The sequence below is a fragment of the Ictalurus furcatus genome, chromosome 2 (genome assembly GCF_023375685.1).
Source record: "Ictalurus furcatus strain D&B chromosome 2, Billie_1.0, whole genome shotgun sequence".
NCBI lineage: Eukaryota > Metazoa > Chordata > Actinopteri > Siluriformes > Ictaluridae > Ictalurus > Ictalurus furcatus.
Window position 1 is genome coordinate 4741527 of NC_071256.1, and position 118426 is coordinate 4859952.

The window sequence follows — 118426 nt, forward strand, 5'->3', positions numbered from 1 at the left end:
TAAATGTCAGCTATGACTGACTTCTAATAGACATGGCCTTGTCTATTCACTCGGCTAATAAATAGGCTACAGCTGTAGCGACGTAGCTAGCTAGCTAGCCTAAATGAACGAAGTGGGTTTATTCCCTCACCCCCGAAAAATTAATACAAGCAAACTCGTTTTGACACGCAACCGCGTTCAAACGTTTGTTTTTAGTTTGTTAGCTATGTAAAGGTAAATAATATCGCTCATATAAACCCGTCGGGCCTAGCTAGCAAGCAACAAACACATTAGCTTAGCTTAGCTTTTAGCTTAGCTAAAACCTCGAAGCTTGTTGGGATAAAAAAAAAAAAAAACGAATTGTAAGCCACTTACCCTCGACTAAAGAATATCCATTTTGTTTGGGACGAACATTTATAAAGCGGATATATCTTTTCCAGAAATAATAAATTGTAGAAATATTACCCAGTTAAATTTTTTTTAAGTTAATTAGCGCGTGAGGTGTGTGTTTTTTTTTTTTAATCGCTTTTGTATTGACACTGTCGCCTTGGTGCTCCGCCGGTGTCTGTCAGTGTGGAGAGGATGAGAATACCCGGATGTACGCGCACTTTACTCTAATTCCCACAATGCTTTGCTTCATCTGAACCGTCCTCAACACCTCCACAACTGCTTTCTAATCTTGTCTTTTAAAAACAAACTCTATCTAATCGTAAAGTCTTTATGCTCTGCGGTGCACGAGACATTATTTCACACATCAGTGCACGCGCACAAAAACTACCAACAACATAGTGTTATTTATTTATTTACTTTTTAATCCAAGAGCATTACACAGTCAGTAAAAACAACAACAACAAAAAAAAAAACAGTTGTTCATTATGATCAAACTCGAACAGTTTAATCCGAACGTCACACAGGGACCCGTCTGTGGATGTAAACTGCCTCGCCGTCCGTCCCGCACACTAAACACTGCCCGAGCACGTCCAGGCTGTTGACGGAGAGCGTCTGGCTGGGGAGCATGTGTGTGGTCTCCAGTCTGCCTTTGCTGGAGTCTCCGTTGAGCCAGGCGCTGATGAGGGACTGGTTTCCTCCAGCCGGAGCTGTAGCGCTGCGTGACATCATGCTGCTGTTGCGTCCTGACCGACAGAAAGAGCAAATCAACCTCACAGAAAAAATAAATATATAATAATTATTTTTTAAAAAAAGGCAGTTGGTGACGATGTGAACTTCTGATCTCAAAAAGGTCACGCTTTTTAAAGTCACAACAGTAATGGAAAACAGTGGAAAGAGACACAGAAGACTCTACACTTACTCCCAAATTCGAGCCTGCGAATGTGTAATATGTACAGCGAGGGGAAGTAAGTTTCGATTTTGTTACTTAATACTACTTCCAGTGCATATATCCATTAACACACATTGTCTTTTCCGTCCTCGAAGAGTTGCAAAACGACCCGAAAGCAGCAGAAACAGCTACAGAGAGAACGATAAGCGAGGAACATTGCGATCATCTCCATTCTTACACCTCATGCAGAAAAATAAATAAATACATGAAACAGAGAACTGCATCTAAAAGCAATTCGAGAAATCAGAATTCTTCTGAAACACTATCCTCTGGTCAGACAAATCAAAAATAGACCTCTCTGGCAGTAATTGAGCTTGTCACGTTTGGAGAAAGAAAGGGTTGTTTGTATGATCCTAAGAACACCGTTATCCACAGTGAAGCACGGTGGTGGGAGCATCATGATATGCGTCTGCTTCTCTGCAGATGGTACTGGGACATGGAAGGAAATGTGAATGGAGCGATGTACTGGGAAATATTAGAGGAGAAGTTCATCTCATCAGCCAAGAAACTGAATCTAGGGAGGAGATGGACATTTCAGCAAGACAGCATGTGTGACGTGTGCGTATAAATGTGTACCCTGGAGGCATATCAAATAAAAACAGAAGTGTCTGAAAGCTTATTTCCCCTCCATCACTGTAATTTGGAAGCCCAGGAAAACATTACAGACAGATTCCTCTCACCCTGCAGGAACAAGGGGGCGTCAGACCCCGAGGAGGTCTCCCAGTGCAGCAGAGAGCCGTCTTCCGAGCAGGTGAACAAGTGGTCTGGGTTTGTCGGGTGAAAACGCACCTCCCACACTATACAGAAAAACAACGCAATATCAGTGCCGAGTTCCAGCGTTACTGCCTGGAAATATATAAATCTCTGACACTTAAGACACTGGGACTGTGATATCTAGGTGTATTGAATTCACGGATAAGCAAACGAATTACGAGCACGGCTCACGGACGTACTTTCCGCAGAGTGAGCCTCCATGAGAGAGAAGGGCATGTTGCCCTGCCTCACGTCCCAAATACACAGCATGCCGTCCTGGCCTCCGGTGGCCACGATGTGCTGCTGGTTTGGGTGTCGGTCCACACAGTGCAAGGGAACCCTGTCGCCGGTGCTGCGGAGACAAACAGCGGTTACCGTCAACATTTTCGCAGCATGATACGAGTCTAAAAATACCGCAATTTGAAAAACAAGACAGTGGGGACAATAATTTATTACAAAATCAAATCCAAACGGTTGTTTCCATGGAATAAGATTTCCACACATGTCTATTATGTAAGGTTTTCTGAGCGCGTGTGTAGAAATTATTGGCACAGAACCAGCCATTTCTGCTTATGATATTTTCAGGTGTAAAATCTGGCTGAGCCAGTGTTGTGTCCGTAGAATCTTCTCATCGTTGCCTGTTGTGTTGCTTGGCAACTGTTTATAGATTTCATCACACGCACCCCTTGTGGCTTACTGCTTTAATAAAGTCACAGAGATGGGAGTGTCTTCAAGATGTGCACGTGGATGTCGGATACACGTACATCTCGCCGAAAGATGATGGAAAAGAGCACTTTTGGAGTGTATCTGGTAATATTATACTGCAATACTTAATATACACATGAACAAACAATGTTTTCACACTATGCCTTATTTTTAAGTGTGTAATACTACAGTAGAAAGAATTTTCCTATCGTCATTGCAAGGACTTTTAATGAAAATTGTATGCTTTTACCTCAAACATGTTTCTAATGCTAGGTGCTGTCGTTCTCTCAACACTAAGTGCCCGTGTGTGTGTGTGTGTGTGTGTGTGTGTGTGTGTGTGTGTGTGTGTGTCGTAGTCTTACAGCGCGAGGATCTGAGCAGGGTCGCTGCCCTGCTGCCTGAAGTCCCAGAGTTTCAGCTGTCCGATGGAGTTCACCGTCAGTACCTCGGTCGTGCGCAGAAACGTCACACCATGGATTGTGCTGCTGTCTGCGTTTTCTGTGCAAAGATTTGGAAAAACATATGGCAAATCATATACAGTATGTGTGTGTTTACACAGTCAAGTCCATAAGTATTTGGACAGCGACACACTTTTCAAAACCGTCTCTGTGGACTTGAAATGACGCAGTCAGCGGGTCATTGGAGTGTAGACTTTCAGCTTTAATTAATAATGACCCAAAACTAAGCACGACCGAAGAACATCTTAAAGCAAAGAAATTTGTAGAAACATTTCACGTCTTTATTTTGAGCCCATCTTTACTTCTGAAAGGCTTTGCCTCTCTAACAGACTCTTTTTATACCTGATCATGATTCTGACCTGTTGCCAATTAACCTCCAGCTGTTTATTTTTAGTAACACTAACTTTTCAAGCCTTCTGTTGCCCCCGTCTGAACTTTGAGACGTGTTGCGGCCATGAAATTCAAAATTACCTCATTTTTAATTTTTTTTTTAAATGGTCGATTTCCTCAGTTTAAACATTTGATATGTTTTCTATGTTCTATTGTGAATAACATATGGGTTTATGAGATTTGCAAAGCATTGCATTCTGGGTGTTTTTTTTTGCATTTATTTACATTTTACACAACGTCCCAACTTTTTTGGAATTAGGGTTGTAGTTTCAGAGTAGTTTCCTGTACATCGGGGGGCAAAAAAAAAAAATGTTGTGAAGATTGAATATACCGACCGATGACGCGCACGATGCCCCTCTGATCGGCTTTGTAGAGGACGACTCTCCCGTCCTCGCCCACTGAAACCAGCTCCGGACTGTTACACGCCACTCCAGTGCATGGAGCGTTAGCACTCTGATAATGATGTGCCCGATCCCACACGTGAGCCACAGACAGAGTCTGGATTGCACAGAAAGCACACAAGCAATTATTTTACCTACAGCACGCAGATATTAAGTAAGGAATAAAACACTCGACGAAGTGCTGTTGTAGGAAAATAATCAAAGACGGGGTGGTGTAATGTGGCCTGACGCAAAGCAGAGATACTGTTACTACCCCGCAGTTGACAATTTTCCTGTAACAGGAAGTCCTGAACTGTTTTATTCCTCTTACAGCACAAAGACTTGCCAATGATTACAACTCACCATACAAGTCTCTATATAAGAAACAGAAATCTATAGAAACCTGCAGCCTATACAGAATATAAGCTTTAACCAACATAAAAGTTTTAACGAATTCTAAGCACTATGTGGTTGTAATATGTAATTAAATAGTTAAAAAAGGAAGAGGTTTTAATACCTGGCTGTCAGGATGGAGTTTGTAGATGGTCACTGCTCCGGTCGACGATGCTGTAATTAGTCTGTCTTGATCTAAGAACTGAAATGGAAACAAAACACTGGCGTAAGCGCTCAATGGTACATTAAAAATGAGAAACAATTGACCCAATCTGGCAACCCTGAGTCTCATGCTCAGAAACTGAAAGAGACATGGAACATTATTTTCATCTCTCTTTTAGTTAAATTACACATAGGGTTGATTATGTTTGAATGAGATCATTGGGAGGTAAACAGTTCAACCAGTCAAAGGTTTCTCAAAGAAATTGGGCATTTTTGGCAATCCAGGCTCATTTTCAGGTAAAAATGGTCAAAGAAGAACAATCACTGATCAAATTATCAAACTTTTTCAAGTAATAAAAAAAAGCGAGCTGAAAGAATATACTTGTACTATTGAGCTGATTCACTCAAATGAGCAAAAATCATTGTCTTCTTGAGCAGACTGTCCTGCACTTGATACGGTCGCATAACAGCGGCTGGTTACGAGAGTTGAGAAAACAGGTTCGGTTGAGTCACCACCACTGTGCAAAACATGACTGAGCTGCTCTTGCATACGCATATGTTCCCAACAACCAATCACTGACCATCATTGTTTCCTAACAACCAATTATTGTTCTCAGCGACCAATCCCCGATCACAGTTGATACCGACGACCAATCCCGATCAACATTGATCCCCACAATCTCCAATCACCATTGTTCCCAGCAAGCAACCACTGGCCATCGTTATTCCCAGCAAGCAACCACTGGCCATCGTTATTCCCAGCAAGCAACCACTGGCCATCGTTATTCCCAGCAAGCAACCACTGGCCATCGTTATTCCCAGCAACCAATCACTGGCCATCGTTATTCCCAGCAACCAATCACTGGCCATCGTTATTCCCAGCAACCAATCACTGGCCATCGTTATTCCCAGCAACCAATCACTGGCCATCGTTATTCCCAGCAACCAATCACTGGCCATCGTTATTCCCAGCAACCAATCACTGATCATCGTTATTCCCAGCAACCAATCACTGATCATCGTTATTCCCAGCAACCAATCACAGATCATCGTTATTCCCAGCAACCAATCACAGATCATCGTTATTCCCAGCAACCAATCACAGATCGCCATTGTGCCCAGTGAACAACAATGTTGGGCAAGTCACTCAAAATAGTAATTCACTACAGATGACATTACTACTTTAAAATTATAATCTGATTACATTACTGATTACTGCATGTAAAAAGTTATCAGACTACTAATTACTTTACTTTCAAAAATCTATTAAACCTATAAAAATATACTACAAAGTGAAACTCAGTTCTTTCAGTAATTTTATGTTTTCAATGTATGATCAGAAAAAGTCGAATTTATCATAACACTTCCCTCGGGTGTTGTCCCTGTTTGTAGGACTACCAGACTTTCCTAACTAGGCTAGTTTGGTGTCGCTAGCGAAGAAAAGGCACAACTAAGCTATCACTGTATGGGTTTAGCTGCTACAGTGCCATGCAAAGTACATTATCTTTCCTTCTGCTCTGCTCAGATCATGTTCACATAAACTGGATCTCATATAGACATTTACACGCCTTGTTTTCCTTCTCAGAGGATGTTACAGAGGATCAGAGGATGTTATTGTTTCAGTTTCAACCCCTTTACTGGTTTAAAAAGAAAATTGGCATCTATCCATTTTTCCCCCTCACAGTGACTGTGAGCTAGCGTTTGGCAGAATTGAGAGCCGTCAGCCGATAAGACACGAGTGGTTCCACGTATTTTACTGTAAACCCTGTCTGATTCTGATTTTTTTAACAATAAATTTGTAACGCAAGTAACAATTGTATTGACATCAGAAACTAATCAAATTACATAAATTTTCATTGCAATGCGTTACATTACTGCGTTCTCAGAAAAAATCATTAGGTTACACTAACGCAGTACTTCCCATCACATCAAACCCACCTCTGTTAACCAATCACTAAGCACTATTGTCTGTTTTACCTGCACACTTCTTTGTACTTCATTTTAAAAACTCTCTTCTTTGCAAGTAATAAAATCGATTTATCAACCATTTCTTTTTGTTAATGCGCAATTATTTATTATTAATCTATTTTCTTAATCTAGTTTTAATCTGTTATTTTCTGCACTAATAAAACTATTATATAAAACATGTGTCTTCAGAAAATCTTCCTTCTTGGAAGATATTTTTCTACATGTAAATGATCATGACAATTCATTGAATATACAAGTTAGTCCATGACGTCAACTGGAGACGGTTTTTGAGCACGTGTTGTCTACATTCCCCTGAAAAGCTTTGGCAACGCTATTCACTTCCGGGTTTATTGACCAATCAGATGGCAACCCTGCGTGAGCTCCAAACCCACCTGGAGGTCCAGCACATCCCCGCCGTGTTCACATTCACACAGCAGCTGCGGCTCTCCCTCCTGTTCATCCTCCATGGTGTAGCCTTCATTCTCTCCCACACGCCAGAGACAGAGTTTATTATCCTGAAACACACAGAAGTCATTTTAGCCACATGCTGTTTCTCTGGTTTAAACCGGAAGTCGTGTCCATCACCTGCTAGCTAAGTTAGCTCGCGTGTCTAGACACTATTCACCTCATTGTCCCACGACCCCGTGGCGAACACTTCGGGCTGCTGTAACGCAGCTGCTAAAACGGGTCTCCACCGCGTCTTACTTATCTTCTGTGACACGTACTTCGCGTTAATGCAGTCCATTTCCACCCTGCTGACTCCTACTTTAATTTGGTTTATGCTAGTCGATATTTTTCCCGCCCATGTTTCCTCCTGCGCTGAGATTGGCTAGGATTTTGTGCTCTAACCAATCAGCAAGAGGGCGTTACAATAACGGCCAATCCTGGATTACGGAAGCGTGACCTTGTATAATTTTATTTATTTATTTTTCTTCCCCTCTAGCGCTTGGATATTTTATGTGTATTGTTTTCGTGATATAAGTCTTGTTTTTTTTATTGTTCCTGTTGTTATGATGAAATTAATAAAATAAAATCAAAAATACGGAGGCGTGGTTTTGTCCGAACGTCCTTTTGGTTTCCGCTTACTACGGTGGCTCTACGTAGACAAAAATGTGCGGTAATAAAAACAAACAAACACAAAAATACTGTCCCTGCTAACACGCCTTGATAATGTGAATATGTTTATGAACGATGTTTAACAGATCTTCACCATGCATCGCTGAGTGAAATCTAACCACGAACATATGCTAAAAAATGTAAACAAAAATAAATATTATATTAAGTAAAATTCAAGCATTACAAATAAGTCATATATCAAAATTTAATCAGAAGTTACTACTAAAAATAGAAATATTACCTTCAGAACGAACTGGGATTTAAAAAACTGATAAATTATTGAGGAAATTACTTAAACAGGTTTACGCAAGATGTATAATCATTGCTATGGTGACGTTTGTTTATGTTTTTATGTTTATTTTGGAAGGAGTCTCCAGTGTCAGTGCTTTGTAACAGTCAGAAATAATGCTGTACTGTTAGGTTTTCAGATTCTCTGTTACATGACAGCTTCAAGAGAGGCTGATGAAGGAATGACTGTTTATACTGTAACTTTTAAGTGACATCAGGATATCAGGATATAACTTTGTAAACTGTGGATTATATTGTATGTCATTTTCCGTTCCAATGCATACAAGCTATACTGTATAGCCAAAAGTTTCTGGACACCGGACCATCGCACCCCTGTGTGGTTCTTACTCAAACTGTTGCCATAAAGTTGGAAGCACAGAGCTGTCTACAATGTTTTTTGTATACTGTAGTACTACAAATTTCCCTTCACTGTAACTAAGAGACCCAAACCAGCATGAAAGTTTCATCATGCAAATGCCCATGGGTACAAAGTGACCACCACGAAGACGTGGTTTCCCAAGGTTGGACTGTAAGGACTCAAAGAGCCCCGACCCCAGTGAAAACATCTGGGATGAACTGGAACGTCTACAGCACCCCAGGCCTCCTCACCTGACCTCACTAATGCTCCTGTGGCTGAATGAGCACAAAAATCCTCACAGCCAACCTCACTCCAAAATCTAGTGGAAAGCATTCCCAGAAGAGTGGGAGGGGGTTATTATAAGCAAACAGCATAAGGGGGACTAAATCTGGAATTGTTCAAAATGCACATGTGATGATGGTGAAGTGTCCACAAACATTTCACCATTCCTCGTGGAGAACTCCACTGCCCACGATGCCACCAGGAGTGACGTCACCCCGCTCACTGTCTCCTCCTGTCGGTAGCGCGCGTCTGTGACACTCTCCCGCTCCAGCCTGTCCTCCATGATTTCTGCAAAATGAGCAATAAATCTCGGGAAAAACAGACGCGCTTGTTGTTTTAATCGCCGTCATGAACAGACACAACAGCATACTGACACAGCGGCTTAGAGATCTCCAAAGGCACCGGTGAGCGCGCGGGTGAGCATGCCCGGTGACGTAGCGGCCCCGTCCGTGTGGGAAGTGGTGAGCGTGCTGGGCAGAGCGTTGTGCGCAGGCGCGGCTCTTACAGCCGCTCTCTACCTGATCCGCAGAGTGTGTTTAATAATGGCCTGGAAATCAGGAGGAGCCAACCAAGCGGAGCTTGTCAACAACCTCCGCAGTGAGTCTTTTAAACCTCTCAGATAACATTTTTTTTCCTGCACTTGTCTCGTACATGAATTCGTTAATAACTCCATGACGTTTCCGTGGTCGTGTTGACAATTAGCTATAGCAACGGTGCGCGCGCGCATAAAATAAAAAAAAAACTGGGCTGCTTTCTGTCACAGTTAGCCACTTCATGCTAGCTAGCTTTATTGTTGTTGTTCGACGTTTAAATATTTTCTTTTTCTTTTTTTTAAAAAAAATAATTGCAAGTACTTTTAAAAAATGTATATTTTTTAAATGTGCGTCACTAACTTTTCTGTAGCAGCTAGGTCAGTGTATAACATAACACCAGACATGTCATGTCATGCTAACCGAGCTATTATTATTATTATTATTATTATTATTATTATTATTATTATTCATAGTAATAATAGAACACGACGACGTATTTAAACATATTTAAAATGTATTAAAGTGTGGACGTTTATCAGCCACCAAACATATTTTCGATATGGTTGTTTATCTGCCGAACTGCACGAGCTCACATTGACCTCAAATACACCCCCGACTCGTGTATTATATTATTTATATTATATTAATACCAAGATATTCGAGCTATCCTGATAAAAACTGCTTTACAATAATATTTTACTAATATAAATCCTGAGCCCTCGTGTGTTAGCTAGGTGGGCGTGGCGGTGCGGAGGGTCATGTGACTTGCGATTTGGTGCCTGTACTCGATATAGGGACTGATACGATATTACCGTTTGTGTTGAGATTGTACGATAGCTAGCAGTTTATTTTCGGTTTACATATTGTCTTAAAAAAATAATAAAAAGTGTAGGTATTACTTAGTAAGGCATTACACTGCAGCGGTTTTGCTGTCACAGGCGAAAATCCCACTTGGTTGGTTGCGAGTTCAGCCGTCTGAGAGTGCGTAAAATGATGACAAAGTTCTGGCAGTGTCCCAAAAAATCCACCCATCCATCCATTTTCCATACCATTTATCCTGCATAGGGTTGTGGGGGAGCCTGGAGCCTATCCCAGGGGTCTCGGGGGTACGAGGCGGGGAACACCCTGTCTGGACGAGGTGCCAACCCATCGCAGGGCACGATCACGCACACACACGCGTGCGCACACACACACACATGCACACGGACATGCGCTACGGACAATTTGGAAATGGCAAGCAGCCCTATAGCTCGTGTCTTTGGGCTGGGGGAGGAAACCGGAGGAAACCGGAGGAAACCTCCGAAGCAGGCAGGGCAGAGGCGGGATTCAAACTCCCAACCCCAGAGGTGTGAGGCAAACCTACTAACCACTTAACCACCGCACCCCAAATCTATTAATATCTCAGAGCGTGCGACAGCTGCAACGACGCTCATCTAAAAGCAATGGATTAAGAGGATGGCACCAAACCCGAAATGTTTCCGGGGGGGGGTGTGCAGACTTTTGCACTCAATGATGTGCCTTCAGTATTGTTTAAGTCTGAATGCCTTTTGTAACATGGTAATGTTTCCCGTGCATTAAAGGAAGAAAGGGTGTCAGTAAAAGTCTGATTAGACGACCTCGAGAAGTATTTATTTTAGCAGAGCAGATGTACACCTTATACATGGAAACGTTTCGATGCCAGAACCCACTTCCAACTCTCCAGCGTATGACGATGTTTCCTACAGCATTCGAACGCAATGTTACTTGATTTCCCTGTTGCTTTTCCCTACGACATTTTTTTTTTAACCGTACTTTTGGTGTAAATTACTCCAGCGTCCTTTATTTTTAAAATCTGCAGTATGTAAGCGCAATTCGATTCGACCTTTAGTCTGTGTTTGATCAAATACGTCTAATCAATGTTTAGTCTGCGCGGGCAGCGCGACACTTCCCGACGCGGTCGTTTCGATCGTGTTTCGATTAAAAGAAGGCATTTTATCTATAGAGCCTGCGCCTTTCGAGTATACGTCGGCTTACGAGCGCGTACATCACTTTTCTAATACAGTTCGGCGTTGTTTTAAACAGAACTTAAAATGACGTCTGGAACGCAAAAACGAAAAAGTCTTAACGAACGCAATTCACGTGCACAAAACGTCGCAGTCGTTTGAAAATGACGTGTTTTCTTCGGACACAGCGTGAAATCGATTTGATCTGTGATATTGCTGTTTGTGTGAACAGTAATAAGATATCCCGGTAATTAAAACGCGATTCCGTCTTGGCTACGGTTCACGTTACGATGTTCCCATTTGCGTTAGCGGGTGTGTGTACCGTAGCCTCGGTCTTGCCTTCAGTGCGTTTGTGGTCTCCGGTCTTGCAATTTGACACTCGTGTTTAGCGTCCTGGCTCTCGCCTCGGCTCTGCCACATACCTGCTGGAAATAGCCGGGCCTGCACACACTGCTCGCTTTTTGTGGTGCGATTAATCATCACAGTAGAATGTCAATTACATAACTACGTGCTTGTGTATGAGTATATACGAGTTTGATACTTTTTGTTTGTTTAATTGAAAGACTCAAATCTCTCAGAGCCACTCTGTCTGTGTGAAATGGAAAGAATGGTATGTGTGTGTGTGTGTGTGTGTGTGTGTGTGTGTGTGTGTTTGACCGCACAAACTGAACTCCTTGTTGGTGTGCGTCTCTCTTCCTTCAGAGAATGGCATCATCAAGTCGGACCGTGTGTACGAAGTCATGCTAAGCACAGACCGAGCCCATTTCTCCAGATGTAACCCTTATATGGACTCTCCACAGTCTATAGGTACGTACGACGTCATTCGGCACACGGACGTGTGACTGAACGTTATACCGTTTTTTGCTTTATCATCGTTGCACCATCGGTATAAGCTCTAACTAAAGTGCCGTCTCTCGTCACGTTCGAGATCGTAGATAAGGCTTGTGTTCGTGTTTTGATGAATCATGATGATCAGTAATTTGATTAAATAACGCAGAGCGAGCTTTAACTCTGCCAGATCCCGGGTCCACCGACGGAGGCGGAAACAACTTGGCGTTGCCGTTATAGTAAAATGTCATTTTAGATTAACAGAAAATCGTATTTTATTCCTCGTATACCACAGTAAACCATCAACGGTTAACATTTTTGTAATTTTTTTTACAGATTTTTAGTTACATTTAATCTCGCGATCATTCGCAAAACCAAGGTAGTTCTTGTTTTCACACACGCACACCGTATGGCCAAAAGTTTGTGGACACCTGACCACCACACCTGTACGTGTATGTCGAACATCCCTTTCTGGATTTAGACCGCCTTTGCTGTTCTAATACGTTCTGCTCTTCCGGGAAGGCTTTCCGCTAGATTTTACCGCGTGGTTGCGTGCGGCGGTTCGTGCTCGTTCAGTCGGCATGCTGGAGGAACATGTTTGGGCCTCTTCGCTCTGGTGAAGGGAAAATCTTAAATTCAATACATTTGTGTAGTTCCAGCTTTGTGTTTAGGGAAGCGCTACGTACAGGTGTGACGGTCAGGTGTCCACATACTTTTGGCTATATAGTGTTATGTAGTTACAGCAGCTATAGCCAGCCTCTCTTTTTAATTTCTTTTGACTTATAAGAGCAAAAAAAAAAACAAACCCCAAAACAAAACATATCTGGTCTGTTAGCAAAAATTCATAAAGCACAAAATTCTCAGTCCTAAACACAGAAAAGCTGTTGTTTGTTGTTATTATTATTACTACTACTATTCTTATCGGGCGTGGATTATGCGGAGCATCCGCCGTACGAGTCCCTGCGAATGAGCTGTCACTATAGAAACGATAACAGAACGAACGCATTAATACCGCGTACATACCCGTGATTTGAATCACAAGATGGGCACCACTGTCCGAGCCGCCGTGCTAGAAAATGAATCAACACCAGTCAGGTCTGTTTTCAGATGTATCGCGAGACGATGCAGCGTGCAGCAGTATAATAAGGTTGCTGTGTTTTAGCTGTTTTGTGTTACAGAGTAATGAATCTGTGTACGTCTTTTGAATTTCCACAGGATACCAGGCAACCATCAGTGCGCCACATATGGTATGTCCCAAGTCTCTCTTTGTTTTTTTTTGTTTTTTTGAGGTATTAGAAACCCTTCAGCTTTCATTGACAAATAAATCAGAATTCTGACAGAATAATAATGTCTTAAATGTACTTGTATATATGTGTATGTATGTATATGTGTGTGTGTGTATATATATATATATATATATATATGTATATATCTTCATAAATATGAAATAAAACGTCATCAGACTTTCACACAAGTCCTAAAAGTAGACAAAGAGAACCCAGTTAAACAAACTTACACTGTCATTTATTTATTTATTTATTTATTTATTTATTTATTTATTTATTGAGGACTATGACCCATTATTATATATCTGTGCATGGCGAAGGTATGTCGAGCTCCAGGCTGAGCATTTCATTTGAAGGTGAAATTTGATTGTTTTTTAATTTCTTTTTTAGGTCATATTCATGCCGCTCTACAGAAAATTCTACAGGGTTCGCAAACTTTCAAGCACCACTCTGTAGAACAAAGCCGTAAAGTCTTTCGAAAGACATTCGATATCTAGTCCCGCGGGACGCCGTAAAGCCACGGCTCGAGCGGAAGCGTGGCGGTGAGACGTAAGCAGACGTCACGGGCGAGCATTTTAAATTTGCAGAATTTTTCAGTCGTGCTCCTTTCCATCTCCTTTACCTTCTGTAAAGCTCGCGACGCTATTCGTTTCCCCAAACATTAGGTAGCTAGACGAACGTTAACCGAAACACCGAAGCTTGTAGCTAAACGTTAGTCCGCTAAAAGGATAATACGAAGCACGTGTTATGTAATTATGACCTAAATGCAAACGTCATCTCATTAATCATTTGAAAATATCTGTATATACTGTATGTGTTTTCAGACTTCGTTCATTCCTCAAGGTCGACTCTTGAAATTTCTTGCACCCCGTAGTGAGACTCTGCTCAAGACGCCCGCAGTTAGATAGAATCCAGCTGAAGAACAGTTGCTTGTTTTTTCCCCAGTAATTTTTTTAAAGGAAACAGCTGCTGGCCATATCGCCTCTAAAATGCTGCCAGTGCATAACCGGCACCAGACTTTGAACCCAAGCCGATCATTTGAATCCAAATAGCATACAGTTGGACTATTGCCATAAGAAATGTTGTTGATATCTCTGTGTTTTGTGTGTGTGTGTAGCATGCATATGCACTGGAGTTGTTACATGATCAGCTATATGAAGGTGCCAAAGCTCTGGATGTGGGATCAGGCAGCGGCATCCTGTCCGTCTGTTTCGCCAGAATGGTGAGTCACAAATCGGCTTCTTGCTGAAGTCAGTTCTTTAACGAGCTCTTAGGGGTGATAAGAACTTTGTGTCACATGTTTTGATGATTTACCCGTTCGTTAACTATTAAGCATTAAGTTGTTTGTGCAACAATAGAGCCATCGGTATTAAGAAAAACAAACCAAAAAAAAAAAAACGTGATGCATCAGCCAGGAACCTTGGGGTGATTCTCGGTGACAGCTTGACCTTTACAGACCACATTTCATCAACTGCATGGTCCTGTAGGTTCATTCTGTATAACATCAAGAAAATCAGACCGTATCTCACCGAACAGGCTACACAGATACTAGTCCAGACTCTTGTTATCTCAAAACTGGACTACTGCAACGCACTACTCTTGGGACTCCCAGGCAGCTCCGTCAAACCCCTTCAGATGATTCAGAATGCAGCAGCACGCCTCGTCTTCAACCAGCCCAAGAGAACCCATGTCACACCGCTCTTCATCTCCCTCCACTGGCTTCCTGTATCCGCCCGCATCAAATTCAAAGCCTTGATACTCGCATACAAGACCTTGTCTGGAACAGCACCCTCCTACTTCAACTCTTTCCTGAAGGCCTACGTTCCCTCATGCAATCTGCCATCGGTTAACGACCGACGCTTAGTAGCGCCTACTCAGTGTGGCTCAAGGTCCCTTTCCAGAACCTTCAAACTAACTGTCCCTCAGTGGTGGAATGAACTTCCAACCTCAATCCGGACCGCAGAATCTGTCACTATTTAAAAAAAAAAACAAACAGCTATCGACCTAGTTCTTCCATGAGCACTTAACTAACCCCTAAAACGCCAACCTCCATATTATTTAAAATTTTTATATATTTTTTTAACTCACACTGGCTTTTGCACCTCTTCTCTGCACACTTTGCTTCTCTAGACCTCAATTATACATCTTGTATGGTAGCACTACTTGTATTGTTCTCCGCTTGATATATCGCTTTGCTTGCATTTCCTCATTCTTAAGTCGCTTTGGATAAAAGCGTCTGCTACATGAATAGATGTAATTGTATTTGCCTCAAGTGTTGAGTTTTGCTTTATATGTTCTGAGTCGCAGGTGGGGCCAAAAGGAAAAGTCATCGGGATCGACCACATAAAGGAACTGGTGGACGACTCGATCAACAACGTTAAGAAGGATGATCCCACTCTGATATCATCAGGTCGCATCAAACTTCTCGGTAAGGTAAAGTTCCACGATTGCAGATTCTTAAAAGTGTCCTAGATACTTTCCCTGAAGCTTTCATCCACACGTAGATACTGGATTTTTGATTTCCACGAGCTGTAAACCGTAATCCTCAAGATTAAAACAAAAAAAAATAAAGGCTTGATATGTAATGAATCTAAAATATATGAAAGTTCTACTTTTTGAATTAAATTACGGGGGGAAAAAACGAACTTTTCCACAATATTCTCATTTTTCGAGATGCACCTGTATGTTTTGATTGGGCCTGAGAGCTTGAGGTGAATCAAAAATGATTGTGATCATTACACTTCAGTACATTTAGTAGTAAGGCAGAATCTACTGACTTATTTTCCTCAGGATTTACTTTCTTTCTTTATTTACTTCTTCTCAGCTCCGGCCTTGGTCGTTAAAGTGCTTAGATGACACATTGTCCACGTGCATTGTTGTGCTTTTTGAATCACTCTGCACAGCAACATCTTTGGCTTGCTCAATTGGGATAAATTCGCACATTTAAAATCTGTATGCCGTGTTTATAGGTTTCTGTAAAGCTGCTTTGAGACAATGTCTATTGTAAAAAGCGCCGTACAAATAAAATAAAATTGAATTGAATTGAACATCTGGAAAATGGCAACGTTTACGCCAGCCCTGAGATTTGAACTCTTAATCCAACAGACCGCCACGATAACGACTTTTGTTGGACGATATATTGTCCCAGAAATAATTGCGATAAACGATATTATTGTCGTTTTAGAGCATTTTATGCCACCGATATAATGATAATATAATACCATAATAATGCAAGTACACCCTTTCAAAGAGCAACGAACTTTTCATAATTGAGAACATTCAGACGTTGGGATTGGAATGATCAGAAAGAATTTAATATCCTAAATAAATGTAGCATAACTAAAATAAAACCACACAACCAAAACAATAAATAAAATGGACTCTTAATACAATATTGTTTTTCCTTTAGTTCTTCATCGTGCGTGTTTTAGTGCGTCGTTACGGAAAGGGCGTGTTCACACCGTGACCCGTTCTACCTAGCGCCTTACTTAAGTTCGAGTTCACTTGTGCATTCGTGTCATTTTGTGCAGAAGCAGGTTGTAACATTGTGTTTACGTTGTGTAAATGTCTGATTAATCTCATGGGAGTTCATTAACCCGTTAGTAAAGCGCTTCAGTTTACCGCCGTCCATTCGCTGTCCAGCTTAAGCGGCTCAATCCCCGAAATTACTGACTACGACTGGATTATTTCCAACACTAGGACTATTCTTTCTAGAGTTTTCTACTTCAAAAAACATTAACATCTTACATGTCGTTTTTTTTTCAACAGTACGTTTTAATTCAAGTCGATGCTAGTGTTTGGTACACGTCTTAGATTCGAACGCATTAGAACGTGCATTTTTATCTTAAATTCGACGAATATTCGAAGTTGACGAAAGGACAGGAGCAGCGTGAAGGTCTCAAATGTTGTAGACATTCATTCTTATGTAAACAAACATGCGTATGAACACAACGTGCGATATCGAGGTCACGTCCGTATATCGTACGATACGTCTAACACTTCCTTATTTCATTTCTCACAAATTTGTCTAAATGGATTCGTTTCTGTAGAGTTGCATCTGTCGAATGCTTAATGAATGTCTCTCTTGGGTTACATTCTTAGCTCCAGTTTGTCGATATGCTAAGAGCCCTTAGAGGTTCTGTTGTAAATGCGAAGGCACAGGTGCTAAATTATTCAGCAGTGCGTGTCTGAATCCTTGTCTTGACTCTATCGCACTCAAATAGCATCACAGCAAGGTTGGCATCGCTACGGCAGCCTGCCCATCTGTTCAGAGAAGAACTGGGCACTGAGGCTGCTTAGGTCATGGGACCTGATTGTGTGTGTGTGTGTGTGTGTGTGTGTTTGCAGTTGGAGATGGCAGGTTGGGCTATCCGGAGGAGGCTCCCTATGATGCGATACACGTAGGAGCCGCAGCTCCCTCTGTTCCACAGGCTGTAAGTTCCACCCTGAAGCTCAAGCGCAGCTCCAACGTCCATACGTTTACACACTGATGCACTGACACGTGCCGAAAAAGTTAATGCAATTGTTAACACGGACACCTGAAAATACGGTCACTCCTTCGCGGTTCTACATTCAAAGCAGCTCGAGGAGGACGACTGCATCCTAAATTGTCGCGGTCGAGTAAACTAAAAACGTGACTGGGGTTGTATTTTAGCAGTGCGGTATGTACGTAGACCGTCAATGTCCGAATCTCCCGCGCCTTGGTATCATTGAAGCAGAAAAGAATGCAATATAGACTTATACAGAGGTGACGGCGGACATGTTAAGTAGATTAGATTATAATCTGTAAATGTAGCGGCGCCTTTTAGTGGAACTGTATTGAGACGTTTAAATGCAGTTTTCTAATTGTTTCACCTTTTTTTTGGCGGTTAGCAGAACTTTTACTTACGATGGAGATCTGTCCGTGCAAAAGAGTTGCTTAGCAATAAAAATTACAATCGATCTGCTAGTTTAGGACTTTATAACTTGGATAAAACGATATTTTTTTAGAATCAAGACAGGATTTCCTTCTGTAATATGAATTTGTGTACTGTCTTGTATGGAGCTCAACCGATCGATCGGTTTTGCGGATTAATCAGCACCGATAACTGATTGCTGCAACTGTCGGTTATCTGCAAAGATCCACCCCGATAGTTGTTCCCGGTTGCATAAGGTGCGGGAGCGGCTGAGGAGGGTCCGCAGTCATTCTACAGTACGAAAGCGGCCTCTAGAGGCGAAATAAAAACTATCGCTGACAACTTTTGTTGTGTTATTCGAAGTGTTTTTTTTTTAAATTCATTTCAGACGTCTCTATTTTTATGTTATTTGGAGTGTTACTGTTGTAGTTGTAGTGTGTTGTAAGGTTGTTGCGTGTCTCCCGTAGTTACTGGACCAGCTGAAGCCTGGTGGGCGTCTCATCCTGCCAGTCGGACCAGCTGGAGGGAACCAGATGCTGGAGCAGCATGACAAGCTGGAGGACGGCAGCACCAAAATGAAGCCCCTCATGGGGGTGATTTACGTGCCTTTAACAGACAAAGACAAGCAGTGGTCCAGGTGGAAGTGACTTCCTGTTCCTCTCTTCCCCCTCCCTCCTTTCCCCAGGGAACAGGTGAAAATGGTGTGGAGCAAGACAAGGCTGCCTTTGCTGCAAGTCGCCTGGTTTTTGTTTTTGTTTTGTTTTTTGCGTGCCTTCTCCATACCATGACAAGTGTCTGCACATTTTTATTCCTTAACCTCTGCCTCTCATTTCTCTCTAAATGATAGAGGAAAAGAAATTTTGGATATATATTTTTTTAAATAACTTTTTTATTTTTTATTTATTTTTATTTTTTTACATTTGACTGCATAACAAGTTCCTTCATTGCATTTTGCGATGGCTTGACTTTAACTTGACTCACTCAATGCTTTAGAAAGAGCAGCATGTCTCCCATAAGCAGAGTGCTGGCTATGTTATACAGTTGCAATCGAAATGATTCAACCCCCATTGCAAATCAGGTTTATTGTCAAATTTGAGCCTTTCAGCTGTTTGCAATGAACAAATCAGACAAAAGCAATTGAAATAGTTCAACACAACGAATGCTTCAAGTGGTGAAAATGCAACTTACAATGATTCCTCCAGTGTCAAAATGATCTCGAGCATCTTTAGTACTTAGTAGAGCACCCTTTTGCTGTTATGACCTGCTGCAAACGAGATACATAGCTTCTGGCAGCGTTCCTGAGGAATCTTAGCCTGTTCCTCATGGGCAATGGCCTCCAGTTCAGTAATATTCTTGGGTTTGTGTGCTGCAACCACTTTCTTCAAATCCCACCAGAGATTTTCTATGGGGTTCAAGTCAGGTGACTGTGATGGCCCTGTAGAATCTTCCAGGACTTCTTCTACAACCAAGTCTTGGTGGAATTTGAGGTATGTTTGGGATCATTGTGCTGTTGGAAGGTCCAGTGACGCCCAAGCTTCAGCTTCCTCACAGACGGCATGACGTTTTCTCCTAGGATTTCCTGATACTTCAGTGAATCCATCTCGCCTTCCACACGCTGCAGGTTTCCAGTGCCGGAGGATGCAAAGCAGCCCCAGAGCATCACCGAGCCTCCACCATGCTCGACTGTGGACAGAGTGTTCTTTCTTCATTCTTCTTCCTCCAGACATAGCGCTGATCCATCGTGCAGAAAAGTTCCAGATATGTTTCATCGCTCCACAGAACAGATTCCCAAAACTTCTGTGGCTTATATGATTTTGAGCCGAATTTTCTTGTGCTTTTGGGTCAGTAGTGGTGTACAGCTTGGACTTCTGGCATGGAAACCTTCTGCGTTTAGTACGCGCCTTACTCTGCTCACTGAAACCTCAGTGCTTGTTATACCGAGTCTCGCTGCAGGTCTTTTGCAGTCACTCGAGGGTTTTCACAACCTGCCTTCCCAGAAATCTGCTTGTAGCCGTTGATGGCTTCCTTTTTCTGCCCCAAGCCAGTTCGGGTATTTCATGTGTTCCAGCTCAAGCACACCTGGTGCAACTAATGAAGCGCTTGATTAGAATATGCATAAGGTGTGCTTGAAACAACACCTGTTTTGCATATTTGTGCTGTTGTGAGAGATTCTATTCAGGGGGTTGAATAATTTTGAAACTGGAGAAATCATTATAAGTTGCATTTTCAGCTGAATTTGGGGAAACCACTTGAAGCATTCGTTGTGTCGATCTATTTCAGTTGCTTTTGTTTGATTTGTTCACTTCAAACAGCTGAAAGTCTGTACGGTTTGACAACAAAGCCTGATTTGCACTGGGGGTTGCAACTGTATATTCTCTACTCATGGCAGTTTTTTAAAAACCTTCACATGCATGTTAGATGCGATCTGAACCCACGTTCAGGTGGTGCTTTTTTGTGTGTGTGTGTGTGTGTGTGTTAACAAGTATTATACCACATCGCTGTTGAATTCTTAATTCTGATTGGTCAGAAGAAGGTGTTGATACATTTTCTAGAACAGCAGCACTGACGATAGTTCCAACTCTAAGTCAAAAGACGGGCTTACGTTGGCTTACGTTGTTACGGCATAACAACGTCCCGTCGTTGTTCTAGGTTATCGTTTCTATAGTAACAGCTCAGTCACAGGGTGCTCCACAGACTCTCAGCCTAAATAACACATTAAATCAAAAACAATTCTTTGTTCGAAATGTAATAGAGGGACGTTTTCTGTAAGGAGACGTTTATCTGAGTTGAAGTTTCGTGACCTCTTCCAGGACGGAGGATTTCGCCGTTTCCCAGTCACGTGACTGCCTTGTCTCATTCAATTCGAGAGAAAGTGAGCAAACAGCTGCTAAGTAATAATGGGAAAGCATTTGTTTCGCAGATGTTCCACACCATAAAAAAAAAAAGTATTATATTCGTTGCCAACCCTCTAAAAATCCTTATTAAACGGAACGTGGGAGTATTTCCCGTCATTCTGCTTTGAGGTATTAGTTAATTATGTCCCAAAAGTCTCCATACATGGGGGACTGTGTTTGCCAGCACCATGTCGGTTGTTCCTTCGTCAGTGGATGTTCGTGGACGTCCAGTTCTTCTCGGTCGGTCCACGACACTTCCCGTCTTTTTGAATCTGTTAATAAGTTTTCCGACAGTATGTTTCAGTGTTCATTTTGGACCGACAGCGCAGTTTGGGAACGGCTAATATTGCGCGTGCGCGAGTGTATTAAACGAAGGTGAAGATCTAAATGCAAGCATTCTCCGTACTGACGTTACACACGTACTGACCGGGATGGTCAATTTTTTTTTAATGTCGCCGTGTGTGTGTGTGTGTGTGTGCGTGTGTGTGTGTTTGCAAGAGAGATATTATTAACTCTTTTCTCTTTGTCTTTCGTAGGGATGAGCTCTAAAACAACAATCTGGCAATATTCACGATCATACATACACACACATACACACACACACACACACATACAGCATCCATCTGGACTTAACAACTAACGACAGGATGGTAAACGGACGACGAAGAAAAGCCACGCTCTCTGCACTCTCGCTCTCGGGACAGTCTGATCGCCGTGTGGCCAAAGAGCCATCAGGATGGATAAAACAGACGGCTTTAAAAAAAAACAAAAAAACAACAACAACAAAGGAAAATAAAAACTAAATGAGGGGCTTTGTCTTGACATTTTCATGCCTGCAGTTTGCTTTGGATTTATTTGTGAATTGTTCTCTTTGTTGATTTGCAGGTGCACTTTTTTTATGAGAACTACAGTATTGCAGCTGATTCTTTTTTTTTTTTTCTCCTTTTTTTTGTTTTTGTTTACATGCGTTTCAGCTTGTTTGGAGCTGGTGCTGTTTCTCATTTGGACTAAAGGAATGGGAGTGGTATTAAAGGAGAAGTCCACACTCTGTTCTTTGCTCATGTTAAAGGGGTGCTCCTGAAACCATGCTGAATGGTTTTGAGCTTTTTTTTTTTTTGGTTTTTTTTTTTTTTTTTTTTTTTGGGGACATGTCGAGATTGTAAAACGTTCTGGGAATTTTTAGAGCGTAGATTTCAATTTAAAAGCTTGGGGCTGCGACTGAGATTAGATCGATGAAGCGTTCTTTATCAGGGCTTTTCAGACTTTTCATTACCCCCTTTCAACGTCAAAATGATTTCCCATCTACTAATTAGCTAGAAAAATGACCCAGTCTTACGTTATCAGAATCTGGAGAAGAAGAAGAAGAAAAAAAAACCCCCCACTAATATAATCCATTTAAATCGAAAGATGATCTTAAAAGCAGTACTCTGAAAAGTATTCCATTTTCTTTGTGCATCGTTTCAGATTCATTTCTTAGGAACAGTTCTTACGTGTGAAGCTGCGTGTACAGTTCCCGAGCCTCTGCTCTAAATCCCCATTCGAACCCCCACGGCTGCTGCAGCAACAGTTTAGCGTAGATTTGCTCAGGCTGCTATGACACTATTTTAACCCTAGCTGATTAACAAACAGCTCCTTGCTAATGCCATCCTGGACCGACTGCTTCCATTCGCGCTGTCCGACACGCTCCAGAGGTTCACGCTGTGTGAAAACAAGCACACGCGTGCTAACACTCTTATCTCTCTCACACAGATGCGCACACATGCAGTGCTGAGCTTGTGTCCCCTTCCACTGTGGACATGCTGGCTGTCACCTTGCTGATTGTGACACACGCGTGGCGTTGTACAAATAAAACCCAACACCGTGCAAACCGTTCCGTCTCCCGCTTTCTTCTTTTCTTTTCACCATTACAGCCATCACACATCACGTGAAGGACGTGTTAATACAGTTCACCTGTTATAGTGTTATAGAGCCTAGAACTTTTCACGAGTCTGATATTATGTATAGCGCTTTTGAGGTTTGGATCAATCTGAGTGACCAGTTAAATATGCTAATAAATATACACCGATCAGCCATTATATTAAAACCACTGGCCTAATATTGTGTAGGTCCCTATTGTGGCGTCAAAACAGCCCTGAGCCGTCGAAGCACGGACTCCACAAGACCTCTGAAGGTGTGCTGTGGTATCTGGCACCAAGTCTTTAGCAGCAGATCCTTTAAATCCTCTAAGTTGTGAGGTGGGACCTCCATGGATTGGACGTGTGTGTCCAAAACATCCCACAAATGCTCGATCGGATTGAGATCTGGGGAATTTGTGAACACCCCACAAGACCTGTTGTCTTGGAGACGCTCTGACCCAGTCGTCTAGCCATCACAATTTGGCCCTTGTCAAAGCCAGTGGTTTTAATGTTATGGCTGATCGGTGTAAAAACTCTAATAACTTTGACAATAGAGGCTTGTGATTTCCACCACTATAACTAAATATAAAATATTAGAGTGTCAGACTCTCTGTATGTTTAAGGGTTATACCTCTTAGCACACTTGGAGGTGTGCTGTTCTAGGAAAATAGTCACAATCGGGTGTGTGATACAGCCGGACGTGTTAAACTAATGTTACCGTTACCACCACGAAGCCGATTATTTTCCAATAACAGCAAACACAACGCGTTTTATTTATCTTGTACCACGGTAATTTACCAGCTCTAACACTTGTTTTTATTTAAAGAAAGATACAACACTTTTTTTTTTTTTTATCCATTTAGAGTTACATTTAATGTTGTGGAACATCCATGATACAAGTTCCTGTTATCGCTTACTCTTTGTAAGTTTGACACGTCAGTCACGTTCATTACCAGTTCAATGATTGACAGTTGGTTGGCAGGAAGCCTCTTTGAGAGATCTTCCAGTCATACGGAGAAGCCGTGCAAAACTACGCAAAACCCTAAAGGTGCATGTACATACAGTATGATTTCCTCTCATTGCCCCATAATAAAAGTGAAACTGCTCATGGGGGAAAAAGAAAAAAAAAAAACATTTCAGAAAATTTTATATATATATATATATATATATATATATATATATATATATATATAAATCATAAATTTCAACAGGTAGTCGTACATAGTGTATTGTACATAAAGCATTACATTTACAGTACAGAGTAACTAGAGATGACACGGAAACGACTCGGGGATAAACACCGGGGCTTTGACTTTCATAAAGTAAGATCAGACGTCATACTGCATTTACTGATTTCATCAGAGGATTGTGGTTTTCATTCCAGAGACCAATTTCATGTTACCTTCTCGCACGTTTCGCTTGCTTCATGACAGTTGGCGAATAAGCAGGAAAAACACTTTAGCTAGACAAATTAGCTAGTTTGTTTCAAATGAGATGACAAGGTGGGCTTATTTCAGCCTTTCTTAGTCAAATATTATATAGAGTATTTGGAAACCCTGGAGGGTGAGATGAAAAACATGCCTCAAGTGGTTGAAGAGGAAGTTTTCCGTCTTGTCCAACCGAGATACGCTACGGTTTCTGTAGTCAAATTCTGTTTTCTTGTTATTTTCTTAATAAGATTCCGAAGACGAGCAAGGTGATGTAATGGACGTCGGCTTGTCGCTCCTCTTTCTCACAATACACAATGAATTATCTGGCGTTTTCTCTTCAGAACCTTCCAGAAACTAAACGTTTGGATGAAAACTTTGGAGAGAATGCGGTTTATTATCCGCTTAAGTCTGATAGCGACCTAATTGAATCATGAATCAGCAGAAGTCGGTTCGAAGGAAAACTACTATTTAAATCGTCATCCTTTCCAGCTGTGATGTGCGTTACAAGCTCATGAGTCAACAGTCTAGTTGGCAGAAAGGATTGTGTCGAGTCGCTGTGATGTCACAAGACCAATCCATACGATTCGGCGGCGATCGTATGTACACAAATGGTTCGATGATGTTAGTTCTGATTATATTTTTCGAGCTTGCAATGATCTTGTATATGATGCAACGTTCTCCTTTATCAGATCTCCAAGGTTTTAGTTTCCGATATCTCAGCACTGCAGATGAAACCAGTTTGAGCCAGTTTTAGAGTTCTCCTGCAGTCCAGTAACCTCATTTTACCCAGTCTTTACGACCCTTTTGTCAGAATATGAAGTATATAACGTTTGATTCAGTCTGCTACTTGAATTAGTCTTGTATCCGAATCACTGAGAGTATAGTCTCGCTCTTTCTTAAGGCATAATAAGGAACAGTTTTTATCGAGCTTCTGGAGGCAGAATGATTCTCTCTACTTTCCTTCTGGGGAATTTTTTCCTCACCAACGGATAATATTTACATCGAGGGTTCATTTTTATTATTCAATATACTTCCAGTGCATACCGTATATTCGCTTCAAATTTACACACACGACGTCTTCGTAAGCATTCAATCCCGTCTGTGAGTATCGGAACAGCAAGGCCGATTCGATTGTTTTCGCTATACGTTGAAGACATTTAGGTTTGAGATCGAAAGACGAATATGAGACGACAGATCAGAATTTCAGCTTTTATTTCCTCATATTTACAACTGTTTAAAGAATTAATAGCATTGAATGTCTACTCTTGGGTTAAGCCCTAGGTTTCGCCTGTGAAAACTGCATTTGTTGTTGAAAAGGATAAACCAACATGAAGACCAGAGAGCTGTCTATGGGAGAAAAGCGAGCCAAACGATAGAATTGGCGTCGCTGTTCTAATACTCTCAGACGGGACTGTATGTATTCATTCATATGTATTCAAACAAAGATAAGTTTAAAAACGAAAAATTAAATAGATAGAGGAGCGTGCAAAAGTTATCAGGGGACAACATTATTAAACAACACTCGAATGGAAGAAGTTATAGAACCATAGCAACAACCGATCATGTGTGTACAGTATGTATACACTAGACGTATACTAAATAACAAAAACAAGTGTCTGAATACCTATTTACCCCTCACTGTAGATCCATGAAAGGTTACTGAAAGTTATAAATGTAGGCTAAAATAGCATGTCAAAATAGGAAAAGGCAAGATTTTAAAATAATAACATTAAAAACCCAGAACACACACAATTACACAAGTAAAACGTTTAGGTCATAAGAAAAATTATGATGAAATGTTATAGATAAATATCTTCAAAATACAATCTTTTGCTGGTAGTGTGGAAATTTTTACTTTATTCAATTAAAAAAAACTTAAATTTTTGAGGATGAACTGAAACTGCAATGTCGGATCTTTTATGGCAAAAAATTTCAAAAAAATAGACACTTTCGGTATTTTTTGGAAAGACAAATTCGACCAAAAAAGTCCAGTTTAAAAAAAAAAAAAAAAAAGACGCTAGGTCTTATTGTAAGTCTCACAGATAAATGAACAGTCTGTAAATCGTTTTAAACTTATTGTATTTCTAATTTTTGTGGAGTCTTATTAAAAGGAATAACTTTAACAGTAATATAGTGTTGGTTGTTTACCTTGTATTTATTTAACTAGTATAACTAGTATGCAACAGCACTAATAGTAATAATAATAATAATAATAATAATAATAATAACAGTAAATATAGCTGCAAGCAGCGATTAAAGGGGCCAAGCACCAAAGGCGCCGCAAGCGCAATGTGGAGCCTGAAGACCACGAAGAGGAGAAACAGAATGTATATGAATGAATAAAAGATAGGTTCAGAAGCACAGCTGAGAATAAGACAGAACAGGGGCATTTATGTGCATGCCAAGAGGTTGAAAGTTTAGTGCAAAGCCGAGCCACAAAAGTCAGGAACCAAATGACACAAGATTACAGATACTTTAAAGAACTGAAACCAGACCCGTTAGAATTGAAGCTTGTCGTTTATCACGGTGCGCCACACAGAGAATGCAGGTTTTTTGGGGATCCTAAGGAGGGCTTCCAAGGTGAGAATGAGCACAGCAACGCATTAGTTACAATATTAACAGATACTGGATCACGACTTTCGAACAAATATGAATATCAAAATTCTGTTCAGTCAGTTTTGTCCGGCTCTGCCCAATGATCATCTGAGCCAATATTGGTGAGAATTGGACAAAATTTGAATGAGGAGTAACGAAACCATTTAAAATGGTGACTACTGTAATGGGTGGAGTCTTAATGTAAGATATGGATTGTGAACACCATGAGGAGAGTAATCTGATGAACTAAATTATTTTCTCTGGGACAAAGTGTTCAACAATTATAACCATTTGAAAAGTGAATATTTGAACTAGTGGTGGCGCTACAGAGTTGGTCATAGTGGGCCCATAATTGGTACAGATACTACTCATGGTCATATGTATGAGTGTGCCAAATTTCATCATTTTCCTGCTTATGGTTCATAGGGCTGGCATAGACTCCCAGTGGGGAAGAAGAAGACGCAGAATAATAACAATAAGCGGAAGAAAACTAATGGATACAATAGGTGCCTACGGACCTTTGGTGCTTGGCCCCAATAATAATAATAATAATATGGGACTTGTTTTTCTGTTTCGGCTGTAGTTTTCAGTCCAATGTGTCCTGAATTTCCATTTCGGTCATGAATTTTCATTTTGATACACAACTAATTAAGATAATTGCTTCAATTTGGAAACACAGGCCTCTGTTTCTCCTTCTTTTATCTCTTCGAAATATACCAGGAAAGGGTATCGGCCACTTGAACAGGATCTGCTGATAATCTTATGCGATTTCCACACACCACGGTTTCCAGAGATTGGCACCACGGTTACACGGAATGGCGCGGAAAACAAAAACACATCCAGTAAGCGTCAGTTCTGCAGGTGGAAACACCTGGCTGATGAGAGAGGTCAGACCTGAATGGCCAGAGTGGTTCGAGCTGACATGAAGGCTAACTCAAAGGCAAATGCTGTTGAGGCAGATGGCCTACAACAGCAGAAAAACCACATCAGGTTCCGCTCCAGTCAGTCAAGAACACGAATCTGAGACTACAGTGGGCACAGGCTCACCCAAACTAGCTAGCTGAACAGGACAAATATCACCTGATCTTCGACTGTCCCGCTTCAGACTCCTGTTCTTGACTCCTGTGTTTCTAGTATATATATATATATATATATATATTTTTTTTTTTCAATTATTGAATTAAATGACATATCATTCCTGCTATGACTCTTTTGACACATGTCTCATCCAGTGAAATTAAGACATCGAATATCAAAACCAAGTTGCTTCATATCAGAAGGGTTCGATGATGTATTCTCAATTCTCAGACTCAATGTAGCAGCTGATATTCTACATTATATAATATTTTTTAGTTATATTCATGGTTCTCCCCTCCAAATATACACATAAGTACACTCTGCTCTTTGTATATATGTGTGTGTGTGAGTATGATATACAGATGTTGCACTACAGGTACATGCCGTTGATGAGGTAATCGGATTCCTCGGTGGTGAGCGGCAGAGCTTTCTTCCTCCTGTGACGTCGCACACGCAGCCTGCAGCCCACCATCAGCAAGAGCAGAGCGCTAACAATCACCCCGAGAACCAGGGCGAGGATCGCGCCTACACACACACACACACACACGTCATTATTATTATTATTATTACTCATATACATATATACATTTTTTATTGAACTAGCTAATGTTTCGGCTCAGTGTGAAGCTAGCGCCAAGCTGGATTTGTTTATAAAAAAAAAACAAAAAACACACACACACAAACCTGACTCTGGTGGCGAGTGTCCGCTGAGTTCTGTATGAGCTTTAGTTACTGGCTGAGCATTCTGGGATAAAGATGCAGAATTCTTGGATTTGGATTCGGTACTGGAAGACCTGGCAGCTACACAAACACATACATAATAATGTTTGAATTCTCGATTCTGATTGGTCAGAAGGTGTTTCTATCACAGCGGCTCTGACACGTATACATGAATGTGTGATTACTGTCAGGGTGATGATTTCTGTAAGTCTACATTTATTTATAGAAATTATAATCATAAAATAAGCTGGATCAACTAACTTAAGGCAAGTAACAAACATTACACAGTGTCCTGATGTATTTTAAAGCATCTCAGGGTTTAACACACCTACTGCATCACAACTACCAGACAGGCCTCCAAGTAGAACCCCTTTAGTAAGGTTTAACTGTCCAAGAGCCGTTCGTTCGAAGAGTGTAGTAAAAGGACTATAAAATATCGAATCGAACATTAAACCCTTTCTCTGTGTAACGCACACTGGCGTTTCATTCCGAAATGGACTTATTGGACTTTTTTAACCAGTGTAAATGAATTATCTTGTCACCGCAAGTCTGGTATAAGATGAGTCAGGACACGGTTGGGTTTCTGTGTGTAGAGTATCGTGACTCTGTGTTTAGGTGCTGGTGAGCAGGGTCGATGTGAAAGAGGAGGGGTGTGAGCCCCCTGCTGGGCAAACAATTCACACCTCTCCACAATTTATTCTACAGCACGAACCTAATAAACCTAGTAGGCTAGGTTAAAAAAAAAGAAAGAAATACTTATGAAAAACTGCAAATTCTTAAAGCCCTGAGTGTCATAAACTACTACTGTGGAGTGTGACATCACGAATAAATTCGATGTCAAACAGATGGAAATTCCATTGTTTTGGTTGATATATGAGTGCAGAAGTGTAGTACCTGTGTTTGTGTGTGTTGTGGGAGGAGGCGCTGCAGTGGCCTGACGATCACCTGGAGCTGAAACACATTCACAGCGGGGGAAATGAATATGGAACGCGTCAACATTACTTTCATGAAATATATTTCCAATGAGGTTATCCACACGAAATTTTCACCAGACATCAGTATTAACTCAAGAAATCCGGAAATATAAAGAACTCACAACATTAAAGTCCGTAAATGAAGTTATGTGTGATAAAGTGGAATGACACGGGAAAAAAGTATTGAACACGCTAAGTGAAACGTCTTTAATACTTAATGGAGAAGCCTTCGTTTGTAACGACGGCATCAAGACGCTTCCTGTATGAAGAAATTAATGGGCCGCAGTATTCAGGTGTGATTTTTGGCCCGTTCTTCTAAACACATTGTCTTTAAATCTTCAAGTCAGGGCCATTCTAGCACCTTGATTTTTTTCCTCTGAAACCAATTTCCTTTGCTGTATGCTACATGTACGGATTGCTTGAGTTAACACTGATGTCTGGTGAAAATTTCGTGTGAATAGCCTCATTGGAAATATATTTATTGAAAAAAATGTTGACATGTTCAATACTTATTTCCCTGCCCCCCCTTGTACATGTTCATGATGTTCATATTCATAATCTTTATCAGTGACATTTGGGGTTCAATTCGATTCCATTTTATTTCTTTAGCCCTTAGAACAATGGACATTATCACGGAGCAACTTCACGGAAAATCCGGATATAAAATTCGAATTTAAATTTAGCCCTAATGAGCGAGCCAGAGGCGATGATGGCAAGGAAAACTCCCAGAGGCGACGAGAGTAATTAGTGGATTCGCTCACCAGGTTTCTGGATACACTCGTTCGCACAGTCGGCCTGCTGCAGGAAGTTGTTGTGGTTCCCTTTGCAGCCGCTGTACAGGAAGTGTTTACACTCTCCGGCTGTGGGGTCGTAGTACCAGCGTGGGAAAACGCCTTTACACGGACCGACCACAGGGGGCATCGTGCAGGGATCTGCAGTGAGAAAGACAGAGGGAAGACAAATGAAATAAGGTCTGAGATAAACCCCCATCGAATCAGCGTTCTTTACCTCCACGAAATTCTCCAAATGTTGCAGGTTGTAGGTTATACACAGTGTACATCGAGAGCGTGTGTGTGTGTGTGTGCTTGTAGGTTAGAGAGACAGAAAATGAGCTGGAGAAAAAGAGAGAGGGACGTTTATAACAAGCCTGTCGTTGGCCTTTGCTACGAGTAGCAGATCTGAGATTCGTTTAGGATCAGGTAACCAGACACAGACCAGCTTTGTTTCCGAAAAGCAAGAGAACGATAGAGAGAGAAAAAAAAAGGACGGAAGAAGAAAAAGGGAATTTTTCTCAGAAACCCCTATTTGATTAAAGCTTCTCCACAGAATCATGTGTGTGTGTGTGTGTTAAAACATTATATTATAGCCTTGACTAGTTATAAAGTTTAGTATCATTATCTTTCCAAGCTGTAGGTCTGCTCTGAGGTCAGTGTTGTTACCTTGGGCAACCGTAGGCTGTTTTTGTTGTTTGGGCTCTACGGGGGTTTCAGGATTACGTGGTCCTGAAGGGATCATGGCTCGGCCCTCTGCTTCTCTGGCTCCTCCGATCTGAGACGTAGCGCCGGAGGTGTGAGTCACCGTCTTGCGGCCTCCGTCGACTAAATATGAAGGAATACACACACGACAGCATGCCATTCCCCTGCCTTTAGTCACATTATAAACCCTGTTCACTCACACAGCAATGCTAGCAGAGCTGCCATGCAAGGCGCTAGCTTGCCATCGGGAGCGACTCGGGGTTCAGTGGACGCTTCGGCATGTGGAGTCATCCGCCAACCCTACGATTAGTGGACAACCCGCTCTACCACCTGACCCACAGCCGCCCCATGCTTGAAGGCGAATAATTCACTAATAAGCCAGGAGTTTAAGGAGATAACGCTCACAGTTACGGCAGAAGTCTTCGTCTGAGCGATCAGGACAGTGCTGTTTGCCGTCGCAGGCGTAGCTAATGTCGATACAGCAGCCGTCATCACACATGAACTGGTACGGCGAGCAATGATGAGTACACACTGCAAGACAAAGAACTCAGGGGTTACACACACTGAGACGGAGATATAAAGTTATAGAACGCGAAGTACAGGTAGCGAGGTCGAGGTGTTTTACCTTCTGCGTGGTGTTCAGGTGCCAGGACAGTGACGGAGACGTTATCTGAACTCCTCTGCCCGATGGTATCAGTGACAGTCATCTGGAAAGTGTAGACGCCCTCTCTGAGCCCGCTCAGCTTCAGCAGACCCGGGTGGGTAACCTGCGTAAACGCCGAAGACGCTTCAGCACGTTTAACGACATCGTTCGTTAATCTATTCAAAAATCCGAACCGCTGTGGCGTAAGAGGTATAACGTGATCACATCGGGACATGCCGCTACAGGAAAATAATCACACCACACCATCACTGATCGTTTTCCTACAGCAGCACTCTCCGTGGTGTTTTTATTCCGTACGTAGCGTTAGGAATGTTTACAGATGGCCAAACATCTACATCTGTGACAGGACCTTCATCGCTACACGCATCACCTGACGGTACGTCGTCTAATACTTTTAATCCGTTCACTGATAGAAGAAGCCGTCGTAAAAAAAAACGTATTGAGTCAAGAGGAATTTCATCAGAGGAGCGGAGTATTCTATGTGTTTCAGTGCATTCATTATAGAGAACAAGACCACACCCGACCTTCAACAAGGCTTTTATTGTCCTTCTGAGCAGGTGGACAGGAAAGAAGCACTCTCTCTCTCTCTCTCTCTCTCTCTGTGTCTCTCTCTCTCTCCCTGTGTCTCTCTGTCTCTCTCTCTCTCTCCCTGTGTCTCTCTGTCGCTCTCTCTCCCTGTGTCTCTCTGTCTCTCTCTCTCTGTTTGTCTCTCTGTGTCTCTCTCTTTGTGTCTCTCTCTCTCTCTCTCTCTTTCTCTCTCTCTCTGTGTCTCTCTCTCTGTCTCTCTGTCTGCCTCTCTCTCTCTGTCGATCTCTGCCTCTCTCTCTCTCTGTCTCTCTCTCTCTGTCTCTCTCTCTGATGCTCTCTCTGTCTCTCTCTCTCTGACACTCTCTTTGTCTCTCGATGTCTCTCTTTCTCTCTGACTCTCTCTCTGATGCTGTCTCTGTCTCTCTCTGCCTCTCTCTGTTACTCTCTCTGACACTCTCTGTCTCTCTCTCTCTGACTCTCTCTCTCTGACGCTCTCTCTGTCTCTCTGACGCTCTCTCTGTCTCTCTCTGACTCTCTCTGACTCTCTCTGACTCTCTCTGTCTCTCTCTGACTCTCTCTGACTCTCTGACTCTGTCTCTCTCTCTCTGTGTCTCTCTCTATCTTTCTGACTCTCTCTATCTGTCTCTCTCTCTGACTCTCTCTTTCTGCCTTTCTCTCTTTCTCTCTCTCTCTCCCTCTCTCGTGTGGGTGAGTAGTCAAGAAGGCAATATCACTGCTGACTCACTGTGTGTGCCTTAATTTAGTGCTTGTTAATATCAACATTCTAACAAGCATTAAATCAGCTGTTTTTCTTTTCCACTGTGATTCTATCATTTAACTTGTCAACGTTATTCTTATCCTGATTTGATAAACAGGCTGCAGTCCAGCTTTATCAACCCACACACAGGTCTCTAGCTCACAGCATAGAAATCTGGTGCCAGTCTCGGCCACGTTGACCGGGACATGGCTGTTAGTGCCAGACAGGTTGGTTTGAGCATTTCCACTGATGTAACTGCTGATCTCCTGGGATTCTACACAATCTACACATAATGGTGCGGAAAAACAAAAAAAAACTTCCAATGAGCACCCATTCTGCAGGTAGAAGCCAATGACGAGGCCCGTCACGCTAATCGCGTTATCGACGTATCGTACGATATACGGTCGTGACCTCGATCGTTTCTGCTGACCTCGATATCGCCCGTTGTGTTTACATGCGAGTTTGTTTCCATAAGAATGAATGTCAACAACGTTTTAGCCGTTCGCTCTGCTTCCGTCCTCTCGTCTGCTCCAGGGCCGTCTTCTACAGTTGTAGTCCATCAACCTCAACGTTTGTAAAGAGCTCTTATTTAAGTAATTGTAGCCTTTCCTGTCAGGTCAAAACCAGTCTGGCCTTTCTCCTCCGACCTCTCTCATCCAACAAGACTTTTCACGCCATTCTGTGTAAACTCTACATACTCCCAGGAGTTTCTAAAATCCTCAAACCAGTCCATCCAGCACCAACAAGCATGTCACTGTAACAGCCACTGAGATCACATTGGGATGTCTGATATGAACATTACAATTATGTAGTGCTGTTGTGTGTTAAGTAGAGCAGAAGACATAAAAAAGTTTATACAGTGCACCGCTGAGCGTCTATACCTTCATGCTGATTGACGGATCTCCTTTAACGAGAGCCCATTCGTAACGTATGACACCGTGGTCATCCATGCTGTCCCTGCCATCCAGTATGGCCCAGTCCGTAGGCAGCTGGATCACCACGTCCATTCCGGCATCGCTGCGTGGGGGTTCGTCAAGCCCTGGAATTGTCTTGTTTTTAAATTATTTACAGCGTACACACCGGTTTATTCATTTCTAATAAATACGGTTAAACACAGTGGTGGATCTTTAATGTTTCGGGGCTGTTTTTCTGCCTGAAGTCCTGGACATTTTATTAGGATACATGGCGTCACGGACTCGATCAAATATCAGCAGATATTACACGAAAACCTGACTGCCTCTGACAGAAAGCTTCGACTCTAGCACAAAGTATTGACTAAAAGGGTGCACACCTATATTTAACGAAGATATTTTTTTTGGTGTTTCCAATTGATTGATATCCATGAGAGCAGAGCATTGTTAAACAATAAAGACGATTTTTCACCGCCTTTTTTGCTCATATTTACCAAAGGGTGCCAATATTAATGGAGGGCCCTGTAGCTCGGTGAATTAGTTATGTGGTGTTTTGTTTTTTTTTTTTAAATTATGGATGAAATAAACATCTGTTAATGGAGTATTTAGCTTATTTAGTTACTTTGAGATGACGAGTTTATTACACTACAGCGCTGTTGAATTCGCAAATATGTTCTCAAAGGTGTTGATTCATATATATATATATATATATATATATATATATATATATATATATATATTTTATAACAGCAGTTCCATCTACAAGTGTGAAGATTTTAATGTACCAAAAATTGTGTTTTTCATCCCAGAACTGCTTTAAATCCCTGTTTTCTGAGACATCAGAAAGTCTAGGAACAAATACCTGCTAATGTTACTGCTGCCTAGTTATATAGCAACATAACGACCTCATTATATAGCAAAAAAAATATATTTTATATTTATTTTTAAGTCACAGAACTTATTAGAATAAAAACTTTGTAAATTGGAAGTGTTTATTGGTGGTACAGATCTACTAACTAATAATCTTGTGCTGATGTGTGATGGAAACTCAGACAAATTAAACACGTCGTTCGATTTAAAAAAGCGAATAAAATCCCTTACCTCTCCTCATTATTCTATACTCGTGCAACAGGACCGAATCAAGGCTCACAGCTGTAAATGATTAACTAGGTTTCCTGACCAAACAAACTGTCAGATGTTCCTAGAAGTGAGATTGGGACGCAATCTAGCCCTGCTTTGTGCTCAAGTGTAAATGTACGCCTGCTATGCATTTAGACAAACACGTCTGTTTAAATCACAATCCTTACGCTTTTCTTCCAGACTTCATCACTCATCGGAGAGATTCGCCGATGTATTGGCCGACAATCGGTACCAATCGATAAATCCAAACCGCACAGGCATACTGTGATAGCCAGCAGAAGCTGTTTAGAAACAGACAACAGTCAGTGCTGATGGTTTCGTGTCAGTCAAAAGGCGGAAAAAAGGCGGGTGATGATTTAGAGAAGCCAAAACATCTGCTCTGGGTCTATTGTGTTGGGTTGGTTTTCGTTGTTGTTTTTTCCATTTAGACTTTACCTGTAATCAGCTGTCATACGGTGAAGGTGAAATAAGCTGAAGAGAAGGGAATTGTAAACAAACCAACCTAAAATGTTAGTACTGGCACTGACTAGGAAGAAATGTTCATATCAGTGCATTACTAATAAAACGTGACCTGTATTATATATTAATGCTCTTCCGTGAGTTCAAGCCCGACCCTGTACCAGCATGACAATGCCCCTGTGCACAAAAACGAGCTCCATAAAGACGCGGTTTGATGCACGTTTGTCCTGCACAGAGCCCGGACCTCGACCCCACTGAACACCTTTGGGATGAACTGGGAAGCTTAATCGCACCCCAGACCTCCTGACCTAACATGACGGCCTGACCTCACTAATACTCCTGTGGATGAATGGGAACAAATCCCCACAGCCACGCTCCAAAATATAATGGAAAGCCTTCCAAGAAAACTGGAGGTTATTCTAAGAGCAAAGCAGGACTAAATCTGGAATGGGCTGAGATGGAGTAGATGGATGTGATTATCAGGTGTCTACAAACGTTTGGCCATATAATGTATATCTGTATTCACCAACTTTCCTGGAGAAACGTAATCTAATCAGCTGATAGAAGCAGTCCAGCGAATGGTGAGAGGAAAAAAAAGTGCATTAGATGTGGGTTGGAAGTGGATAAACCATAGACAAAGGAATTCTCCACTCCCTGTTCTCAGACATACCATACTGGCCTACGATATTGTTCGCCCAATCATTCTAACTGAACTCAAGTCTAAAGAATGCTAGACCGTCCAAATCCGGCCTCCATAAAACAGCCACGATTCCACTTTGATGAGAATGTATCTCAGGTATCTATGGACCAGAGGTTTTACTGTTTTACACTTCTGGTCCAAAATTCAAATACAGTGCAAGCATGAAACATTCGCTTCAAACAGAACTACCCAACCTTGTATCTATAACGGTATCCAAATCCAATGATCCCCAGCATGTTTTAGTGGTCTCCCTGTTCTATTCATCCATCCATCCATTTTCTATACCGCTTAACCCTTTCCAGGGTCACGGGGAAACCTGGAGCCTATCCCAGGGAGCATCGGGCACGAGGCGGGGTACACCCTGGACAGGGTGCCAATCGGCGTCCCTGCGTGGGCTCAAACCTTCCCTGTTCTAATACACCTACAAACGCCTAGCAATTCGTTTAGAGCCGCATTCTTAAAAATAAATACTCCAGTTACAACCAAAAATGGTTTTTTCAGCCCGATGCCATAGGAGAACTCTTTTCAGGTGAACAAAGAACCTTTTTACCTCTCGAGTTCCATTTAGAGAACCGCCTATTTACTAGCGCTTTAAAGAACCCAAAAACGGTTCTTCACAGCAGTACCACGAGGAACCCTGTTATCATACGTTCTCTAAAAAAACAAAAAAAACAACACCCTTTTTATTTATTTTTTTTTTAAAAAAATGAATGCTTTAAGGAATCAAAGTAAGGTTCTTAAGAGTGATACCAGGAGAACCTTGTCCAGTCGCACTTTATAAGGTTCACGTTAACCTGTTAAGGGATGATACCTTGAAGAACTCATACACTGCTCTGAAGAACCTATAATGAAGCTTCATTGATCTCCAAAGGACCAAACAGCTCAACTCAAGAACTCTATACAATGAATAGTGGTTCTTGACAGGAAGAAGGTTCTTTGCAGAACCTATAGTGCTGTGAAGAACGTTTATTTTTAAGAGTGCAGGGGGGAAAAAAACAAGCAGGCTGATGTGTGTGTGTGTGTGTGTGTGTGTGGGGAGGGTGTTTACTCCAAGACCCCAGTGCTAATCTAGCATGACCTTCAGGAACATCTGAATATTATTTGGGATATTAATGTCAACTCAACCATACACACTGGTGGATCTCCACCTAATCCTTGTACCTCGCATGGACGAGTCGCCATCTTCATCTTCCTCCACAGGCCTCCGGTGACGCTCTCTGGACGCGCTGACGTTGCGCGCGACCCGGCTGAACGTGCTGAAGCCCCTCTGAAACGAAAAGGCGCAGACGCTCGCGCCGCCGTACGTGCAGTTGAACAGGTAGCAGCGCAGACCCCCGCCGCTGTCCGGCTGCTGCGGCTGCTCCTGGACGATGGCCGTGGTGCAGCGAGGCTCGGCGCAGCAGGCGCGCACGCAGTCCCGGCGGCTGTACACGCGGCCCGGAGCCGAAAGGAAGGTGGCGCCGCGCTCGATGGAGGCCATGGCGCGGATGATGCGCTCCTCCGCCGCGTCGAAGTCGCTCACACACGCGTCGCTCGCGTCCTCCGCGCTCTGCTCCGAGTCATCCTGCTGCAGCTGCTTGCGGAACTCCTCCAGCAGCTCCTCCACACCGGACAGTTTCGACTTTAGATCGGAAATCTGAGAGGCGCGAGCGATGGCGAGGAAGAGAAGCAGGAAGCCCAGCTGATGATGGAAGAGCGCTGAGAACAACAACATATTCGCGTCCTTTTTTTTTTTTTTTTTTTTTTTTTTAGCTTTGTTTTGTTCACTTTCCGAGCGAGAAAATATTCCCAGTCGTATTCCTGATCGAGTCACACATCAGCATGATCTCAGGATGAACACATCTGCATTTCCGTCTCCAGCTCGCAGGTGCGCCGCTTTTGTCCTCGACAGAAGATGATGTTGGTGCTGGTGATGAGAGATTCACGAGTCGGTTCTTTCTGGATTCGTTTAGGAGAGTCGACTCTAACCAGAATGAATCGAACAGGCCTTTTTCCGTTTAGTCTATAGACGTAATAGAACATTGGTTTGCATTGATCAAGATACATAACAAGCTATTGTGGAACGCAGTTATACCCACAGCCAGGTGTGGAAAATACTTAATAATTGTATTTTAATATTATCCAGCCATCCATATTCTATGCCGCTTATCCTACACAGGGTCGCGCCAACCCATCACAGGGCACAATCGCACACATTCACACACTACGAACAAGCTGGAAATGCCAATCAGCCTACAGCGCATCGTTTTGTACTGGAGGAGAAAACTGGAGTACCCGGAGGAAACTCCCGAAGCAGGGGGGTGAATACGCAAACTCCACGCACACAGGGCAGAGGCAGGATTTGAGCCCCCGACCCCCAGAGGTGTGAGGCAAACGTGACAACCACTAAGCCACGCTGCCCTATTTTATTACTATATAGGTTAAGTAAATCCATTCATCCATCTTCTATACCGCTTATCCTACTGGGTCGTGGGGAACCTGGAGCCTTTCCCAGGGAGCATCGGGCACAAGGCGGGGTACACCCTGGACGGGGTGCCAATACATCACAGGGCACAATCACATACATGCATGTCTTTGGACTGGGGGAGGAAACCGGAGTACCCGGAGGAAACCCCCGCAGCACGGGGAGAACATGCAAACTCCGCACACACAGGGCCACGGTGGGAATCGTACTCCCGACCCTGGAGGTGTGAGGTGAACGTGCTAACTAAGCCACCATGCGCCCCAGGTTAAGTAAATATTTTGCCATATTTATATTTAAATACTTCTACTCTTCCTTACATACATTTCCCAGATTTCAAATAAAAGTCCTTTTACTTTACAATTGTACTTTACAATTTACTTTACAAATTTACAGAGATTGTGTGAGCTTTTCAGGCAAAACAGTGTAGTTGCTTTAAAATGGATCAGATCTTCTAACAGGTTTAGATCAGTAATAAAAGTTTTGTTTACGTACAGTAACGAGGGCATGGTGGCTTAGTGGTTAGCATGTTTGCCTCACACCGCCGGTGTTGGGGGTTCAAATCCTTCCTCCACCCTGCGTGCGCATTTCCAAATTGTCTGATGTGTGTAGGGTAAGCAGTATGGAAAATGGATGGATGGTCAATTAAACAGACACTACTTATAATCTCAACATGAGTTGTATTCAAGTTAGTCTACTTGAGTTGTGATCTGGTGTACGCCTGCGAAAATACGCTGTTTTTTTCTTTCTTTTGGATATATATGTATATTCATGGGATGAGTGGAATATAGATTAGGAGGGAATAAGTGGTAATAAATGTTCATCTGAAATATCACTTGAGCGACAAACACTTGATAGAGCTGCGGTTTAATTGCATTCCTACTGTTTAGAATTATTACTGGTTAAAATATTGCAAGGCAGCTACATAAACCAAAATGCAACACATGTAATTGTGTTGAAATTCAACGTGTTCTGCATTTAGCAGTCTAATCTGGCAACCCGGGCAAGACAAAGCTGCTGGATGTATGTGACGTCACACGTTGTCCTTTCCAATTCAACTAAGGATAATGCTCAGGATTACTGATATCGCAATACTACCCAAATTTGGGGTTTGGTCCCAAACCAAAATGAACCATATTTGATATTTCATTACATTTTAATTACAGTTAATTATTATCCCTCCTCTTCTCTCAGTTTCTGAAGTCTGACTGAATCCCAAATGGCTCAGAAATGCATATTTAAGTGCATGAAATAATAACATCTGCACTATTGTTTAGGTTTTATACTATATAGGTTACTGAGTAGGATGTCTAGCCCTGGAAGTCATTTCTTCCTTTAAGCATTAGCCAGCGTCCACCACTTGAGGGCATCAGAGTGACTGAAATGATCATTTAAAAAATGTTTTTTTTTGTTTTTTTTTTAAAATCTCATAGTGCCTTATGACAGTTTGCAGTTCATTCATTCAGACAGCTTTATCCTGGTCAGGGGTCCATCCAGAACCTATATGGAAACACTGGGTGCGAGGCAGGGACACACCCTGAATGGAACACCAGTCCATTGAGCATACAGTCAAGAAAAAGAGTAGCCAATCTACCTACCGGTGTGTTTTTGGGAGGTGGGAGGACACCAGACAAGGCTGAAGAAGAAACCCACATGGACACAAGAAGAACACGTGAAACACCACATAGACAGTAACCAAAGTTTAGGACTGAAACGGAAACCCAGAGATTTGTTGACTGCTCCATTCCACTGGCTGCTTAAAATCCTTTCAAGTTCATATGAAACTTGCCCCAGATATTAAGTCCACCCTGAACATTCACTATGGTCATATTGAAATATTTATGATGTGCTTAGTGATTCTGGTGCTTATTTTTGGTTACAAGTTAGCGGTTGTGCGTTGCACTGATCATCTGAAACATAGGCGATAACAGTCACGTTTCACTGTTAGCTCATGACAACCAAAAAGCCTTTTTCACTCACCATTTTCCAGCGACATCCATCCATCCATCTTCTATACCGCTTATCCTACTGGGTCGTGGGGAACCTGGAGCCTTTCCCAGGGAGCATCGGGCACAAGGCCGGGTACACCCTGGACGGGGTGCCAATACATCACAGGGCACAATCACATACGCACTCACACACACATTCATACACTACGGACACTTTAGACACGCCAATCAGCCTACCATGCATGTCTTTGGACTGGGGAGGAAACCGGAGTACCCGGAGGAAACCCCCGCAGCACGGGGAGAACATGCAAACTCCACACACACAGACCCACGGTGGGAATCGAACTCCCGACCCTGGATGTGTGAGGCGTACGTGCACCCCAACGACATTCAACGTCACATTAATGAGAAATCCAGCATAGTAGTAGTGGATGCAACAAACTCAAAATCCATCCATCCATCCATTTTCCATTCCGCTTATCATACACAGGGTCGAGGGGAACCTGGAGCCTATCCCAGAGAACCCAGGGTTCAAGGCAGCGGACAACCCAACATGTCGGGTGCCAACCCATTGCAGGCCACAATCGCACACTGCCGACAATTTGGAAATGCCCATCAGGCTACAACGCATGGCTTTTTGGGCCTGGGGGAAGCCCCTGAAGCACGGGGAGAACATGCAAGCTCCGTGCACACAGGGCTGAGGCGGGATTCAATCCCCCAGCTCCAGGGGTGCGAGGCAAGACTGCTGACCGCTCAGCCACCATGCTATGTTAGCATGAACGTTGAAGCCCTCAAGCTGGATCTGTTTCAGAAGAGTGCACAGATGAGGAGGTGAGAGAGCTGGACAGACTAAACGACTAAAATGGAAAATGGATGGATGGTAAATTTAATAGACACTACTTATAATCTCAACATGAGTTGTATTCAAGTTAGTCTACTTGAGTTGTGATCTGGTGTACGCCTGCGAAAATACGCTGTTTTTTAAAATTTTGGATATGTATGTATATTTATGGGATGAGTGGAATATAGATTAGGAGGGAATAAGTGGTAATAAATGTTCATCCGAAATATCACTTGAGCGACAAACACTTGATAGAGCTGCGGTTTAATTGCATTCCCACTGTTTAGAATTATTACAGGTTAAAATATTGCAAGGCAGCTACATAAACCAAAATGCAACACATGCAATTGTGTTGAAATTCAACGTGTTCTGCATTTAGCAGTCTAATCTGGCAACCCGGGCAAGACAAAGCTGCTGGATGTATGTGACGTCACATGTTAAAGCGCTGCTGCATCGCTCTCTTTAGGTAGAAATGAAGCGAGGGATGAATCCCCCTGGTTCGCCGCTATCAGCAAGTACTCGAACAGCATTGTGGGTAATCTAGGAAACCATTAACTAAAGTGAAAATAAAGCAATATTTAAGACAGTAGACCAGAATTTAACTGAAGACCAAAGACCATAACTGAAGACCAAACTGAAGACCATAACTGAAGACCATAACTGAAGACCAAATATTTTATGATTATAAATATTCAAATATCCATTTTTCCAAACCATAAAAGGGTAATAGCCTAGAAACGAATTAGTCCAGGCAGAAAAGTCAACTTAAAGCACTGTGCAAAATGCATGCATATGATACCAGTCATGAAAACACCAATTCTCCCTTTCTAAAAGCATGGCTGCAAGAAGGTTGGTGGTTTCCCTGCTGGTGTTTTATGCATGCATGCATGCATGCAACTGGTAGGCCTATTTCCCTGTCAGGCAACAGGAAGAACACATTAGAGCTGAACTATTTCCTGTCTAAAGAGTGTGCACATCGTTAAATAGAAAAAATAGCCAAATAGAAAAGCAGAGCAGAGTATTGTGAGTAAGACAAGTGGAGCACTATTTTGGCCGTTGGACCTGTTCCCTACATGGTCACGTCACCGCCCAGCCCTCAGACTCCGCCCCCTCGTGTGTGTGTGTGTGTGTTTGACTGTGTGAGATAACAGTAGAAATAGGGCAGGGTCCAACGCAGACCGATCAGACGTCGGGGAACGGTTTCACAACTTGTTGTTGTTTTTCATGCCGGATGACTTCATCCATTCAGTGACTGATAGACGCGGTTACAAGTTGAGCGTGTTTGTTTGTTTGTTTGTTTGAAGAAGAAAAAAACCGGAAGATATTTTCTTCCTCTAGTTCTTTCGTTATTAACGCAGAGGACCGCGGGGGGAGTTTCACACAGCATTCGCGTGAAGTTTTGGGAAACTATGCGACCGCGTCGTGGGAAAGCGTGCGCGTGAAATGTTCCGGATCGTCCGCACCTCAGCGCGCGACTCAGCGTTTGGGTCGTGACTTCCAGCGCGCGGCTGCCCACAACAGCGCGTGCTCATAATTGATATATATATATATATATATATATATATATATATTCCCTGCACTTTATTTTTCCAAAACACATCCGAAAATGAGCTAAAAAAAACATGATTATGCAAAACGGAGGATGTCGGAGCGCGAGTGTTGGAAGACTTTAAAGCACGCCGGTCTGCACGCGGGGATCGGGATTTTAAAAAAAAGTGTAGGGTGAAGATGATGAACTCGGATCGGGAGAGTCTGTGTGTCCCGGCGCCGGGATGCGTGGACGGTGCGCGCCGAGGAAGCGCCTCGTGCCTTCACGCGGACGGTGAGCCGTGCGGGTTTTTCAGCGACACCGCCTCGATCCCCGCGGCCGGAGAGTTCTGGAACGTGCCCGCGGCGGTGAGCGGCGCCAGCGCGGGGAGTGTGAGCTGCGTGGACGGAGGGAGTAACGGCGGCGGCGGCGGCTGTGTCGGTGGACCGTCGAGCGCGAGCGCGTGCAAGAGCCGAGCCGCGAGTGTCGCGTACGTGCTGAACTCGGAGTCGGGCCCGGCGGAGAGCGCGGCCCTGCAGTGCCTGAAGGATGCGTGCGACGCTGCGGGATGCCGGATGGAAGTGGTCCACTTCGGCAAACTGGACTTCGGAGAGATGGCCGTGCTCGACCAGTTCTACAACGCAGGTGAGTCGCTGAGCCTGGAAGCCGTGAATGCGCCGTGTAGACACGAACCGGGTCCGAATCCTAATTTCACTGAGGTCCACGGTGCAGAACTCCTTATCCTTCCATTCTTCATGACTGCTCTGACTCCAGTGAAACCTTTTGAGTTAAATATTGTCTTTTACACTACAGGTTGCCTGTTGATTTCCTCCAAAAAAAAAGGACGTTTAAAAAATTTGCTGTCATATTTCTTAAAAAAAAAAAAAAAAGACTCAGACTTCATGTTAAAGGAGCATATTGGTCCTTTGCAAGAATATCCTTTTTTCCCCCCTTCTAATTGAAACACGTTTATCTAGCACCTCCAGGGTTGGGAGTTCGAATCCCACCTCTGCCCTGTGCGTGTCCTCCTTGTGCTTCAGGGGTTTCCTCCGGGTCCCCAGGTTTCCTCCCCAGTACAAAGACATGCGTTGTAGGCTGATTGGCGTGTCCGGATTGTCCGGATGGGTGTGTGATTGTGCGTCGTAATAAAATAAAATAAATAAAATCTTAAAGGGACCACCAGATTAAAGCAACCACACTAACGGCAAAACGCAGATCAGGAAAGTGAACTGAATTAGTAATGTAAAGTGGGCGGGGTTAACAGACTGAGGTAAATTCGTTGCCGTTAGCTTGACCGGCTAAGGCATGATGGAGATCACAAAAAAAAAAAAAGGTTTCAAACAACTTTTCTTGTTTAAACCTTCAACATGTTCATTTATTCGAGTATTGTTAAACAAGTCCTGTTTAACCGAGGTTTAATATTTAAAAAGAGCCGACGCGCTGTCTTCCGCCATTTTTGTTTTCTGAGCTCGTCCGCACCAGTCCCGTTGCATTATGGGATTTTGGACTCGCGTAGTGTCCATCGGTTGCACGCTGCAAAATCTCACCGGAAGCAGTACACCATCCGGGTATTTCTCTCCTACTGAGAATTCGGACATAACTACTACCCCTCTGGCGTACTGCTGTTCGCCTACTGTGTAGTAGAGCAGTACGCCATTTCAGATCATCATCTCATTATCACGCCCTTTATTAGCTGGATGAGGTTATGAAAAACAGTAATGCAACCCAGGACAGATTTCTGCTGCAATTTCCACACGTTACGTCCGTCATATGATTTGTGGTGAGACACTTGTGACTTTCCTTCATAACCCTGGGCACTGGTTGATATCTTTGGAACCTGATTTTTAAAAAAAAAAAAACCCACAAAAACAAAACAGATCTTCTGTAAGTTTATTTTTGAAAAACAAGGTCTCACATGTCTTAACTCATCCAAGTGCTTTGGAATTGCACAGTTTGGCTCAGTCATATTTCAACCACTATCACTAATATGCAGAAGTACTGTACTGTACTGTATGTACGTGGTATTTGGTGCAGTCATGAAGCTCTAGAACAGTTCAGCATGCTCAAAGCAAGTGCTTTGGAGAGGTATCGCAGGTCAAATTTGTCCCAAGTCCAACTTGCTTCGTTCAAAAGATGAAGTCTGAAGGGTGCCATGACTTTGGAAGTGTTTCAGAATATCTCCGGCTTGGTGCTCCACTTGAGCCTATGAAGATGTTCGGCTTTTTTTTCCCCCTCACCTGACAGCACTAAGTGGAAATTCTTGTGTTCCTCCATACCCTGTTCTTTATCATACACAACCAGGTAATCTTTAACGGACAGCATCATAGAAGTGGATTAGGATTAGTGCAATACACTGGCGCAGTTTCAACCACAAATGGATCCTAAATTTCTAATCCCAATCCCAATTAACCACCACAAACGCTGCAGTCATAACAGAATTTTTGCACAATATTGGCTTGTTGCATATAGCACATGAGTGTAATGTACTTTACTAGTTTCTAAGATTCACTTCATCTTCTGAAGGACCTGGTGGATATATGTCCAGATGGATCTGAGAAGTTGACCCCAGCGCTCCAGCATCATTATAGCTGGAACCAGTTGGACATAGTTAACCTGTTTAAACCTGGATTTGACCAGTGGGACTAAATGGGTTAATTGGTGCATCCGTTAAAAAAAATGTAAAACTGAAAACAAGTCAAACTTGATGCGATCTCTGTGCCACCAAGTGCGCCTGAAATAATATACTTCAAACATAAAGGAAGCTATTGAAGACATTTGACCTTGGTGTGACCTTGACCCTGTTAATCAGTTTATCTGTGAATGAGTGGAAAATTAGTCCCGACACCTTCTGACCAATCAGAATGGAAGATATCATTGTGGGGTAAGGCTCTTAACCGTCAAACATCTACGCTTTGAATGGAATGCACCCCGTCTCACTTGTAAGTCCGGTTAGATAAAAGGTTCTTCCTAATGATTAACTGTAAACACAAATGAAAGCTATTCGCTGGATATAAGAGCACGCCTACTCCTTTGTTGGCTTTGCTTCGTGCAAACGTTTGGAGCATTCAGAAAGCTTTTGACTGCGATTTCTGCAGGATGACAGCGGGATGGCAGAGGCTAGCCGAGGCACGTCCAAAACCTGATTGGATCTTTTTCCGAAAGCACTCTCGTGCACGGCTGTACTTCGGTTACCTCAGTGAAACACAAAACAAGCCCCGAGGCTCTACTTCTCAGTCCGTACAGGATTTCGTGGAATTTTCGCCGAAAACTCCTCGAATTAGCAAAATCGCATCGAATTGGCGGAACTGTTTTGGACGCTCTTTCAGATTGATGTTTGTCGGTAAATGAGAACTTTTAGCTGTATGCTCCATGTCCGACACGCGTGAGTCGAAGAGGGCTTTGGGTGAATGCGCGTTATGATGACATCACATCTCGCGTCTTGGCCCAAATCTGCGGGAAATCTGCAGTAACTTCTCGCCTCTGAATATTGCGGAGTTTGCTTGATTTTGCATTGATTTCTGCGATCCTGGACGGACTGAGATCTTGATGGAGCTTTCTAAATTTGTGCTTCACCTTCTGCTGCCGCTGCTGTGGTCCTACACGGAGACCCAGAAATGTCCATTTCCAAAAAAAAAAAAAAAAAAAGTTTGTGAATAATCTCACCTAGAGACTGTGCACTTAAGAACTGCACCTGTACTGTTTGTTTTTACTCTCCCACACGTGATTGTAATGATTTATAATCCCACGCTCCGGTGTCATCCAGAAGAGGACACGTTCCCTTTCGAATCTGGTTCCCATCAAGGTTTCTTCCTCGTGTCATTTCAGGGAGTGTCTGAAATGCCTTGCCTTGTCACGCCTGGCTTGCTCATTAGAGATTTTGCGGACCACGAACGTCAACCAATCAGCCCTGCAGAAAGCTTGCACTGCTTGTACAGCAACAGTGCGTTGGGGGCGTGGCTATGGAGGGGACTTTGCCTCTAGGTCTGTAGTAATTGTTGTTTTAAATTTCTAAAACAACTAGCTAAGCTCTGCTAAATTCACTGAGTAGGATTGTGCAATATAGAATTTTTTCTATTAAAAAAAATATGCGATAAATGAGTTAATTGTCTAGAACCGTTAGTTTAGGAAAAAGACGGCGAAAAGATGCATTTCCACCATTTGAGGTGTAAGGTGTATTGGAGAGAGTGTAATAATATTACCAGCTGTGCAGTTGGCAACTGCTTGCTGATGCTTTGCTGAATTCTGGCTCCTCGCCAGAATCCGACCGCCTTACTCTGTAACCCACATGCATGTGAAGGGGAGTCGGTTTGTGCCGGGAGACGGAATACAGCACAACGTCGGTACAGCGTATGTAATCATGTTCTAATTAGTAGTTCTTAGTGGTTAGCATGTTTGCCTCGCACCTCTGGGGTTTTGGGTTCGATTCCCGCCTCCGCCCTGCATGCATGCATGGACTTTGCATGTTCTCCCCGGGTTTCCTCCGGGTACTTTGATTTCCTCCTCCAGTCGCAAAGACATCCGTCGTAGACTGATTGGCATTTCCAGATTGTCTGTAGTGTGTGCGATTGTGCCTTGAAGTGGGTTGGCACCCCGTCCAGGTGTCCCCTGTGTCATGCCCCAAGTTCCCTTGGATATGCTCGAGGTTCCCCACGGCCCTGTGTAGGATAAGCGGCATGATGGATGGATGGATGGATACATTTGTCAAATGTCAGAATAGATTTAATTCGCATGAATGAACTTAAAACATTCCCACTTAACAAAGGTATGCAAGGGAGAGGCATGTTAGTATCGGAAAGTTGAGCACCCCTGTGCAGATGTTTCCAGATTCATATGTCGGTTTACTTAACTCCTATTTTTACTGCGGATAAAAAGACGGCACACTTGTTGAGTAATGAATTGTACTGGTATACTCTGATGCTAAATTGTGTGGAACTCATTGGAATGCGCAAGGGTTGGTAATACAATGTAATCAGAGTAAACGTCACTGGATTTCACTGTAATATCGTGTAGAGATGGTAAAATCATTATATCGCACAAGTCTGTCACTCAGTACGTTTACATGGACAACAATAATCCGATATTAAGACGATACTCTGATTAAAATCTAGCATGTAAACAGTGATTATTGACGACTTTAATCCGACTAAAGTCATACTCGAAGTAAACACAAATGGAATTAAGACGTGTGGAGTATTCCTGTTTTAGTCGCATTATCGACGTGCGTTACAGACATGTACACACCTTAATCACACTCTTAACGTCGTGTGAGAGTTTTCACCGCATTTTGCGACAGGACACGATCACACACGGCAGCGCTCAACCGTTTGACGGCAAACAAGAGAGCACGGCTGCGTCCCAAACCGCGTACTTGCCTACTATATAGTAGAAGAAATACACGTATATCAGCTACTGTATAGACGGTAAGTACACGGTTTGGGACGCAGCCCACGGCTTCAAGCGGTCGTCTGTTTGCACGTACAGCGTGACAAATAATTAACCGCACTTGAAGCTTTCGTAAAATTAAAAATAAAAACACCAAAACTGTATACGGTCCCATAACGAAGACGAACTCTATGTCGATACGTGAAATTCTGGAGGGGACGTCGGACGGCGTGGTGCGGTGACGTAATGACGTGTGCCGTTAATCGATCTATGTTCTATAACACGTAAAACGGGAACATGAAAGGAATATTCTAAAAGCGACTCATGTAAACACCTTAATCAGAATATTATCTTATTCAGAAAAAGATCGATAATTAGATTACTGCTGTCCGTATAAACGTAGTCACTGACTACGTCTTTAAAGTGCGTGTGTTTTTAAAACAAACACATATTCAGCGTTTTTGGGGCCGCTGTTGTATAAGCACAGTGCATGGAGCAGGGTTGGAAATGGACTCTCAGTTTGACACTAAGCTAACCAGATGATGACTTGATATGAGGTTAATGAGGTTACCGAGGTCAGTGAGGTCACTGTGGTCTGTGAAGGACCTTGCGAGTTCTTGAGTTTGGCTCAGTGCAGTGTTCGTGGCCTAAACAGCAGCACTCTTTTAAGGCACATGAGTCACATTTGGGATGTTATATATTAGTGGTTTGGATTACATCTCGCTCCTACACAGTGCTGGGCGGAAATCAGCCTTCCAATGTTTTGTTATTTAATTTTTTTTCCTGCTCCATCCTTCCGAGTCTCACATAAACACGTATGTTTACGTACTTGCACTGTTTCGAATTTATGTGGATTTTTCTCGATAGCTGACCCTATACACACTAGCCAAGTAGACCGACTGTCTACAAGGCAAACTGCTAAGCTTCTAGTGTAACAGGTCATTCAGAGAACATTTGAGCCTATAAATAAAACGTGTTCTTGGAGGATGTGGTTCTTTAACATTTTTGGAAGGAGTCTCCAGTGTCAGCGCTTAAAATTCAGCGGTTTTTCACCACTGGAAAGTTTTCCTTACTGATTTAAAACATGTATGATTTATTTATTTATTTATTTATGTGCAAAGGCAGATTTCTTCTTCTTCTTCTTCTTCTTCTCCTTCTATTTCATAATTATTAAGCTATTGTGTGGGATTTCTCCACAGTACTTTTTTTTTTTTTTTTTTGCCCCGCTCCCGCCTGCACTCGTTGCTCGATCGCCTGCTCCCGCCCACAACCTTCCAAATTAAACAGAGCTTACACTGTACGACGAGAGAAAATCTTGTCATCTACCTAATGCGTCGGTGGAAATCACATGACCAAGCTTCTCGTTCTGTGTGAGTAACTTCACAACGTAGTTTCGTATACCGAGGGACAGTCGAATGATCTTCAGGCATGATTCTGGACCGTAGTTCTATCGGAATCGGAGATGTACGAAGGTGCCGAGATCTTAAATCTACTAAGAAACGATTTGAATCGATGCGATAACATGACAGCCGAATGAACTTCAGACTAACAAAGCGATCATCGTGTCCTCCTGAAAGGGATCTCGATTAGGTTGCCAATGTGGCAATCCGAGCCATTTCTTGGACAGGAAACTGTAAGGGCAGATGATGTCATCAGGAGAAGTGCAGCAACATAGGTTATTTCTAGTTTTCTAAGTCCCTGTTGTTCTATTGTTTTACTCCCAGGTCCAACAAGTTACCACAAACTCCACACACCGTGTACCTAAACATAGTGTTACGCTAACGTCGTACACCTCTCCCAGCCGAATGGGTGTATGCCGTGAGGTCAGATCTGCTATGAGAGATTAACGTTTGCATGAGAGACAGCCAGGCGTGGTGCAACTCCCATCCTGAGAGACAGGATGAAAGCGAGCGACGATTGCACAATGCACAAAACACGCTCATTGTGTACACCATAAATACAGTCGTAGTAAATAGAGGCAGACCGGCAAGAGACTGCAGCTCAGCCTGTATAAACACACAGCAGGAGTTTTCATGTGCACTGTTGGCTAATGCTGAGCGTTTCGTTTATCCTGGCTCAGGATCGAGAAAACGGGGTCAAGAGGATCTACAGCACAAGCTGTAAAGCTCTCTGCAGAGAGAACGTGTGCGAGAGAACAAAGAGAGGAAGAGCGCGCTCTGCACGGCCGTTGCGCAACGTCTAGGCGAGCAAATCAGAAGAACATCGAAAAAGACTTTGAGTGCGATCGTGGCTTTATTGAAATCAGGTGCTACAGATTTATAAGCCGTCGGTGCCGCTATGATGGTTTCTGGTTGCTGATAATTGCACTTACAGTCTCCTTCGAAAGTATTGTGACTTCGAGTCCAATTCTTTTGTAGTCGCTGTACATTGAAGATGTTTGGGTTTGAGATCGAAACACGAATATGAGACGACAGATCAGAATTTCAGCTGTTTACATCTGGATGTATTCAACAACTTGGAACATGGCACCGTCTGTTTGAACCCAGTCATTTTTTTCCAAGTGATCAAAAATATCGGAACACATGACTGCGCAGATGTGTCCTGTTAAGAAGTAATAGCACGGAACGTCTACTCTTGGTTCGAGCCCTAGGTCACACTTGTGAACACGGCATTCGTCCTTAAAAAGGATAAACCATCGTGGAGGCCAGAGAGCTGTCTATGGGAGAAGAGCAAGCCGTTTCGAAGCTGAGAAAAGACTGTCTCAAACCCAAAAGTCTTCAGTGTATAGCGAAAACAATAGAATTGGCCTTGCTGTTCCAATACTTTCAGAGGGGACTGTAGCTTGTGAGAGAACAGTGTAAAGTACACACATCCTTTCTAATCAGAGAAAGGACTGAAAACCTTCGACTAAAAAGATGGCAGCGGTAACGGGCTTTTTAAAAGAAATTCAGCACTGCTTTTGATCAGGCGGGGTTTTCGTCTCCTCTGTTGCAGTGGACAAGATGAACGCGGAAGACGTAATATCAGGGGGGCAATCCGGCAAAGTGATTCCTGCCCCAATAGGCCTCTATTTAACACTTGCTGCAATTCCCATTTCTGACCACTAGGTGCGATAATAACTGTATAGAACCTAAATGGAGCAGTAAAGCACACTGCCCTACGATCTAGAAAGGCGACCAAACCAACACTGTTGATGGAACGCTGGCTTGGTCAGATAGCAACATTAAAAAAAAAAAAAAAAATCCTTGCTCACTCAAAGGAGATAACTAGAATTTTAACGCCATTTAAAATATGTGGTTGTGAATAGACACTATAAATATTAACATTTGTTGAATGGCTGAAATGTATTGTTGGGATCTGCCCCACCTGCCCCTATGGACAAGCTCTCCACTCTTCTAACAGCACATCCTGTTGTATTTTATTGCTTACTTAACACCCAATTAAGCCAAAACCCAGTTATTATACAGTATATGCACTGAAGGAAAAAAAAAAAAAGCTCATTGAATTGATTTAATTCAAATGCGTACATCGGGTACACGTGACTGAATTGAATTACATTAACGTAATTTGTTTTCGTGCATCCGACGCGATTTGATCGTGTATTTTCAATATCCCGAATAAAATCCAACCCCGCATTCTGCAACTGCCACATTACCACGGCGCTGTCTAATTCATTAGCAAGTTGATTGTTTAAATTAAGTTTAGCATAAAGCAATGAAATCATGTAATATTGGGAAACGTAATATTTTTATGTATGTACCATATATCGTATTTTTTTTCTTAAATCTAACCGACCGCATTTTTATCAGTGTGCTCGCTACATAGGGTTTAATGGCATTGTAGCGCGTATATAGTGCACTACATACTCAATTTAGCTCTTACACTTGATCGTTTTACGCCTGTAATTAGACAACTGAAGAATAATTTAAACAAAATGCGATAATAAAATGCTCTAGATAAAAGGCATTCGACATTTTGGAAAAGTTTTGGAGATGTTGCAACGCTAGAGAGTCTGGTACTTTACGTTTCGTGAATAAACATGCCCAAGAACAGGAAGTACAGGAAGTTGCTATTTGACTGACATGGCAAACAACCAACCACACTTCCTCACCAGTGATGTTCCAAAGAAAACAGTCATTACTTTAGTAAGCGCTTTATCCTGATCAGGGTCGCAGTGGATCCCGAGCTTTTCCCTGGAACACTGGTTGTGAGGCGGGATTGGACGCCAGCACACACACACACACACACACTCACTCACTCACGTAGTCAGTTTGGCTACATGCATGTTTTTAGACTGTAGGAGGAAACCAGACTACACTGAGGAATCCCGTGTGAGAACACGGAGAACATGTGAAACTCCACACACACACACTTACCTGGGCTCAGGATTGAACCGGGGACCGTGGAGCTGTAAGGCCAAACTACAGTTTGAGCAAAATGACAAGTGCAGCACGACACGAGTAAGAATAACTTTGAAGCAAACAGCATGTGAGGGCACACTTCTGAATGCTTTGTGGGATTCACAGTCTGCTTTAGGTGACTGCTGTAGTTTCCTGATCAGCAGCAGCTGTGCATGTACTCGTGTGTGTGTGTGTGTGTGTGTGTGCTTGCATTATCACTTCAGTTTCGGTCCTGTGCAGAAGTAGCAGAGTGGAAGGAGCAAGACAACCTCTTCCTGGTATGATAAGACAGGATGTGAAATTGATGTAGCTTATGCCAGTGGCAGCTTTTTGCGTGACCCCACCTGAACCCAAAAAATCATGCACCTATTTATTATACAATGTTACTTTTAAGTCTGCGGGCTGAAAAAAAATCACTTACACCAAGAACTATTTTGTTTCACTGTTTATAATTTATAAAGTCAACACAACAGTAGATACTTACTATTCCAGAGCCGGTTATTTAATACTGAGGCAGTTCCGTTTTGTATCCATCCATCCATCCATCCATCCATCCAGCCATTTTCTGTACTGTATCCTACACAGGGTTGCGGGTTACGGCTCACAGGCTGGTGTAAATTAGCTTTTGGACACCATTGAACCCTCGGGATCTATCTAGAACTTCATAAGGGAAACTTAAATGGCCCTCTACAACTCATAGTAACACTTTCAGAGATTGTTATATACAAACATTGTTGTAAAGAGTGCTTCCTGTAAAGACAGCTTCCTGTCTGCCCGAACCAATCGGCCCGCTCTCCTCTGACCCGTCTCGACTCAACAACAAGCGGTTTCTGCCTGCAGAACTGCTGCTGTTTTTCACACCACTCTAAAGACTGCTGTGCAGTTTCTGAAATACACAAATCTTGATCCGTTTCTGGCACGAGAACCATGGCAAGTCAATGCGATCATCGTTTTTCCTCATTCTAATGTTTGATGTGAACTTTTTAACTGGAGCTCTTGACCTTTTATTCTCATAATTGTAATGCATTTGAGGGGTTAGTGGGTGTATTTGTCTTTTTATTGGGCAGACCTCATGTTAATAAGGTCTTAAGACCAGGAGGAAATTTGTCATCTCAAAGCGCCTTGGAAAGTGTTGTCAGGAGATCGGAGGAAATGATCAGTGATCATTCCGATTTAGCATTCAGCCATAAATAAGCACGCCGGAAGACATGGTAATGAAGCAGCTTTTTTTTTTTTTTTTTTTTTTTAACAACAAAACAAGAAGTTGAGATGTCAAGGTCGAATTAAAGCACCGATAGCCAAAGGAAAGAGGAGAAAGAAAAAGAGGATGACAGTGATGAGTGCAAAAACTGCATCCGTTCGTATCCGAATTGAAGTTGGTTTTGAAAGCATGTTGGCAGTGTATTAGCACTGGTACATCCATCCATCTTTTGTACCACGTATCCTACACAGGGTCACTGGGGAGCCTGGAACCTTTCCCAGGGAACTCGGCGCACAAGGTTGGGGACACCCTGGATGGGGTGCCAGTCCATCTCAAGGCACAATCTTACACATTCAGACACTACGGACAATTTGGAAATACCAGTGAGCCTACAACACTTGTCTTTGCGACTGGGGGAGGAAACCGGAGTACCTGGAGGAAACCCCCAAAGCACGAGGAGAACCCCCAACCCTGGAGGTGTGAGGCAACCATGCAAACCACCATTTACCCCCCTAACACTTTCTTGTCTTTCGCCTATTATCCACAGCTCCTGCTAGAAATGTGCACTGAACTGTTTTTCAGTCCCGCGCATTGCCCACGCCCGAAGGAATTCTGACCAATCCTGTCTGCTCCCACACTTATTATTTATTTTATCAGATTTGAGCTTCATATCTGACCTCCCACTCCTACCCGCATGAGATTTGAAACCTACCTGATCCTACAACACCTTTTTCTTTTTTTTTTTTTCTTCTTTTTCTTGGGTCCTGCAGTTCCAATATACATCACTCTCTCCTCAGCAAATGATGGTTTGAACCTTTCCCCTTTCTACTTTTGTATTCAGTCCTCGAGCCACAGTTGATTAGTTCGATTAAAATCATAGCCAGCAAGCTCTTAAGTGTTGCACCCAGTCGTCCGGAGACTGCGAGAGTGAATTCCAACTATGCCACGCCATCTGTGGCTTGGAGTCAAGAGTCAGTATGTTTTGAATATCATTAAGGCATGCTTTCATTTCACGCACCTCAACTGTGAGCAAAAGCACAACGGCAATAAACACGACGGAGGAAGAACAAGCCGTTCTATTTTATTTAGGAATAATGGTTCTCAGGAAGGAATCCGTTCTCACTCATCGTTCCCTGACCTATAAATACCACCTTCTTAGTCCTCGAGGTTGACTATTGTTCACCAGGCATCCCATCTTTGTTCTAAAGTTTTTATTTAGGAATTGTTCTTCAGTAAAATTCCCTCAATTGTTTTCGCTTTTGGAGCATGACTCAGGAGTGAGGTTGTTATAATAAGCTTGTCGGACAGGTTGAATAAGCTTTTGTTACTGGTACACCTGTCACATGTAGGATTCGATTCTTTTTTTTGTAGAGGGGAAAAAAAAAACAGCTGAAAAGAACCAGTCTAGACCACACAAACGCCAAGACAAGTGTCCGTTTTGCATATGAGCAAGCTATACATGGTGTTTAACACTTTGGTTCGAGGGATAATGTTTACTTAATCCAGTTCAAAATATCATGTATCTTTAGATATGTACATCTTCATCCTATGGAACTAGACATACAAAACCTACTTACTTGGAGGCATGTTACATGTCATTTTGGTTTAACATGAAGTAAAGTGTAAAGCCATAAAGGTCAAACTAAGGATTCTGGGATTGAGTCAGCTTCCTCTAATGCTTTTTAGCAGCCAATCCTTAACTCGAGCCATGAGCTAACCTGTCTAACCAGACGGACATAGAGTGAAGATTAAATTTGCTGCTGTTGCACCAGGCTCAGGGGCATGGTGGCTTAGCGGTTAGCATGTTTGCCTTGCACTTCCATGTGTGCATGCTTCAGGGGTTTCCTCCAGGTCCTTCAGTTTCCTCCCCAGTCCAAATACATGTGTTCGTTTGGATAAAGGTCTAAAAGAAGTACAAAATGTTATCCGTTGAGGCATTTTTGTTAAAATACATTGCGTCACTTTAGGATCCTAGTTCTTTTTCGATCAAGCTGAGCTTAAACATTAAAACCGAAGCATGGCATGTAATTAAACAGTACATAAATTTGCTTTACATCTTGGTAGCAACGGATCCTCAACAGACGGAGCATGCCGGAAGAACTTTCGAGAGCTCATACTGGTTAGCTGGATAGCTAAAGCTAATGATAAGTTAGCTTAAAAGCTGTGAAGATGTGTCATGTTAGCAAAATAACAAAGTAACAACATTTTAGCTATCCATGCAACAAGGAATTCAGGTATATTTATAAACATATTCTTTCTAGGCTGCCATGTTTGTTTCTTAGAACAGTAGCAGTTCTACTTTCACACTACAAAAAAAAAAAGATATCCTAGCAAAGTGAAACTATCTTGAATTTCTAGAATTGTTTTACTCATTTCATTGTCTTATTCCATTGATAGATACATTTTCTTTCTTTCTTTCTTTCTAGAAATCCTGAAATAAGCAAAAATGAACCGACTAGAATAAGGTTCAACAGTTTGACACATCGTAGATGAAACTAGTTAGTTCCTGTTATCGCTTATGTTACAGCAGCTATAAAATGCCTTCCGTTTCCCAGCTTCTCTCTTTTCTCTCTGATGAAGTTAATGAGACAAATACAGCTTGTCATGTTTTCTGAGAAACTATGCATTATGTGTTTCATTGCTTACAAAAAAATAACCAGTTGTTCTCCGGGCTTTCCATGACTTTCCCATGAAGTAGTGACGATCGATACTTGCAGCATATTCCGTTCCGTTGTTTATCGTTGATGGAATTTACTGAGGTAGCGAATACTCTCGTCGTATCTCCTACTCGGTGTGGAAAACTCCCGAGATCAGAAGTTAGTCACCCTGCTTTTCCGTTTTCTATCCCCCTCACAGACATCCACACACCTCTGTGCTGAAATTCCACACATTCCTCAGTGATGTAGAGCCTCACCAGGCCCATGGCTGCTAGAAAAGGCCTGACACAAATGGAATGCGTGTCTCTGGAGTTTCCGACAGTCATCAGCGTCCGAGATAAACATATCTAGCACTTAGCTAGTCATGCCGTCGGGCATAATTTTACAGCGTGGACTTGTAATGACACGGATATTTACCTGGAGATCATTTGCAAAAGTGAATTCACGGCTCTTATCATAGAGACGAACAATGCCTCAAGCTTGAACTAAGTACCGAATGTCTCGTCCGATACATAAGTTCACACTCGACTCAACTGTAGTTGAACACAGTTTAAATAAATTAAAGGCAAACTTCACCCTGAAACACAGTAAATAAGTTAATATTGAAATATTTCTGTGCTTAGCGATTCCGACGCTGATTTATTGGTTGTTTGTTGTTAGCACGATTACAATAGTATTTCAAAGTGGAAAAATGTCAATGATTTCAAATATAAGGGATAACAGACAGTGCGCCACTATCAGCAGTTAGTCGAACAGCATTGTGGGTACTGTAGGAAACTCCGATGAGGGGGAGGGAGGTTGGCACAGTGGCTTAGTGGTTAGCATGTTTGCCTCACACCTCATGGGCTGGGGCTTGAATCCTGCCTACACCCTGTGTGCACAGAGCTTGCATGTTCCCTTCGTGCTTCGGTGGTTTCCTCCGGGTACTCCGGTATCCTCCCCCAGTCCAAAGACATTGTAGGCTGATTGTAGGCCATTTCCAGATTGTCTGTAGTGTGCGATTGTGTCCTGAGATGGATTGGCACCCGTCCAGGGTGCCTCCCACCGTGTGCCCCGAGTCCCCTGGGATAGGCTCCAGGCTCCTCGCGACCCGGTGTAGGATAAGCGGTACAGAAAATAGATGGGTGGATGGAAGTCAGCTCTGATCTTAAATTTTGGACGCCATTGAAGATCAGTTTTAATATGCGAAGCATTCATGGTGGTTTTTGTTTTTCTTAAAGATCATGGTCTGCACTCGTAAAATTGTGAAGTTGCCGCTGGGCCATTAAATCCATAAACCTGAGTGAAGCAAGAGCAGGAGATCAGGTTAGCCACATTTTGAGTATCACTAGGACACGACTCACATGAGTCTGGTGCCTGAATACAGCCTATTTTTAAATCCTTTTTTATTTATTAAATTTTTTTTAAAGGCTTTGAGGTTTTGAAGCTTTGTTGAGGCAGTGGGCCTCACCTGATCCTCTCAGAAAATAATGAATTAATAAAGATGAAACATGCATGCATGGTCAGTCACACAAATTCACGTTTGAAGAGCTTTGATCATCATTTAATGGCTCTGTCAGGAATGCATCATAATGTAGCAGAGAGTGAGATTCGTGGGCAGAAACTGCCCTGCCTGCCTGCCTTACCACACCTGACTGAGCTTTTGTCTTTTTGTTTTGCTGTGTGTGTGTGTAAATGGGTGGGAGGGCGAATGTGTAATCCAAGTTCCAAGAATGGCCTTTATTCCCCCTCCTTGTAGGATTTCAATCCTGGAGATCAGTTCATGTGATACGGCGTATTTGGCACACTATGATGGTTGTGTGACTGTGCATTTATTCCTTGACGATACTTAACTATACTTCATTACTGTACTGTATTTGTACTGAGGCTTTCATCCAAATCGACATATACAGTACCTTGCATAAGTATTCAGCCCCTGCTTGACCTTTTCCACATTTTATACTGTTACAACCTGAAACAAGTCATGAATCTACACAAAATAGTTAGTAATATTGTGGGGATAATATAATAATGGGGAAAAAAACCCCCAACATAATTTGTAAAATTATCTACAAATAAATAACTTATTCTGTAAATTGTGATTGCATAAGTATTCACCCCATTTCTGTAAAACCCCTAAAGCAGGGTTGCCATTATAAGTCGCATAATTGGTTGAACGGAGTCCGATTATAATGTCACGTAATCTCAATGTACATGCATCTGTTCCTGGAAGACCCCAGAGTTTGTTGGAGAACATGCCTAAACAAACAGCATCTTGAAGACCAAGGAGCTACAAAAACACGTCCGGTATTAATCAGGGATTTAAAGATCAGGGATTTGTCATCTTCATAAAGCTTTCCTAGTACAATGAAATTCTCAGCGCAGAAGAGTTCTGAGGGGTGGTGAAAATGGAAAAGGTGAATGGCTAAGCAAAAGTCCAGATCTGAATCCCGATGAGAATCTGTGGCGGTCAACAAGCAACATCCAAGCAACCCGAAGAACCTGGAGCAAATCTTGACAGGAAGAATGGGTGAAAATCACTTCCAAACAGTGTGAAGAGCTGGTAGGAACTTACCACAACAGAATTAAAAGCTGTCATCGCAGCAAAATGGGGTTCTACCAAGTCTAGACTGAAGTAATAATGAATTTTGATTTTCGAAATGTACTTCAAGATCATATCTGTGTAACTTTCATTTGTAATCCAGACGAATCTGATGACTTTTAAGAGGGTTAAATACTTTCACAAGCCATTGTTCTGTATGTGTGGGAGTGGTTTTGTAATCTTAGTGGGGACGTCCCCACAAGTATAGGGATATCTGCATTTTTTCCCCCCTGACCGTGTGAGGACTTAATAAAGGAATAATTAATTTATTAGTATGAATTTATTATGAAATAATCAGTTAATCATTATGTTAATGAAAGGTCCCAACAAGCAAGGTGTGTGTGTGTGTGTGTGTGTGTGTGTGTGTGTGTGTGTTTTTTGTGGGACAATGGTTTCTTAGGAGAGCACAGCAGTTTCTCGGTCAGTGGGTCAAGGGCTAGTGGTAGCTGCTGGATGTTCAATGTTTGAGCAAAACCATTAAGTCATAACCACTGAGCTGCATGCTTGGATTGTGTTTTGTTTAATGTGGTAGGTGAAAAGCATCTGCCAAACGAATCAATGAAACATGAGGTGCAATCATCTGTTTGTTTGTTTTTGCTGAGTCATTGCCTGTAATGTGCATTTCGTTGCCTGGTATACCTTGCCATTTTAATCTACTTACATAATTAACTTTCTGGAAACAGTTGTGTTGTTCAAGTAAGCTGCAGTGACTGGAGGCAGTCCAGCATATTTGCCTTCTTCATTTTTCTGGAACCTTCCTGGGGACTGAAAAATGTTATCATGAATCAAAACAAAAAGAGCTGAAAGTAGTCTTTTGCTCCATTACACTTACACTATTCAGCACTTATCTTTGCACACACCTGTTGTGAAAGCACTAGGGCTAATTTACAAAAAAAAAAAAAAAAGGCTAATTTGGCTAACATTGAATGAAAGCTAGTTAGATTAGCTAGCATGGTTACACAAGGGTTTGTGTATTAACTAGCATTATTAGCCTGATATTTTTCATTAACTAATGAACAATTTTTTTAAACCAAATCTCATAATAGTTTCATAATCACTTAAACATTCTCGAAGTAGCTTGTGTTTATGAAGGTTAGCTTGCTAGTTTACACTGTAGCTAGCTTTTCTTTCTAATCTGGACTTGCTAGCTAACCTTTAAGCCTGCACTGGCGCTAGTAGTCATTTTTGTTCATACAAATGCATTTACACAAGTTAAATATTTAGCAGAATGATTAATAACTAATTGGCACCTATTGTGTAGGTGTGTACTGCACAAACTGTCTGCATGTGTGTGTGTGTGTGTGTGTGTGTGTGTGTGTGAGAGAGAGAGAGAGAGAGAGAGAGAGAGAGAGAACTTCTGTTCATTTGCCGGTAAAACAAGAGGAAACCGTACACACACACCAGAAGAAATGACTTCCTGTCAATATTTACATGCAGTCACTGAGAACTTGTGCTAGGGACAGGCCCTATGGAAATCAGCCCCACAGCACATGTGCACACACACACACACACACACACACACACACACACACACATATATGCAAAAAAATATACATCAGTAGACTGTGTTTCTGTGGTAATGAGTGTGTATGTGTGCGCAGATCCAAACAACCCCTGTATGTGTGTGTGTGTGTGTGTGTGTGTGTGTGTGTGTGTGTGTGTCTGAAATTACACTTATTTCTAACATAGCTTACTTGTTGCAGCACACTTAAAGTCCATGTGAAGTACCTTGAAACACAACGTTATCCCATGTTTTGATGTAATTTCCACTGAAACAGGAAGTCACGGCAAGACATATCGTGTGGCCCCTCCCTGTTTTTAAATAGCCAGTAGAGTTTAGCTTACCTCACAGCCCAGGCTAAGCCATACTTGACAGTCAGTACCATGGAATTTTATCATACTGGGGGTGGGACTCTTCAGATTCTAGCGAGCATTTGATTGGACAGAAAATCTGATGAGAAGCTGAAGTGCAGAATGATGTAATCAAAACTATCGATCCGTGTCCGTGGTACAGCGAGACTGTTTTCGAAAATGTGAATGGATATGTCTTCTAAATGCCAGTTGTGTCATTGTTTTGGTGCACAATAGCTTATAGATTACCTTAAGGCTAATGCACTGATACTAAAAGCCACAAAATTACTGTAGGTTTGTACCTAAGAACTGCTGCTGTAATCATGAAGACTGTTTGCCCTTACTCTTCTGAACCTGTGTACGATAATGATTTATAATCCAGATGTCACCCAGGAGAAGATGGGTTCCCTTTTGCATCTGGTTCCTCTCAAGGTTTCTATGTTGTGTCATTTCAGGGAGTTTTTTTTTTTCTTCTTCTCTCTTCTGGCTTGCTCATTAGGGATCTAAATCTACGTCCAGATTTCTGTAAAGCTGCTTTATGTCTACTGTTACCTGATTAAAGGGGCAATTAGTGTAGCTACAAGGTAGATGTGTCTAATAAATGGGCATAATCTCATTATTCACATGTGACCCTGTCAGTCTTACCGTCTAATAAGTTTGCGATGTTGTCTCGCAGATATAGCTGTGGTGGAAATGACGGACGCTTTCCGACAGCCGTCGCTCTTCTATCACCTGGGAGTGAGGGAGAGCTTCAGCATGGCCAACAACATCATCCTGTACTGTGACTCCAACTCAGACTCATTGCAGAACCTCCAGGTAGCTGAATCCCACTGAAGTCTTGTTCTGACTGTATTCAACACCTTCACATTCCATACAACTCCAAATCTCACAAATAATCCTGTAACTTCACCGAAGTCTTATAGTAGACACACGTGTAGAGGCGTAAACTGCAGTTTTAATATAATGTTCTAATACACAAGAAATAACTGACATTAATTGTACTTACACAAATATAACTAGATGATTAAAGCAGCGGTCAGCGATTTTTAAGTCGGAATATTTTTGCGTTTTTTTTTTTTTGTCATTAAAATATGCTCTCAGAGGGAACTTTGGTCTCAGTAGTGCCCCAGGTTCTGTATTCAGAATAAACAACAAATGATGTGGATCAGTAATATCCAACCAACCAGGACAAGAATCTACAAGCGTATTTACTTTTTTGTCAATCATGTTCACAGGCAATTCTAAAAGCTCATCCTCTTACGCTAGCAGTGAGGCGTTTCAGTCTAGGAATATGTTTAGAGGGACCAACGAAGGACGGGGTTGTATTTGTTTGGCTAACTCAAGCTAAAATTCCTTACTGCTCCTTTAATTTATTAAAAGAAGTGATGTGTACAAGTTTAGATGCTTTGGCCGGGAACAGAACTGAGACACAGAGATAGAGTATACTGACAAATATGACTGCGTGGGTTTGGGGTTTTTATGATTAAAGAGTAAGTGAATCGAGAGCATTCGAATTGAAACAGCATATGGTTTCTTTCACCGTGCTTGTGTGCACAGTAGCTGTTTGCACTATAGCAGGCTGAAGAGTTTTGTTCTCATGTCCTATAAAAAGCTCGAGAGCTTTAAGTGTTGCTTCGGCGCATTAACACGCTGGAGTGACTCATTTCACTTTTAACACCTTTGATTGCCGTGCACAGAAATCCCACTAGCTTCAGCGGGTCCTGTTCACGGCCTTATTGAAAGGAGAAATAGATTGCGAGGGGCTCATGGGGCATTCGAGTGCATGATATTCAGGCGCCGATTTCACACACGAGTGCAGTGCAGGGACAGCGTTCATGCACACACGGGAGCAAAGCGTGCAGCGGTTCAGATTGCAATCCAGATGAGATATCGTGGCGTTGCACTGATGTCAATTATAAACACGGTAGCTTCTGCTCGATCGCTATCGTTTTCACATTCGATTTTAGATGTTCGTCTGTCACACATACGCTTAGTGACGTATAAGACAGACAGAACGCAATCAGTACCTTCAGCTTTAACTTTAATCCTCAGCTAAAGATATTGATTGCATTCTGTCTACCGTATATGTCAGTAAATATAAGATAGACAGAATGCAATCAACGCCTTTAGCTGAAGATTAAAGTAATCATGGGTCGAAAAGTCACATTTCATTTGCGGGATTAATTTTTCCAATTAGTTCAAACGTCCACGAGTAGAAAAGACACGATTGTTGTAGCTAATACGAAACGGATGCCTGTTTCACCGAAGAATACGTTCCACAAAAATCTTTCGCCTGCCAACTTCGTGGCGTGTGGCGATCTGGGAAAACCAGTCGGATGATGCCGTGGTAGAATTCTGGAAAATAGCCAAAAAAGATGAAAATTGATGTTTTTCTATAACAAAACTTTAACATACTTTGAAATCTCAACCGTAAATATATTAAAATAAATTCAGTATCGTAACAGAAGTCCCGTTCGAATCCGGATTAATGCCACAGCTATCCGTAGCCTGGAGTCCAAGAGAGCAAAATTGCCCATGCTTCCAGAGAAGGAGGCGTGGCATACTCTCTCTCTCTCTCTCTCTCTCTCTCCTATCAATCACTGTGGCACTAGCCAATCATGGGAGTCTGTGAGTGGAAGGGTAGTGCTTTCCTCCGAGTGTGTTACTCCGCCCCCTGAAGTTGCATGAACAGCAGATCGAAAAGATGGCTTGACGTGCCTCGGAGGAAGCATGTGATAGCCTTCGCCCTCCCTGGTTGGTAGCTGTTGTGTGGTAGAGGAAAGATACCTGATGGGTGGGAATTGGCCATGACTAACATACCAGGAAATATACGAAAAATGTAAGAAGTGTGATAAAACAACAAACAAAAAATGAATCGGTAATGATTTAAAAATGAAATTCTATATATAATTCCCATTTATATGTTCTTTTCATATATAATTTACAAGAAATGAACATTGTTTAACTGTGCGCTCAAGTCCTTTTGGGAAGTCGTAATTACGACGTGCGTTCAAGTCTCTTTGATCGGAGCGAGATGGCGGTGTACCTGCGCGCCAGGTGTGTTTCACTTTTTTTTTAATGTTTTTAATTAATTTACTTCAAAGTACGTTACTTATTACATCGTAATTGTACAGTGCTGTCGTATTTGGTGCAGGCAGCTAGCTTGTTTTATTGTAAATTAAAAAAAGCCTGACGATAACTTGCTGCGTATACCAAACACATCATAGCTAAAATCAGCTTCTGAGACGAGTAAACGTTCAATTTCAACAACTTTTCCGTCAACCCCAGACCATCGATTCCACCATGTTGTCTCATTTAACTCGGAAACTCTGCGCTCAAAGAAAATCTCGAGTTTCCCCACTCGTAATTACGACTTCGTACGACTGCGTTCAACTCGCGAATACGATCTTTCCGGCATGACTCGAACGCGCCATAACCCAAAGTTTATGACGGCCATCTTGGACGACCGTAATCCATGTATTTCACCTAGAATAATTTGTCAACAATAAAAGAAAGACAGTTTAACATCAGACTTGACCTTTTGACCTTTGTTTAAGGGTCTTGCTCAAGAGTTAAATGCTGGCTCGGTGCCAGTCCTGCCGTGATTGTTGGGGCTCATTTGTTTTGGAATGCTAATGATCTCTTAATGCGTACAGGAGCGGATTAACAGGTCTCGGGTGAAATAAAGGATTCAGAGCAGATGCTGTAAAGTTTTATTGGCCTCACTCAGGGGCTTGTAAACTCACATATATCCTATGTGTTTCTTTTGCAGGAGGTTGTGTGCCAGAAAAACACTGTGAGTATACACACACACACACACACACACACACACACACACACACACACAGGGTAGCTAATACTTTTGATTCATTTAATATTTGGTTTAGTTTGGTTTTACACTGCACATAATTAAACAAACGAACGAGAAAAAAAAAACACTGCCTGAGGGTCGTGTAAAACAGAAGCCTTTCTCGTGAAGCTCTTTCCTCTTTGCTCAAAAATCTGGCAACAGAAAAAGGAAAACAAACATTTGTCTCATCCAAGTACGGAGAAAACGGAGTCAGCACTCAATAAATCACTCGATAATTATATACTCCGCATGTAACTGGTTTAAAGCATGTTGTGTGTCACATCCAGAATTCATTTTCTCTTTTTGTTCACTGGTCCTAATGTCCTGTGGCGCTCATGATTATAAAGAAAACCCAAAACACGCGGGCCGTTTGATTCACTTCCTGCAGTCGGGTCGATTCGGAGTCAAATCACTACCTGTGTAAAGATGCGTGCTGAAGAGAAACAGATTTCGGTTTCAGTTCAACTGTAGCTTTGAGAGCTGCATGGAACGGAAAACTGTATCATATGAAGGGTTTTCCCAGGCTGCCACACATCAGGTGGAAAAAAAAAAAAAAAAAAAAAAAAAAAAGGCTTACGTTGATTTCGGAAACAGCTTATTGTCTCAGGGTTTATATAATATATTCCTAAGTAAAATATTTTTAAAAAATTCCAACTGATGAAATAATACCGAGTCAGACATTTGGACCGAGTTAATTTGTCAGAGGCGTGTCAGGAAAAAGCAACACTCCAGCAGCTGCACCTGAATAGTCTGGTAATGAAAAGCTCTTTCTTCTAAGCGCCCTCTCTCTCTGTCTGTCTGTCTCTCTCTCTCCCTCTCTCTCTCTCTCTCTCTCTCTTTTTTCTCTGTTTCTCTCTCTCTCTCAGTCTCTCTCTCTCTCAGTCTCTCGGTCTGTCTCTCTCGGTCCGTCTCTCTCACTCTATAACTCTCTCTGTATCTCTCTCTGTGTGTCTCTCTCTCTGTGTCTCTCTCTCTCTCTGTCTCTCTCTCTCTCGGTCTCTCTCTGTCTCACTCTCTCTCTCGGTCTCTCTCTCTCTCTGTCTCACTCTCTCTCTCGGTCTCTCTCTCTCTCTCTCTCGGTCTCTCTCTGTCTCTCTCTCGGTCTCTCTCTGTCTTTCTCTCTCTCTCTCTCTCAGTCTCTCTCTCCCTCTGTCTCTCTCTCTCTCTGTCTCTCTCAGTTTCTCTCTCTCTCTCTCTGTCTCTCTCAGTTTCTCTCTCTCTGTCTCTCTCAGTTTCTCTCTCTCTGTCTCTCTCAGTTTCTCTCTCTCTGTCTCTCTCAGTTTCTCTCTCTCTCTCTGTCATTCTCAGTTTCTCTCTCTCGCTCTCTCTGTCTCTCTCAGTTTCTCTCTCTCTCTCTCACTGTGTCTCTCTGTCTCTCTCTCTCTCTCAGTTTCTCTCTCGGTCTCTCTCTCTCGGTCTCTCTGTTTCTCTCTCTCTCTCTCTCTCTCTGTCTCTCTCAGTTTCTCTCTCTCGCTCTCTCTCTCTGTCTCTCTCAGTTTCTCTCTCTCTCTCTCTCTCTCTCACTGTGTCTCTCTGTCTGTCTCTCTCTCTCTCTCGGTCTCCCTTTGTGTGACAGCAGATGGAGAGAGCAGCGTTAGTGGGTTGCTCACTAGGCTTTAGTGAGGCTATAAGTGGCTCAGGGGATCAGGTGGCGTTGAGCTGCAGGTAGCAGGAAACACCAGCGCTGACTCTCTGTCTAACAGCAAGAGTGTGATTCCTCTCTCTGTTTCACCGCTGCCCTCTTTCCTGTTTCTTTTTCTTTCTTTTCTTTTTTTTTTTTTTTTACTTTTCTTCTTCCGCACCTACTTTACTTCTTTTGACCTCCACCGCCTGCTCCTCCATCAACTTGATGACTAATCCTCTACCTTCTATCTCCTCTACCCTTCTCTCTGTTTTTGACCTTTTAAAACTTTTTTTTTTTTTTGCTCCCTCTTTTCGTTAGACGTCTTTGTTTTGCACGTCAGGTTCGGTTGAGAAAATGGAGGCTGAGCACACGGCATTAACACTCGTTCTCTTTTATAGATTAATAACGACGCTCATAATGCAGCTGAAAAGGCTCATTTTCAAAGGGTTTGCTTTCGAAATTGAATGAAAGTGCACCCTCTCTCTCTCTCTCTCTCTCTCTCTCTCTCTCTCTCTGTCTCTCTGTATCTGTGTCCCTCACTGCTTAAAATATGAATGAGCTTGTGACAGGTGCCGCGGCCAAGTCTCTGACCACACCGGACGTGTATGTGTGTGTATATATATAGAACTGATCAAAGAGTGTGTGTGTGTGAAGGACAGAGAAAGAGAGAAAGATGCAGTATCACTCCCTCTTTTTTTTCTTTCTACTGTATGTATTCAGAGACAGTATGTTCAGTACCCCTTCTTCTTTCTTACTTTGAGTTGCTCACACACTGTTCCTCGTAATATCTCTCGTATTATATCGCTCATGGCTGCCAAGTCACTTCAGCTCAGCTTAATAAAGTGTTATTGTTAATATTAGAACTGAACTGCAGCCGAAGCCCGGAGTCAGTCTCAGTCTCTCTCTCGCTCTCGCTCTCTCTCTCTATCTCTGTCTCCCTCTCTCTCTCTCTCTAGGTCTTAGCACTTGTTTGCTTTAAAGGTTAAACGTACACTACATTACTGCCATGGCTTAAGTCTCGTTACTTATTTCTCTCTGCAGATTTGCAGTTAATGCATACTTAGTTTGTTCATCCTGCGAATGGCGATGATTGACATTTTAAAAAAAGTTAGCGTTACTACCTAGGCCTCGAGTCCCAGAGTAAACACGCCCCCATTTCCCGTTAACCAGCTCTCTGTGAGCAACTGTCTGTCCATCCTGTACATGACCATGAATGTTTGTACTACTGATAACAAAAGACACTTACAGACAAGCAGATAGATAAGTAGATAGATAGATAGACAAACAGATAGATAGATAGATAGACAAACAGATAGATAAATAGACAGACAGACAAGCATGCAGATAGATAGATAGACCGACAGACAGATTTCAGTATATATGTATGAGTTTCTCTCTCTCTCTCTCTCTCTCTCTCTGAGTAACTATAAATGATAGAGTTACTGTTCAAGGCTAGCATTGCATTAAGAACCTTGAGCACTTCATCTCTTTCAGTACATGTTCATTGCGTACATGGTGGCCATGAATGTTTCAGTTTCATTAATGCCAATGGCTATCATCTCATATACATCTCTCTCTCTCTCTCTCGCTCTCTCTCTCTCTCTCTCTCTCTTTTTGTCCAGTCATGTGCGGCGAACTACCTGTTTATCCCGTACATAGTGACTCCTCAGAATAAGGTGTACTGCTGTGAGAGCAGCCTCATGAAAGGCCTCAGTGAGCTGATGCAGCCCGGTTTTGAGGCTCTGCTCGGTCCCATCTGCCTGCCTCTGGTGGATCGCTTGACCCAGCTTCTCACCAGCACACAGACCAGCTCCTGGTGAGTGAAACTGCCCCACACACACACACACACACACACACACACACACACACACACACACATTCTGACTCGTATAATCCCAGTTCCTGATTTTATTGTCTCTGTATTAGATTTTTTGATTTATGTATGCATGTTATGATTAAAGGTCGCTCATGATTACACTAGGTTACTCATCACAGGGAAAGTACAGTGACGCTGGAGGGTTGAGGGATGTGTGTGTGTGTGTGTGTGTGTGTGTGTGTGTTTATTCAATGCGCAAGTTCCTCTTTGTCACATCGAGAAAGATCTGAGTCATGGCTGTTAAGCTGAGAGAACTCACTGTGCCCAAATTGATTTCTTTTTCATTCTTTTTTTCAAGTTGTAATATATTATTTTTACATTGTGAGGTCACATAACACTGCCAAACGGATCTTTTGTAATTCCTTCATATGTGGCACTTTTTCATTAAATGGCAGGTCACAAGGCTTCAAAACTGCGGGTGGGCTTGTTCGTCTATATTTTTAGTACAATTGCATCTGGCCCTAGGCACCAGAGGGCTCTAAAATGACAAACCCCTGCTTTAATATTTTACTGCGACATACTGTGTAGTAGAACACCCAAAACTTATAGGTGTACACTTTTTTGCACGCTGTTGTTTGTGTTCTTAGCCTGGTGATGAAGTAAGTAAATTTGCCGAATAACCTCGTTTATGACATGGCATGGACAAAAAATATCCTTCATATATATCCGCTAACCTTGACACTTAACCATTGCCTTTAATCTCCTGGTTCGATTGGGAACTTATTATGTATTGCAATGTATTTTTTTTGGATTTGGAAAAATCCTTTTCAGAGGGGAACTAGTTTTATCTCAAGACCCAAATGCATAGACTTTACAATTTGATTCCATCTGGTTCAGTCAGATTTAAATAAACCTCAAATTGTTCAAACGAGCCACTTCGGATGCTTCCCTTAGACAGGTCGGAGTGGAAGAGACACGTCGTGACTTCTTATGTGCTAAAAAGTTTCTCAGGAGGAAATCCTGTGCAGCATACAGTCGCTTGCTCAGAACATCATCATTTGAGATCTAAAGTAGGCCATAAGAAGAATCCTGGTGGTTTGTATGGAGTCAGTAACGATACTCGTTCTAGGTCGAAGGTTTTATTGGTAGGACGTTATGTGCGAATCCGATGTAGAACCTTGATTTCTAGCAGATATTCCAGCCAGCGCTGGGGGATTCCCAGCCAACTAAGAGTTTTTGTCTTCCCAACACTACCCTGTCTGTTACAGCTCCACTCCTGACCAGATATGGTTTGTTGGCTGGTGATCCATTCTGAGTACAGCATTGAGACTGACATGATAGCGAGTGCTGTAGTAAACACGCCGTGTTTGTGGTGCCTTTATAGCCAGTACTTCCGGGAAACCATTCTGAACGACATCCGCAAAGCGCGGGAGCTGTACACGGGGGTGGAGCTCGCAGCAGAGTTGGGCCGGATCCAGCAGCGACTGGACAACGTGGAGTGCCTGTCAGCCGACATCGTGATCAACCTGCTCTTATCATACAGAGACATACAGGTGAGATGATCAAGTTTCACTATATACCAAACCATTTCTGTTGTTGGTCAATGTTTTCTAAATCATCAGTCTGGAAGGTAAATTCATGGCAATTTTGCTGCCATGGTTTGGGTCCACAAATCAATACAAAGTTCTTCTGACGGATCAACTTTATCCTCTGAGGAAACCTTTCTTTCCTCATGGGAGTGGTGTCTTCCGGGATGATCCACAATGCACAAGTTCTCACTGAATAGTTTGATGAGGATGTAAATCATGGTCACTATATGACAAGCCATTTGAACACCTATGTGAGACTTAGGACTGATGTTTTAGAAAGAGCTCTCCACCAAAACACCAAGGGAGTATCTTCTGGATGAATGGTGTTCATTGCACCATTAGAATCGATGCCAAGGTGTATTGAAGCTGTTCTGGTTGCTTGCAGTGGCCCAACACTTTATTAAGAAGCTTTGTATTGGTTTTTCCTTTAATTTGACATCCATGTGGCGGTAGAAAAATAAAAACTGCTTACTTCCTTTAGCTGCTTCTGTCAGAGATATTTCACATTCCTATGGTTCAATGTTAAAATGTCAATAATTTTTAAGTCTGGCTGCCAGACTTTACCGGTCAGTAGTAATTGTAGTAGAATATACAGGCCACTCTTTTTAAATCAGAGCTCGAAATACCCACCGGTGAAGTGCAGTAAGAGTCGAGTTTCTCTGAATTGAAATGAGACTCTTGTCTGAGTGTAAATGTTTAATAAGCTCAGAGTCTCCAGGGACTCCCGCTATCTGTATTTGGCTTCCTGTCTCCTATAAGCAAATACAATTTGATCTCGCAGAGGTTCACGAATTTCAGTCTAATGCAAGTAGACACAGTCCAGCCGAATGGATGAGCATGACAGTCCAGTGTAGGAAAGGGACACGGTCCATTTTTAATGAAGCTAGTGGAGGTTCAGTGGATGTCAACATAGCCAAATCTAACAAAACTTAGACATAGCCAAATCTACCGGTGAGTCTAACAGTGCGACACAGTGCAATGTAACAGAGTGTAGTCCAATCATATGGAGAAGAACAAAAGTAGGAAATGCCTGAAACTGCCAGTGGAAAACAGAGTCTAGACCAGTGGGAGTCAGAATAGTTCAGTTTAACAGAGGCAAGTACAGTCCAATCTAAGAGAGGTCAGCATAGTCCATTTTAATGCATACACAGTTCAATCCAGTGGTTATAGTTCAGTTCAACAGCAGTGTAATGGAGGTAGACACAGTCTATATAAATTGTCACGGTCCAATCTAATAGAGTATGCACTAATCAAATGGAGTTTATAGCTGTGGATACAAATAAATGTAGTCCAGTCTAATGGAGGTAGGTATAGTCTGTTCTAATGAAGGCGGACAGTCCAATCTAGTACGGATAAACACGATTTAATTTATTGAGGAAACACATAGTCCAATCAAATTGTTGCCATTTACTGGAGTTACATACCGTCAGGAAACAAATATGCAATAGACACAGTCCAGTGTGCTGAAGCTAGACCGTGTCCAAAAAGAAACGTGGCTCAGTCTAATGACAAATAACGTAGTCCAATCCAAGCAATTTAGAAACTATTAAGCCTTCTGTGACATGAATAGTATATGTCGTTGAAAATATATATACACGATCTTTCCTTCACTACCATTAACATATGTTGCATCTAGCATGTTGCATCTATCTTATGTCACCCCATCCCTTATCAATAAGTAATATGAATATCAACATATGGCACATTATAAAGGTTGACTGAATTATTTACATTGGTTTGAGTGGTTTCATGCTGTGCAGTGGCTCAAGAGTATGATGCAGGAGTTTCATTAATAATGCAGTGTGTTGGGAGTGAAAGAACCGTCTCTGACTGCTTCTGAAACAGCGTTTTAACAGAACCAGGCTCATGTATGATCAATCAAGAGAGACGTTTAGGACGAAATCTAAGCTCGATTTTGGACAAGCGAGATATTTAAAGGTTTTGGTGAAAGTCGAAATGGAATATTTTCCACGTACGCAAAATTTTATCGATCAGCCAAGACATGTTTGGTGTCCTATGGTTGCTTATTTATTTATTTTTTTGTTTATTTTTGCACTAGAGCTACTATTAAGGCTAATGGACCCTGAATCTTTATGTACCTACTTTAAGCTGCATAATCGTATTTTTAATTATTCGATTTTGTCAATGGCCTTCAAATGTTGGGAGGCGGAGCCTACGGCATCGAATGATACCAAATTGCACCAAATACGTATAATGTTTGGCTTGTCCAAGATGGCTGCTCCAATAGTTTTACACTGTTCAACTACATGATGAAGGAATATTTTTTTTTATTGCAAATCGTTTATTGTGATTTTATTAGTGAAAGTTTTATTTGTCTGTTTGTAGGATTATGAATCCATTGTGAAGCTGGTTGAGACTCTAGAAAAACTTCCAACATTTGACCCCATTGCCAACCCTCATGTGAAATTCCACTATGCCTTCGCTCTAAACAGGTGACTTTTGTGTGTGTGTGTGAGAGAGAGAGAGAGAGAGAGTGTGTGTGTGTGTGTGTGTGTGTGTGTGTGTAAGAATGGCTTTCCTTCAGACTCCTATTATATTCATGGGCTTCCCTGTTCATTTGCATGTGTTAATATTGTGTTATATTTATAAAAGCATTGATGTGCTGCGTCCTTGCCAGTAATACACTCATGACTCATGGGTAGATAATCATTTTTCATTTCTATTCACTGTATTATTATTATTATATATTTTAAAATAATACGTCCCACTTTTCAACCGCATTACAACAATTTCCTCCATTCAAGCACCAGGCTTTGAACAATACTAGAGTGTTACATGAAGAGAGATTAAATTGCATTTATTTGCAATATATGAAAGGAGGCAGTCAGGGGGATTCAGGCTCAGAGGGGGACATGAAATTCCCTGAGGATGGTTCATCATGTCACGGCTTGGAGCCAGACATGCCGAATGACTCATGTGAGCGTCACAGAGGAGATGCACATGCAAACCCATGGCGATGACATCTAACGCTGGTTTTGCAGATGAAGCAACCTATTGAGTCCGATGTTGGCTTTGTGATGGAAGATATTGGATTTATCTGTGTATAGATGTGTGTGTGTAGGTGCACAAGTGGGATGATCTGTATAGAGATGAGGCATTTATTCTAACAAACTTCTCTCTCGCTCTTGTATTTTTTTATCTTTCTGTTTGTCCTTCTAGTTGTTCATTTGCACATTCTCTCCCTCTCTCTCCCTCTCTCTCTATTCATTCTGTCACTGTTCCTCATCCTATTGTACTCTCTCTCTTTTTTTTTTCCCTCCTCTATATTTCTCACTTTCTACCTTCTGGCTAATTCAGTCTCTCAGTCCCTCTCCTTTTTCTGTCTTTTGGACTGTTTTCCTGACTTCTGGTTTCTTTCCTATCTTTTTTTATTTATTTTTTTTTTAGCTCTTCATTCATTCTCTGTCAATTTGTCTATTTCTATTCATAGCGTTGTGCTTTAAGGGTTGCATGTATAATTCATTATTATGCATTGATTAGCTGTAACTGATATATTTGCCAAGTATTATTTAAGCCATAGGTAGTACTAACTAAAAGTGTTTAATAGCAGTAACTATACAGCCTAGTGCAAAAATATGTACACCCTTAGGACAAAATGAAAAGAAAAAAAAAACAACCCCTTTTGTATTATAAGTTATTCCATAAGTAATAGCTCACTTAATTAAATGAGCAAACATACTAATCTGTCCATTGGCATTGTTATAACCAGGAAGTAGTTTGAAGATATGTAAAACTAGAAACGTCTCAATGGCTCGTTGCTAAACACTTTTAAACACAGTTTAATGACAAGTTCGCTAATATATCGGTGTCTTATCAACATCACGGCGAATTATACCCTTAAACGGAATTATTCAGTAGCTGCAGTGAAACTAATAGGAAAATAATAGGTGTGTTGTAGTAAAGGGAGAATGTGAAGCTAGACGTTTAAGGGGTTAATATGTTGTTTCCTTGACTTACATTCTTTCTGCTTCTCTTATTTGTCTCTGCATTCACGTCATTCATTCGCTCTTATTTAGTCTGGGCTAACGAAAAGAATCCACTGTTTGCATTGTTATTGTTCGGAGTCAACACCATACGACGTTACGTCTGCTTTCACAGCATACCTCGCGTTCTCGTTCTACTCTTTATACCTTGTTATGAACCATAACCATTAAAGGAATATTTCTGATGGGCTTAGCGATTAACTTCCTGTGAGTTTTGTGCTGCTCTGGTGTCACATTTGTTGTACAGACACAGTGGTGTTTAATAGGGGAAAAATAATGGTCAGGTTTCGCTGTTAGCTCCTAAAAACAAAAGCGGTTTCCCACTCAGCGACGTTCAGTGTCTTATAATTAGAAATACAGTGTAGAATAGTGAAGACGTATACACGGAAGCCCTAGGAGGCCATGCATTATGAGAAAATTAAGTCGTGATCATGAGATCAACCTCTTAGGGCTTCTGTAGCTATATGTATGACATGGTTGCTTTGAGTTAAGGCTCGTAGCCGGCAACAAACCTGGCTCGACTGCGCGATGGCGTATACAGGTTATATACAGAGTTATACAGATGACGAGGTGAGAGAGCTGGACAGATAAAAGGTTTAAAGCGCTGCTGCATCGCTCTCCGTAGGCAGAGATGAAGCAAGAGATCGATCCCATTGGCGCCACCATCAACTGGTCGTCAAGCAGAATCTCTGGAAACAGTCAAGTGAAAATAGACCAACGTGTCCATGAAAGACGCTATTAAACTAAAAATTCAACTCAGAATTTCATCACAAATGAAATCTTGGACTCTGTTGAAGATGACGCATCGATTATACGAGTGGTTCATGAAGGACAAACGTCATAACGTGACGCTTATGTTCTGTTTACTAAGTAGCTCCTTGATGTCACATTGACGCAACCCATCTGTTTTGTTGTAACCACAATGCAGCTGGAACGTTTAATTGAAAATACCCAAGGTATCTTATCTTTCTCTCAGTGATTACATAGGAATATCTTTAGGGGAGTCCCCTAAGTGCAGGTGTGTGCGAAGGAGAGATGGTGGAAATGTAGTATAGACTAAAAAAAATTTTTTCATGTGTCCTTTATCATTTAAACGGCTATTTTTTTTTTTTGGTATTTTTTAAAGATAGATGGTGCAGTAATAGGCCAGGGCCTTCATGTGCTACGATAAGGAAAGAATTTTTTTTTTAAAGCCATTTAAATTTGAAAGATTCCATTTTCAGCCTATCATAAGCAAATCAACGCTCTCCCGATCTTAACGACAGACAGACTTATTGTAATATTTACGGATGAGATTTTCTGATATCATAACAATTACATTATATATCATAAAGTAATCATGATTATTGATATTTGGTTTCTAACTCCATACTCAAACATTTTGAACTAGAAAACACGTCATGTTGGGAAATTCATTCTCAGGATCATTTCACGTTCCGGTTTGACCCACAAGGCGTAACCCTTCCCCTCGTCCCGTGTTTAGGAGGAACCAGCCTGGGGACAGACAGCGAGCTCTGGACATCATGCTGCCGCTGGTGGAGTCTGAAGAGCAGGTGGCCTCGGACATTTACTGCTTGGTAGGACGCATCTATAAAGACATGTTTCAGGACTCGCACTTCACCGACACTCAGAGCCGAGACAGCAGCATACAATGGTGAGCAAAACGCTTTATTTTTAGCCGAACGCACTGGCGCAGGAATGGTCTAATACGCGATGCGTCTTACAAGCGTATTCATATAACGCACATCTCTGCAGTCCAAGTACTGAAAAAAGCAGAAGCGACACATCGAGTGACATGCCGGATGAGTTGTAATAAAACAGAAAGTCATTGAGAAACAGGAAGCGCTGACGGGAATTCTATTATTATCGGATGGAAAATATGCAAACCCTTGAAATAGATCCGATCGGTTAAGTGTTGATTCATCGTCCGACAGTTGTGACGACTAAAAGGCAAATCACGGGTTTATATGAATGCGCTTGTTCTAATACCTTTCTTTAGTAAGAGCGTACACAGGAACACGACTGATGGACGCTGAACATAAAAACATTTGTGTAATTATTGATGTATTGTTTTCTGTAGAAATTTTGTTTAATAACGAGACGTTTATGTAAGGGAGAAACCACGGCTAGGTGTGCATTACACGATATTAATGCGTGACGTGGAGGCTTCGCGTTGTTTAATTACCGTATGCAACCGTTACTGTAGGTTACTAGGGTTACAGTTGTTTCTAGGCAGTGCATTAATTGAGAACGGTGATTAAACTGATTGGAACTACCTATGCATTATATATGGTTTGAACGCACACCTTCCTGCCAATCAGAATCGAGTATTCAGAGTATTCGATTCCCGGCCCACATGGCTCCACATGCCGAAGTACCTTCGGCAAGACATTGAACCCCAAGTTGCACCCAATGGCAAGCTAGCACCTTGCATGGCAGCTGTGTGTGTGCGTGCGTGCGTGCGTGCGTGCGTGCGTGCGTGCGTGCGTGTGTGCGTGTGTGGGTGAATGAGAAAAAAAAAAAGCGCTATATAAGTGCATACCGTTTACCATGGAGGGTTTTGTGGTTTCTCAGTAAGAAGCGGCATTTTATTTTTTCTGTTATTGTGATCAAGAGCTCGGTCTTTCTAATCAGATCGACATTGGTTCAAATCAAAAGAAGGTTAAAAATAAAAATAAAAAATTGCTAAGGTCATACTAGGTATTTTTTCAACTTGTTGCCAAGTTTAAACAACAATCTTCAAAGATATTGTTGTCTATTTTTCTCTGTGCTGTGGTCTGTGTTTAAAAACTTTCAATAAATTCCATTGGTTAAAGCAGGTATCATGTGACAAGTGAGGTATCATGTGAGGTATCATGTGACACGGTATGAAGTTATAGTGAAATTATAATAAATTGGTGTTTACAAGAGACAAGTGTGTTGCTTTTGTTTTTTTTAAACCAGAAATGCTACAGTACGTTAATGGGTTTAAGTGACTTCTTGGGATCAATTATTGAACAGATTATACAGAAAATGATGGCATGAACTCCTGTCAAATTTCTTACCCCCAATAGGTTCAGGAGAGGGTTTGAATCGGAGCCCACGCTGCACTCGGGTATAAACTACGCTGTGCTTTTGCTGGCCGCTGGTCACCAGTTTGACTCTTCCTTCGAGCTCCGTAAAGTGGGTGGGTACACACACGCACACACATCCCTTTTTTTTTTCTTTTTTTTTTAACTCTCCAGTCTTTAAGTGCATATGTTTGGTTCCTGTACACTTCATTCTCTTCAACAAGGCACAGCATGAATTACAGAACATGAAAAAGAAAGTGAAAAACGGGAAGAGCCTTCAGAACATATTCAGTTAAGACGAACAAAAGAAGTGCAAAAGCAACAGTACCAGAAGCATACAGTAAATGCTTAATTTGCTTCGTGAGTTCAGATTTTTGGATATCCACAACTTTCACAAATGGCAAACAAAATTGCCTGTAATTGATGAAGAAACATAAATATACATAACGTAAATTTCACGCATTGTTTTTCATCCTTCACCGATTTTCATTCATTTTCAAAATCTCATCGTTGTGAATGAAATATTATTGTAACGCTTATTGCTTAAAACAGTGTTATATAATACATGGTGCTGGAATACTGTTTCCGAGGACCGGTTCATTTCACACTGATTCATAGGTCTTAATGTCAGGTCTTAACATTGCTAACACCTGAAGAAAATACCGCATTGATGTTTACTTCAGTAAAGCAGGTAAAAAGTGTAAAAATCTAAGCGCAAAGGTGTGCAAAAGGTAAACGTATTTGTAAACGTGTGTGGAACACGGCCTGGAATGATTTACAACTTAACATCGTTATGTTAAAAGTCTAAATTAAAATCTTGAGCTGGAAATTTCCAGATTGTTGGCGCTTACAAAGACACTTCCGAACTGTACTTGTGGTTTACAATTGGGATATTCTGTAAGACAGCACTTGACAATTTTGAAACTCAAGTTGAACAGCCTGTCAGGCGCATTGTAGAATCCAGCATCGGGGCTTAAAATAAAGCTGTCATCTGCGTTGTCGCCCACTAGGAATAAATGCATAATGCATAATCGAGCTCCTCACTTGAATGGGGGAGCGGGTAGACATGCAGACTGGGTTGGCGCACGGTGGATTAACGGTTAGCACGTTTGCCTCACACCTCCAGGGATGGTGGTTCGAATCCCACGTCCGCCCTGTGTGTGCATGTTCTCCCCATGCTTCAGGGGTTTCCTCCAAATACTCCGGTTTCCTCCGCCAGTCAAAAGACCTGTTGTAGGTTGGCATTTCCAAATTGTCTGTAGTGTGTGTGATTGAGCCTTGTTATGAGTCGGCACCCTATCCAGGGTGTCCCCCGCCTTGAGCCCCGACTCCAAGTCCCCTGGGATAGGCTCCAGAGTCCCAGTGACCCTGTCTAGGATAACCGTTGTTTTTCCCATTCATGGAAATGTTTCCTGTACTCATCTTTATTCATCATATCTAGAGCCTGCTGCGGTTTTTTTGTTGTTGTTGTTTTTGGATTTCCACGAATCTTTGTTTCCCCATCGTATTTAAAGCAGAAATGAAATCCACATATGAAAGTGAAATAATATGAAATAATCCAAGATATCGTGTTTACACGTTTGCTATTTGCGTCATTTGTGCTGACCGTGATGTAGGTACGTTGCAACGTTTTGCTATAAATACGCCTGTAATGGATATTTGCGTAGTATCTACGAATCATAATAACGGAATATCTTGTTCCTTCATGGAAAAATCGGATGAAATTACGCTCTTGCCTGTACTACTGCTTTTCCCTCCTGTCATATTCAGACTGATTCTTACTCCTGTGCTTGTTTCATCGACGTTCCTTAAAGTTAAATGCGAAAAACTATGAGGTGCCATTCTTTAGTTTAATTTAATTGTTGGCAAAATTGCTGTGGTATAAGAGCAATAAAGCACTTTGCGTCATGCTGATATAGAAAAATAATTAATAACCCTGCGTCACACCACCTGCGTCTGTTTATTTTAATAACCGCACCGTGTTTTATTCCTCAATTATTGAGTTGCCGTTGGGTCGAATTTCCCTTTTTAATATTTGCTAAAACTGTTAGCACTGTTAATAAGAACTATGACAGTATAAAACAATTAATCGCTCAGTCCTACCATTGTTAATTGTAGTGTCTTAATGACTAACATTAAGAGACTACAGAGGCTGATATGCTTAAGTACAGACCCCTTGATCATTTTTTAGTCTGTACTGCCCACTAGCATTGTGGAGGATGCCTTGTGCTGCTGTAGGATTGTAAGTTTGGTTTGTCCACACAAGCATGCTTCGGAGGCATTTAAGGGAGCTAGCATTCATCTAGCTTGTGTGACTAATATCAAACATCATGTTGGAGGAGCTTGACGTGTCCTCCGAAAGCAAGCACGCCCTCTAAAACCACAGAGTAAAACTGAAGGGCTAGAATATGTGAAACTCATAAAGCAATGAAAAGAATTATAATATATGAGGGCAAATAAAGGCACAGGATGGTTCTGAAGGCTGGTCCTCAGTGTGCAGGTGTAATGTTTAAGTTAATGTTTATTGTTATGTCTGTCGTAGAGAGACGTATTAGTTAGGTGTATGTTTGTAATAGTTTGATTTGTGTGTGTGTGTGTGTGTGTGTGTGTTTAGGTGTAAAGTTGAGCAGTCTCCTGGGAAAGAAAGGCAGTCTGGATAAGCTACAGAGTTACTGGGATGTGGGCTTTTTCCTGGGTGCGAGCATTCTAGCCTGCGACAACACCCGTGTTTTACAAGCATCTGAGAAGCTCTTCAAACTTAAAGCTCCCGTCTGGTATGTGCAAACACACACCTATATATACTGTATATATTAATGTTGTTCTGGCCTGCAGCCAGACAGGCTTCTAGTGTATACTCTCTTACTGTATATACTTCTCTTTCTCGGTCCCCGTAAGACTGGTGTGTAAACAAAAGAAAACTAACACGGCATGTTGCCGTATGATTAAAAGGGGCCTTGGGGGAGCTTCAAACAAAGTTCACATGAGTACATTTCACACAAGCTGGTAATATATATATATATATATATATACACTACCAGTTTAGACACACTCATTCTTTATTTAAAGTATCCCCACTCGCATTTTAGAATAATAAATAAAGTCATCAAAACTCTGGGATAACACAAATGGAACTATGGGAATTATGTTGTGATGAAAAAATCCAAAAGAAATCAAACTAATTTAGTACATCATCTTCAAAGTAGACACGCTTTTTGCCGAGAATTTCCAGAAATCTATTCTTGGCATTTGACCTCAACCGATTTCTTGAGGAATTTCCCTGAGACAGTGTTAAAGGAGTTCACACCTACGCTGGACTCTTTATCGGTTGCTTTTCGGAATATTTCACTCCGAGTCGTCCGTTTAAAAACAGTATTTTTCCGTAAAATAAAATGAAAGGAATGAATACGTCGGCACGATTATATTTTTGTCCACGACCCCGATTTCAAACATTTAACCGCGCACCTTCAGATCAAAAGGTTTTTAAGCTCATGAGAAATTTCCCAGGATGATTTTGAGTTTTTGAAATGCGCAGACTAACCCATCTGGCACCATCAGCCATGCCACAGTCAAAGCCAAAGACATCATTGGCAGCGTCACTGCATCTACATCACAAAGTGTTGTCTGTTGGCGTAGTCATGGCAGAATTAGAAGTCTCCCGTATTTGAATGAAACGCGCAGAAGGATTAAAAAGATTCCTGAGAAAATATTGGCTGGTGGGAGAGGCACAAGAGATAAATATAGCGTGGGATTTTGTACGTGTGTCGTTTGTCTTGGAGTTCTTGGCTGCAGTACAGCATGAAACTGGAGAGGAACGATTATTTGTACTTGCCTCTTTTTTTAGTTTTTGGGGGGTTTTTTTTGTATTAAACATTTACTTATATGGGAATTCGTAGTCTATCAAGTATGGTGTAACATTGCCTTACTGTCTATGTTATATGTCATGTCTTAATGATAATTTAAAAAATGATTATAAAAGTAATAATTCATGTATGTGTGGGTTTCAGGTACCTCTGCTCGCTGGTTGAGACCATTCTAATCTATCAGCACTTTAAGAAGCCTTCGACTGACCCACCAGGGCCTAAACAGGAACTACTGGATTTTTGGATGGACTTCCTGGTAGAGGCTACCAAAAAGGATGTATCGTCCGTCCGCTTTCCTGTACGAAATACACACACACGCACACACAAAAATCTGCATGCATACACCTAACATAGGGCCGAAAAGTCTGAGTCTACTTTAAAATTAATCAATTATCAAGTTGTTGCGGATGTAATAAACAATTGCTCCCTCTCCAGCCTCTTGTGTATTCTCTCTCTTGATGTTATGAGACAAAAAACACAACAACAAAAAAACCCCTACAGCTTGTCATTTTACCGAGAAACAAGAATGCGTAAACTCCTATGTCCTGAAGTGCTAGGAAAATTTGCAAAGTACTGTGACTGTTCCAAAACACTTGTGGGACGAAGGGACATCAGTCCATGTTACCTAATTGCCTCCTACAAACAAAAAAAACTTCACCTCATGAACGATTATGATGTTTGTGACAGCTGGAACTGCTGTCTGTGCCGTGCAGTTATAGAAAAGTAATCCACGTTTTCTGACCAATCGGATTTGAGGATTCAGCCGTGCTCGGTAATGATTCAGTACAGTTATGCACGGTATTCTATCGTAGCATTCTCATACCTACTGTTTTTAGTCAGTAAGAACAAACATTTTTACTTAGTAAGGAGTAATGTTATGCTGTTTGGGGAATACAGTATCGTTTAACAAAACTGTGTTCGTTTCTGATCGCTGAGAATCAGAAACAGTTCATATTACTGCTTTTGGACTGAATTGGATTGATTTGTTGTTAGGTATTATTACTGCATTAATGCAATAATTATAAATGGATTTTGTATTTCTGACAGGTACTGATTCTGGAGCCCACTAAAGTCTACCAGCCGTCTTACCTGTCAATCAACAATGATGTGGAACAGAACACGCTCTCCATTTGGCACGTGGCTCCTGATGACAAAGTGAGCATTCACTCACTCGTGCACTCGCTCACTCATTCATTCACTCGCTAATACACTCACTCACTCATTCACTCATTCATTCACTCGCTAATACACTCGCTCACTCATTCACTCACTAATACACTCACTCATTCCCTCATTCATTCACTCACTAATACAGTCACTCACTAATACAATCACTCATTCATTCACTCACTAATACACTCATTCATTCACTCACTCATTCCCTCACTCATTCATTCACTAATACATTCACTCATTCACTCTCTAATACACTCACTCATTCACTCACTAATACACTCACTCACTAATACAATCACTCATTCATTCACTCACTAATACACTCATTCACTCATTCATTCACTCACTCATTCCCTCACTCATTCATTCACTAATACATTCACTCATTCACTCTCTAATACACTCACTCATTCACTCACTAATACACTCACTCACTAATACAATCACTCATTCATTCACTCACTAATACACTCATTCACTCATTCATTCACTCACTCATTCCCTCACTCATTCATTCACTAATACACTCACTCATTCACTCACTAATACACTCATTCACTCACTCATTCCCTCATTCGTTCACTCATTCTCTCACTCTTACTCACTTAGTCATTCACTCACTCATTCCCTAATTCATTCACTCACTCACTCATTCATTCACTCACTCACTCACTCATTCACTCACTCACTCATTCATTCACTCACTCACTCACTTATTCACTCACTCACTCACTCAATTATTCACTCACTCACTCACTTATTCACTCACTTATTCACTCACTCACTTACTCCCTCATCCATTCTCACTCACTTATTTATTCACTCACTCATTCCCTAATTCATTCATAAACTTATTCACTCACTCACTCACTCATTCGCTCACTCATTCAATCACTTATTCACTCATTCACTGACTCACTCACTCACTTATTCATTCACTCATTCAGTCACACGCTCATTCACTCATTGTATGTGGAACTTCATTCTGCTATAAATAACGTTTGAAATGAAAAAAAAAAAATCTGACATAACATTGAAGCTACTTAAACCTCTCATTGTGTCAGTGTTTTAAACTGGTGTTATTGCAATCGTAGGCCAACTGATTATTTGTGCAAATTTGCACATATGCGAAATAGAAACTTAAAAAAAACATTATTCATGCATAACTACAAAACTCCTCGCACTGCATGACCCAGTACACATCCTCACAAACACTGAACACACACTCGCACTGTGGGAGACAATTACATTACAATTACAATTTCATGTAGGACAGCACATGATTTATGATGGATTTAACCAGATCAACCAGATCGGTGTGCTACTGACAAGGATCTACATTTACGTCACTCTTCTGTGTGTGTGTCTGTGTGCGTGTGTGTGTTTGAGAAGTAAATTTGCACTCTATGACCTTCAGACTCTTACACTTCTTACTACTGACTCATTAGATGTGCACACTCCTGCTGTTGCCTTCTCTCTTTCTCTCTCTCTCTTTCTTTCTCTATCTCTCCTTCTTTCTCTCTCTCTCCCTTTCTCTCTCTTTCTTTCTCTATCTCTCTCTCTCCCTTTCTCTCTCTCTTTCTTTCTCTATCTCGCTCTCTTTCTCTATCTCTCTCTCTCTCCCCCGTTCTCTCTCTCTCTCGCTCTTTCTTTCTCTCTCTCACTCATCTTTTGCTCTTATTAACGGGAAAAAATGACCATGTGGGCATTATGATAATAGTTTGTCTCTCTCTTTTGTCTGTTTGTCTCTCTTGTTCTTTTGCGTTGTCAATCATTTTGTCTCTAATGCAGGCAAGTGCGCACTCACACGCGCGCACACACACACACACACACACAGACGTGCTTGAAAGTGGTGCACACCCACACACTTGAGGGAAATCTGGCCATGTGTACCTTATAATATGTTATCATTGTTTGTCTTCCTTTATCTTTCATTATTTTTCCCTCTAATGTGAGAGATCACACACACACACACACACACACACACACACACACACTTACTTCCTCTCTCTCTCTCTCTCTCTGTCTCTCTGTCTCTCACTCTCTCTGCTGTGGACTGAATTCTAACTCATTTCTTCTTATGGAGAAAATGACACACACACAAACACTGAGCAAGGGCAACAAACTACATTATCATATAACATTTTGAGCTCTCCCTCTCTCTCCCTCTCTCTCTCTCTCTCTCTCTCTCTCTCTCTCAGAATAAAGGGATCCATGAGTGGAATTTCAGTGCAGCGTCAGTGCGAGGCGTGAGGTGAGTCTTCTCCCACCTTAAAGTTCAAACGAGACAAGTTGACCATGACCAGCGCTGAGTTCACTAACAGAGTGTGGGATGAGTGCCTACACTTCTGCACTTTCTGAAAGTGAAGATTTACAGCCACTTGCAGCCTCAAGCAACAACAGCAGCCCTCGTGTTCTGTTCACTCATTAGCCATGTCTCACTGACCCAGACCAACTGTTTAGACTATATATCATAACAACTATAAAATACGTACATCTTCTAAAATTACAAAGAAAGATGTCATATATATAATATACATACAGTGCCCTACACTAATATTGGCACCCTCTGTAAATATGAGCAAAGAAGGCTGTGAAAATTGTCTATTGTTTAACCTTTTGTTAAAAAAAAATTATAAAAATACTCTGCTCTCATGGACATCAAACAACTGCAAACACAACACAGGTTTGTATATATATAATAAAAAAAAAACCTGTGTGACACAATTATTGGCACCCTTTTAGTCAATACTTTGTGCTACATCCCTTTACCAAGAGAACAGCTCTGAGTCTTCTCCTATAATGCCTGATGAGGTTGGAGAATACATGGCAAGGGATCAGAGGCTATTCATCCATACAGAATCTCTCCAGATCCTTCACATTTCGAGGTCCACGCTGGTGGACTCTCCTCTTCAGTTCACCCCACAGGTTTTCTATGGGGTTCAGGTCAGGGGACTGGGATGGCCATGGCAGGACCTTGATTTTGTGGTCAGTAAACCATTTTTGTGTTGATTTTGATGTATGTTTTAGATCATTGTCCTGCTGGAAGATCCAACAACAGTCAGATCATTCATGGCAGAGGCGGTCAGGTTTTCATTTAATATCTGTTGATATTTGATAGAGTCCATGATGCCTTGTATCCTAACAAAATGTCCAGGTCCTCTGGCAGAAAAACATCCCCAAAACATTAAAGATCCACCACCATATTTAACCGTGGGCATGAGGTACTTTTCCATATGGCTACCTCTCTGTGTGCGACAGAACCACCTCTGGTGTTTATTACCAAAAAGCTCTATTTTGGTTTCATCTGACCATAGAACCCGATCCCATTTGAAGTTCCAGTAGTGTCTGGCAAACTGAAGACGCTCGAGTTTGTTTTTGGATGAGAGTAGAGGCTTTTTTCTTGAAACCCTTCCAAACAACTTGTGGTGATGTAGGTGACTTCAGATTGTAGTTTTGGTGACTTTCTGACCCCAAGACGCAACTAACTTCTGCAATTCTCCAACTGTGATCCTTGGAGATTTTTTGGCCACTCGAACCGTCCTCTTCACAGTGCGTTGAGACAGTATAGACACGCGTCCAATTCCAGGTCGATTCATAACATTTCCAGTTGACTGGAACTTCTTAATTATTGCCATGATGGTGGAAATGGGCATTTTCAATGTTTGTGCTATTTTCTTATAGCCACTTCCTGTTTTGTGAAGCTCAACAACCTTTCGCCACACATCAGTTATATTCCTTGGTCTTACCCATTGTTAGGAATGACTAAGGGAATTTGGCCTGTTTGTTACCTCATATTTAGACCCCTGTGAAACAGGAAGTTATGGTTGAACAATTTCCTGTTCCTTGTCACCCAGATGTACTAAAGATTCCACGGCGTGTGATTTGAATTGTAGCCGGCTCTACAAAGAAAGTCACATTCGATAATTCATCAGTGCTGTATATAGGTATAAATCCCATAACAGTTTGCAAGGCCAAAATATATTTTGATTAAATGTCTGTCAAGCAGGGACTTGAAAAACAGCACCTACGTAAACGGATGTACACATACTGTATACGAAATACATACTGTGTTATACTACATTTTGCCCTTGAAATATATATGTGTATAATCATTTTTTTATGTTAAATTAACCCAGTTCTAAGCAGGTTTGATTTTTTGGTTGTCTTGGCAACCACAGCTTCAAAGACTGAAAAAAAAAATTCAGAATCATATCAAATCATCAGCAATCCTATCCAGATAATTATATATTGTATAATGTGATTTTATACTGCACCTACACTCCTCGAAAAAAAAAAAAAACCCAAAGGTTTCTTAAGGATTCCTTATTAGATAGTTAAAGGTTCTTGCGTTCCTTAAAGGGGTTCTGTTTGGAACAGGGAAACAACAAAAAGAAATGTTCATTCCACTTCCAGTAAAAATTTTAAATGGGTCATGGAAGTCTAAGTGTCGAGTACAGATTAGTTTATTTTCTGCCCACTGAATGGAGGACACCTGCAAGGCCTGAATGTCTCACTGTGATTGGTCAGAGCAGAGTCTGGGTTGCTAGGGAACATCCACTGAAGGTCCACTCATAAAAGAGGCTTAGAGTGCAATACAAAGCAGATACTCATACACGGATGTATTCACACACACACACACACACACACACACACGCACACGCACTTTGTCTCTCCCACTCTAATCACGGCAAAAAGTGAACAGTTGTTCAAAGCACAAGCTGTTTAAAACGTTCTGAAGTCCCTCTGCTTGCCCGCTTTATCGCGCTCTCTCTGTCTCTCACACACACACACACTACCAAAAGGAAAGTCCCTTCAGTAGTGGGTGAAGTGCAATAGTGAGGTTTTTTCTCTGTCTGTCTGTCTCTCTCTGTCTTTTTCTCTGTGTGTGTGTGTGTGTGTGTGTGTGTGTGTGTGTGTGTGTGTGTGTGTGCGCGCGAGCGTATGTGTGTATGAGATAGAGCAGCGGAACTATATCAGCACGTCCTCTTAAACCACAGCAATTTGTCAATGAATACATTTCCATGTTAAAGAACAGTGTCTTTAAACAGTCTTTAAACAGTAACAGTGTCTTTAAACAAGTTAGTTCCTGTTATCACTTACTTTATAGCAAGTATAACCAGACATTCCCACCTCAGGCTCTGTTTTTATTATTCTCTCTGGAAATATGCAGCTTGTCATGTTACAGAGAAACCACAAAATCTTTTCCCTGGCAGAAAACCTAAAGTTACTGCTTTGCATCTGACTGTTACAAAGCTTTGACACTGGAGACTCCTTCCAACAATGCAAAATAATTTCTCCTTACATAAAATGTGCCATATACACCGATCAGCCATAACATTAAAACCAGTGACAGGTAAAGTGATTAGCATTGATTATCGCATTATAATGGCACCTGTGAGTGGGATGGGAAATATTTATTAGGCAGCGAGTGAACAGTCAGTTCTCGAAGTTGACGTGTTGGAAGCAGGAAAAATGGGCAAGCGTAAGGATCTGAGTGACTTTAACAAGGGCATAATTGTTATATCTAGACGACCGGGTCAGAGCGTCTTCAAAACGGCAGGTCTTGTGAGGTGTTCCCGGTATGCAGTGGTTAGTACCTACCAAAAGCGGTCCAAGGAAGGACAACCGGTGAACCGGCGACAGGGTCGTGTGCGCCCAAGCCTCATTGATGAGCGTGTGGAGCGAAGGCTAGCCCGTCTGCACTGATCAAACAGAAGAGCTACAGTAGCACACATTGCTGTAAAAGTCTATTCTGTCTGTGATAGAAAGATGTCAGAACACACGCTGCATCACAGCTTGCTGCGTATGGAACTGCGCAGCTGCAGACCTTTCAGAGAGCCCGTGCTGATGTCCACTGCCCAAAGTGCCTACAATAGCCATATGAGCATCAGAACTCATGTGTCAGTTCTGTGAAGACTAAAAATCAAATGAACAATACACATAATGTAAGATCTGAAAATAATTTTCCATGTAAATAATCTCTCTCCTCTCTCTCTCTCTCTCGCACAGCATCTCCAAGTTCGATGAACGCAGCTCTTTCCTCTATGTAGTGAACAACTCCGAAGACTTCCAGATCTACTTCTGCACAGAGATGCACTGCAAAAGGTGTGTGTGTGTGTGTGTGTGTGTGTGTGTGTGTGTGTGTGTGTGTGTGTGTGTGTGTGTGAAGGGAAAAAGTTTTTGCATCTTTATATACATGTGTGTATTATAGGTTCTGTGAGCTAGTGAACAGTCTGACTGAAGAAAGCTGGAAAGGTCCGGATGAGGCAGACTGTGACTCTGAAACTTTAGAGGTATATACAAACACACACACTCACGCGCACACACACACACACACACACACACACACACACATACACTTGGTGCCGGACTACACCTGTTGTGTGGTTAAATAAATAGCAGCAATTACCTGAAATGATGAGTCATTTTTCAAACATGACTCAGCTTCTATAAAGTGTGTGTGTGTGTGTGTTTGTGCTTGTTGTGCTACAATTTCTTCGAATATATGCGAACACAACCCTTAACTTTGCATAGATTATTTTAAGTCTAAAAAATGAAAATGTCTGTGTAGTTAGTTCTCACATGTGCAGTGATACACTCCCGTGTGTGTCCGTGTAGTATGACTATGAATACGATGAGCACGGCGAGAGGGTGATTCTGGGTAAAGGCACATTCGGCATCGTCTATGCGGGTCGCGACCTCAGTAACCAGGTGCGACTGGCAATCAAGGAGATTCCCGAGCGGGACAGCAGGTACGTCAATACGCAGGACTTTGTGTAAAGTAGACACTCGGGACTGTCAGAATTTTCTAGTTTTTCCATAAGTATTTCTTTTTGTTTACATTTTTGTTTAAAAGTTCTGATTTTACTGTGGTATTCAGTGCGTTTTATCTCTGTACCAGAGTTATTGTGGAGAGGTGTGAATTGTTTGCCCAGCATCAGGTTCACACCCCTCCTCTTTCCCATCCACTAACACCCACCTAAACACAGTCACGATACTCTACACACAGAAACCCAACCGTGTCCTGACTCATCTTATACCAGACTAAAATAATTCATTTGTTTATACTGATTGAAAACGTCCGCTAAGTCGATTTCCTTTCCGCCCGGTGGGACGGAACGCCAGTTTACTGTCTGTGAGATTGGATTTTAAAGGGCTTAGAACATTGAAAGGTTTTCTCAGAGGGAAACCTTTAAACTGACATCGTTTGGAGAGCATACAGAAGCAGGTGCTGAGACAGGTCTGTGTGCAGCTATACGGCTACACAGTTCAATTCTGAGCAAAATTCTCCAAAAATGGAAAGATCTGGTAGACATGGTAGCGTCCATAATGTCAGACTGTGTACATGTCCTCTTAATGTTATGTATTTACTTGTAGTGGGAGGTCAAGAACAGTAGCATAAAAGTGCTCTCATAAAGGTGGCAGTGGTGTGTGTGTGGGTGTTTGTGCGAGCTTTGAGCCCTTTGTAAGCACCAAATATCCTGATAATGGCAGTAATGCATGACATTTTGTAGGTTGTGAGGACATTTGGCTGGTCCTCACAAAATTAGTGTTGTTTTTTTTGTGTGTTGTTTATTCGAGTCAAAAAAATATACTTTTGTGACCTAAATTTAGGGGTAGAGTTAGGTGTAGTCATAGAATTGATCTTTCTATAACTGTAATGATTTATTTTAATCAGCAATGCACTGATGTGCTAATTCCCCAAACAAAATAAAACGTTTTGTTGTGTTATGTACACTAAGCAGGACCAGAAGTGACTGGCAAGTAAGACAATTGCCTGACTTGCCTCAAATTTTGCCTCGAATCAGTTCAGAACTCAAACCCGTAGTGGAGAAGCCCTTGGCTGTTGATACTTGGCATGAACAGTGATTACAAATCACTTTCACAAACCATGAGATGTTTCCACACGCCCAGCATTTTTACAGCTGATCTGCTGCTTTTATTCCCTCTGATTTATTTACTCTATTAATGTATTACCTTGTAACTTTCATTACCATGAAAATGACTGTACAGATTGGGTTAGTGATGTAAAGTGATGGACTGAAGTAACACTGAGTATCATTATTAATGACATATTGATTCTTCAAATGCACTCAGAGGAATAAAGGGTTCGAGCACTAAGGGGCTTCCTCTACAGAATTCTTGTTTTGTGTTGATGCCGTTCTCTTCACGTCCCACTTCCATCATTTCGTCAGAGGAGCGAAGCCAAGATGTGAGGAAAGGAAATGAGGGAGTGCAATTAGAGAAACGAGAGTCTGTTTTATTGCTTTGTCTAACTTCATTTCCCTTAATCTCGCTCTTTATCGGTGTCTCTCTCTCTTGGTTGTGATTTGCGAGGGTAATAAAGAGAGCAGTTAAGGAGGGCGGGACGCACAGGAAATGCGTGTCTCTTTTATAAGGATGGAGAGCCTGCATTGCTTTAATGTAATGGAGCAAAGATAAGCTCCCTGTAGATTTTCTGTATCAACTGCATGTAAAACATACTGAGAATAAATATATCAGCATGAAGCTGAGGTTGTAATGAAAATATCAAGTGAAAGATTATACCACCACTGATGAGGAGCAGCAAACCACAATATTGCCACGGTTTCTTTCAAAGTCTGATCAGTGTGCCCTGTTTTTCTGATATGAACCCAGCCCATTTTTAATCGACAGTTTCCACTATCATATAGGAAAATAATATCGGACACTGTTAACTGAAGTGAAAATAGACTCATTTTCTGCTGTGGAAGAAGTTTAAATTGAAAACCAAGGTACCGTATCATGGCCGACCCTGCGCTCTGACCCCGGCTTCCCAACGAGCTGGGATACGCGGTCGGGGGAAAAAAAAAAAAAAAGATATTCACAGTGCTGTAATGAATACAGGCTTCTTATCGGTATTAAAGTCAACTAAACAGCCACTGAACGTGACATATTAATGATAAATATTGATGTACAATGAGGGTTTTTCACAAATAAACAAAATACATAATTCAGCAGCTGTGGGTATGAAAAACCTAATAACGTCTGCGACACATGAACAAAATAAATCACGGTTTCAATCAAAATGCCAACCGAGGGCTATTAGTCTAGCAGAAGAGTGCTTACGCGATGTAGTCCCTCAAGCTTCCGTTCACATCAAGTACGTCTTTAAAGAAAAGCCATTAGTTCAGTCATGCTTTGGGAGAGTCTTATCTGTGCGTCATTGTTTTTAATGAGGAGGAGCATGGGAGGGCCCTATCCCGCCCGGTACAGAGTTTTAATACTCATGCCGGGGTTGTACACACTGAGTCCATGGATAGCCCACGGTTCTGGGTTATAAAGTCTTGGGGGGGGGGGGAAAGGCTCCAATGTATGAAAACTGTTGCGGACAAATTTGAAGAAAAATGGTATCTTGCTTGAGGGATATAATCTGAACAGTTTTGTAGTACTGTTGTAATTGTGTGTGTGTGTGTGTGTGTGTGTGTGTGTGTGTGTAGGTACTCCCAGCCTCTGCATGAGGAGATTGCCCTACACAAGCATCTGAAACATAAAAACATTGTGCAGTATTTGGGCTCCATCAGTGAAGGCGGCTTCATCAAGATTTTTATGGAGCAGGTACCAGGAGGTGAGAAAGAAGCATGCAAATGGAGACCAAATGGTTTAATTAAAAAAAAAAACTAAAAAAAATATGGATGTAATAAAGTTAGAAATAAAAGCTGAGGTACTTTATGTGTGGGTATTAGAATATACTGTATGTGTGAGCAGTAGAATTCTAGTTTTGATAGAAATTCATTTAGATTTTTATTCCAAATGAAGAGTTACTGGTGTGGTTTTATTGCTTTATGTTAGTTTGTATTTGTAGTCGATACTAGATGTTATTTTTTGGATGACTGCTGTGCATTCAAGCTGGTGGGATTTTCTGCTCGATTTTGGCAACACACCATATCACTAGAACCCAGACATGTTTTTATTCGTGCGAGAGAGTTAAAAATAAGACCGTTTTCTATGCGAGAGAATTCTATAATTATATTCCACACAATATTAATATAATATAATATAATATAATATAATATTACACACCACACTCGCTCTTTTTCTGCCAGCCATGATTTTCCACCCTAAACTAGGAGTGATGCAAAGGAATATGTATATATATTTTTCTTCAGTTTTGCAGGAAATATTTTTAGCTTTTAATTTTAGTACATTTAGTTTCACTTTCCAAAAATGCTTTTTTGTTGTTGTTGTTGTAGTTTTTGTTTCTGATAACTATGACTGTGGTGTGTATTGTTGTTTACAGGCAGTCTCTCAGCACTGCTGCGATCCAAATGGGGTCCACTGAAGAACAATGAGCCAACCATCGGCTTCTACACCAAACAGATCCTGGAGGGACTCAAATACTTGCATGATAACCAGATCGCCCACAGAGACATCAAGGTACCAACCTTCATGTTAAAAAAACAACAACAAAAAACCCAATATAAATTAGTTTTACCTTCATCAATGGAAATGATTATGGAAATATTAATTCTGCTATTGTCATAAACCCCTGTAGTATAAATGTTAAATCATTTAAATTTTCTATATCAGCAGCTAGTTCCAGCTACAAGGCAAATCACAGGTTTATATTAAGGTTCTCATGCAAATATGTTATTGTTTCTATACTAACTTTCAGTGGTGCTTAAAAGTTTGTGAATCCTTTAGAATTTTCTATATTTCCACATAAATACGATCTAAAACATCATCAGATTTTCACAGAAGTCCTAAAAGTAGATCAAGAGAACACAATTAAACAAATGAGACAAAACACATTTAATTGGTCATTTATTTATTTATTGAGGAAAATGGTCCAATTATTAGATATGTGGGTGGCAAAAGTACATGAATCTTTTGCTTTCAGTATCTGGTGTGACCCCCTTGTGTAGCAATAATTAAAAGTTTCCGGTAGTTGTTGATCAGTCCTGCACATCGGCTTGGAGAACCAAGTAAATAAATGACAGAGTATAATATTTTTTGTCTTGAAACTAATTACGGTTCTCTGTTCAACAATGTTTCTCTATTTACAGCGAAGACCGAAACATTTAAAAATACCTTACGTCAGAACCATATTTTTTTTTGTTGTATGCTTTGATGATAAGCCTTTCTTTGTTCTATTGTGAGAGGGGAATTTTCTAGAACGTGTGGGCTGAGACATCATGACATCATACACGCCTCATTTCTTTACTTAAGACTGTATGAAGGGTCACCTCAGTAAATGTTAATCTGTTTTTGCTCAGGCCCTGTCTTTATGGACTTCTGCTGCCATGTGGTGGTCGGTAGAAAATCCCTCTGGGTGCACAAATACAGTGTTCTTGTGGTTTTACTTGGACCAGGGCCAGAGTTTCTGAGGAACGGTGCTGATAAGAACTTGTCTTTGTAGTGCTATCTTTTATCAGGGTGATTGAGAAGATCTTTTTTCAAGATCTAATCAGTTTTGCCGTGTTTAAAACTCATGCTCTGTTGACTGTGTAGCTATTCATTTGAATTTCATACGTAGCTACATGAATGTCCAATGTATTAAAAAACAGCTGTTATTTAGTCACATGAAACCTACATTCCCCTCTGAAAGTATTGGAACAGCAAGGCCAATCCTATTGTTTTCACTATACATTGACGACTGAGTATTACAGCTTTCATTTCCTCATATTTAAATCTAGATGTGTTAAATTAGTTGCATCATCATTAAAGATTAGTGAGCCTGTTCCAGAAGCAGCCATGCAAGCCCAGGCCATGACACTACCTCCACCATGTTTCACAGATGAGCTTGTATGTTTCCGATCATGAGCAGATCATTTTTTTTTCTCCACACTTTGAGGAAACAAAAGCTGAAATTCTGATCTATTCATCTCATATTCATCATTTGATCTCAAACCCAAATGTCCATCCATCCATCTTCTACCGCTTACTCCTTATTCAGGGTCGCGGGGGAACCTGGAGCCTATCCCAGGGAACATCGGGCACAGGGCGGGGTACACCCTGGATACGGTGCCAGTCCATCGCAGGGCACAATCACATACACACTCACACACCCATTCATACACTACAGACACTTTAGACACGCCAATCAGCCTACCATGCATGTCTGGACTGGGGGAGGAAACCGGAGTACCTGGAGGAAACCCCTGCAGCACGGGGAGAACTCCACACACACGGCCCCGGCGGGAATCAAACCCCGGACCCTGGAGGTGTGAGGCGAACATGCTAACCACTAAGCCAACGTGCGCCCCTCAAACCCAAATGTCTTCAGTGTAAACAAAAAATAAAATAATTGTACTTGCTGTTCCAATACTTTCAGAGGGGACTGTATGTTTTTGGAATCCTCCTGTTAGCAGGTGCATGTGCACAAGTGGGAGTTCTATCACTTTAGTTTGAAAGAACCTAATCAGAAACACACATCTTTACTGTTTAAAATGTATAAACGACTCCGTTTTAGCCTTGTGCACATTCACTACGATGACTCATCTCATATATATGTTTCCACCCTACACAGGGAGACAACGTTCTGATAAACACCTACAGTGGAGTTCTGAAAATCTCTGATTTTGGCACGTCGAAGCGCCTGGCTGGAATAAACCCCTGCACCGAGACCTTCACTGGTATCCAACATGTTTTCTATAATAAACTATACATTCTCCAATGTCTTTAGTAGTTTATTCAGCTGGTTGTTTCATCCAGAGCACCCGCAAATGATTGCAGAGCACTTTCAAATGATTGTATGTGATAACAGGAACTTTTGGGGTCGTTCCACAACATTTAACTCGACCTGTAACTGTAAACAGTACAGCAAGTCATTCTTTATTAAATGAATAATCATTGGCTCCTATTCCAGTTGCTATGGTATAAGAGGAATTAAACACTTCACTATGTTGTGTTGTATGATTAATCTTAAACATTGGGATTTTAACATAAACATTGATTATTTTCCTATAATAATAATAATGATATGACTCCAAGTGGTTTGTTCCTTTCTTAATATAATTACGAAACAATTGTTAGTCTGTGTGTTGAGAGTTTATATGTGGAATGACATAAGCAGGATATTCAATTCATCTACAAATAGTAGTGGACTTCAGTACATACTGTACTGCACCCTACTGTCTATACAGTTAAGTGCAAATGTTTGTATACCCTTAGGGTAAAATAGAGAAAACAAACAATTGGTTTAGTGTTAGATTTCACAGATGTTCCTTTAGTGAGTAAGGAAGTAACAAAACAGGTCAAGTATATTCACAGTAAAAAAAAAAAAAATGTTTTTTTGACTGTGATTTAAATGTTCTTTTATGTAACTTTTTATTATCGTACTTTCAGTCCCTTCTCTTGAATTCATCTTCATCACAGTCTAGCTCACTTCCTGTAAAGTCCTGACTTGCGCACTGTTTGGCCTGGGAAACTAATCAGTGCGTTTTTCAAAGAAAGAAAGAAATAAATACATACATAAAAGAGTACATTTAGTTCTTTTAAACAAAAGTTTTTGGTGATTCTTCATCCCTTGGCTAAACATTTGGTACTTTTTAGCCCTTGAGTCACTCACAATCTGGACCGAGCTGCTCTTTAGAGAACATTTGGTCCCGTGAGGTTTTTCGGAGAGAATTGAAGGCAGTGTGTTTGTCCCATTCCTGTATCTGCAGATCCCAGAGACCTTCTCAACTTTCACACACATTAATGCAATGTGATCTCTTTCTTTAGTGACATTAATAAGTTTGTCACGCATTAGAACGGAGGTCTCTTGGAACTTTCTGGTGTTTTCCCTGCAGGTTTTAGTAATGCAGCTTTTTGTTCAGTCTAGTTAAGTGTATCAGTAATACAGAACTATCAGACAAAACGACTGATCTGATGGGAACAAAGATTCCCAAACATTTCCCAAGCAAACGAATTTCATGCTTTCATTTTTTTTTTTTTTTTTTTTTTTACAAGAAATGCTTATATTTTAAAAAGATATGCTTATACTTTTTAAAATATAGTTGATTATAAGATACTGAGTATTTTCTTTCCACTTTCTCTAAAATCACAAAATAAGATCTTGTTTTATAGGACCTCCATTGCTAAGTGATGAACAGAATGTGACACTGTGTTGTTCATGGCGTGTTTTTTCTTTGCAGGAACATTACAGTACATGGCTCCTGAGATCATAGACAAAGGCCCTCGTGGTTACGGGAAACCAGCGGATATCTGGTCACTGGGATGTACCATTATAGAAATGGCCACAGGGAAACCACCTTTTTATGAGCTGGGAGAACCACAGGCAGCCATGTTTAAGGTCAGAGAACTTCCGATAATTAATTTCACAAGCTTTTGCAGAGACTTGGCCTGTGTCCCAAATGCAAGGATTCATGGCTAGTTGGTTTTTAAGTCATTATAAGTTTAGTTGAGGAAGCCCTTAGAATACATTATAGTCTGTTTTTTTTCATTAAAGTGGTTTAATGTTGTTGTGTTTTTTTGTTGTTTATTTCTGTGTAGTTCTTGGCAAAAAAAAAAGCCGCCATGCTCCAATCCCTGTAAACAGGCAGCCGGTTTATGGCCATAGTGACCAACATTATCAACACATTAAATATGAACAAAGACAGTCATGAAATTAGCATCAAATAATTAGAGTAATGAGTGACTAAAATGGTTCGATAAAATGAAACACTCATTAAAGTAAATGAGAACGAAGTGCACATATGTGAGAAAGAAAATACACAGGCATATGTGCAGTCAAGTGCAAATGTTTACATAACCACTGGACAAAATGAGTGTTAAGCTATTATGTGCTGAAAAAAAAAAGAAGTAGTAAATATATCTGTTTAAAGCAGGCATGAGAAAGGTCAGAGGAGAACGGCCAGACTCTTTCGAGCTGGCAGGAAGGCTACGGTAGCTAAAATAAGCACTTTTTACAGCCATGGTGAGCTAGAAAGCATCTCAAAATCATCTAACCTTCAGGTAGATGGACTCATCTGAAAAGTTTCAGATTTGAAAAATGTCACCTGATCTTTTCCCCGTCTTCAGCTATTCAGTTTCAGTGAGACTGTGCACACTGCAGCCTCAGATTCCTGTTCATGGCTGACAGGAGTGTAACCCGATATGTTGTTGTAGCCCATCCTCAAAGTGCAAGGCTGTATCTGAGTTACTGTAGCCATGGTCATATCACTAAGATCAAATTTCCCCCAATTCTGCTCTTTAATGTGAGCATTAACTGAAGCTCTTGACCTGTATCTGCGTGATTTTATGCATTGTGCTGCTGCTAAATGATTGGCCGAATGGATAATTGTATGAATGAGCAGGTGTGTAGGTGTTTCTAATAAGTCACTCAGAGAGGATATATCCATGTCCATGTAGGGTCAACTAGACCTAATCTATTTTATATAACAGAGATACCAAACACTAGCACTTTATTGAAGTCATCTAACAAATAACAGTAGTAATTAAAAATTGGGATGAACTAGTACACATCAGCACATGAAACTCAACCTGTGTGTTTTCTACTGTTTAGCAGACGCTATAAAATGGTCTCTTTCATTTCAAGTCACTGAATTTTCTACTTTTGATGTAGTAATCAGTATGAAAAGGAAAAAAAAAACACTAAATACCACCTCAATTGTAAATTTGTCTTGTAAATCATCAGATTTAAATGTATAAAACCAAGATAACATTGTTTGACCTTCTCTGAAGCTCGCCGTCACTGATAGAACTGAAACGGAGTTCTTGAGAACATGGAAAAGGTTTCGAGATGCTAATCTAACTTTCCATGCATGTTTTTACAGACAATAAACCTGAGAATGTAAATAAACATTTTCATGGTGTGAACTCATGAACACAGACGGCTCATCCTCTAGTTAAAGCCCAGTATAGGATTGTTATTGATTCTGGCCTATTTCTTAGACTGAGCTCTACATTCCTCAGCCATGTAGGGAATGGCAATGTTCCTGAAAAGGGGATTGCCCCTAATCCCATGCTGGCAATGAGAGAATTGGCTGTAGAGACTGCCAGCACTGACGTGTGCTAAAGGTTTCACTGATTTATACAAGGTGACATTAAGGCCTTCATAAAACAGGGGTTTTATTAAGCCATGAAGTGCCTCTTTGTTTATTAATTAGATAGATTACTTTTGTGTTCTTATTCTTGCTAAGTGCGCTGCTACGTGTGTGTGTGTGTGTGTGTGTGTGTGTGAGTAGGTGGGAATGTTTAAGATCCATCCAGAAATTCCAGACACCATGTCGTCTGAGGCCAAGGCATTCATTCTGCGCTGTTTCGAGCCAGACCCGGACCTGCGCGCTGCAGCCAACGAGCTGCTCATGCACGAGTTCCTCACTGTTACGTCTCGCAAGAAAAAAGCCAAGGGGAACAACTTCACAGGTGTGTTTCTTGGTTAAGTAGTGTGCATATGCACAAGCTGGGTCTTTATTATATGCAAATGTATAGATTGCTATTTTACAGATTAGGTTAAAGTCTGTGTGGTTTGCGATCGCCATCTTCCATTTTACAGTGTAAAATGTTTGCACAGTTTGTAGTGAATTAAATTATTTATACATTCGCTTACAAATCCTGTCAGGTTAGCTTATGTTAGCTCCATGGGTAGCATTAGCAGTGAAGATTGTGACGCTTTTAGAAAATTCCTTCAACTTTATCCCATAAATCCTGTCAGGTTAGCTTATGTTAGCTACGTGGGTAGCATTAACTGTGAAGATTGTGACGCTTTTAGAAAATTCCTTCAACTTTATCTCAAAAATCCTGTCAGGTTAGCTTATGTCAGCTATGTGGGTAGCATTAGCAGTGAAGATTGTGATGCTTTTAGAAAATTCCTTAAAGTTTTATCCCAGAAATCCTGTCAGGTTAGCTTATGTTAGCTCCGTGGGTAGCATTAGCAGTGAAGATTGTGATGCTTTTAGAAAATTCCTTAAACTTTATCCCAGAAATCCTGTCAGGTTAGCTTATGCTAGCTACATGGGTAGCATTAGCAGTGAAGACTGCTATTTTAAATTAATTAATTAATCAACATTTCTTCAGGAATACTGTCAGGTTAACTTTGTTAGCTATCTGGCTAGCTATCTAGCAGTGCAGATTGTGAACACTTTTAAAAACTGCTTGAAGAACGTAAGCATTTATAAATTGTAAATGGTGATGTGGTGAAGTTACATGCCTATCTATTAACGCTAATGATTTCCTTCTTCCACGAAGACACGTCCACATTCTAGTCTGTGGTTTCAACAAAGCGCTTTTAACTGCTTCCTTTAAAAGTTGTATACTAATAAAGTCATGTTAAAAAAATAACTTTAATGTATTTTCTTATTGTGTTTTTCTAGCATTGACCCCAGCAACTGGTGAGTCTGCTAATCCATTTAGACTTTGCTATCTATTAGTGAAATTAATGAGCTGCATTGAAACAGTCTTGTAACCGGATCTTAATTCCTGCTATGTCTTGCCAGAATATGTGCGTAGTATCTCACTTCCTGTTCCGGTGGTAGTTGAGGACACGAGCAGCAGCAGTGAGTATGGCTCGGTCTCTCCAGACAATGAGCTGAGCGCCAACCCCTTCGTCTTCAAGCCCAGCATCAAGTGCCTTAGTGAGAGAGAGGTCAAAGGGCATCGCTCGCTCTTCCTCAGGTGACTAGTGAGAGGAGTAGAAACTGTAGATAGAGACACCCATTGAGTTGAAATGTAAAGTAGTAACAGCATCACTGTTTTGATATGCTGGGATCATGAGACTGAGAGTGTGTGTTCTTCAGCATCCCAGTGGAGCAGTTTGAGGACCACAGCGCCCCCCCGTCTCCGGAGGAGAAGGACCCGGGCTTCTTTATGCTGAAAAAGGACAGTGAGCGCAGGGCCACGCTGCACCGCATCCTCATTGAGGACAGAGATAAAATAGTCACCAACCTGCAGGAAGGGCTCACGCAGGTGAGCATAGACACAGTGCATATGGAGTGGCTTTAATACTTATGTAAGACACTGTATATGAATAAGATGACAATAAAACAAACTTAAGTTGATGCTCTCCCTATAGGGTACAGAGGAGACCAAGCTAAAGCACGAGCACATTTCCACTCTGGTGGCCAGTCTGGGGGATTTTGTACGAATGGCTGACCGGAAGATCATTGCCAATACGCTATCGCAGCTCAAACTGGAGCTGGACTTCGACAGCGTCGCTATCAGCCAGCTGCAGGTGGTGCTGTTCGGCTTCCAGGACGCGGTGAGCTTCATCATATATAAATTTTTCATATGGGGGGCACGGTGGCTAAGTGGAACTGTTGCCTTTCCACCTCCAGGGTTGGGGGTTCGAATCCCGCCTCTGCCCTATGTGTGTGGAGTTTGCGTGTTCTCCCTGTGCTTCAGGGGTTTCCTTCAGGTACTCCTGTTTCCTCCCCCAGTCCAAAGACATGCGTTGTGGGCTGATTGACATTTCCAAATTGTCCATAGTGTGTGAATGGGTTTGTGAATGTGTGTGTGAGAATGTCCCCTGCGATGGGTTGGCACCCTGTCCAGAGTGTCCCAGTGACAAGATAAGCAGTATGTGCACACTCGGGTCATGATATCCAAGATTTGCATTATGGGCATTACGAAAAAAAATGTGTTTTTATTATTATTATAAGTTAAAAGTGATTATTTATGGTTAAGGTCCCTGCAAGGCCATTTTTTTTAAATCTTGAGTGAAGGCTGAGAGAGGTAAGGATATGCCACTTTGATAGCTTTTATACAAGTACGTCCTCTCAGAAAGATTACATAACATCCCTTAAAGATTGTCTTTACCCATGACGCCACCTACTGGCCATAAGACTGTAGTATACTCTAGTATTTATGAATCTCCTCTATTGAACACTGTCTAAGGATTGTTTGAGGACGATTTGATCAAAACACTGTGGAGATTTCTATGTACAGTGCCAGTGTAAGATCAACTCGCTGATACTAAAAAAATAAATAAAATTACCTTATGCATCTACAACTATAAGATTATGGAAATAAGTGCTGTTTAAAAGTGAGGAAAAAGTAGAGGTTTCTTTTGAAATGCAGTGGTAAATTAAGACGGTTAAACACTATATTACATCATAACACATGATCATGTGACCTCCACTGAGCCTACACAGTAACCATGGAATACATTAATATTCAGTGTGCACATAAAAACAAACTGTTTATTAGATATTGGGAGAGGCTGATCTGCAGACTGTAGCTGGCTTTGCTCTGGTCACAGTCTGCTGAAGTTGACACCTGAGTTTATATAATTTTATTTTTTTTTTTAAATCTGTTTATTTTCCCAACACAACTTCATACAAATGTCTTTCATGCTTGCATTTTGAATCGTTTCCCTATTTATTAATTTTATTCTTGCTATTACTATTGCACATCTTAGTATTATTTCTTTATACCGTGCCTTGTCTGTATATTTAGTCTAAAGTCTTATGTATGCACATCACTTACAGTTCCTTCCAAAACTATCGGAACAGCAAAGCCAATTCAAATTTTTATTTTGCTATAGACTGAAGACATTTGGGTTTTAGGGACTGCCAGGTGTTTCTTGATGCCCTGGTGTGTCCTGTTAGATTGATTGTTTAAATAATAAATAGCTCTGAACATCTACTCATCTACTCATCATCTACTCAGTTTCACCTGTGAAGACTGCATTTGTTGTTAATAAGGATAAGCCAACATGTAGCTCAAAGAGCTGTCTATGGGAGAAAATCAAGCCATTTTGAAGCTGAGAAAAGAGGGAAAATCAATCAGGTGAAAAGGGAAAACCATCTTTTGATCTTAAACCCAAATGGCTTTAATCAGCAGCAAAAACAAATGAATTCGTCTTGCCAATTCCAGTACTTTCCGAGGGGAGTGGATGTATGGGCAACTGTTGTTGTTTTAAGTATGCTTTATAAATGAAACTTGCTTACTTGTGTTCCAAAATGTTAAATGTAACCGTAAACGGATATAAAGCATAAAAAATAGCTGGGGTGTAAGAGGAATAAAACATGACAAGGCATGCTGTTATAACAGCAGAACGTTACATACTGGATCATAATACCGATTTATTGACACGTCTAGTGTGTCTCCTTTTTGTATGCATGTGTTTGAACTGCACATGTTTCTGCAGATGAACAAAGTGCTGCGGAATCACAACATCAAACCTCACTGGATGTTTGCTCTCGATAACATCATCCGGAAAGCCGTACAGACCGCCATCACCATCTTGGTTCCAGGTAATGACTATTGGGGGGGGGATTAGTGAGATTAGTTGGGCTATGTTATCAAGCACTATGGTACTACATGCCAGTTAGTGAGCAATTTGAATCATTTAGCTTAAATTTGGTGATAAATGCTATGCTGTTTAATTTTGTAAATGTACACAATATAAAATTTCAATATATGTTGTGTGTCAAATCATCAAGTTGCCATCCCGCTTTCGGTTCACACAGAAGGTGCTGGGAGCCTATCCCAAAAAGAGTCAAAGCAGCACTGTCAATTCCACACACACAAATGATTCACCTTGTGAAAACACAGCGTGTAAGATTAACTGAGCATTGGAGTGTTTCAGGAAGTGAGATAGCTAGTGGATATTGGCCTTTATTTTGAATATGATTGGTCAGAGTAGGACAAAACAGGGCTTGCAATGCAGATAAGACCCTCTTCAGAGACTGAGACTATTGGTCCATTTGTCCTACTGACAATACAGTACTGTAAAAGTCTCAGGCACATGCAAAGAAATGCTGTCGAGCAAAGATGCCTTCAAAAATAATTAAATTAAACGTTTCTCCTTTAAAAAAAAAAAAAAAAAAAAACTATAAAGAGCAGTAAACAGTAATAAATGAAACAAAGGCTATATTTGGTGTTATATTTTTTGCTTAAAAAAAAGTAGTCTCAGGTAGAATTAGTGTAGTTTTATAAGTAGTTTTACTGAGCATCTTGCTTCTCATTTTTGCAACAAAATCCATCAGCCTTCATTATGTTTTTTTGTTTGAAAAGTGTGTCTTACCACTTAATATGCTGCTTTCTTTACCGACATAAACGTTTTTCTGTAATATTTCATTTTGTACTGGAAAACTAGTGTTTGGAAATCTAAAACGTTTTTGTACTGACTCGATAATGTAGAAATCATCAAATAAAAATCTATAACAAAGTTTGTACTAAAAAAAAAAAAAAATAGCATGCCGAAGACTTTTTGCACTGTATACATCAAGTTCACAGAGAATGGTGTGAAAAACAAAAAACATCCAGTGAGCGGAAGTTATATGGGCAGAAACATACAGTGTATGTTGAAGATTAAAAGTTTGACGTTGCCTTATGTAGATAAGTCACAAGAGAATGAAAAATGAATGTGGTTATAAATGCATATATATCTTAGCACTGGTGTTTTATGTTTGTATGTGTCTCTCTGTTTTTTTTTTTTTGTTTTTCTTTGGGTGTTTGTTCTCAGAGCTAAGGCCACACTTCAGTTTAGCATCCGAAAGCGACCCTGCCGACCAGGATGACGTTGACGAGGATGCCATCGCTCACGGAAGCCTCACCGACAAACACAGAAGCCCGACCATTGCCAACCATGATGACACGGTGGCCACATCTGGAGTGAGCACGCTCAGTTCAACCGTCTCGGAGTCTCAGAACGCGCAGCGCTCTGTCAGCATGGAACTCGGCCGCGTGAAGCTCGAGACTAACAGGTGGAGATCTGACACTTTTTAATACAGCTTTAACTAATTATTTGTCCGATTTTGGGTTGGTGGTGGTGGGCGGGGGGGGGAGAGGTGTTCGTACAAAATCCTTTCTATAAAAATGGAGCTGGGGTCAAGTTTTATAGTACTGTTTGTTAATTGATAAAATAAAAGTAGTTCTGTTTTGTGTTCCAGGTTGTTAGAGGAGTTGGTGAAGAGGGAACGAGAGTATCAGTGTATCCTACGTCAGGTTTTGGAAGAGAGGGAGAGGGAGATTAACCTACTGAAGATTCGCTTTCAACCCATCGGTTAGTCTGTATGCACAGACACACACACACACACACACACGGTGTTAACTAAATGCTATGTCTTAGTTTAGCAGTAATCCATTTCACTGTTTTATTATATATTTAAGCATTTGTATTAGTTTTTTGCCTTTTTTTTTTTGGTAGATGTTGCCACTCCCTCAGTGAGTGTGAGTTCATTGGGAAACGAGTTCCCAATTGGGAAAACTTCATTGGGAAGTGAGGCTGACCCTGAGCTGCTCAAATGGCTCAGGCTACATGGAGCTGATGCAGACTCTATAGAAAGGGTAACATCTCCCTCTACCTTCATTATGAATATTGCTTTTTTTTTTCTCTCCATAAAATAAAACACTATTTACAGTTGATGCTGAATTTAGCATTTCTCATACCGTAGATTGTAGCGGAGGAATACACTCTGGACGACATCCTTCATTGCGTCACAAGGGACGACCTGAAAAGTCTGAGATTAAAGTGAGTTTTAAAATTCAACTACCAAATTGAACTCTATTTGAACAGCACTCATCATCTACTGTACATACACCAGAGAATCACTTTGCTATAGCTAACAGTACAGTCCCTACAGACAAACCACATAATCGAAGCCACACAGCTCAAGCATAATGCTCACAAACACATGCACAGAAACCAAAGTTGGTGTTATACATATTAATTAACTCAACCGACATTTCAATATGTGGACTTATTTTGTTCCTGTGTGCTCTCTCTCTCTCTCTCTCTCTCTCACTCTCACACACACACACAAACACACAGGGGTGGAATCCTGTGTAAGCTATGGAAAGCTATTACAGAATATCGAGAGAAACCCGGCTGAGATGGCGGCTTTCTACCTGCTCTACTTTATTCTGGTGTGTTTACAGACCAAAACCCTGAGAACTCCTGCTCCAGAAACCACTCGGATACATCACGACTATGGCACAAGCTCTGGCCTGATCTGTAGGATAAATTTGGTCAAGATGCACATTTTACTCGGCCCTTTATGCAACATCCAGTCTTGACTGTGACTTGCGTGAACGTGATTTTGGGCGAGGCCTGAACCATGGCTCATGGCATAGATTTGCTCATTGCAGCCATGATATAAACGTTGATACTGATGCAAGTTTTAATATCGGCTTGCACCAGAACATTTGGGGATCTATTCTGTTCACATGTACAGTGTATTGACTTGTTTCACTATTTAAAAAACACATTAGAAGGCTGTGGGTAGGACGAACGTCTACACTGGTGAGGCTAGTACAGGAGGTTGGAGTTCTTCATGCAGGAAGAATATGATTTTGTTTCTTTGCTTGTTCATGTTTACAAAAAGAAACTGAGACTGATTATTGTCCTGAAAGACAGGCAGTATCCGAGACTTTCCAGAGTTACCTTATGCTAACTTGCGCTTGTATTTTAAACAGTTAAGTAGGTTTTCAATCTTAACACTATATTTCTACTATTATTATTATTATTATTATTATTATTATTATTATTGTCCAGTAAGACTTTCCACTTTTTTTTTCCATTACATTGCTTAGTGTAAGTGCTTGTTTTTGACATGTGATCTGCTTTTGTACTGGGTCCTGTATTTTAACATAAAATGTGTTGCATATTTGAGTCAGCTGCCATAAATATATACCATTTTCATAATGAATCATTTTTTAAAATGCTTTAAAATTGTACTGTATTAAATATAGATGTGACCATGGAACAAAGTTTGAAGATGTTTTACAAACCAGATTTGTGTAACATGTGAAGTGCAGGATTTTTTTTTTTTTTTTTGGGTCATAGCTTCTATTTCTTAATACATACCTCCAACCAGTATACAGTCTGTAAGAATCATGACTTTATAAAGCTTTAGCCTGATCATAATGCTTAGCTTGAATATGTTGACCATTTTTCATTGAATACAGCTTTTTCCTATGTTTGATATTTAATGTAATTTCCGTTTATTTAATCATGATTAAATAATGAGATAATTTGTGTATTGTTGTATGACAATCCTAAGAATTAACTGTGAAATTAAAGTGGGACCTGAAAATCATGAGTAGGTGGGTTTTTAAAAAAAAAAAAAAAAAAGTTATTATTTTTAAATATTTGTAATAATGCAAGCTAAAACGTCAGGGCCGTAAATATTTGGACATATTTATTGTTATTTTAGCTGTTTACCTGTTTATATTTGTGCTGAAATAAATATAAATCTAAAGCAATAAACAAGGAACTGTTCCTAATCCAAAAACCTAGCATGTCACCTTATGGCATGGGCATGTATGACTGCCCTTGTAACTAATTCTTTGTATTTATTGATGATGTGACTGCTGACAAAATCACATTCAGGCAAATGCTTCAAAACTCATTGGAAGGCACTTCACAGTACTCAGACAATGACCCGGACTATACTTCCAAAGCAACCCAAGTAAGAATTGTGGCCAATGTCAGTCACCTGACCGGAATCTAATTAAGCATCCATTTCACTTGCTGAAAAGTAAAATGCCCGAGAAATAAGCAGGAACAAAAAAAAAAAAACAGCTGCAGACAGACAGCTAAAGACAGCTGCAGTAAAGGCCTGGCACATCACCAGGGAAGAGGCAACCCAGCATCTTGTCATGTCTATGGATTCCAGACTAATGAGTTAACAAGGTCAAGCCTATCTACAGGATCTAGTCACCCAAAGCTATAACACCAGGCAATATTAAACTGTGGTTTAATAGAATATAATGTGAAACAACCAGCAAATGCAAATTACTGATTTAAATGCAATTAAAAAATAATGTTCAATAATTATCAGTGTTTTATGATATCCCTAGTAGGTAGCTAGCTAACTAGGAAGTAACAAACATCATGCATTTTACATCAAGTTAACTGTAGCATTTATACACATTTGCTATCTACCTAGCATAATTTTGATTTAGACCTTTGGTTAAAGTGCTTATGGTAGTGCCTCCTATAAAGTCATTACTTTGTAATGATGGTGGTTTATACATGATATGGCCCAAAGTCTTGCTTATTCCACTTGTAGTTTCAGGTGTAAATGTACAATGCAGAACAGTGCAGTTGCAGTATTTTAAGAAGTAGTCAGACAGCAGCAGTCAGGAGGAGACTGTGGACAGTGGAGGTGTGATATGAGCAGGTACCAGACAAAGAGGAGGCTCACCTTATAAATGATTCTGTACTTCAGCAATGTTTAGATAATATATAAATAAAGATGTACATCCCTGAATGAAATGTAGGTTATCCATGCAATATAAACAAATAAAACTTTGCTTAAAACATTTCTATTTTATGTCTTTCCATATTTTTGTTGTTAATATTAGACAGGCCAAGCAGTGAAGCTGATTGCAGTCAGGTAGGATAGCAGTTTTCCACATGTACTCTGTATTTAAAACCAGGTTATTAGTAAATATGTTTATGACAACTGTGGAAGGAAAAACTCTGGGTACTACAGCTAAAAAAAACGTTTTGCTCCTTTAACCCCGGAACGTCTCCTGGAGGTGGAGCAGTGGCAGGGATGTCTCTCTGCCACCCCCTACGACTAAACCTACAACCTCAGGTTAGGTGTTACTACCCCAACACTTCTCCTTTCTCCTCATCCAGAACCAAAAGCTGCTCTTCTCAGCCTCTTCAGCCAGGTCTTTCAGGGCCTTAAGTTGGTTTGCTCCAGTTACACCCATATCCCTCAGAAGGTGAACGGTTGATGTGTTGATGTCCACTGAACCTGATAAGAAAACTAAGCCTTGCCTGTGGGATTTTCCTCAGGTCCACCATGCAGATGTTTCTGCCAACACCTTCCCACAAAGAGGGGAAATCAGTCAGAGCCATTGCACAAGCATTGGGTATAACCAATACAACAATTTTAAATGTCCTGAAAAAGCAAGAAACCACTGGAGTACTGAACAACAGACACTGAATGGGTTGGTCAAGGAAAACATCAGCAGCTGATGCCAGAAACATTGTGAGAGCTGTGAAGAAAAACCCAAAAACAACAACAGTCAGTGACATCACCAACAACCTCCACAGGACAGGGGTGAAGGTGTCACAATCCATTGTTCGAAGAACAGTTTGAAAACAGAAACAGAGGCCATACCACAGGATGCAAACCACTCATCAGCAATAAGAATCAGAAAGCCAGATTGGATTTTGAAAAGAAATACAGAGATGAGCCACTAAAGTTCTGCAACCAAGAGTAACCGCTACCAAAGTGATGGAAAGGCCAAAGCATGGAGAAAGAAAAGGATCTGCTCATGCTCCAAAACATACAAGCAGTGAAACATGCTGAAACGTGGTGGAGGTTGTGTCATGGCTTGGACTTGCATGGCTGCTTCTGGAACAGGCTCACTAATCTTTATTGATGATGTAACTCATGATGGTAGCAACAGAATGTATTCAGAATGTCTGCAGATTTACAGAAAAATACATTCAACAAATGACTTTAGCAGGGGGGAAAAGGGGAAGGTTTTAGATTGACCAAGTCAACCTCCTGAAGAGGAGACTGGAGAGAAGCCCCTGAAACAAACAACAACTGAAAGAGGCTGCAGTAAAAGCTTGGAAAAGCAACACAACAGAAGAAACTAACAGTTTGGTGGTGTCAGTGTGTCACAGGCTTGATGAAGTTATTGCAAGCAAGAGATATGCAGCCAAATAGTGTGTTACTTACCTTCATTTTCTTCAAGAGTTCTCTCTTCCTATACTTTTGCTCTCCTAAAAATTGGGTGGTCCGATACAAAAAGTTATGTGTTTTATGTTGTTTGGATGAAGTTCTAGATAGAAATATCAGGAAATAAGATATCCATCCAGTTTTTGATCTCAAACCCAAATGTCTTTGGTGTATAGCACAAACAAAGTAATTGGCCATGCCGTTATAATAATTTCAGAGGGGACTGTATATTGACAGCCACCAAGCTATAGTTTGTCCCTTTAGAAAACACCATATTTTATTTATTGAACCATTTTGACCAACCCAGGGGCACTGTTTGACTTGGCTGATAAAAGAACACACTTTGAGGGAAGATGGGAGAATTGTAGGTGTCACGAATCGTGACGGAGCAGAGATAGGACGGATGCAAGTGCAGTATGAACGGTTGTTTCTTGGAAAGAGAGACAGGCAGACAAATCCAAAACGTGATCCAAAACGTAATCCACAAACATGCAAAGCAAGAAACGAACTATGACGAGGGACTGGAAGCGGATAATCCAGCGCGAACTAACTCTAAACATGGACCGTAACTATGACTATGATACGTGCTAAACCAACTCCAAACATTTAATCTTCCGCGTTGTGTGCTGGGAGGCGCGCGGTATATATGCGGACATAATCAACGTCTAAACTGCTAGCAGCTGAGAGCAATACAGACCCACGTGAAATCCCAGCCAATGACAGAACAGGTAGGAGAGATGACAGAAACATAAACAAAACACACGTGTCCAGATGTCACTACGGTCAACAACGGGAAAGCAGGTGCTCGCGCATTCGCGCTTAGAGCACGCTGCTTAAAGGGGGAATCGTGACAGAACCCCCCCCCCCCAAGGCACCTCTCCCGGAGTGCCATGAGTCATCCCATTTAATTGGCGGACCCGGCCCCCTGGACTGAATGTCCCAGGCAGAGCCAGGAAACTGCACGGTGTTCTTGGCGGCGCAGGGAAGTGGAGCGACATCCTCGGCGTAGCAGGGAAGCAGAGCGACATCCACAGCCGGGCAGGCAGGTTAGGCAAAGTCCTCGGCGGAGCATGAAGGCAGAGCGACATCCACAGCCGGGCAGGCAGGCTGAGCGAAGTCCTCGGTGGAGCATGAAGGCAGAGCGATGACCACAGCAGGGCAGGCAGACTGAGCGAAGTCCTCGGCGGAGCATGAAGGCAGAACGACGACCACAGCCGGGCAGGCAGGCTGAGCAAAGTCCTCGGCAGAGCATGAAGGCAGAGCGACATCCACAGCAGGGCAGGCAGACTGAGCGAAGTCCTCGGCGGAGCATGAAGGCAGAGAGACATCCACAGCTGGGCAGGCAGGCTGAGCGAAGTCCTCGGCGGACCATGAAGGCAGAGCGACATCCACAGCAGGGCAGGCAGACTGAGCGAAGTCCTCGGCGGAGCATGAAGGCAGAGCGACGTCCACAGCCGGGCAGGCAGGCTGAGCGAAGTCCTCGGCGGAGCATGAAAGCGGAGCGACGACCCCAGCTGAACTGGAAGGCAGAGCGAAGTCCCCTGTAAGGCCAGGGAGAGGAGCGTGGGTCTCTGTGCGGCCAGGGAGAGGAGCGTGGGTCTCCTTGAAGCAGTAGGGGGGAACGACGTTTGCCATGGAGCCGGAAGGCTGAGCGATGACCTCAGCTGAATAGGGGGGCTGAGTGACATCCACAGCTGAACAGGGAGGCTGAGCGACGTCCACAGCTGAACAGGGAGGCTGAGCGACGTCCGCAGCTGAACAGGGAGGCTGAGGCTCTGAGGTCACCAGGTGAACCTTGGGCATGGGCGGAGCTTGGCTGGCTGTGTCAGCAGACTCGGGCGCGGGCGGAGCTTGGCTGGCCGTGTCAGCAGACTGGGGCGCGAGCAGAACTTGGCTGTGCGTGTCAGCAGACTGGGGCGCGGGCGGAGCTTGGCTGGCCGTGTCAGCAGACTCGGGCGCGTGCGGAGCTTGGCTGGCCGTGTCAGCAGACTGGGGCGCGGGCGGAGCTTGGCTGGCCGTGTCAGCAGACTGGGGCGCGAGCAGAACTTGGCTGTGCGTGTCAGCAGACTGGGGCGCGGGCAGAACTTGGCTGTGCGTGTCAGCAGACTGGGGTGCGAGCAGATCTTGGCTGTGCATGTCAGTAGTCTTGGGCGTGGGCTGAACTTGGGCGACCGGGTCGGTAGACTTGGGCGTGAGCAGCATTTGGTCATTAGGCTGAGATATTAGCAGAGCTTGGTCAACTGGATCAGCAGGCTTGAACGTGAGCTCAGGGACGTGAGACTTGGCTTGGACCTCAGGGACGTGAGGCTTGGCTTGGACCTCAGGGACGTGAGGCTTGGCTTGGACGTCAGAGCCTGGAGGCTTGGCCTGGACGTCACAGCCTGGAGGCTTGGCCTGGACGTCACAGCCTGGAGGCTTGGCCTGGACGTCACAGCCTGGAGGCTTGGCCTGGGCTTCAGAGCCTGGAGGCTTGGCTTGGGCTTCAGAGCCTGGAGGCTTGACTTGGGCTTCAGAGCCTGGAGGCTTGACTTGGGCCTGGACCTCAGGGACTGGAGGCTTGACTTGGATCTCAGAGACTGGAGGCTTGACTTGGACTTGGATCTCAGAGACTGGAGGCTTGACCTGGATCTCAGGGACTGGAGGCTTGACCTGGATCTCAGGGACTGGAGGCTTGACTTGGATCTCAGGGACTTGAGACTTGACTTGGATCTCAGGGACTTGAGACTTGACTTGGATTTCAGAGTTGAGCTCTATATGAAGTTGCCTGTAGTAGTGGGTAAACGGCAGGGCAGGTTCGCCTGCCAGACTTACCCCCCTGAGAAGTTGTTCTAGCTCGTCCTTCGCCTCCGGACTCCCGAATCGCACCATGAATTCCCCCACAAACTGTTCTACACCATCCAGGTTCCTACAGTGCTTATCCAGTTTGAGCTGCACCCATTGACGGGCCGCTCCAAAGAACCGGGACCACATGAATCGGACACATTGCTTCTCCTCTGGCTTAGGGTCTAACAGGCTGGCGAAATAGTATTGACAGTCTACCAGAAAATATTCAGGGGCACCGAAAAATCCGTCAAATGGATCAGGAAGCTCCATAAATGTCCATTGTGGGAAGTGGACGGAGTCCATAGCGGGGACGGTTGGCGTCGACTTCCGGGTTCTGCGTCTCCTACGTTCTCCTGCTGCATCCATGTTTATGGCGGAAGATTCTGTCACGAATCGTGACGGAGCAGAGATAGGACGGATGCAAGTGCAGTATGAACGGTTGTTTCTTGGAAAGAGAGACAGGCAGACAAATCCAAAACGTGATCCAAAACGTAATCCACAAACATGCAAAGCAAGAAACGAACTATGACGAGGGACTGGAAGCGGATAATCCAGCGCGAACTAACTCTAAACATGGACCGTAACTATGACTATGATACGAGCTAAACCAACTCCAAACATTTAATCTTCCGTGTTGTGTGCTGGGAGGCGCGCGGTATATATGCGGACATAATCAGCGTCTAAACTGCTAGCAGCTGAGAGCAATACAGACCCATGTGAAATCCCAGCCAATGACAGAACAGGGAGGAGACATGACAGAAACATAAACAAAACACACGTGTCCAGATGTCACTACGGTCAACAACGGGAAAGCAGGTGCTCGCGCATTCGCGCTTAGAGCACGCTGCTTAAAGGGGGAATCGTGACAGCAGGGAAAGTGGTGGCTGAGCAGACCCTTTCCTGTCAGGGTAGCTGACTGTAGTAATATCAATCTGAATAAAACCAGCAAGAAACCCAATGAATTCACACTGTTGATCTTAGACATCAGCTAATCCTGATACTCACTCATAAGGGTTTGCGTTGATTAAACCATGAATCCACCAATGTGAAAATATTTTATGGCATGTTAGACGGCTTGAAAAAATATTGAGTGAGGCCTCTGGAGGGCTGAGCACCTCGTACCGTAAAGGTCTAGGAATGCCCCTGGGCCTAAATAACATTGAGGGGATTGAGCTCTAATAAACTGTAAGAGCTAAGCCAGACTACACCAACTGCTTTTTCAAGTTTGTCCATTAAAATATCATGGATCATCATGTTAAATGGTGCACAACAGAAGGCAATGAGTAGACTACATACATTGACCACATTAGCCATCACAGATTCTGATCTTAAAGACATACATCTGAAAGTTCTTCATCTGTTCAGCAGCCAGTTGCACCAGAATCTTTAGGAGTGACCAAATCAACAATTTGGTACATTCTTTAAAAGAAGGGATGCACTAGCGGGCTCAGCAACACCAAAAGGCCCAGAAGACAGCTAAAGTGGATGACTGCAAAACGGATTCCTTGTTGAAGAAAACCCTCTTCACAACATCTAGCCAAGACAAGAACACCCTGGAGGATGATATGCCTACCTCAAGTCTATAATCAAGACATGCCTTCATCAATTTATATACAGACTGTTTTTCTCAAGATGCAAACCACTGGTAACACTCAAGAAAAGAAAGGCCAGTTTAGACTTGCTAAAAGAAAACTCTTAAAAAAATAAATAAAAAAAGGCCAGCAAAAGTGATTATTCACCCAGGCGAACAGTAACTGGTAAGTGTTTCTTTCTGGATTTTTTAGTTGAAACTAGTTTTAGCACCGATTGTCAGATAGAAGCTGTAACTGCACTTCCTTGTTGCTACGAGTTGTTTACACATTGCTAGATTAAAGCTAATTCCGGTATTCATATTCAGTTTCGGTCGGGAGTCGCTCGTTCACGCGACTACTCTTTGTTTTGCTAATTAAAGAGGCGTGCTCAGCTGTGAAGCACCGCAGGATTTAAGAATTAAGAAACGCTGAGGTGGAAGCGTCAGCCCTTGTTGTGTGAACACCTGTGAGTCACCGAGCAACAACACAGACAAGACACCACTCGCGCTGCTAAGTATACTCCCCCTTTATTCCTCTTGCTGTTTACCTGTTTACACAGGTACTAACACTAACATGTGTTTATCCCTGTTATTTGCCACAGGCGCAGACCACGGCATACTCCCAGAAAAGTACGCAACTTAGACAACCTACGCTCTCTGAAAGAAGCCTCTGCAGATTCCCTCTCATTCTCTATCGGACTTTGGAACTGCCAATCTGCCGTCAACAAGGCAGATTTCATTCCTGCATTTGCAACCCACTCCAACCTCAGTGTACTGGCTCTGACTGAGACCTAAATCCATGCTGAGAACACTGCCACACCCGCTGCCCTAGCCTCCAACTTCAACTTCTCCCATACCTCACGTCCCAACAGACGACGGGATGGTACAGGTTTGTTTCTCTCCAAGACATAGAAATTTACCTGTCTTTCTCCCTCTTGCTCGGACACTTCCTTTGAGTTTCATGCTGTTACAGTCACTGACCCTGCCAAAATGCACTTTCTTGTTGTTTACCGTCCTCCAGGTCAACTGGGGAAGTGCATCGATGAATTTGACATGCTACTGTCCACCATCCCGGATGATGGAACTCCTCTTGCGGTCCTTGGTGACTTCAACATTCATCTAGACAAGCCACATGCAGCTGACTTTTTTGCTCTCCTTCCCACATTTGACCTCAAGCAGTTCACCACACCAGCAACCCACAAAGCCGACAAACAGCTCGACCTCATCCTCACACGTAATTGCACCACACACAATCTTCTCATTAATCCTCTCCACACCTCTGACCATTTCTTTATCCAGTTCTCTATTTCTCTCCCCCCACCCCCTTCACTGTCTCCACCCTCTATCTCTTTTCATCGCAATCTTTGCTCCATTTCCCCCTTACGTTTCTCCTCCGTTGTCACAATTTGACTTCCCTCTGATAGCCACCTCTCCTCACTTGACTTAAACATCGCAACTGACATGCTATGTTCCACCCTAACATCTTCTCTTGACAGCATCTGCCCCCTAACCTCTAGACCTGCTCGCACATCACCCTCTAGCCCTTGGCTCTCAGAAGTTCTGCGTAACAACTGGGCCAAACTAAGAGCATCTGAAAGGAAATGGCATAAATCTAACAATCCAACTGACCTAACCAATTACCAAATACTTCTCTCCTCTTTTTCCAATAGCATCTCCATTGCTAAAGCCACATACTACTAAGAGAAAATTGGCAGTTCTCCCAACACCCACACTCTCTTCAAAACCTTTTCTTCTCTTCTCTGTCCCCCTCCTCCCCTTTCCCCTACTTCTCTCACTGCAGATGACTTTGCCACTTTCTTTTCAAACACGGTTACATTAATCAGGAACCAATTCTCAACCCCAGACATACATAGACCAGCTCCTCGTCCATGTAACTCCCAACTGACTTCCATCTCTCCCCTTACAGAGACTGATGTTTCTAAACTCCTCCTCTCTAGCCATACCACAACCTGTCCTGCCCTATCCCTTCTCACCTTCTTCAGTCCATCTCTCCCACACTATTACCTGTACTCACACACATTTTTAACACATCCCTCTCCACTGGCACATACCCTAACTCATTTAAGCAGGCCCGGGTTACCCCACTGCTTAAAAAAACATCACTTAACCCTGCTGTGGTTGACAACTACAGACCTGTTTCCCTCCTGCCTTTTCTTTCCAAAACTCTTGAAAGAGCCGTTTTTAATCAACTCTCTAATTATCTCACACAGAACAACCTCCTGGACACCAAGCAGTCTGGCTTCAAGAGCAATCACTCCACAGAGACTGCTCTGCTTTCCATCACTGAAGCCTTACGACTAGCAAGAGCAACCTCTAGATCATCTGTCCTCATCCTACTCGACTTCTCTGCTGCTTTTGACACTGTGAATGATGAGATCCTCCTGTCAACTCTCTCCAACCTGGGCATCACCGGAACGGTTCTGCGCTGGATGGAATCTTATCTCTCAGACAGATCCTTCAAGGTATCGTGGAGGGGAGGTATTTCTGAAACTCAGCAACTCACAACTGGCGTTCCACAGGGGTCAGTTCTGGGTCCACTGCTCTTTTCTATCTACACTACATCTCTAGGGCAGGTGATTGAGTCTCATGGCTTCTCATATCATTGCTATGCTGATGACACCCAGCTCTATTTGTCCTTCCAGCCTGACGATCCATCCGTCTCTTCATGTATGTCTGCTAGCCTGTTGGACATCTTGGTCTGGATGAGGGAACACCACCTTAAGCGCAACCTAGCAAAATCTGAGCTTCTCGTCATCCCAGCCTGTCCCTCAATCAACCACAACCTCACTGTACAGCTCGGCTCAACCACATTCAAGTCAACCAGGATGGCCAGGAACCTTGGGGTGATTCTTGATGACAGCTTGACATTTACAGACCACATCTCAACAACTGCACGGTCCTGTAGGTTCATCCTGTACAACATCAAGAAAATCATGACCCTACCTCACCGAACAGGCTACACAGATACTAGTCCAGGCTCTTGTTATCTCAAAACTGGACTACTGCAACTCACTACTCTCAGGCCTCCCGGCCAGCTCCATCAAACCCTTTCAAATGATTCAGAATGCAGCAGCACACCTCGTCTTCAACCAGCCCAAGAGAACCCATGTCACACCCCTCTTCATCTCCCTCCACTGGCTTCCTGTAGCAGCCTGCATCAAATTCAAGGCCTTGATGCTCACCTACAAGACCTTGTCTGGAAAATCACCCTCCTACCTCATCTCTCTCCTGAAGGCTTACGTTCCCTCATGCAATCTGCAATCAATCAACGACCGACGCTTAGTAGTACCTACTCAGCGTGGCACAAGGTCCCTTTCAAGAACATTCAAACTAACTGTTCCTCAGTGGTGGAATGAACTTCCAACCTCAATCCGGACTGCAGAATCTCTCATCATCTTCAAAAAACAGCTAAAGACCCACCTCTTCCGTGAACACCTAACCAACCCATAAAAAATAAATAAATAAATAAATAAATAAAAATAATAATAATTTACTCTGGCACTTACACCTCTACTCTGCGCACTTTGCTTCTTCTGGAACTCAATTAACGTATCTTGTATGGTAGCACTACTTGAATTTTTCTCTGCTTGATATATCGCTTTGCTTGAATTTTCTCATTTTTAAGTTGCTTTGGATAAAAGCGTCTGCTAAATGAATAAATGTAAATGTAAATGTAACAAGAAACAACTGACCAGTTCTTGGCGTTCCATAGGACCTTTTTTTTTTTATCAATGTTATTAGTAGAGCTTTGCCATTTGCCATTTACACAGCCATCTCACCTTTGAAGCCTCATAGAAGTCCAGTAAAGAATATTATCTCGACAAAAACAATCTTGTTTCACTACCAAAGGTCCAAACGATCCAATTATGTAAAAATTTTTAGATAATATTTTTGCCCCCCCCCCGGCTGAGACCTATGAATGACACCTCATTTGAACCAATAGGCTTCCATGTCTTGTCTATAGGCTTCAAAAACCAATGAGAGCCTGTGCTTCAGCAAGGCCAGCCACGCCCCTATTGATGGAGCTTCCCCTTCTTAAAACCAGCCATTTTGCTGGATGTTTTGCCACGCAGTCAATTGAGGGCATTTGTGAATTGGGATGGACCTCGGCCGCTCCATCATAGTGACATAGTGCTCAGCAGCCCTGTGCTACTGGAGGAACGCAGGGCTCATGGCACTTCCCACGGCATGATCATGTTGCAAAAAGTGGTGACGACAGATGCGTCCTCAATGGGGTGGCGAGCCACCGAGGAGGGCAGAGCAGTGAACGGCCGGAGGACGCAAGTACAGAGAGAACTTACTGGACACAATTGGTGCAGTTTCTCTTGTTCCGGTATGAGGAACGGATGAGGGCAGAAAGCCTGCAACACTACTGGCTGGCCAGCAGATGTAGGTACTTTAGGAATATAATCCAACCTAGGATACAGGAAGGCCTTGGCTAATCCAGGGGTAAAGTTGAGGAAGGAAGGGGCAACAGAGAGCTTATAGTTCTCCTTCTCGCTTGAGAGATGTCAGGATCAACAGAAGAGCTACCTTTAGTGTCAGAAGCCTCTCAGAGGCTGACTCAAAGGGCTCAAATGTGGCACCTGACAGTACCACAGAAAGGTCCCTGGAAGGTATGCATGGTCTGCAGATGTGCCTCAGTTGCCTGACACTACACATAACCCTCGAAGCTAGAGAATGTTGCCCCACAGAGGCTCCATCACCAGGGGCATGGCTGGCCGAAATGGTGGCCACTTAGACCCTGATTGTATGAGGAGCTAACCCTGCTGAGAAACATCCTGTAAGAACTCCAGGACAGTAGCTATTGCGCAGTTTGCAGTGTTGTCTGTCAACACATGGTGACCTCTCAATTGAGGAATAAAGAATTTCAGTGCTAGAAATATGGCCCGCATTTCTAGGCAATTTATATGCCACTCCAGATAAGGGCCGCTCCAGAGACCGTGAGCTGGACAGCCGTTTAAGACCGCGCCCCAGCCGGTGAGGGAGGTGTCTGTCATTACCATCTTGCGATAAGGAGAGACCCTTAGAATGTAACCCAAGGCTAGAAACCGGGCACACTTCCAAATTCTCAGAGCATGTAGGCATCGCCACATGACACCGATTACTCTCAAAGGTTTTGTCCTCGGACGAAAACCCCAACGTTTCAGCCACCACTGAAATGGTCTCATGTGCAGCAGGCCCAACCGTATGACATTGGCTACTGCTTCCATAAGCTCCAACAGTCTCTCGTTGAGACTGGAGGGGATGCCAAGATCAAGATTTATCTTGCTCAATGTTAATAGGATTGACCCTACGCATGCTGGGGATAGAAACACCCTCATCATAGTAGAATCCTTATAACCTTTAGAAACGTTGT

General features: G+C 42.0%; 5 protein-coding genes across 11 annotated transcripts in view; 2 read left to right on the plus strand and 3 right to left on the minus strand.

Annotated features, from left to right (window-relative positions):
• The window catches only part of lats1 (large tumor suppressor kinase 1), a 9863-nt gene extending 9131 nt beyond the window's left edge, over positions 1-732 (minus strand). The window contains exon 1 of the mRNA XM_053644176.1: positions 355-732. The gene's annotated coding sequence lies outside the window, so the exon portion shown is untranslated. The remainder of the gene's footprint in view (positions 1-354) is intronic.
• A 47-nt stretch (positions 733-779) lies between these two features.
• On the minus strand, positions 780-7792 carry nup43 (nucleoporin 43). Of its 4 annotated transcripts, none has more exons than XR_008388002.1 (9): positions 7153-7792; positions 6920-7042; positions 4522-4599; positions 3960-4122; positions 3139-3274; positions 2272-2423; positions 1999-2115; positions 1289-1832; positions 988-1112 (listed from the first exon to the last, which is right to left on the minus strand). XR_008388002.1 is itself a non-coding variant. In XM_053644187.1 (8 exons), the coding sequence occupies exons 1-8, from the start codon at positions 7270-7272 to the stop codon at positions 886-888; spliced, it is 1116 nt and encodes a 371-aa protein (XP_053500162.1). In that variant the 5' UTR covers positions 7273-7790; the 3' UTR covers positions 780-885. The 4 variants fall into 4 exon arrangements, 2 of the variants coding, with proteins under 2 accessions (XP_053500162.1, XP_053500169.1); XR_008388004.1 differs by lacking the exon at positions 988-1112 and having other exon boundaries at positions 1129-1446; positions 1613-1832; XM_053644187.1 differs by lacking the exon at positions 1289-1832 and having other exon boundaries at positions 780-1112; positions 7153-7790.
• A 1072-nt stretch (positions 7793-8864) lies between these two features.
• Positions 8865-21811, plus strand: pcmt (protein-L-isoaspartate (D-aspartate) O-methyltransferase). Of its 4 annotated transcripts, none has more exons than XR_008388006.1 (8): positions 8865-9168; positions 11789-11893; positions 13130-13161; positions 14318-14422; positions 15508-15628; positions 17548-17633; positions 18563-18825; positions 21526-21811. XR_008388006.1 is itself a non-coding variant. In XM_053644222.1 (8 exons), exons 1-7 carry the CDS (start codon positions 8994-8996, stop codon positions 18740-18742), a joined length of 804 nt encoding a protein of 267 aa, XP_053500197.1. In that variant the 5' UTR covers positions 8867-8993; the 3' UTR covers positions 18743-18787; positions 21526-21811. The 4 variants fall into 4 exon arrangements, 2 of the variants coding, with proteins under 2 accessions (XP_053500197.1, XP_053500188.1); XR_008388005.1 differs by having other exon boundaries at positions 8866-9168; positions 18563-18796; XM_053644222.1 differs by having other exon boundaries at positions 8867-9168; positions 18563-18787.
• A 6292-nt stretch (positions 21812-28103) lies between these two features.
• Positions 28104-38860, minus strand: lrp11 (low density lipoprotein receptor-related protein 11). The gene is made up of 9 exons (XM_053644242.1): positions 37476-38860; positions 33986-34143; positions 31781-31922; positions 31561-31686; positions 31120-31278; positions 30442-30612; positions 29601-29657; positions 28671-28787; positions 28104-28511 (listed from the first exon to the last, which is right to left on the minus strand). Exons 1-9 carry the CDS (start codon positions 38026-38028, stop codon positions 28357-28359), a joined length of 1638 nt encoding a protein of 545 aa, XP_053500217.1. The 5' UTR covers positions 38029-38860; the 3' UTR covers positions 28104-28356.
• Positions 38861-42579: 3719 nt separating this feature from the next.
• map3k5 (mitogen-activated protein kinase kinase kinase 5) lies at positions 42580-106105 on the plus strand. The gene is made up of 30 exons (XM_053644255.1): positions 42580-43738; positions 61803-61942; positions 64899-64922; positions 68223-68416; positions 69801-69969; positions 72352-72458; positions 75493-75663; positions 77063-77175; positions 79674-79833; positions 81064-81217; positions 81967-82074; positions 84297-84349; positions 88108-88203; positions 88310-88391; positions 88717-88850; positions 91557-91684; positions 92357-92493; positions 94586-94691; positions 96195-96352; positions 98247-98427; positions 99375-99392; positions 99498-99675; positions 99798-99966; positions 100073-100258; positions 102149-102254; positions 103469-103709; positions 103896-104008; positions 104153-104292; positions 104400-104476; positions 104777-106105. Exons 1-30 carry the CDS (start codon positions 43294-43296, stop codon positions 104835-104837), a joined length of 4149 nt encoding a protein of 1382 aa, XP_053500230.1. The 5' UTR covers positions 42580-43293; the 3' UTR covers positions 104838-106105.
• Positions 106106-118426: the final 12321 nt, after the last annotated feature.

Coding starts and splice junctions, on each gene's coding strand:
- nup43 (XM_053644187.1), bottom strand. CDS start 7,272: ATGGACTGCATTAACGCGAAGTACGTGTCACAGAAGATAAGTAAGACG. Junction 3,275..3,959: donor GGGCATCGTGCGCGTCATCG/GTCGGTATATTC, acceptor ATCTTTGCACAG/AAAACGCAGACAGCAGCACA. Junction 1,113..1,998: donor CGCCCCCTTGTTCCTGCAGG/GTGAGAGGAATC, acceptor TCTGTCGGTCAG/GACGCAACAGCAGCATGATG.
- pcmt (XM_053644213.1), top strand. CDS start 8,994: ATGCCCGGTGACGTAGCGGCCCCGTCCGTGTGGGAAGTGGTGAGCGTG. Junction 13,162..14,317: donor CCATCAGTGCGCCACATATG/GTATGTCCCAAG, acceptor GTGTGTGTGTAG/CATGCATATGCACTGGAGTT. Junction 15,629..17,547: donor AGGTCGCATCAAACTTCTCG/GTAAGGTAAAGT, acceptor GTGTGTTTGCAG/TTGGAGATGGCAGGTTGGGC.
- lrp11 (XM_053644242.1), bottom strand. CDS start 38,028: ATGTTGTTGTTCTCAGCGCTCTTCCATCATCAGCTGGGCTTCCTGCTT. Junction 31,923..33,985: donor ATCCGTCAATCAGCATGAAG/GTATAGACGCTC, acceptor GCGTTTACGCAG/GTTACCCACCCGGGTCTGCT. Junction 28,788..29,600: donor CACAACACACACAAACACAG/GTACTACACTTC, acceptor GTGTTTGTGTAG/CTGCCAGGTCTTCCAGTACC.
- map3k5 (XM_053644255.1), top strand. CDS start 43,294: ATGATGAACTCGGATCGGGAGAGTCTGTGTGTCCCGGCGCCGGGATGC. Junction 88,204..88,309: donor ACAGAGATGCACTGCAAAAG/GTGTGTGTGTGT, acceptor TGTGTATTATAG/GTTCTGTGAGCTAGTGAACA. Junction 94,692..96,194: donor CTGCACCGAGACCTTCACTG/GTATCCAACATG, acceptor TTTTCTTTGCAG/GAACATTACAGTACATGGCT.